General features: G+C 45.1%; 5 protein-coding genes and 1 long non-coding RNA gene across 7 annotated transcripts; 2 read left to right on the forward strand and 4 right to left on the reverse strand.

The window, feature by feature from the left end:
• Positions 1-8116: 8116 nt before the first annotated feature.
• On the reverse strand, positions 8117-19551 carry YJU2 (YJU2 splicing factor homolog). Its single transcript, XM_020971415.2, has 8 exons — positions 19411-19551; positions 17689-17789; positions 17170-17314; positions 14083-14217; positions 12952-13133; positions 11176-11296; positions 9974-10133; positions 8117-9164 (listed from the first exon to the last, which is right to left on the reverse strand). Exons 1-8 carry the CDS (start codon positions 19432-19434, stop codon positions 9052-9054), a joined length of 981 nt encoding a protein of 326 aa, XP_020827074.1. The 5' UTR covers positions 19435-19551; the 3' UTR covers positions 8117-9051.
• Positions 19552-20244: 693 nt separating this feature from the next.
• Positions 20245-29786, reverse strand: EBI3 (Epstein-Barr virus induced 3). Its single transcript, XM_020971434.2, is given in 6 exon segments — positions 20245-23491; positions 25945-26102; positions 26325-26503; positions 27730-27865; positions 29600-29635; positions 29638-29786. Coding segments are annotated over 6 exon segments (726 nt in total). The 5' UTR covers positions 29705-29786; the 3' UTR covers positions 20245-23341.
• Positions 29787-34359: 4573 nt separating this feature from the next.
• ANKRD24 (ankyrin repeat domain 24) lies at positions 34360-57394 on the reverse strand. Its single transcript, XM_078154011.1, is given in 21 exon segments — positions 34360-34811; positions 35307-35372; positions 35488-35610; positions 36822-38200; positions 38203-38386; positions 39038-39156; positions 40855-40927; positions 41259-41357; positions 41569-41615; positions 41844-41949; positions 42111-42191; positions 42815-42843; positions 43334-43521; positions 45273-45379; positions 45633-45703; positions 46896-46953; positions 47228-47292; positions 47780-47868; positions 56083-56213; positions 56500-56586; positions 57154-57394. Coding segments are annotated over 21 exon segments (3252 nt in total). The 5' UTR covers positions 57226-57394; the 3' UTR covers positions 34360-34733.
• Positions 39188-68213, forward strand: LOC144457088 (uncharacterized). Its single transcript, XR_013486416.1, has 2 exons — positions 39188-39793; positions 66233-68213. It is a non-coding gene; the product is annotated as an uncharacterized LOC144457088 (long non-coding RNA).
• A 10748-nt stretch (positions 68214-78961) lies between these two features.
• SIRT6 (sirtuin 6) lies at positions 78962-91388 on the forward strand. Its single transcript, XM_020971430.2, is given in 9 exon segments — positions 78962-79162; positions 83482-83609; positions 84898-85080; positions 86422-86481; positions 87796-87891; positions 89145-89225; positions 90486-90609; positions 90733-90989; positions 90991-91388. Coding segments are annotated over 9 exon segments (1038 nt in total). The 5' UTR covers positions 78962-79096; the 3' UTR covers positions 91034-91388.
• Positions 91389-94250: 2862 nt separating this feature from the next.
• On the reverse strand, positions 94251-106390 carry CREB3L3 (cAMP responsive element binding protein 3 like 3). Of its 2 annotated transcripts, XM_020971462.2 has the most exons (11): positions 106280-106355; positions 105875-105916; positions 105111-105245; positions 104556-104847; positions 103960-104069; positions 103156-103287; positions 101933-102039; positions 99997-100065; positions 98304-98388; positions 96755-96851; positions 94251-95241 (listed from the first exon to the last, which is right to left on the reverse strand). In XM_020971462.2, the coding sequence occupies exons 3-11, from the start codon at positions 105237-105239 to the stop codon at positions 94973-94975; spliced, it is 1290 nt and encodes a 429-aa protein (XP_020827121.1). In that variant the 5' UTR covers positions 105240-105245; positions 105875-105916; positions 106280-106355; the 3' UTR covers positions 94251-94972. The 2 variants fall into 2 exon arrangements, with proteins under 2 accessions (XP_020827121.1, XP_020827120.1); XM_020971461.2 differs by lacking the exon at positions 105875-105916 and having other exon boundaries at positions 106280-106390.
• Positions 106391-142774: the final 36384 nt, after the last annotated feature.

Below are 142774 nucleotides of genomic sequence, written 5' to 3' on the forward strand. Positions count from 1 at the left end.
TGTCTGGAAACCCCAGGCCTGGGGCCATAGTGAAGTTGGAGGAAGCTACCTACAGCATCTTGGCACATCAGATGGAAAGTGGCTAGGAATTGCCAAGTCCTCTTTCTGACTGAACCCTGAGAGGCAGAGCTGCCTAAAATCTCTCCCAGATGCCAAGGCTTCTCCACCCCTCCCTCATTAGAGCCAGACCCAGGCCAAGGGGAAGAACCCTGGCTAGATGGGAGCTAGACTGTTCCCTCCCCATCCCACCCCATCCCCTCTTCCGAAGGTGTGTTGATTGCATCCTGTCAAAGCCATCCCCACCCAATGGCTCTGGAGACCAGAACCTGCCTCCTCATTGCTGTTTCGCTTGAGAATAATTGCAGACTAGTGCCTAAAAATAGGGGCCCATCATCACTCATCCTTGAAATACTGACAAAAACACACATACCCACAAGCCCCTTGTAAACAAACCTTGGAATGAAGGAGTGGAGAGGAAGCAGTGCAGCCATCACCATGAGGTGGATGTAAGAAATGAGAAGGAGATGGGGAGTGGAGGGTGGTGTGGGCAAGGGAAGGTGAGGACAGCTACAGCCTCATAGCTGAAAGGTATATACCACATCAGAACACAGAACATCAAATGGGAAAGCAAGGGACCTTTGCTGAATCTAACAGTTGGAAGGAAGCTTAGAAAAGAAAGATAATTTTACCTTCCTATAAATGGTATAAGGTTTTCAAAAGGCTGTCTCCACAGCAACCCTGGGAGACAGGTAGAGCACCTGCTATTCCTTCAATTTTATAGATGTGAAAATTGAGACTCAAATAGGGAAGTGACTGGCCTGAGTTCACAGAAATAGACATAGAATGTCCCTTAGGGCATAGACTGTTAGAATTGAAAGGGCTCTTAAAAAATAGAATAGCAAAGTTGGAAGGGCCTTTTAGGACACAGAATGTCAGAGCTGAAAGGCACCTTAGATCACAGAATGTCAGAGCTGGAAGGGCTCTTAGAACACAGAGTGTCAGAGCTGGGAGGGCCCTTAAAACAGATAAAGCCAGATCTAGAAAGAGCTTTAGATGTTGAGCCTAACTCATACCCATCACCCTCCATTAGTAAGCTGCTCAAGCGCAGTTATCTATGCATCTCCAGTGTATTATATGGTTAATAGATGTTTACTTTACAAATGGGAAGATGAAGCCCATGGAAGTGGCTCATTGATAGTCATAAAGCAAATTTATGATAGAAATGGGACCAAAATCCAGGTCTTCTGACTCTTTAGAAGGAAGAAGCACAGGAAGAAAGGAATGAGCACTAACTGACCCTCCTGGACTTGGCAGCTGTCCTTTGCCTCAGGGAGGAGGCTTGGGCCCTACACCTGGAATGGGGATATAGGATGGGGCATCTTAACCGGCCACCAGGTACTCTTTATAAAGCTAAAAAATGTGCAACGGCATCGGGAGAGTGGGGAAATCAATATCTCTAAAAGCTCTGGCAAATCCCTTCAGGATCCAATTAGCCAGACTTTTATCATTGTTAATAATACTAGCTCAATTCCATCTAATAAACGTTTTAAAAACACTAAGGTACTGAGAAAGCAGCATGCTATAATGTGAAAAGAGTGCTGTACTCAAACCCACCCATGACACTTACTAGCTGTGTGGCACTGGGCAAATAACTTCTCTGTGCCTCAGATTCTTCACTTGTAAACCGGGACGATGACGCCTGTAAAATCCTCACAAAACTTAAGATGCTAGTACAGACAGTTCTCCATTTAGCGGATGCAGACCTCTATGACAAGTGAAAATGCAAATTTGCCCTGGGGAAGGAAGGTAGCTAGGAAGGGAGCCCCATGCAGTAGAGGGAGGGGGCTGGCACATGTTCATAGACATGTGAGGAAGATGGCAGAGTAAAGGCAGGGACTTGCCTGAGTTCTTCCCCCAAACTCCTCCAAATACTTTAAAAAAATGACTCTAAACAAATTCTAGAGCAGCAGAACCCACAAAAAGACTGAGGGAAACAATTTTCTAGCCCAAGACATCTTAGAAGGTCAGCAGGAAAGGTCTGTTGCACCAGGGTTTGAGAGGAATGCAGTCCAATGCAGACCTCACCAGCACAGCCTCAGTCCCAGCAAACTAGAAGCAGGCCTTAGGAACTACTGAATTAGCAGTGGCAGCAGCTGCTTCCAGAGCTCTCAGCCCACAGATGGTAAAGGGGTTGAGCAACTGGTCAGAAGGAGATTACAGGGGTCTCTTTGCTGGCACTGAGGCAGGACTCTGTTGCTTTACCCATACTCAGATCCAAGTTGCAGGCCTGGTGGCAGTCCCAGGGTGAGAAGGAACTCGAGGTTGAAGTGGACAGGAATCCTTCCTCACAGTTTCAGGGCAGAGAAGAGTGCTTGTGGTCACTCACAGACCAAAGCACAGGCCAGGAAAGGAGTAAACATACCTCTCCTTAGATACGGAGATACCTCCACGTTGGAAGAACTGAAAACATTAAGGTCCATAGAAGTATCTTTGACAACAGCTGCACAAAACCCCTGAAGCTTGAGACAGTATGCTCTCCATATGGAAGCAGAGACCCATTTTGAACAGCCAAGTAATAGGCTGGGAAAATGAGCAAACAGAAAAAAAATTCTGACCATAGAAAATTACTATGGCGACAAGGAAGATCGAAACGCATACTCAGAAGAAGACAACAAAGTCAAAGCTCCTACATCCAAAACCTCCAAGAAAAATATAAATTGGTCTCAGGCCATGGAAGAGCTCAAAAAGTATTTTGAAAATCAAGTAAGAGAGGTGGAGGAAAAATTGGGATGAGAAATGAGAGTGATGCAAGAAAATGATGAAAAAAGAGTCAACAGCTTGGTAAAGGAGATACAAAAAAATACTGGAGAAAATATCACCTTAAAAAACAGACTAGGCCAAACAGTAAAAGAGGTACAAAAAGCCAATAAGGAGAAGAATGCCTTAAAAAGCAGAACTGGCCAAATGCAAAAAGAGGCACAAAAATTCACTGATGAATAAAACAATCTGCTTAAAAAGTAGAATTAACCAAATGGAAAAGGAGGTACGAAAGCTCAATGAAGAAAATAATTCCTTAAAAATTAGAATTGAGCAAATGGAAGCTAATGAGTTTATGAGAAATCAAGAAACAATTTTAAAAAATTGAAAAAATAGAAGGCAGTGTAAAATAACTCATTGGAAAAACAACTGACCTAGAAAATAGATCCAAGAGAGATCATTTAAAAATTATTGGACTGCCTGAAAGCCATGATCAAAAAAAGATCCTAGATATCATCTTTCAAGAAATTATCAAGGAAAACTGCCCTGATATTCTAAAACCAGAAGGTAAAATAGAAATTGAAAGAATCCACCGATCACCTCCTGAAAGAGATGCCAAAATGAAAACTCCTATGAATATTATAGTTACATTTCAGAGCTCTCAAGTCAAGGAGAAAATATTGCAAGCATCCAGAAAGAAATAATTCAAGTATTGTGGAACTACAGTCAGGAAAACACAAGATTTAGCAGCATATCCTACATTAAAGGATCAGAGGGCTTGGAATATGATATTCCAGAGGGCAAAAGAACTAGAATTACAATCAAGAATCACCTACCCAGCAAAATCCTTCAGGGGGAAAAAATGGACATTCAATGAAATATAGGACTTTCAAGCATTCTTGATTAAAAGACAAGAGCTGAATAGAAAATCCAACTTTCAAATACAAAACTCAAGAGAAGCATAAATAGGTAAACAGGAAAGGGAAATCATAAGGGACTTAATAAGTTTAAACTGTTTCCATTCCTACATGGGAAGATGATAACTTGTAATTCATAAAAATTTTCTCATTATCAGAGCAGTTAGAAGGAGTATATATAGAAGGAGGGCATAGGTGTGAGCTGAATATGAAGGGATGATTTCTAAAAAATAAAACTAAGGGGTGAGAGAGGAATGCACTGAAATAAAGTTGGAAAGGGAGAGGTAGAATGGGGGTAAATTATCTCACACAAAAGAGGCAAGACAAAGCTTTTATAATGGAGGGGAACAGTGAAGAGGTGAGGGGGAGTGAGTGAACCTTACTCTCATCAGAATTGGCTCAAAGAAGGAATAACATACACACTCAATTGGGTATAGGAATCTATCTAACCCTACAGGAAAGTAGGAAAGGAAGGGGATAAAAGAATGGCTTGGGGGGGGATGCATCATAGAAGGGAGGGCTGATTGGAGGAAGGGGTAGTCAGAAGGAAAACACTTTGGAGGACAAACAAGGTGAAAGGAGAAAGAGAATAGAATAAATGGAGGGAAATATAGTTAGCAATAGTTAACTATGAAAAAAATTTTGAAGCAAGTTTCTCTGATGAAGGCCTCATTTCTCAAACATACAGAGAACTGAGACAAATTTATAAAAATGGGAGCCATTCCCCAACTGATTAATGATCAAGATATGACCAGTTTTTAGATGAAGTATTCAAAGCTATCTATAGCCATATGAAAAAAAAGTTCTAACTCACTACTGATTGAAGAAATGCAAATTAAAACAATTTTTAGGTGTTATTTCATACCTATTTGATTAGCAAATAGGACAGAAAAGGAAAATGGTCAATGCTGGAGGGGATATGGAAAAAATTAGACATTAATGCACTGTTGGTGGAGTTGTGAACTGATTCAACCATTCCATAAAACAATTTGGAACTATGCCCTAAGAGCTATAAAACCATGTATACCCTTTGACCTAGCAATACCACTACTAGGTCTGCATCCCAAAAGAGATAAAAAACAAAAAGGATCTATATGTACAAAAAATATTTATAGCAGCTCTTTTCTGGTGGCAAAGAATTGGAAATTGAGGGGATGCCCATCAATTGGGAATGGATGAAAAAATTGTTCCATGTGATTATGATGTAATACCGTAAGAAATGAGGAGCAGGATGCTCTCAGAAAAACCTGGAAAGACTTGCATGAGCTGATGCAAAGTGAAATGTACCACGTACAAAGTAGCAGCAATATTGTAAGAAGATCAGCTGTGAATGACTTAGCTATTCTCAGCAATACAATGGTCTAAGACAACTCTGAAGGACTTATGCTGAAAAATGTTATCCATCCTCAGAAAAGGAACTGTCTGAACGCAGATTGAAACATACTTTTTAACTTTATTTTTCTTGGGGTTTTTTTGGTCTATGTTTCCTTTCACATGACTAATATTGAAATGTTTTGCATGACTACACATACATATGGGAGGAAAAGAATTTAGAACTCGGTTTTAAAAATGAACGCTTGTAACTAGAAAAATAAAATAACAAGTAGAAAAAAAAAGGCACATGGGGTCAGAGAAGGGAGAGCAGGGAAGAGAAACATGGGGCAAAGGTTTCCTTTCTCAGAGCAGAAGGTCTCCAGCCAGGCCCTCACCCCTAGGCTGCAGGGTGGCCATCTCTCCCCACCTTGGTTACTCTGCTGTCCCTCGCAGAGTTTTTTTGTTTTTGGTGGTGGTGGTTGGGGGAGAGAGGGTGGTGGGAAGAAGTAGAACACCAAACTAAGGGGCAGGAGCTGAGAGAAAGAGCATTTTTTTGAAATGTGCATTTCTTTCTCTTTTTTAAATTTAAATTTATTTTTTGTTACATTTAAAGTTCCAAACTGTCTCCCTCCCTCCCCACTCCATGCTGGAGGCCACCTGTTGACAGATACATACACGCATATATATGTATGTATGTATTATATATGTATCTATATACATACACATACATTTTATAATGATTTTACATGTATAGGACAACTACATATACTTATATGTATATATGTATCTATCTATATATTTATATGTAAAACCATACTAGGCATACTTTATCAGTTCTTTCTCTGGAGGTGGATAGCATCTTCCTTCACTGGTCCTTTGTAGCTGATTTGAGTATTTATAATATACAGAATAACTTACATCACTCACAGTTATTCTTTAAAACATACTGCTGTTGGTGCAGCTACGTGGCGCAGTGGATAGAGCACCAGCCCTGGATTCAGGAGGACCTGAGTTCAAATCCGGCCTCAGACACATAACACTTACTAGCTGTGTGACCCTGGGCAAGTGACTTAACCCCATTGCCTAGCCCCCCCCCCCAAATATTGCTGTTACTATATATAATGTTCTCTTGGTTCTGTTCATTTTTACTCTTCATTATTTCATGCAAGTCTTTCCATGTTTTTCTAAAATCAACCTGCTCATCATTTCTTACAGCACAGCAGTATTCCATCACAATCATATACCATAACTTGTTTAGCCATCCCCCAATTGACGGGCATCACCTCAATTTCCACTTCTTTGCCACCACAAAGAAAGCTGCTATAAATATTTCAAAACACGTAGGTTCTTTCCCTTTTTTCCTCAGTCAGCTTGGGGAAAAGACCTAATAATGGTATTGCTGGGTCAAAGGGTATATAGTTTTATAACTCTTTGGGTATAATTCCAAATTGCTCTCCAAAATGACTTAGTTCACAGCTCCACCAACAGTGCATTAGTGTCCCAATTTTTCCATACTCTCACAAACATTTGTCATTTCCTCTTCCATCATTTTAGCTAATCTGATAGGTGTGAGATATTTCAAAGTTGTTTTAATTTGCATTTTTCTAATCAATGATTAGAGCATTTTTTCATATGACTATACATAGCTTTGATTTCACTGGAAAAACTGCCTATTCATATCCTTTGACCATTTTATCAATTGGGAAATGATTCATATTCTTACAAATTTGACAAAAGTCTCTGTATATTTGAGATGACTTATCTTGAGAAACTATCTATAAGGTTTTTTCCCCCCAATCTTCTGTTTTCCTTCTAGTCTTTGCTACATTGGTTTTATTTGTACAAAAAACCCCAAAATGTTAATCAAAATTACCCATTTTACATCTCATAACGTTCTCTCGTTTATTCATAAATTTTTCTCCTACCCATAAGTCTAATAGGTAATATGTTCCACATTTTTCTGGAAAGCACATTTCTTTCATAATTCTTTATGTGAAATCAAATTTGCACAATGCAAATTTACACAAAGCAAGAACTGTTTGTATTTCCAAAGGTATTTCGCTAATATTTCTTCTGACACTTTGAAGTTTGCAAAAGTTTTCTCACAATGGTTCTGTGAAAAGAGTTGTACAAGTATTATTATCCTTGTCTTACAAATGAGTAAACGGAGGTCAAGAAACTAAATATTTATCTCAGCCCAAAGAGCTAGTAGATAGCAAGTCAGGTCTGCAGGTCTATCTAGAGGTCTCTCCTCTACAGTGCCTCACTGATTGCACGTGCCTGGCAGTACAGACCACTCTGCTGCCCCTGGAGGCAGGGCAGACCATTCTTCAGTGGAATAAGGACATATGTGTTTGGGGATGGGGGTGGGGTAGGTGGGCACAACCAAGGAAGGGATGAGATTAGGCAGGCCCCACCCCCACCTCATTCCCTTGTCGTGCCAAATCAGGACCTTCCACCTAAAGCTTCTCACATCTCAGCTGTTAGCAACAGCTTTGTGTCCCCTTGCACGCAAAGTACACATGGAGGACACAGACTGTAGCCCTCTGATGGATGAGGCTAGACTACCCTGCTGAGTCCTGCTGTGAAAGAATAAGGAACCCACTGAGAAGAGGGGAGACTGACCACCACTCACCAGCTCATTCACCCTTCAGGGTGGTGGCTCAACGTAGGATGGCAGAGCTACCAGCTGAGTTAATGGTTTTGGGAGGCAACTCTAACACAACCCCCAGCTGCAGGGGCCTGAGGGCAGGTTTCAGAGCTCCTGGTAAACTCATTGGATGCACACCCTCCTCCTTCACATTATCAGAGCCTTTAAAAGCTGGGAGACAGCTCAGAGATCATCCAATATAAAACCTTCTCATTTCCTAGTTCGGAAAATATAGATTTGCTCAAGGTCAATAGTCTATCAGTAGGAGAAATGGCATCCGAATCCAGGTCTCCTTGCTCCTAGGCCAGAGGATAAGAGCTGAAGGACTATGACAGAACTGCAAAGCTCCGAGATAACAGGGACCTCAGTGCATCTGCTCCAGGGCCCTCCAGAACAACTGCAAACAGGCAGTCATCTACCCACCCAATGCTGCCTCCTGGCCAATCAAAAGACGATCAAGGATCAGCATAATCATGAGTCCTTTTGGTTTCCTTTATTTGGTTTAAGATAATGACTTCTAGATACAAATCAGGTGGTGCTGGTAGGTCTGGGGGGGTTGGATGGGAAGAGGGGAGAGAGGATAGAGAAGAGAACAGGGATGTAACCTTTGGGTAGGCCTGATCTGGCCACTTGCAGCACTGTTAGTCTTAGAATCTGCCCCATTTATTGCTTAGACCCGAGCAGAAGGTAGAGGGAAAAAGAAGATACCTGTTGTGACAGGGCATCATATATCCTGTAATTCAATTCCCAAAGGTTCAAGTGCCATCAGATAACCTTGGCGTGGGGCTAGGGGAAGGCGAACCTACCATACATGGTGGGTTAGCGCTAGGCACTGATGAAAAGTGCCATTCTCTGTGGCACATGATCAATGACATACCAGCAACAGAAATAAATGAATTCCAGCCCTGTCAAGGAGAAAAAGGCCCTCAAGTTCCAAGGACAGCAAGAAGTAACTCCACGCCTCCCCAGTGATTCTGCTCTGGCTGTCTGGGCTTGATGAGAATAAGGGGCAGGGGTCCAAAGGAAGCAGGGCTGAGTCCCAGTATCTTCTGGAGGGCCACCCCTGCTCCTATGGGGGTGTTTTGAGGCTAGGAGTGGATAGCAGATCTTCAGTTATCACTCCCTAAAGAGGGAGGAGTGCCATAACATGGAATGTTCCCAAGGCCTATGGGCCTGAAAAGGAGAGGAGAGGAGCAGTTAGCTCCTGGGCAGCTAAGACGTGGGGAAAGCACAGTAAGCTCTCTAGACAGAGGCTCTAGCAGTGTCACTCCCGCCCCAATCCTCCTCCTCTTCACATTGTACAGCTCACTGAACAAAGAGATAAACCCACCCCAGCCTGGCTCTGTGGTCAGGCCCTACTGGGGAGGGGCCTTAAGGATCCGAGGCCTCCCTCCAAGGGGAGGGGCTGCTGCTTCAGCTGCTGCTGCTGCTATCTTCACTGTCTGAGTACGCCCCCAGCTGGCTCAGGGATGAGGCACCGGGTATCTGGGGTGACGCATTGGCATCCTTCAAACTCTGTGGCATGCCTACAAAGACAGGCTGGGGTCAGCTTTGTTGGGCCCTACCCAACCCTGGGGCCCTGAGTCTCCACAAAGTCATGGTTCAGCAGTGCAGGATATTAGGAAAAACTTAATACCTCCTTCCTCCCCGCTTCCCTCCCAGCACCATCCCCCCCCCCCCCCCCCCCCCCCCGCCCCCACCCCCATCACAGTCATCTCTCCTACAAAGGGAATCAAGGATCAGAAACAAAGCTATTCTCTGCACCTGCATGGGCACCCTTTGCCCCCTAGTGGCTGCCTCAAAGACGCTTCTTCCCTTGTTTCTTCAGCAAACAGGACACAGTCCAAGAATTTGAAACATATAAAATTCAGAGAATAGGACCTAAGAGACCATCTAGACCTGGGGAGGCTTCACCTGGCACTCACAGATTTTCAGGGGGTCCATGAACGTGTATAAAGGCTTAACCTGGCATTCACAGATTTTCAGGGGGTCCATGAACTTGTATAAAGGCTTAACCTGGCATTCACAGATTTTCAGGGGGTCCATGACTTCTACATGAAATTTAGCATTTCCTTCAATTATTTAAAAACATTATTCTGGTGGGGGTGGGGGGTGGCCCATAGGCTTCACTGGACATATTCCAAAGGGATCCAGGACATGAAATAAGTTAATATTTAGACCAAATTCTTCATCGAACAGATGCGAAAACGGAGGCTCTGATAAGTAAAGTAAAGTAAAGGTCACGCAGCTAGGCAGCAGCCGAGCTGGCTCTAACTCCCAATGTTGCCCTTCTTTCCAGCAGTTAAGGAACTCTTGTGGGGCTGGCGCCCATTACCTGGGCCTGGGGAAGGCAAGGCCACATGCCCATTGCTGCTGCTGGTCCTCTGGGCAGGCGTCTTCTTTGCCACAACCAGGCCTGCCAGCTTGGACTTGCTGCCCAGTGCACCCACACTCCGTTCCCAGCTCTCCAACTTCTGCTTTTTTATCTGTGGGACCTGAGGGGGAAGAGAAGGGCTATGAGACAACTTGTTCTCAAAAATTATTCCTAGGAATTAAAAAATTACCCTTTCATTTGGAATTAATTAGTGCTCAACTCTTTCCTGATTGCGATAACATGCAAAAGGGCCTTTGCAAACTTTAAAGCGCTATCTAAAGCTAGCCATGATTACCATCCCCACCCTTTGGTGGGGTTGTTCAAAACGAGGCCATTCTTTCTGAGCAATGTTTCCTGCTTGTGGGGGGTCTAGGCTATGGGGCCGACAGTCCCTTCTGGCTCCGTTTTCAATGACTCCATACCCGGGGGGTGGAAGGGGGTAAATTCTCCCAAAGCACTTCCAGAGAAGCCTTCACAAGGCTGGACACCCAGGGAACATGTTCCTCAAAGCCCCGGGATAGAAGTGATGCAGGTGGGAGACCTGGCCTAGAAAGAAGAGCTGGAAAGAACAGCAGGCACCTCCACTAGCAGCTATCATCACTATTTTAAGCAGAGGACATCAGATCTAGGAAGGACTTTAAAACAAAATGTCAGCTGGAATGATCCTTCTAAACACCTGTCTGAGGAGCACGGGGGTAGAGGGAGGGGGGGATGGGCGACACGAATTGCTCTCCCTACTCCAGCCCTCCTCAGTGAGTGCCAGTGCTCCCCATTACCTGTAAGATCCAATATAAACTCTTGCCTGGTGTTTATGGTTCTTCCCAGCCTGGCCCTCTCCTGCCTGCTCAGCCCTCTGACATACTTCTCCTCCCCTCCATGCTCCCCTCCATACTAGCCTACCTGTTCTTCCTTGTCTTTGTATCCCCAACAACTGTGCCTGGAACACAGTAGGTGCTTAACAAATGTTTTCTGATTGATCAAAACACTAGGATCTTTTGCTCCTCTGGCTGGTGGCCAAGCCCACAGCTTAAATTCCTTACTGGTCCTGCGTCAATGATAAGGTCTGGGTGGTCCAGCTGCCATACTGTCACTTTTCCTTTCCTAAACTCCACTCACCATCACAATTACCTGGTGGTGGGGCAGGGAGGTGGTCTCAGACTTACTTCCTCTAAGATGGCTGTAGGGGTAGCCCGAACAGGCAGAGGAGAAGGCACAAAGGTGGACTCTTCATCAGAATCAGAGTCTTCAAGCAGTCGCCGTCTCCGGGCCTGCTCCATCATGGCCCTGGGGGATAGACAATTGTCTGTTAGGGCCACATGGCTGCTTCTTGGGAGGCACAGCTGTGACTTCACAGGCAGCCTCCAGCTAGTCATTACCCATGGACAGTGTCTCTTCTCTCCCTCAATGACGCCCAAAGCTATTCCCCTTCAATCTCCTATGGAAAGGAGTGGCTCCAGAGCTGCTCCCCAACCAGAACATCGCCGTGAAACCGCGGCACATTCCAACACCCCTTACTCTCCTTGGCTCTCTCTGTGCCAACCCTACTGAAGAAAGGACGTAGGCTAGAGTGTCCAATGGGGCCTGCCCTGGAGGCTGGTATCTGAGCCAAGCTTCCCAGTCATTTTCATTTTATGAACTTGTCAGAATACTAAGGCGTGTGGGGAGAGAGAAACAGGGGGAAGAAGGAAACACTCATTTGATACCTGTTTCTCTCAACACTCACAAGGCAGAGAGATGGGGAAACTAAGGCCTAGGATCACCAACAGACCACTGAAACAGACCAATTTTAAAGAGTTGAGATAAAGAAGAGGCAGAATCCCATGGCCTAAGGATTCTATAGGCAAAGTTCACTCAAAAGGACTGAGAGGCTCTCAAGAATGAGCACAAATTATCCCAATGGGGAAGAAAAGAGGAAAATGTCTAAAGAGACTGATTCACATGCATCAAGAATCAGATTTTTTAAAAAATTATACAGAAGATGAAACAAACAGCAAGTGAATGAATATGAAGACAAAACAGTGGTGTGGCCCCATAAAAATGTCAGGAATGTTAAAGCTCAGAATGAGCTGAGGCTTGCAATGAATACAAATATTGAAGACAACAAAAAGCAACTTTTTAGCTATTTGATGGCAAAAAGAAAATTAGAGGAAACAACCCCTGCTCATGATAGATGGGATGATAATGGAAGGCAGATCTTTTCATAAAGCATTTACATTTTTGTAAGCATTTACAGCTTATCGAATGTGTGAGTCACATCCTCCCGGATGTCTCTTGGCAGTAGGATGGTTCCTCTTCCTGGTCTTCCTGCCCCCACCCCCATCCTAACCTGAGGGACAGCTTTGCCCCTACCCCCTGCTAACAACTCTCCACTTGCAAGGAATGAGATCCTCTAGGGGCTCCCAGGGTCACCTCTATCCTAGAGCCTTTGTGTGGTCAGGAACCCATCCCTAACCGATGCAATCTCTCATGGAAAACTATAATCTCAGAGTTGGCAAAGACCTTGGTAGTCATCTTGCAACTGAGCAGGAGTCATGGTGTAGCGAAAGTAATGGACCTGGAAAAAAGGACACCTGTATTCAAGTCCCCCTACACCTACAAGCTGTAGGACCACAGGCAAGGCAGTCTTAGCTTCAGTTTCCTCATCTATTAAACGGGCATAACAACACTTACACTACCTACATCTTAGTCTTGTAAGAAATGCACTTCGCAAACCTTAAAATACTACAGAAATGTGAATAAACATCTTTTTCACAACATTCTTCACAAAAGGACATCAAGCCTCTGATTTAAGACCTCCAGTGAGAAGGCATCTATTTCTTCTCAGGGCAACCCCCTGCATCCACATCTCCTTCCTCTGGCTCCCTGCAGGTTGTCAATGTCTTTCCCGAAATCTGCCAAACTGAAATCAATCGTCCTCACTTCCTCCCTGTTAAGCTCACTCCATCTCCCTCTGGTCCTCCTCCTGCTCCCGCTGGCGCGTCTCCTCCTCGGACACTCGGTGCTGCTGTAACATCGCCTCAAAGTCTACGTGAGCCTGGCGCTGGTTGAGCTCCTTCAGCTCCTGCAGGTTCTCCAGGACCTCCATCTCCAGCTTGGAGTCCTTGGTCCGATTCTCCAACACCTGGGAGAGGAGGGGGAGGATGCACAAAGCAATGAGACTCAGGGCCAGCTGGGCTTCTGGTGCAGCACCCACACTTCTGAGCCTCAGTTTTCTCATCTGTAAAGTTGGGATGATAATACTTGCATCACCGGCCTCCTGGTGTTGTAGTGAGGATCAAATGCAACATTGTATAGTCATGTTCCATGTGGCTCTGTCTTGTCTTCTCAACTGCCCTGATTCACTGGTATAATATCTCTACCCTGATGCTGGACTTACAGTCAGGAGAGACCTGGGTTCCAATCCCTCCTTTGACACCTGACACCTACGTCACCTTGGGCTAGCTATTAAACACCTCTGAGCTTCAGCTTCCTCACTCATAAAATAACTGCTGTACTCATTTCAAGGGTTGTTTAATGAGAATATGTAATGAGAAAACATATGTAAAGCACTTTGTATAACTTAAAGTTTTACAAATGCCAGTTGCTATCATCATCATCATTATTATTATTATTACTCCCCATCTTATTTCCCAGTAATATACCATGAAAGCAGGAATGGACTCTGGGACACAGAATGTAGAATGTTAAAGGTGGAACAGACCTTAGCACACACTCTATCAGGGCCTCAATTGCAGGCAGGCTAGTTCCTGCCTTCTGGCTCCGACACAATATACTTAGCACTAGAGATCAGATGCCACATGCTAGGGGCTGCCCAGGGAATTGCTGCCTCAAACGCAGAATGCTGGGGAATGGCCAGCTCAGAGAGGCAGGAAAAAAAGAGGCCTGAGCGTGGAGGTGGAGATTTGGATTCAAGAATCGGTATTAACATTTATTAGCAACACATATGACTTTGGGCAAGGCACTTCTTTCTGAGTGTCAGCTTCCTCCACTATTTACCTCTCAGGGCTAGGGTGAGGAAAATGTTCTATAAACCTTAAGATACATGGAAATGTGAGGTATTATTATACTACCTTCATGGGATTATTTAATTCTTCATCTTCTCTTTCCTTCTGTACCCTTTTCTCTTCCTCTTCCAGTAGTTTCTCAGCCTGGAAGTTCCGGGTGGCTCCATGCTCCATGGTATAATCTGTGTTCTCAGGGTCTGTCTGGGGGCAAAGAAGTCAGTTTTATATGAATCCAGGCCATGGGTCAAAAGCAATCTGGCTTAGAAACTGCTATGGTGTAGCTGTCAAACGAAAGAGAAGAAGACGTAAGAAAACCCAATTGGCCAACTGGAGCAGCAACTGAGGTGGCAGTGTAGGACCTGACCCAGTGAGGCTGGTGGCCAGGAATAATTCCATTTCAGAAAGAGTTAGAGGAGAAAATAAAGATGCAAACAGTTCTCTCAGGACATGCCTGACTGGATCTGATTGCACAACTTCCTCATTTCTCATTTTATGAGACAGTGGAAAGAACAATGGGCACGGAGCCAAAGGGCCCATGCTTCAGGCCTTGTTCTCAAATTTCTTTGCTGGGAAATCAGAAAGTCATAAGCCCTCTCAGCTTCAGTTTTCTCATCTGTAAAATGGGAATAATATTTGCACACACTGAGATCACAGACTTGTTGTAAAGAAAGCACTTTACAAACCTTAAAATACCATATGAGTATGAGTAATTATTATCAGTAACAATAAATTCCACAATGGCAGGGGCTGTCTCATGCCCCACTGCATTACCCACAGCTTGTGGCCCTGGGACCTGTAAATAGCAGGCCCTCAATAAATATTTGTTGATCAGCTCATTCTATGAGGAAAAAACACAGGCTAGGCAGTCAGAAGGCAAGTGAAAGCCTTTGTAAGGCTTTCAGGGAAGGGATGTACACAAAACTGTCTGTGTGTCCCACAGCCTTCTTGAGACACCTGAAGGTCATGAGCGTACTCAGCTGCTCTCATCCTTTTTCTCAGGGCTGGTCCCACCTTCACCGGCTTGGAAACTTCCATAAGGTCCAAGAGACTGGTTTAAGTAGCTTGTGGAGGGCCTATAAGGGTTTGTTAAGACCCAGGATCTTGGGAATATACCTTGAAAATGCTACAAAACACAAAACAGCTATATGTTCAAAGATTTTTATAACAGTATTTTATGTTATTTTTAAAAACTGGAAGCAACCTGAATGTCCAATAACAGAACAAAACCTCCATTCTGAGGAAGGGGACAATACCCTTCATTTCTCTCCTGGCTTCACCCTGACTCTGGACTTTGCCACCATGACACCTCTGTCTACTCTTTCCCTGCCTGCACCCCCTTTTCAGCTCCCTTTTGTGTGTTGTTTTGCCTTTCCTTGAGGGCAGGGACTGCCTTTTCTTTTTGCTTGGATTTTTATCCCCAGAGCTAAGCATAGTGCCTGGTACACCATAAGCACTTAATAGATGCTTGACTAGACTTGAATAGTTAATTAACTGTGTCATAATAGAATGTTAGAATTCAAGAAATACACAAGAATGAAGAATATAAAAAAATTCAGAAAGTCAGTCTGTAAACATTTACTCAGTCAGTCAACCAGTAAGTACTTAATATTAAGGGATAAGTACTATTGATACAAAGAATGGCAAAACAATAGTATCTGCCTTCAAGGTGAATATATTTTAATATGGAAGACAATGTGAAAATAACCAAGTATCTACAAGATACAGACAGAGTAGGTAGAAAGTAGTTTCAGAAGGGAAGGCACTAGACTAGTAGCTGGGGGTGTAGATGGGGGGGGTGACTAAAAAAGGCCTCCTGTAGAAGGTGGGAGTGTTGAAGGATGCCAGAGAAAACAAGAGTAGGAGGCGAGGGACAGAGCATTCCAGGCATGAGGGACAGCCAGTACAAATGCAAGGAGATGGAGATGAAGGGTCATGTTCAAAGAACTGCAAGTAGGCCAAGTAACTGGGCTGTAGAAGGTATGGAGGGGAGTGAAGTGTAAGACTGGAAGGGTAGGAAGGGAACAGGATACAAAGAGTCTTAAGTGCCAGACAGAAGAGTTTATATCTGACCCTGGAGGTAATAAAAAACCAGAGGAGCTAACTGAGCTGGGGGAGGAGGAGGGTCACATGATCAACCTACACACGTCACTTTCTATTTTATCCTCAGTTCCCAATGTAGACACTGACATCAGCTGTTCTAAGATGCTGGAATCTTAGGGTGCTCATGGAAAGTCCAAATCTTCCATCCTTTTGCAGTTTATATGTTCATCTTCTAGTTGGGGCAGGGAGAGAGGAAACAGAGCTTCTTCTCCCTCCACCCCACCACTCCTCAAAATGATTTCCTCTAGGAGATTTGGCTGGAGCAGGACAATCACTAAAAACTGGTTGCTAACCTAGCTTGCTTAAACCAAGTTTCTTCAGTCAATCCCAACACACTTCCTGCACAGCATCACTTCACTTGATCACTGGCTTCAAGCGTCCGACTCCTTCTGGACCTGGCTGACTAGGCTGTTCATACTTAGTTCAATACCCTGGACTGACTGAATTAACAGAGGTATTCTCACCTGACAAAAGCATCAGACTTAGAGCATTTTTATTAGTTGCTTTAAGGGCAGAAGAGGGACTGATTGTTTCAAACACCACCCCCCACCACCTTACATTCTTCCCCTCAAGTTGAACATTTTCTGTCTTCAGCAAATCTACTAAACTGTATTTGGTGAAGTCCAGAATCTAAAACCTAATGATTTGAGGAAGTTATGCATTTTCCTTTTTACTTGGAAAAAAGTGTATGTGGCACAATCTATAATTAAATTTGGTAGTTAGTATTCTTTCAAACTTCCAAAGACCTGGTGATACAATTTAACAAACTGATATCACTTTTCACAAAGTTATAATACTTTTATTAGAAAGAACCAGAAGAATTAGGGACATATTAACTACTCCTGTACAAGAGGAAAAGTGAATGAGAATAAATGACAAAAAATCCTGACAGAGCCGTAGAAGGAATGACTGAAAAAAGTGATATGCTATTCTATGCATTGACATCATTCAATTTACTGTAAATAGTAACTAAAGAAGTTCAGTCGTTTGAATTGTTCAATGCTAAATTTCTTAAAACACACAAACATACATTTAAAAGACTTAGTAACTTACTTTGAAGGTGATTTCAGCTAGACATCGTGTACACTTGATATAGAAACGAAAAATTGGGAGTCCCAGATATAACTCATTCTGTACTGTCTCCTTCCGAGCATTAAATTTCTTGCCTTTATAAATATACTCGCCACATGTCTTACACCTGGAAAGAGAAAAAATCGGGAGTGGGAAATGACTCCCCAAGTCAGTTATGAAGTACCTCGACCTGATGGGAAATAAAATGGTCTTCCCTACCTCTTCTCCCACAAACTGGTCCAGACCAATTCCATGCTGGGAGAAAGAATTTCTACTGAAATACAATTATCAAAATATTTTTAAAAGCAAACTCACAGACTCCAGATAATGAAGTTCTGTTTTTGAGGATTTCTGGGGGCCAGTATACAACACGTATCTGACTGCTCCCTATTAACCTTTTCAGGCCTTCAAAGCCAGAGATGGCTAGGTGGGATTCCTTAGGCCCAGCTGTTAGCCCTTTTCTGTACATGGAAGGGAGGGTATTCCAATGTATATTCTCACCTCATGTTGAAGGGGGCCATCAGTCTCACCACATATTGCCGATCTTTGGGCAGCTTGAGTTTAGGGATTTTCGATGGATCAAAATCTGGTGGATAGTATTTCTGTAGGAAAGACAGAGACAGGTAATGATCACAAAGAAGTCTAGCTTTGATCTCCCCCACCCCATTCTTGAGTCAAGGAATATAAAAAGAAAAAGGCAAGAAAAAAGGAAAGAGCTCAAAGAGGAAGTATACATATGGTATCACAGGAGGAAAACCTCACAGAGAGTATATTTAGGGTGGAGAGGATCATAGAGAAAGACCAGTTAAGAAGGAGACAGATTATAAGAACTGGAAGACAGGGTAGTTTGGGGATAAGACATAGAGAAAGAAAGGGAAAAGGGAGGGGTGAGAATGTAGAGAAGAGTTTAAAGGGGAAAAAGCCAAGAGATGTTGGGATCAAAGGATTTAGAGCTGGAAGGAGCCTTAAAGACTATCTAGTCCAATCTCTCATCTTATAGAGGAGGAGAATGAAAACAAAAGGAAGAACACTGGAGAATCCAATCAATGGAAGGAGAGGAACTAGAGAGTAGCTAGCATTTAAGTGAGAAACATTAAGAAACCTGTGACCCATGACCATCCCAGGAACTTCCCGGGGAGGGGTAAAAGAGAGAAGGAACTCAGGAAGAGGGCAACCTCTCCCCTGGCCCAAAAGAAGGCATTTATGTCAGGGAAGGGGGGGGAGGGGAAGGACATAGGAAGGCTCCTTTCACCCAAGAACACTGAGGGTATGACCAGAAAAAACACCTTGGCAAAATTAAAGGATGCAATCCAATCAAATAAACCTTCCCTTGGAAAGTGTGACCTTATGAGTTGACACCACCTTTGGGATAAGTGATAACATTTCCTTGTTGAGGTGTGACCATAGGTACTTGTTGGCTCACTGACACCACACATGAACCCCAGTGACTACCACACATCTGGGTCTACCCTTGGGCTTTGCCCTTGAAAGAAGGCAGGCAGGTCTGTCTGAGGAAGTCTCCACAAGGAGACCACAGCCAAGAAAGAAGTCACAATGCTCTTCCTCCTCCACTTCGACTTTAAGGTCCTAAACTCCCACCCTTCTACATGAAGCCTTCCCAAAACCCCTTTTGATTCCTGCACCTTTCCTCTGCTAATTATTTCCTGTTTATCCTGTATATGGTTTATATCCTGTATATATATTTGTTTGGCCTCCCCCCCTTAGATCGTTAGCTGCTTGAGGGCAGGGATGTCTTTTTGTATTCCCGGCGCTTAGCATAGTGCCTGGATCACAGTAGGCTCCTGATGTTTACCGAGCAAATGAATAGTGAATGAACAAATTGAGCCGACAGATTCCTGGGCCCCTGAGTCTCCCAACTTCCTAGGAGATGGCACCATTCATCTCAAAGTTGGCGTCAACCTTCGAGTTGGTCCACACTTTCCGAAGAGAGATGGTCTTCCTAAAGCCGAGGCAAAGATTGACCGGACAACTCCCGGCCCACGATGGGGAGCAGCCCTACCCCGCCCCCCCACCCCATGCACAGCGGGATGCCTGGGGAAGTCCCGCCCTCTGGAGAGCCAGTGTCAGCCCTGTGCCCCACGGAGGGAGAACCCTTGGGGAGCCCCGCTCCTTGAGGGTGGAGCCATGCGAAGCCTGGCCTATGGAGAAGAGAGGTCAGAGGACCCGAGGCCTTGGGGCTCTTGCTGCCCGCGCTTTACTCACATTTAAGACTTTTCTCTCAGACATCTTGGCACCACTTCACGAAGCCCACTCCAGTCACTAAGTCACCATAAGCTCCTGGCGCTAGACCCTGCACTCCAGCTCTCTCCACTTGCACAGGCCACTTCCGGGAAATACTGGCCGGATCCACCGCGTTGATTGGTCGAGGGTGTGATAGCCCGCCCCCTTTTGTGACGTATCTCCCGTTCTTCCTTCTTCCCCCACACTCTCTCTACGTATGGTTCGTCTCGTTAACAGGTCCGATGGCGCCCCGGACCCGCCGCTGCGAAGGTTCCAAGAACACAGGGAAGATTATCCCCTGAGCAACCAGCAAGAACCTTTTAAAACCTGGGGACCCGGGGGACGGGGGGGGGGGGGGGGGGCCTCTGCTCTGCCTAGTTCTGGTCACTAGCGCTTTCTTGCTTACTTTATGCGCATGCGTGTATACATCCCACCATTTATTTACATTTTCTTCTGGTTGGGCTCCCGAAGCAACCTCTGGGAAATTTGAGGAATGAATCTGGGGCTGGAAATCAACCAGGCGAAAACTCACTGTGTGGTTGACCTTGGGCAAGGTCATCCCCCCTCTCTGGGCCTCAGTTTTCCCAATAAAATGAGTGGGTTAAATTTGGGATCCCACAGGTCACTTCCAGCGTTGACGTTCTATGTTCTATGGTCCTTCTTTGTCTCTTTGCCTCCCCTCTCCTTGTCTCCTCTCCTCGATCCCCTGTAAGGAATATGTGAACTTGTGGCCCAGCAGAGGAAGGGATACATAGCTGCCAAATTCGTAGGGCTGAAAATGTAACCTGGAGGAGGAGTCAGTCAGTCAATCAATCAGTCAGTCAGCCAACAAGCATTTATTAAGGTACTTGGTTCCAGGCATTGGGGATACAAGGGAAGGAAAAACAAAAGTCCAGAACAAAACTCCCTGTCTTCAAGGTCACAGTCTAATGGGGGACACAACACACAAACAACTATATATTTATAAGATATAAACAACATAGAGGTTATCTCAAGAGAAGGCATGCCATCAGGAGGAGAGGGAGGGGGATTGAGAAAAGACCCCTTGCAGAAGCAGATGAGCTGAGTCTTGAAGGAAGTGAGGAGAGAGAATTCTGGACAATCAGGACAATGGGTACAATGGCATGGTGTCAGAAGGTGGAATATTGTGTGCAAGGTGGGAAGAGGCCGGGTGGTAAAGGGCTCCAAAAACCAAACAGAAGATTTTATATTTGATTCTGGAGTTAAGAGAGAGACAAGTTTATTGAGTGAAGGGGTGATGGTCAAACCTATGCCTTAGGAAGATCAATTTGATGACAGAATGGATGATGATCTGGAGTGGAGGTGTGTGAATTTGAATCAGGGAGACCAAGCAGCAGGCTGTTCTAGTCCAGCTGTGAGGTGATGAGGGCCTGGACCAGTGTGCTAGCAGTGTTAGGAGAGAAAAGGAAGTGTATATGAGAGATGTTAGGAAGACAGAAACTGCTTGACCTGGAAAGTGATTGGATTTGGGGGGTGAGATAGAGTGAGGAGTTAAGGATAACATCAATTTTGTGAACCTGGGTAACTGAAAGGAGTGGTGCTCTCTACAGTGATAGAAAAGTTAGGAAATGGGGAGGGTTTGGGGGAAAAGTTATGAACTGTTCTTTGGACATACTGTTTTAAGATGTCTACAGTACATCCACTTGGATGATGTCCAGTAGGCAGCTGGAGATTCTAAACTGGAGGTCAGGGAAGAGGTTAGGGCTCCATAAATAGACAGCTGAATGATGAAGTTAGAAAGCCAGACTACAGAGGGTTTAAAAGAGAGGAAGAGAAGAGAAAGGGGAGGCATCAATTGTAGAGGGGTTTCTCAGAAAGTTTAGCTAAGAAATGGAGAAGAGGTATAGAAAAATAGCTATTAGAGGAGAGATATAGGACCATAATTATCTGAAACAATGGGATAAAATGAGAGTTTTTTTTAAAAGGATGATGAGACACAGGCATGTCTGTATTCAGTAAGGAAGCAGAGATTGAAGATTAGTGAGAGTAAGAATGATAGAGGGGAAATCTGCTGGAGAAGATAAGATGGAATGTGATCAAGGGTACATGTAGGATTAACCTTGGCAGGGGAAAGGGCCACCTCTTCATATAAGACAGGGGTGAAGGAATAATTAGTGAGGGAAAGACATTTGACTGACGTGAGATGAGGAGGGAAGGAGAGGGAGATCTCCACAAATGACTTCAGTTTTGTCCATGAAGTCCTTAGCTGGCAGAGTGTGAGAAAAGGGGTTCCATGGGAGGCTTGAGAAGAGATAAAAAGGTTTGGAATGGCCACTGTGGTGAGTGGGAGAGTCTACCAGTTAGGGAAAGGATTGACTTACTGCACTGAAGTCCCAGTTAAGATTATGTAATGCAGATTTGTAATGCACCTAGTCAAAATAATTTTGAGATTTTCCCCCAATGCCCAAATATGAACAGAGGCAGCAGATAGTGGGAATAATATAAAACTGGAGTTTAGTGAGGGCATGATTGGCAGTAGGCTAAGGGACATGGGACTACAGAGAAGTTGATAATGTAGAAATGAAGTGGTTCACCAAGGAGTTAATGTAGAGAAGGAAGCAGAGTGTAGCCAATCTAGAGTGATGTCCTGAGGGTAGGGGGGAACAAAACTGAGGGATGTAGGGAGTGGAGATCACAGTAAGAATGGAGATCAGGGTCAAGGTCATAAGGCAGAAGGAAAGAGAGATGACAAAAGATTATGATCAGTTATAGGAATTTCAGAGTTCATATACCTGGAAACATACATGTGACTATCTCTGTATGTAGCTGAGGTGTCATGAAGGAGGAGGTCATGCCATATGAGTAGGCTGATGGATAGGAAAGTTAGGGGTTTGGGGGACTATTGAATTATCAAAGGAAAGTTGAGGTGGAGAGAAAGACTATGAACCAGCCATTGTATTCTTTGAGGAAGGAAAGAATATCCTGGTGGTTGGTAGATAACAGATTCTAGAATCTTGTTTGGGTGATAAATTTGGATTGAATGAATCTCAAAGGAGGAGAAGTTTTGGAGAGATTGTGGTAGAGGAAGAGGGGCAATGGGGAGCAAAGAATATCCTCACCACCACTACCACCATCACCATCACTACCACCATCACCATCACTACCACCACCATCACCACCCCCACCATCGCAGACTGCAACCAGTGATCAGGGAGTTTGAGTGAAAGTGAAACCAATACTGGAAAGGGTGGCTAGGGTTGCCATGTCATCAGGAAGGAACCAGGTCTCAATGAGAGCCAGAACATGGAGGGAATGAGATGTGAAAAGGTTTTAAGATGACAGCAGATTTGTTGACTATGGAACAGGAATTTCAGAGAGCACAGTAAAACAGGAGTATATAACTGGAGTCAGACATTTGGAAGATGGAGTTGAGGAGGATGGGAGTAAGGGAACAGGTTATGGGTTTTTTTTCAATGATAGCAGGGGTGGGTTTCAGAATCACTGATTCTGATGAGGAGAGTATTGTGGGTTGGGAGTCATTAAGGAATGAATCTATGCAGAGTATCAGTGGCTAGAGAGAGGGCCTTTGAGGAACGCAGGATGTTAGACTGTTCAAGGCTTTTGCTAGAGGTCCAGGCTTCTGGTGGTGACACTGTGTCCTGTGAGGCCCAAGGAGGCCCAGCTCCCAACAGGCAGGAATAGTTTAAAGCACAGCCTGTGGAGTCTGAAAAGGAGACAGGAGCTGGCAATTCTGGGGGTGAGTCTGATCCAAAAAAGTGCTTACAGAGCACTGGAGAAGGCCTGGGAGGGATGGCAGAGGCCACAGGCAGGTGAACTAGATCCAGAGATGACAGGGCTGTGCAGGTAGGCATGGGACTGGTTTATCAGGTTCAAGTATCCAGGGCATTGCCTCATGATGGTGGCTGGGAGTTTGGGGAGGCCCCAAAACAGGCTACTTGCTACCAGGGATGGTGGCCACCACAGTGCTCCAAGTGCTTAGTTCTCCGTAGTCCATAAAGTCACTGGCTGCAACCTGCACTTGGTATTGGGTCCTGGGCCGCAGGCCTTGCAGGATGAAGGATGTTTCCTCAATTGGCCCCACCTGAGAGCAAAATTTGGGTGGTCCAATTACAAAACACTTTTCACACAAATAAAGACAGATCTAAATAATTGGAAAAACATCAGTTGCTCATGGGTAGGCCGAGCTAATATAATAAAAATGACAATTCTACCTAAGCTAATTTATATATTCAGTGCAATATCAAACTGCCAAAAATTACTTTATAGAGCTAGAAAAAATAACAAGAGTCATTTGGAAGAACAAAAGGTCCAGAATATCAAGGAACTAATGAAAAGAAATGCAGGGAAGGTGGCCTAGCAATTCCAGATCTTAAATTGTATTATAAAGCAAATCATCAAAACTGCTTGGTACTGGCTAAGAAATAGAGGTGGATCAGTGGAATAGGTTAAATATGCAAGACACAGTAGTCAATGACTATAGTAATCTATTATTTGATAAACCCAAAGACCCCAGCTTCTGGGATAAGAACCACTCTTTGAAAAAACTGCTGGGAAAACTGGAAAAGAGTATGGCAGAAACTAGGCATAGACAAATCTCACACCATATACCAAAATAAAGTCAAAATGGGTTCATGATTGAGATATAAAGGCTGATACTATAAGCAAACTGGGAGAACAAGGAATAGTTTACCTATCAGATCTATGGAGAACAGAAGAATTCATGACCAAACAGGAGATAGAGAACATTATGAAAAGCAAAATGGATAATTTTGATTACATTAAATTGAAAAGTTTTTGCACAAACAAAGCCAATGCAACTAAGATTAGAAGGAAGTAGAAAATTGGGAAAGAATTTTTACAACCAGTGTCTCTGATAAGGACCTCATTTCTAAAATATATAGAGAATTAAGTCAAATTTATAAGAATACAAGTCATTCCCCAATTGATAAATGGTCAAAGGATATGAACAGGCAGTTTTCAGATGAAGAAATTAAAGCTATCTATAGTCATATGAAAAAATGCTCTAAATCATTATTGATTAGAGAAATGCAAATCAAAACAACTCTGAGGTATCACATCACACCTATCAGATTGGCCAATGTGACAAAACAGAAAAAAGATAAATGTTGGAGAAGATGTGGGAAAATTGGAACACTAATGCATTGTTGGTGGAGTTGTGAAATGATCCAACCATTTTTTTTTTAGGCAATTGGGGTTAAGTGACTTGCCCAGGGTCACACAGCTAGTAAGTGTCAAGTGTTTGATCTGAGGGCGGATTTGAACTCAGGTACTCCTGACTTCAGGGCCAGTACTCTATCCACTGTGCCACCTAGCTTCCCCTGACCCAACCATTTTGGAGAGCAATTTGGAACTATCCCCAAAGGGCTATAAAAATGTGCATACCCTTTGACCCAGCAATAGCACTTCTAGGGCTGTATCTCAAAGAGATCACACAAATGGGATCACCCATATGTACAAAAATATTTATAACAGCTCTTTCTGTGGTGGCAAAGAATTGGAAATTGAGGGGATGCCCATCAATTGGGGAATGCCTGGACAAGTTGTGGTATATGAATGTAATGGAATACTATTGTGCTATAAGAAATGATGCGCAAGCAGACTTCAGAAAAACCTGGAAAGACTTGTATGAACTGATGTTGAGAGAAGTGAACAGAACCAGGAGAACGTTGCACACAGTAACAGCCATGCTCTGTAATGACTGACTTTGAGAGGCTTAGCCCTTCTCAGCAATGCAAGGATCTAAGACATCTCCAAGAGTCTCATGATGGAAAATGCTATCCACATCCAGAGAAAGAACTATGGAGTCTGAATGCAGACTGAAGCATACTGTTTGCTCTTTTTTTTGCTTCTGTTTTCTTTTGTTTCCTCTTTCTTGTGGTTCCTCCTATTGGTTCAAATTCTTCTTTACAACATGACTAATGTGAAAATATGTTTAATAGGAATGTATATGTAGAGCCTATATCAGATTGCATGCTGTCTTGGGGAGAGAGATGGGGAGGGAGGGGGAGAAAAATTTAAAACTCAAAAGCTTATGGAAGTGATTGTTGAAAACTAAAAACAAATTAATTAATGAAAAAAAGATAAACATTTTAAAAAATGTGGGTAGTCAGTGCCCAGAGAGAGGCCTCATCTTGAGATGAGTACTGGAGAGGGATAGGTAGGTTTCTTTAAAAGGGAGCTGTTGATAGAGGGAAGCTGTAAGGCTTGGTAGGTAGAGCCTAGGACTAGGAATCAGGACAACTGGATTCTGGTCTCCCTTGTCCCTGCCGGTTGACCTTGAATAAACCCTCTGCATATCTAGCACTTCAGTCCAGTAGGCTGAGGGAGATGGGGCTAGTTGTCTCTAAAAGGACCCTCCTCACCTTGACATGTCATGTTTTAACATTCTAGACTTCTGTAGCATGCAGAATTCTAAAGCTCTGCTCTCTGGGCAATTCTTTGATCAGCCTAACCACCCCTCTGACATACTGGGCTTCAAACACCTCCCTGCTCCTGTCCCAGTCAAGGTCTTACCTGTCGAAATCTGGTGGCCCCCTGTCTCTGGTAACGGATCAGGTACTTGAGTGGAAAATACTTGGGGAGGGGCCAGGAGTGGGGGGGCTCCCACTGTACTCGAAGTTGCTTGCCAGGGATAAGGCTCACGCTCATAGCTTCCGGTGGGTCGGGTTTAACTGCCACCCATAAACACATTGGTTATAGGGTGAAAGGGTCCTAGGACATCATCATTTCTCATGGCTACCCAGAACCCCCTTTGAAAGACCTTCCCCCCAAGCGCCTTCCTTTACCCCAGAGGTAGACCTTGAATATCTGATATTCTGTTAGGCACCCCTTCCCCATTCATACTCAGCCTTGACTTCCTAATACATTATTTGGAATTCCCAGGCTGGACTCACTGATATGCTCCGCGATGAAGGGGACCAAGCTACTTCTGGCTCGGTGTTGAGTGATAACCGTGATGTTGAGGATGTAGGGAGTCATGGAGAACATCTGGATGTCAGGGATGACACATCTCTGGGCCTCAGGGTATGGCTGGAGGCAGGGATGTGCTTCCCCTTGGCTGATCATCCCTAACCTGAAATGGAAAGCCAAGATTCTGATCTCAGTAACCCCCTCCCCTTGTCCCAGATGCAGGGGCATCCCTAACCTGCACTGGAAGGGAGGGACCACAGCATTCATATCATTCCCCACACCCCTCCCCCTCCGCCAGCTAGGTACCATATTTTAAGATGGACTTGGGGTGGTGTAGCGGGAAGAATCCTGGGCTGGAAGTCAAGAGATCTAGGTTTGAGGCCCAAGTCTGCCACTGACTCCGTGTGATCAGGTAATGACCACAACAATGATAATGATAACTAGCATTTATATAGTGCCTACTATGTGCCAGGCACTGGGCTAAGTGCTTTATAAATATTATCTCATTTGATTCTCACAACCACCCTACAAGGAATGTGCTCTGCTCTTATTATCCCCATTTTATAGTTTGTTTTTTTAGGCAATCGGGGTTAAGTGACTTGCCCAGGGTCACACAATTAGTAAGTGTCAAGGGCTTGGTCTGAGGTCAGATTTGAACTCAGGTCCTCCTGACTTCAGGGCCGGTGCTCTATCCACTGTGTCACCTGCCTGCCCCTCCCATTTTATAGTTTTAAAGGGACTTGGCCAAGGCCACAAAGTGTCTGAGGCCAGATCTGCACTAAGGGTCTTCCTGACTCCAGGCCAGTGCTCTATCCACTGTACCACCTAGCTGTCTTCCCCCATCATCCTCTTCTGAAAGGCAAGGGTGGAACCAATAGTCTCTAAGAACTCTTCTGGCTCTAAAGCTCTGCTTTCTGTGATTGACAGTGCGTCCAGAGGAAAAGGGTCAGCATGGTGAGCAGCCTGGACAGCACCAAGCGTGAGGAGCCACTGAATTAATTGGAGATTTTTAGCCTGGAAGAGAGAAAAACTTGGGGGGAAGGGAAGAACATGAAAGCTATTTTTGTGTATCTGAAGCCTGTCACATGGAAGAGAAGGTAGACTTGTTCTCCCTTGGCTCCAGAGGACAGAACCAAGAACAACTAGGGAGACAAAGGTGCAGTAGATCCAAGGAGGCAAATTTCAGTTTACTACAAAGAAAAACTCCCTAATGACCTGAGGTGACCCACAAGGGAATGGACTGCCCACATGGAGAATGAGCTTTCTCTTACTAGAAGTGTCCAGTCACGGCCTAGGTAACTTTCTATAAGGGACAATTGGAATACATTCCCTCTGAGGTCCCATCCAGCTCCTAAACTTCTGAATTTCTAGAATTCTGTGACCTCTGACCTGTAAGTAGCAATAAAGGAGGCTTTCAGCCCCGGCTCAGGATTTGTCTCTGTCTCTCTGTGGGTGGTCCAGGAGCAGTCTATGGCCTCGGGATACCTCACTGCCCAGCACTGCACAGATAGGAGGCTTGAGGACTCTGAGGGATGAGAGAGAAAAGCAGAGGGAGGCTAGGGATGAGAGTCTTTGAAGCCCTTCATGTTATCCCCCCGCTCACTCTCTCTTCCAGACAAGCTGGACCACCTGCTGGGGATCAAACCCAGCATTCTGTCTCTGGCCTCTATATTTTGGAACAGGCCGTCCCCCACGTGGAGGATGTGCTCCGTCTTCACGTCCATTCCTTAGAATCCTTAGCATCTTTCAAGGCTCAGCTCATCTGGCACCCCCTGCTTTCCTCATCTCCTGGCTATTAATATTCTCTCCTTCCTTGAATAATCACAGATGCTTATCTAGTGTATCTCTCTATGGTGGGAGTTCTTAACTTTGTTTGTATCATGTGCCCTGTTTGGAGTCTGGTGAGACTTCTGTATCCCTTCTCAGAATCATGTTTTTAAAGGCACAAGATAAAGTTGTAGGATTATAAAGGAAATGCAGTTATCAAAACGTCTCTAGAACAAATTCATAGATGCCCAGGTGTATATAAAGATATAAAATAGCATGTTTATATATTATCCTATATATTTGTTATTATTGTTATTATCATTACCCTAGGAGAATGTCAATCCTTTGAGGGTGGAGCCTTTTTTTCTTTTCAGAGCTAGTGATACTGCCAGTCACCTAGTTCTCCTGGATAGTCTCTTTTCTTTAGCTTGTCACGACACTGACCTCTCCTGGTTTTCCTCCTGCCTGTCTGGCCACTCCTTTTCAGTCTCCTTTGCTGGATCCACATCCAGGTGGAGCCTACTAACCAGATTGCCTGCCATGACTTTGTCCTAGACCCTCTTTCCCCCCCCCTTCTCCCTTATTAACTCCCATGCATTCAATTATCATCTTTGTGCAGATGATTCCCATATCTGTTTGTCCAGCCCTGACGTCTGTCCTGACCTCCAGTCTTGAATTTCCAGCTGCTTATTGGACATCTCAAACTGAATATCTTGTAGACATATTACACTTAACATGTCCAAAACTGAACTCATTTTCTTTCTCTCCAGACCCTCCCCTTCCCCATTACTGTAGAAGAAACCACCATCCAGCTGGTCATCCCTGCTCACAACTTAGTGGTCATCTTTGGCTCCTTACTCTCTCTTACCCTCCATGCCCAGTTGGTCACTGAGTTCTGTTATTTTTACCTTTATAACATCTCTCATCTATGCCTGCTTCTCTCCTCTGACACTACCCCCAGCCTGCTGCTTGATCTCCCTGCCTCAAGTCTTTCCCTATTCCAATCCATCCTCCATTCAGCCGACTGACTGATCTTCTTAAACTGTAGGTCTGATCATGTCACTGCATCAGTGAATAAACTCTAGTGGCTTCCTTGTCACCTTCAGGATCAATTATGAAATCCCCTGTTAGGCACTTTCAGCCCTGCCTTTTGTTTTCCCAGTCTTCTCACACCCAACTCCTTTCCAGGGACTCTGCAATCCAGTGACACTGGCCTCCTTGATGTGTACAAAAGAGGATGTTCAGGGGAGGTAGGTGGGAGAAGGGAAAAGGGGAGAGGAGAGCCTTGCTTTCCTTGACTTCATGTCTTTGTCCATCCTTGCTTGAAGTTATAAGGATTGGGTGGCAAGGATAGGTTGGGACACTGGTTCCCTGAGTTCTATCTTATCTCCTGCTCTGACCTCTTCCATTTCCTGCCCATTAAAGAGGGCCTTTCTTCTGCAGGCCACTTTCTACAAACCACCTCTCAGATCCCCCCACTTGCCCCATGTACCTTCCACTTTGGTCCAGACCCTTTGGTGTCCATAGAGGCCCAGCTCAGAGCCAGAGCCAGCCTCCAGGTCATGGCAGGGATGGGCCAGGTGGCAAGAGATCCCATAGGCCTAGGGCTGCTATCCGAGACCAAGAGAGAGCAGCAAAGTAGGTTCTGCCTGTCCACTTACCAGCTGCTTTAGGCTGTCTCTGACTATACCTAAGAAACTCCAACTTCTCCAAAATCCCCTGACCATACCCCACTGGGAAACCCTCCTTCCTGTGCCTCTTGCCTTTCACTTTCCAAAGGGTGTCAGAAATAGCTCAGCTGGCTGACCTTGAAACATGTGGCAGAAGAGGTTTCACTGTGGGCTAAGAGCAAGTGCAAGAGGAGAAACCAGGATTAGAACCATCCATTTCCCTGTCAGTCTGTTTCTCTCTGGCTCCTCATGTTCTTGGTACTGGACCCTAGGGGTTTGGAGTGGCTAAGGGCCCAGGCAGTGAATATCTGAGGCCTTTGATCTTTTGCCCCACCAGGAGACTCTGAAAAGTGGTAGATTCCAGTTCCCTTCAGGGGAATCCAGGGACCCTTGGAACATGAGAATGAATCATTGAACATAGAACATAGACCTTGGAAATCACACAGTCTCTCACCCCCATTTTATAGATATGGAAACCAAAACCCAGAGAAGGTAAGGGACTTGCCTAGGGTCACATGGAAAAGTAACGTGATGTCCTGCAAAGGACACTCTATTTAGAGAGAGTTTCATATTCTGGCTTAAGAAAAACTCGGAGCCAGTGTCTGAACATAACCAGGAGGTGTTAACCTTCCGGACTTCATTCTGTTGACTAGAGCCATTTGGAGTGACCAGGTCCTCTCCCCCTCCTTCCATTGAGTCAGGGGCTAGAGGGCGTATTGGCTCCAGTGTACTAGTCAGGGAGACCAAGGGCAGTTGAGTTGTGTTTGTGGGCTGACCTCATTTCACTTCCTCCGGGAAACATCTGGGCTGGAGATTTGGTACAGAAGCGGGCTGAGAATCATAGAAGCTGAGAGTTGGAAGAGACTTTGGTCTCAGCTGAGTCTCCTCCCTCATCTAAATATAGTCACACAACTCAATCATAGTTGAACCAAACTAAAATATGCACACAGATATAACCAGAGAGAAACCTGCCCAGTCAACACACCACTTCCCTCACTCACTTAACTGGGAAGAGCCAAGAAAACCCCCTGGGGCTTTCAGGGCCATCACCAAGTGGGTCCAGAGGCTGGGGAGCTGGACCCTCTCGTCTGGTCCCTGGGGAGCTGAGTCAGGAAGTGTCATGGGCAGGGTGGGCATGGCCGAAGGGACCCAGATGGGCAGGGAGAAATTATACACCAAAGACTATCAGAGCAGGACACGGGCCTCGGGACAGAATGGAAGGAACAGTTTGGGAGAGGTGAAGAGACTTTCCCAGAGTCACACAGAGATTAAGTGATCACAGCAGGATTCAAACTCAGGTCTTCCTGACTCTAAGACCTCCTCTCTATCCACTGCAACAGCAAGACAAAAAAAGAATGCAGATGACTTTGGTGTTTTTATTTTACAGCAGATAAACTGCTTAAGTAATTATTGCCTTGATCGCTTTGCCTTGGGTTTCCTAGATGTACAAATATATCATCTGTTAAGAGAAATATTTTAACTGCCTTATTTCTTCGTATTTAAATATTCTGTAATTTCATGAGGAGGCCGGTAGGTGGCGCAGTGGATAGAGTGACAGGCCCGGAGTCTTCCTGAGTTCAAATATGGCCTCCGACAGTACCTATGACCCTGGTCAAGTCACTTTTAGCCCTGTTTGCCTCAGTTTCCTCATCTGTAAAATGAGCTGGAGAAGGAAATGGCAAACCACTCCAGTATCTTTGCCAAGAAAACCCCAAATGGGGTCACAAAGAGTCAGAAGCAACTGAAAAATGGCTGAACCACAACAAAGATTTCATTAGTATTGATTGGTACTCCCTTCACTAGTGATGGTAACCCTTTGGCAGGGAAGGGAAAGGAAGGGAATGGAATAAGCATTTATATAGCACCTACTGTGTGCCGGGCACTGTGCTAAGGAAATGCTATACACATATCTTATTTGATCCTCACAGTAACCTGGAAGGTAGGTGTTATTATTATTCCTATTTTACAGTTGAGGAAACTGAGGTACCCAGAGGTTAAGTGACTTGCCCAGGGTCACAAAGCTAGCAAGTTTATGAGGCTAGATTTGAACTCAGGTCTTCTGACTCTTAAGACTGGTGCCCTATCCACTGTGCTACCATCTGTTTTGCTACTATTTTGTAAATCTGAAAAGTTCTATGCATCAGCTAAGACCCAAATGGATCTGTAATGTTCTTTCACTGGTACATATTACGTCTTATCCATGCCTTCCTGTCTCATATGACAACATGCTGAAGGCCATTTTCCATTTCTTCTGATATCCTATGGATGGTGTCACAGCACAGGCTGCCCTTGTCATGTGACTCACCTCGTCATCAATAAGCATTAAACACCTCTTATGCGTCAGGCACTGTCCTGCTAAGTACGGGGGATATAAAGAAAGGCCAAAACAGTCCCTTGCTTTCAAGGGGCTCATAGTTTAATAAGTGAGACAACATGCAAGCAACTACTGTGTGTACAAACAAGATACATATAGAAGAACTTGGAAATAATCCCAGAGGGAAGGCAGTAACATTAAGGATTAGGAAAAACTGCTTACAAAGGTGGGATTTTGGCTAAGACAGGGAAGCCAGGAGGCAGAGATGAGGAGGGTGAGAATTTCAGGTATGGGAGACAGCCAGTGGAAAGCATAGTCTGGACATGAAACAGCGAAGAGGCCTGTCTCACTAGATCAAAGAGCACCTGGGAGGGGATAAGGTGGGAGATGACTGGAATTATAGCAGGGGGCTGGTGATAGAGGGCTTTGATGCCAAACAGGATTTTATATTTGATCCTGGAGGTGATGAGGAGCCACTAGAATTCATCGAATGGAAGGGGGTTGACACGTTCGTTGCTTTTTTGTCGTTCAGTCATTTCCGTTGCATCCGACTCTTCATGATCCCATTTGGGGTTTTCTTGGTAAAGATACTGGAGTGGTTTGCTATTTCCTTCTCTAGCTCATTTTACAGATGAGGAAACTGAGGCAAACATGGTTAGGTGACTCGCGCAAGGTCACATAGCTAGTGTCTGAGGCTGAATTTGAACTCAGGTCTTCCTGACTCCAGGACCAGTGCTGTATCTACTTCACCACCTAGCTGCCCTTTTTGACAAATTCAAGCCTGTGCTTTTGGAAGCTCATTTTGGCGCTAAGTGGACTGCATTGGGGTAGACTTGAGACAGGGAAGCCAACTGGCAGGCTACTGCAATAGTCTAGATGTGAGGTGACGAGGGCCAGCAGCAGAGTGGCGGCAGGGTCAGGGGAGGAAGGGGGTGTGGACCAGAGATGTGGAATTGGGTAATTGGAGGATGGTGGTTCCCTTAATAGCAACAGAGAAGTTAGGAAGAGGGGAGAGTGTGGGGGAAAAGAGAATGAGTTCAGTTTCATGCATTTCTTGGATGACATCATTACTGCTTTTCTTCTTGCAAGTTTCTCTCTGTACGCTGCTACCTGCTCACACTCACTCTGGGCCTCTCCACTACCCTCTGGAGGACACTTCTTTTCGGTTCCTCACATAGTTGTGTTCCATGTCTCAAGCCGCCACCACATGGTACAAAGCAGAGATTAAAGAGCTGGGTAGACCCTTAAAGTGCTTGGCTACTTCCTGGAGGAGATCAGCCCCTCTTCCAGTTTAATTTCAAGCCTAATTCACTGTCCATTTGAACTATCTCTTAGACATCTGCAGCCTGAAGGACAAGCCTACCAGTTTTCCTTCCAAATGCATGTCATACTCTGCAAAATTGTCCGTCATAATAAACAGCTAATACCCTTATTACTGTGAGTTATTAGATGGCCTTTGAGAATTGCTGACCCAAAAATTCACTGCTGTAGTCACATCATGGTAATGTCTTAGACTCTCATATCTAGCCTGATCTTTCAGTCCATCACTGAGCCTTCAAACCTTTCCAACTTAGGAAGAGCTTGTGCTATACTAACTTAATAAGTTAGTATTTACATAACACTTTAAGGTTTGCAAAGCTCTCTTCACGTTAACCTGGTTTTCACAATAATCCTATGAAGTAGGTGCTATTGTCCTCATTTTACAGATGGGAAGATGAGGCAGAGAAAGGTTAAGTGACTCATCCAGGGTTACAAAGCTAGTAAGTGTTTAAGGATAGGATTTGAACTCAGGTCTTCCTGACTTCAAGCCCAACACTCTACCCTATCAAGTCCAACAATCTATGGTTATCAGTAGCCTCTGAAAACCTCTTCATTGTCAATACTCATTTCTTTATTTTTCCTGCCTTACCTACAAGTGAAGGATTCATGGGAGGATATGGTAGTGTAGGATGAGAAAGCATGAATGAATGGTGATCTGCCTTCTGAGAGAGAATATCCATATTAATGAGAGCCTAGACTATCAATAGTTATTATTTTAAAGACTTTTTCAAATAAGACTGGTAACCATTGAGAACCTTGCTTGTTACCCATGTTTAGTGAGGATGCCCATAATGTTTCTTCCCTGCTTGTAATGCTAGCTCTTCAAACTTCTCATTTTACAGATGGGGAAACTGAAGACCAGAAACAGGACGTGACCAAGGTAACAGAGCTAAGGAGGAGCTCTCCTCTCCCTATCCCTTGACAGAGACCAATCACACAACATTCCACTCTGTGAATATAAATAAGTTTATTGGTGTGTGTTGGATAGGGAGGCCATGGGCTGAGAGATCATCACAGGATCCTGGGCTCTGGAGGCTGTTTGCCACTGTCTCAATCCCTCCCCACCACCTCCCCCCTTTCTATTAGTGTTCAGATAGCTTGGGGAAAGGGGGCATTTGTGGGATGAGCTGTCAAGGCAATGGGGGGGGGCCCAAAGTCCAGAGACTGTCTGGGTTTGGAGGTGGTACCAGACTCTACTGGGTGTGCCTTGGGCAGTGCCAGGGTCCAAAAGGTATGCTTGTGTTTGGAGTGATGGCTGGGTCCAGAAGGTGTGCCCTGGGCAGTGCCAGACTCTGGAGGGTGAGGCCAGGGCCCAAGCCCTCTCATCGGCCCTGTGCCTGGAGCCGCTGCATCTGTAAGATCTGATTCAGGATTCGCTGGACATCTTCATCCATCTGACCCTGGGGTGGAGAAGATATTATTGCTGGGATGGGGGAGAGGGTGTCACCCTATGGCAAAGCCTTCCTCCTCATACACTTTGAGAGAGACAATGAATGAAGTAGCATTAACCTTCTGAGCCATCCCCATTCAAGAATCTTGCGCATTTCCCCTTTATAATCTAGGGCATTTTAAAAATAGTGGCTGAGGTAATGGTCTGGGAAATTAACTCACCTTAGCGGTATCCTGTGATTACTGGACTGACAGGTTCCACCTGGGTTTTGGGGATCTTCTGAGGCTTTTCTTATGACCCCGATACCCCAAGCAATCCAAATGGTTTCTCCCCATATTAGACCAGGAAGCCAGTCTTGACTGCAAGTTTCTCCCCTCAGAGTCCTCTACTTTTCTGGTCCCATAATGCCACACTTCTGACAATCCACCTCTGCTTGCTACCAGCTTAGGCCCAGTGACCCAGCCCCACCTCCTCCTGTGTCCCAAGTGGGGGAGGGGAAACTGACCTGGATGGCATAAAGCAAGTGGCTCCGATACAAGGCCACCACTGTGCTGTGACATCTCCGTGTGTCCTATGTGAGAGGCACACGGATGAGCAATAAGGAAGGGAGTCCTGGACCTCCCTATCCTCTCCTCTCCATGTGGAGCCCAAGCCAGGCAATCCCCAAACCCAGAGTGCCCATTCACCTCCAGCTGCTGTTGTAGTGTTTTCACCTGGCCTTGGAGGGTGGCCACCTCTGATGGAGGGGCAACAGGCTGGCCCTTGAGGGCCTCCTTGAGGCTAAAGACTTCTTTAGACAGCTCTGTGATCTGTGGAGGGGATGGGGCACTAGTAACTGCAAAGTCTCATCTAAGTTAAAGAAACATGTCTCCCTTCCCCCATCCCACCCAGGGCACATCTAGGTAGGAAAGGAGGCAATGCAAAGACAGTCCAAGAAGGCAGATCAGAAACTTCCTGGCTTCTTGTCCTAGCTTTATCACCAACTCACTGCATGATCTAGAGCAAATCATTTAATCTCTCTCTGAGCCTCAGTTTCCTCTGCCATAAAATGGGAGCAGTTTCAAGAAAATAATCTTCAAAATTGCTTTAGAAAGATCCATTGGCTATGAACATGGAAAGTAGTACAATATTCTCCACTCCACAGGTCAGTTGTGGGGTTAAGGGTTTTTAATTTTGCCTTTTGGCTCTCCTACAAAAGATCCCAGCCTCATCATTTAATGCAAATACCAGCCCACAAAATGCCAGTGAAGCCTGGGATTCCTGACTGATGGCCATAGGTTATACTGGCCATAATCTTCATAGGGCCTTGCAGCTCAGAGACAGTGATAATTTTCGGGGGCTGGTCTTTTGAGGGGCCTCAAGGGAAATGCAGGTGTTTTCCAGTCTCTTCACCTTCCTAATAAAAGGCCCTGGCACAAGGTTACCTCAGCTCACAAAGGGACAAACCCAGCCCCTAGGCCCATTCCCTACCTCTGGCCACCTTTAACCAATTCCACTGTTTCTAACATCCATTACCACGATGTTTGCTGCCTTCTGCCAGACCACCACTCTGTCCCCATTCAGTCCCCCACTTCTGATTTGTTTACCGCTGAACCTCATCCCATTTCCATACCAGTGTGAACACCACCCAATCTCCACTTTGTCCCCCACTTCCCTTCTGTCCAGTTCATCCCATCCCATCATTTCCCATACGTCCACCATGCCAGCCTCCTTCCACACATCGTTTCTTCCCACCAATCTCCTCCTACCACTGCCCTTTCTTCACCTCACCCTCCATTTCTTATGGATTACTCCATTTCATCCCCACCATTGTATTTCCACTTCATACGCCTCCGCACTTTGTGGGCCCACTATTCAATCCCACCCAACTCCTTCAGCCATTCCTAAGTCTTCCATTCTATCCCCCCACCACATCCCCAGTCCATCAATCAACAAGATGCTCCACTCCGAATCCTCCCCACTTCCAGGCTGCCCTCCACCCTGCCCTCCTCCCGCCCCTCTGACGACCCCACCCCCACACCTTCCTGTCTTTCTCCTTGGCCTTGTCCATGGCCTCCTGCGCTCGGCCCTGAGCCTGGCGCGCGCGCTCTACCTCGGCACGGAGGCCGCGCAGCTGCTGCTCGGCGGTGGCCAGCTGCGCTTCGGCCGCGTGCCGCTCGCTTTTCATGAAGAGCGCCTCGCGCTGCACCTGGAACACCTCGGCGCTCGTCTTCTCGTGCCGCCGCCCCAGCTCGTCGAGGCGCGCCGCCAGCTGTTCGGCCTCGGCGCGGAGGGCGCCCGCCACGCGCTCGTGCTCGGACCGCGCCACGCTCCCCGCCCGCTCGCGCTCCAGCTCCGCCTGCAGCCGCGCGGCCTCTTTGCCCTTGACCACGAGTTCCTGCTCCAGCTCCTGCGCCCGGGCGCGGAGCTCGCTGGCCGCCACCTCGGAAGCCTCGCGCAGCTCGGCCAGGCCCCGCCGGGCCTCCTCGCACACACTCTCCAGCTCGTGCGCCCGACTCTCGGCCGCCTCCCGCGCCCGGCCCAGCTCCTCCACGGTCTCCAGGTGCTGGCGTCGGGGCACGCACGTGGAGGCCAGCTGCTCACGAAGGCCCTCCAGCTGCACCTCCGCCTCCCGCTGCTCCCGGACCCCGCGCTCCAGCGCTTCCCGCAGCTCCTGGGCCTCCGCCTCCAGCCGCCGCTGCGCCCCTCGTGCTGTCTCCATCTCCACCCGCAGCTGGTCCCGCTCAGCTTCCAGGGCTGCGGCCTCCTCTGCCCGGGCTTCCAGTTTCCGGAGCCGCTCGTCGCGGTCTCTGAGGTCTTCGCGGGCCTGCTCCAGGGCCGCCCTCAGCTGCGCGGAGTCGCCGCTGCCACCGCCACCCCCGCCCCCTCGGCTGCTGCTTCCGCCACCGTTGCTGCCCCCGCCGCCGTTGGCCGAACCCTCCGCCTCCCGCACCCGCTCTCGCAGACGGCCGGCCTCGGCTTCGGCCGCCTCGCACTTGCCCCTGGCCACCTCCAGCTCTGCAGCTGCTTCCCGCTCCCGTTGCCGCAGGGTCTCTTCCAGGGCCCGGATTCGAGATTCCAGCTCTTCCTGCAGCTTCTCCGACGCCTCGGCTGGGCTGGCCTTGGGCTTCTCATCAGCCGCAGGCCCTGGAATCTCAGGCTCTTCTGGGTTGGTCTGTGTGGCAGCCACTCCATCCTGGTCCTCACCTACTGCTGTCACTACCTTATCATTCTCCTTCTCTTCCATCTTGCCCTTTTTCTCCTCTTTCCCATTCACTTCATTCTCATTTTTTTCTGTCTCTTTCACTTCGGTCTCATTCTTTTCTTTCTCCTTCACTTTCTCTTTTCCCACTTCCATTTCATCCTTGTCCTTTTCATTCTCCTCCTTCCATTCGGTCTCATCCTCCTTCACCTTTTCTTCCCCTCCTTCTCCAGTGTTCCCAGGGGCTCTTCTTCAACTCCCCGATGCTCCAGAGCCCGGACTGCCTCTTCATGCAGCTTCCGGACCTGCTCGAGCTCGGCCTTCAGAGTGTCATAGAGGAGGATGGGGATGAAGTCTGCTGAGGTCTCCAAGTCCATCTGGTCTTTCTCAAAGTTCTCCAGGATCTAAGATAAGAGGAAAGATGAGTTAAAGGCCCATCCAGTCTACCTCCCACTCCATTTTGGAAGCTGAAGAAACTGGGGGAAGTGAAGGGACTAGACCAAAGTACTGACGCACTGGTAAGCATCAGAAGAGATGTGGGGTGTGAAAAGGGTGATGGAGGAAAAGGCCTCCCCTCCCATGGACCTCAGCATCCATCTCCACATGAGACCAAGAAGCCTGAAGATAATGGAAAGAGAGCCCTGGTCTTGGAATTGGAGGTCTGGCTTCAAATCTTAGTTCCCCCACTTAATCACTGAGCTTCTTTTTCCTCATTTGTAAAATAGGTATAATATCTTCCTCCCAGGGTTTTGGAAGAAAAACAAAACTGAATGCTTAACCTACTATAGAAGTGAGCTATTATTGGTGTCACTTTAGAGGTGAAGTGTGAAGTTTGGCCTAAATTATCCCTAAAGATTCTTCCCACTGTAATGTTCTGTGGCACACCTGGTGACCATGCTGGAGTGATTTCCACTCTCTAGGCCTCATCTTTAAAATCATCCTCTCCCTGGAGGAGGGGCCTGGGGAGAAGTGGAGTGATGGAGGAAGGGGGTTGGAAAGTGAAAAGGAATGGATTCAGGTTTTGAAACACAGAGCAGGATAAAGTTGGGTTGTACCTGGACCTTTTCCATCAATTCTTGGTTTTGCTTGGTAAGTGATGCCACCTGGTCCTGTAGGGAGGCTAGCAATTCCTGGGCAGCAGGGCTCAGCCCCTTGGACAGCAGCCCATCGACTCCTGCAGAAACACGTTTTTTAAAAATCATATTTCCTACCAGTCTGTGAAGTGAAGAATTAGGGGCATCCTGAGATGAAAGTCTCACCTTCAAAGGGTTTACCATCTAGTAGGAAGAAAAATCGACGTAACTAACATAAGGTAAAATGAGAGCCAAGGAGAGGCCCAGCAAAATATTTTAGGAAAACATGAAGTGGGGAGGGAAGCTGGTGAGGGCTGATAGAAATCGGGGCCTCCTAGAGAAAAAGATATATGAGATCAGTCTTGAAGGAAGATTTCAAAAGACAGAAAGGAGGAAGTGAATTGTCAGCTTCCGGATGACTTTCGCATATGTAGGAAGAGAGGTGTCGGGTCAAGATCAGGAACTGTGAGTGGTTCAGTTTGGTTGGCTGTATGTGTGTGTATGTGTGGAGGGGCAGACTAGAAAGGTGATTTTGGAGCGTGATGTTGGAGCATCTTGAATGCTGGGCTGAGCCATCTCTACTGTATCCTAGAGGCAATAGGTGGCATTAAAGTTTTCAGCAGGAGATTGCCATGGTCAGACTTATGCTTTAGTGAGAGTAGGCAGCACATCATAGATGGATTGGAAAAAGAAAAGGCTGGAGGCAAGACCTTTTAGGAGGCTGTTACGGTAATCCAGGTAAGAGAGGTGCAGGGACTAATATGTGTGGGAGTGGGGAGGGATATGTGAGGGAAAGTGAAGAGGTGTGATTTACAACAGATTCTTAACCTGAGGTCCATGGAAAGATTTCAGGGGCTTTGTGAACTTGGATTGGGAAAAAAAAAGCTGCATCTTTATTTTTACTTTAACCTCTAGCTAAAATTTAGCATTTCTTCTGATTTAGTGAATTAAAAAAATCCTGAGAAGGGGTCCATAGGCTTCACCAGACTTCCAGAGGGCTTCATGACATAAAAAAGTTAACCTCTGCTTTAGAAGCATCATCAGTAAGAAGACTTGAAGCCAGAGTCATGCAGGTAGCATAGCAGTGAGCTTAATTCAGCTCCTGTGACTCCAAATTTAGTCCTCTTAGAAATACATCAAAGCTACAGGAAGAGAAGGCCAACTACTATTCAGCTCTGGAAGACCAGGAAGATGAGGGTGCAGCGGAGAAAAATAGGGAATTTGGTTGGAGGAGCCAGCTTTTCTACTATCCAGGTTTAGGCTGGAAGTCCCTTATCTTGTGCTACTCAAGGGAAGGAAGAGGCTGGTAGGCTCCCAGATTCCATTCAGGGCCTGAATTTCAAACCCTTAGTCTATACTTTGAGTTGGGACCTTGGTTAGAATGCAGGGGTTCTCTTGTATGGAATGGAGGTGAGGTCCCCCTCTTTTAAGATGGTGGCAAGCCTTGTAGGGGATGTGAGACAGTCCTAGCTAGGGTGGAAGTCCAGGAGGCCTAGGTTCTAGTCCCAGGCATTTCACTGACTCACTGTGTTACTTTGGGCAAATCTCATCCCCTTTCTTGATCTGCTTACTCACCTATAGAATGAAGTTGGACTTTCTGGCCCCCTGCCAGCTTTGACAGTATGTGTATCTAAGGTCTTTCTCAGCTCTGAACTTCTGCACAGTTCACAGGTCTAGTTCAGTGGGGGCAGGAATTGGAGGGTTAGGGAGAATAAGGCCCTAGCTCTGTGGGAAATGAAGCAGCATGACAAAGCCAAAGGGATTCCCTACCCACCCTTTCCCCTGGGCTGGATCCAAACCTGGGTAGTCTAGTAATTCCCCTTCTTCATCCTGCAGTGTGGCCACGTCATAGCTGGTATTCTCCTTGTCATTCTGAGAGGAGGCAGAGTCTGGGTCAGGGGTCCCCTCTTAGTGGTCATCACTTGAGCTCCCCACTCTCCCACCTTGTCCAGTCAGGGTATAGGAGAAAACCTGTGGGCTGCTTGGTCTTTTCAGTCAATGTAGAAAGGGGCTTCTACCTTTTTGGGGGTTCCTTGTCACTCTTCTAAACACCACCCCCTTGCCCTCTACTTCTAGCCCCCTGCAAGGATTTACTCTCTGAGCTTTTCCAGGGCATATATGTGGATCAGTGTGTATGTGTCTCCCTCTATATCCATGTGTATTCATGTGTGTCTGTGGCTGCCTTCCTCTCCCTGCTCCCCACCTCCAGAAGGGACAGGCGGCTCTGCAGACTTTCCACTTCACGGCCCAGACTCTCCTTCTCTTCCTGTTTCTCTGCCAACAGCTGCTGCAGCTCTTGCACCTAGGATGGGGAGAGCAGTTTGCATGACCTGCCTCCCTCGAGGTGGCTTTTGCCCACCACAGAGAGCAGAGTGCAAAGGCTGCTTGGGAGGAAATGCCATCAGTGGGGGATCCCCTAGTGGGCCCCATAGGCCTGGCCTGATAGCATTCTGTGTTTCTTCCCTGTTTCCTACCAATCCCTCTTTCCCACTTCTTCCACCCCCCAGGCCAACCTGTTTCTCCAGACTCTGTAGAGAGCTGTCTTCTGCTTCCAGGTGCTATGAGAGGGGAAGAAGAATGGTCTGAGCCTGTGGCCTCAGAACCCCCTTACCACCCTCCCCCATTCCTTCTTACTCCAAGGTAATGACTTCTCCCATAAGGTTCTGTCTCCTCCTCCTGTGTTCCGTATCTCTCTACCTCCCTCCAGATTGGGCCTGTTCCTTCCCTGACCCTTCCCCCCCAGCACACACAAGTGTAATCTGGAGTGCCCCTTCCCCCAGCTCTCGCCTCCTGCCTCTCTTCTCTTTCCGCTGTTCCAGGCCTCGAATCTTCTGGAGGAGCTGACCCCTCTCCTGTCTCAGACGTACAATCTCCTCATAAGCCTCCCTGTCATCCTAGGGTAGTCGATAGCCTTAGGCCCCTGGACCATCAGATTTGCCCCTCACACCTCCAGATTGGGAGAGAGAAATGCACAAGATGGGGTGCCCCCACAAGCCTGGACTTTCCATGTGAGCTCTCTCCCTCCACCCACCCCATCCTCAGGGCATCTCCCTACCGGGACAGGGATGCTAGCAGGAGGGGGAGGGGCTTTCCTCTTCTTGGGGGCTGCTGCCTTTTCCCGACTGGACTGTGACGTCTACAGAGGGAAACATGAACGTAGGGGAATCATCCTTCCAGCACTATAACACCCCCTTCCCATTTGCCTAGGTTCTAAAGTACTGATTCCGTCATTAACTTGCTTGAAAGTCACTTTTCCTTGGGCCTCAGTAATGTGGTAGAATGGAGTTGATATCAGAATTTCATTGGAGAGGGAGTGGATAGGGCTGTGTACCACTCCAACTGTTAGCCTACTATCTCTACCCACCCAGAGTACAAGTGGCTAAAAAGAGGAGTGGAGGAAAGGGGTTTTTATTCAAGTATTTAATTTGAAAACATGGTATAGGTCCCATCTTCTCTAAGATGCCTTCCCTGACTTCTCCAGCGCATACTGATCTCTGAATTTCAACAGCCCAGATCTTAGAATCTAAGCCATGCAATTCCACAGCTGATTTTACACTGTCCTATACTGCTGTTTCCCCCTGAGTTTTGTCTCCCACCAGGCTGGGAGCTACCAAAGGGCAGGGCCAGATCTGTTCCCCTGTCTCCCCAAGACTGGAAGTTCCCAAAGGCAGGGCTGCTCCTCTTACCCCCTCAACCTAGCACACAGGGCTGGTCACACAAGGCTGGATGTGACCTCAGTAAAGACTTGGTGACTGATACCTGAGAAGACACTTCGGCTGACTCCTCTTCTGTAGTAGGTGGAGATAAAAGCAGTAGTTAATGTCCCAGCTTAAAGACCCTGGTTCTCTGCCTCCCATGACCCCCCCCCCCAGCTGCAGAGAAGGTACTGGGAGGGGCTGGGGGACTTGTCGCTAAATCCAGCAGGGACCCAGAGTTGGGTCCCAGTGTGACTCCTACCCCAGATGCAGTTAACTTTGGGAGGTCTGATGGAGGGCCAACTTGTGAAAACCTTACAGTGATTTGTGGGTGGTGGTGAAGGTGCACCCAGATTGTCAAAGGAGTAGGGGAATATGCAGATCACAAAAAGCAGGAGTGGAGAAGTGCCTTGACGTTGGTCCAATCAGGGAAGGAGAGAAGCCCTCTTGGACGTGGGGGTGGGGGAAGTGGTAAGAGTTGTAAAACTGCCTGAAGATGGAGCAGGGCTGGGAAATGCAAGTAGGAAATCCCAAGGAAGGCGGGATTCTGCCCACCTCGCACATCACCTCCATCTGCACATACCGCTAGTCAGAACCTGGTTTTGTGTGGCTTCCTGTAGCAGGTGCAGGATCAGAGCATCCCCTGCTATGGCTCCATAATGTGCAGCATCCTGGCCCAAGGCATCCGTGAGCCCAGGCCGAGCGCCTCCTTGTAGCAGCACTTCCACTGTCTCTGGACTGGCCGCCTCACATGCCAACATCAGAGCTGTCCTGTGACAGAAAGGGGTATGGAAGGGGAGTTGGAAGAGGGCCAAAGATAACCCCCTTCACCTGGGTTATTGTCCTCACTTCAATTCTGTTGTGCCTATTTTGGACTTCTCACCCCCCCACACCCCTGGCACAGAGGACCAAATTGTGAAGTATCCCTCTTTGAGCCCTTAAAAGAGAAGCAATTTGTTTGCATGCAGAGGGCCCAGGTGTCCCGTTGTTTGTCCATCCTGAAAAACCAGGGCCCAAATGTGGCCCCCACACAAAGCTACTCTTGCACCTATCCTGGCTGATGTGTGACGCCCAAGGTGACAACTAATTTGTCAGCTAACCTTTGATGATGGAAGGGATCAAGGCTCACCGCCTTTCAACTGACATGTGTATTTCAAATTGTCCTGGATAGGAAGGGAGAGAGACTGCCCTCTCCCACCTCCCACAAAGGTAGCCAGAGGAGAGAGATTTGTAGCACCTTGTGGCAAAACCTCTAGCCTCCCACTTGTTCCGCTTAGATCTGCTTTTGCTCCTGGGGCAGAGGTACAGGCAGCAGGTGTGGTGTGGTCAGAAGGGTTCTGGATCTTACATCGGAGGCCTTTATACCTTAGCTATACCACTCACTGCCTGTGTAACCATGGGCATCTCAATCCTTCTGGGCCTAAGTTTACTTCTCTGTAAAATAAAGGAGTTGGAAGAGATCTCTCCAAGGTCCCTTTGAGCCTTCAGTTTTCTTATCTGAGCAAACACTTGGGTGAGTGGATTCCCAAATTCAAGTGGAATGACGTTCCGTTGAGGAAGATGCTACTTCTCTTTGGGACCACAAGGGGGCCGGTTTCTGGCCAGGAGAGGACCATGAAAGCTTAGGCGCTGTTCAGTTGGACAGGTAATAATCAGGTTTCTACAATGCTTGAATGTTTACAATGAGCATTCTGTGCAGCAACAACCTGTACCGTATTCTCCTCTTCGCAATCTATAGTCCAGACAAACCAGCTGATGTCCCTCCCCCACTGAGACTTTAATCTCCTGCCACAGCCTGTCCATCAGGCCTGGAATGCATTCCCACCTCCTCTTAGAGTCTCTAGCTTTCTTTAATATAATCCAATAAACATTTATTAAAGCTCATCTTGTATGCCAACATCTTTGGAAAACCCTTCCTGGTCCTCTTGGGTGTAAGTGCTCCCCTCCTCCCCCATACCTCACATAGATACTTGTCAGCTTGTGTGTTGAATTGTTTGAATAGAAGGGAAGCTCCTTGAGGGCAGAGACTGCTTCTGTTTTGTTTTTGTATTTTAATTATTTGAATGTGGAGATGGGTTGTGCTTTATCTCATGATGAAGCTGGGGCTCAGTCCCATTCTGTGCTGGGATTGGGTCCTAGGAGTCTTACCTCTAAGCACAAGACTCTTTCCAAACATAACTTTAGTTTTAATATTTCTACACCCTTGTGAGGAAATCAGAGAAAGTGGCCCACTGGGCCAACACAGGAAGGAGATGGGAGGGTGGGAGCAGATGCTAGAACTGGACCCTAAGGTCCAAGTGGCCACAGCAAAAGGGGAAAAGAACATTAAGGCAACTGAGTTCTTATCCTGGGACAAAAAAGGAAATGAAGACATGAGTTTGTATTCCATGGTCAGTGAAGATGTAAAAAAGTTGAGAAAGAGGAAATCATTGGGGCAAGGGTCAGGTCCTCTGGACCAGTTCCAAAAGTTCATTCCGTTCAGCTGAAGCCCAGGGACTATTTCAGCGGACGTGCATACTCACCTGCCCTGTTGGTCCCGGTCGTTCACAGAAGCTCCGTGCTGCAGGAGGAGACGACAGAGCTCCGGGTGACACATCTGTGCTGCCAGGATAAGAGGAGTTGCACCTGACTGGGAGGATGGGTGAGGAGAGCAAGAGAAAGCATGAAATGACAAGCCTTGAGGGTAGAGGGGTGCAGGTGGGGGTAAGAGAACTCCAGGTAGGCTTCGGCCCTCCTACTACATCTCTTTGGGAGGGCATCCCCAACCCCAAAGTGAAGTCCTAAGAACATGGGAGAACGAGACTAGGAAGAGGAGGATGTTGCCTGACTCAGGCTGGGTAAAAGGCATGCTCACACCTTGTCCAGGGGCAAAGAAGGCTCACCCGATCTCGGGGGTTCAGATGGGCTTTGAAGGAGCAAAGCAATTCAGAGCAGGCCAGGCAGCCACCAGCCGCTGTGGGAGGGACAGAAGAGGATAGGAAGGGAGCCATTAGGGGCGGAGAGGAATAAATTCACAACAGGCTTTGGAATCAGAAGACTTGGGTTCTGCTCCCTGCTTGAATACTTCTTATGAGCTTTTCCCCCCTTCTCTGGGCCTGTTTCCCCATCTATAAAAGGAGGAGGTTGTACAGATGACCACTGAGGTACCCCTCAGTTCTATAAAGAGTGCCCTGGTCCTGGTTCAGGGTTCAAATATTGAGATGTAATCCCAGACCGAAGATGAACTGCTATGAAGAGACATCTTCAAAGTTAGAGAGAGCTAGGTAGAGTAGTGTATGGAGTCAGGAAGGCCTGAGTTTAAATTCTGCCTCAGACACTTGCTAGCTGCATTAGTAAGTCTCACAACCTGTCCCAGATTGCAAGTTCTGACAGATTATGATAACATATTAGTATGCAGTTCCTACCTTTCGGAAAAGCCTTCAAGTACAGGCCATGTGTGTCTTGTCCAAGTCCCTTTCCAGCTAAGCATACAGAAGTCAATCTACTAGAGTGTGGACAAGTGGATCATCACTATTTTTTTAAATTTTTTAGCCACAGCACTGCATTAAGCTGTCTACCAAGGAGAGGGATGGCTGTAATCTGCATGTAGTGGAGGTTGTGCCCACATTTATCATGAATCTTTAAAAGTGCTGAAGTATAGATGGGGAAACTGAGGCCAAGAGAGGGACAGTAACTTGCCCAGGTCAGTGGTAGAGCCAAACTAGAACCCAGATCAGTCTAGGATTGTTTCTCCAGAAGACTAAGCTGATTATCCTCACCCTCAAATTTTCATTCTCAGTGACCTGTCACCCACTAAAATACATTTCTGTAGTGCTTGAAAGTTTACAAAGTACTTTCCCCATACAATATTGTTAGTTGTTTTTATTATATTATCTAAGAAACAGCCTCTAAGAGGTACTTCCCTATGTTCATATAGTAGCATGCAGAGCTAGGATTAGAACACACATCTCTTGATTGGGCTGGCTTTTCACTATATTACGGTGGGGATTGAAGCATGACACTTGCTGAATAGGGGGCTCCCAGTCAAGGAGGCAATACTGGCTCCAGAACTCCCACCTGGAGGAATTCAGTGGAGCTCAGTTACCTTATTAGGCTAGTACCTGGTGCCTGAGAGGAAGGAGGGAAAGTCAGGATTCAGTACTCACCTGCATGATGGAGTGCTGTCCAGCCACTGCTGTCTACAGTGTCCACCACACAGGATGCCTAAGGTAAAGGAGGTCAAAGGAGGTGAGAAGTGTGGAGGCCAGACCAGGAAGGGCCTTTAGGTTGATGGCTGTTCCCTCCCACCTCTTCTGCCAGTGCTCCTAACTCCCTGTTAGGCCCAGAGACATTCCTTTCTTCTTTGGGACACAGCAGTCTACATGTAGGATCCCTGATCTAACCAGGGAATGTCAGAGAAGGATGCACTTTAGAACACAGCTGAGAGGGACCTTGGAAACTATGCTGATGGAAAATGGAGGCCCAAAGAGAGGTGAACCTGCAGCAGTTGTTTCAAACACTGAGGGTGTCCATACTTTGCTGCCAGATGGAGGGCGTTGTAACCTGAAAGACAGAAAATCCATTGGAACACATACCTGGAGGCACCTGGGGAATAACATTTCCTAAACTAGGAGGGGTCAGTCAAAAGTAATCTGGTTGCAAAAAGGGCAATCCCACTGCCCACCCTGGATTAGTTGAGGCCTGGGTAAACCTGGCTCCTAGAACCAGAAAGTTTGAGCAGGAGAGGGACCTTATAGATCTTCTAGTCCAAATCCTCCATTTGACAGGAAGTAATGGAGGCTTAGCAAGAAGGGATTTACCCAAAGTCATCCAGCGAGTGCTCAGCACAGTACTGAACCTAGGTCTTTCTGCCTCCAAGTTCATTATCTATCTACTATACCATGTTGCCTCAATATCGATGGGATCATAAATCCCCATTCTGGCCTCTAGTCTATGACAGGGTCAGGGTTAAAACCCCCCAATGTCAGGCCCTCCCTTTGCCCTTCCCTAGTCCTCACCTATGGTCCCAGCATGAGAGAAGGGTGTTTACCTGAGCCATCGGTGCTCATGGCATTGGCACCATGGGCCAGCATCACCTCTAGGCAGGCCGCCGCCCCTCGCATAGCAGCCAAATGGAACCTTGGATATGATACGACACAACAAACACAATACAATGCAACAATCCATCCTGGACATGGCCGCCAAATCTTCCTAAAGCAGAGGTCTGTCACTTTTCTGCTCAAGACATTTCAAGGACTCCCCATTTTATAGGATCAAAGATGTAGAGCTGAAAGAGACCTTTGAGGTCCCTAGACCAAGCTCTTCAATTTACAAATGAAGAAACTAAGGTGGGGAAATTTTAAACGATTTGCTTAAGAGTGATTTATACTCAATGTATTTGAACACAGGTCCTCTTACTCCAAATGGAGCTTTCTTTCCATAGAACAAATACAAAATCCTCAAAATGGCATTTATGGTACTCCATGGCTTGGCTCCCACCTCCTTTTCCAGCCTTACTTCACATTATTCCACGTCCCACATGCTCTATATTCTATCTAAACTGGCTTACTTGCTGAAATCAGCATTCCGTCTTTTGCTTTGCACAGGTTGTCCCCCATGTCTGGAATGAACTCCCTTTTTTACAAACCCTCCCCATTAATGCTTTCCTCTCCACCTCACCCTCAAATCAGCAGAATGTAAGCTCTCCAATGGCAGAGGCTTGGCTTTGCATTCCCAGAAACTAGCATAGGGCTTTGCACACAGTAGGTCCCAAATAAATGCTTATTGAATTGAATATCTAATGGGTACAGAGTCCAGTGCTGAGGACATACAAAGAAAACATTCTCTGCTTGCAAGGAGTTTAAAGTCACGGACACAGTTATCATACATGGTATTACATAAGTGCATCACTGGGGGACAAAAGAAAGGGGGTGAGAGGTCTGAGAGGGAAGATCTTTACTGACTGCAGCCTGGGGGAAGTAGTATATGAATTGGCCTTTAAAGGATACGCAGGAATTCAACAGGTGAAGAACACATGGCGGGAGAAGTGTTCTGAGCTTGTTACAGAGAGCGAGATGAGGGCATTTTGGCCAAAGGAATAGCAACCAAGGCTGGAAAGGTAAAAGCTGCCAAACTATGGAGGGTCTTAAATGCAAAGCAGAGAAGTCTGAATTTTATGTAAGAGGTTGGGCCACTCCAGATTTTTAAGCAGAGGAGTGAAATGACCAGATCTGAGTTCAGAAAGACTAGCCTGAGAGCAGGATGAAAGGGGAGACCGCAGAGACAGGGAGAATAGCTGGTCGTCTGGCTACATGGGTGGTAAGAATGGTCTGTACTAAGGAGGTGGCCAGGGTCATCTAAAGGCACCAGCCCTACCTACCAATAACAAGGGCTGAAGGTGCTCCTTTCCCAGTTCTCCATTCCCTAGGGCCTCTCCCTGCTTAGGGGGCCCTAAATCTAAGCAGAAAGGGTGGGTACCCACAAGGGCCACCTCCCAAATATCTCCAACTCTCCTGCCCATCCTAAAATCCCAAGTGTTGGCAAAACGCTGAAGTCTGGCTTCTTAAACCCTCCTACCTTCAATTCAATACAGCCAAAATGTGGCCCATACCACGCCCAGAATCCTAATCCTCTGCTTGATATTTAAAGCCCTTCACCATCTGGTCCCTTCCTTCCTTTCCAGGCTTTTCCCACTTCTATGCACGCTATGATTCGACTCCAGTGACCTATTTTCATGCCTTGCACAAGACACTCATTCTGTCTGCTCCCCCCCACTCTATGGCCGTTCCCTAGGCCCTGCGTGCTCTCCCTCCTCACCTCTGCCTCCTGGCTTCCGCAGCTTTCTTTAAGACTCAGCTCACATCCCACCTTCAGTAGGAGACCTTTCCAGGCCCCATCCCCAAACTTTGGTGTTAGAGTCTTCCCTCTGACTACCTTCCACTGTATAGACCTTGTACCTACATAGTTATTTGCATCTTGTCTCCCCCAGTGTTTTTGCCTTTCTTCATATCTCTTGCACTTAGCGCACTGCCTGGCACATGAAAAAATGCTTAATAATGTGTTCGTTAATCCTTATTAACTGACTGACTGAGCACAGTCTCTGCTGTCTGGGAGCCCATAGTTTTTAGGGGGCATAACATACACCAAGAAAACAATGCCCCAATGTAGAATGTTGAGGTGTCTTAGGAAAGCTACAAAGAGCCATGTGAAAAGAGGAAGGAGGGAATACATTCAGCTTCAAAAGGCCATGGAAGGCTTCTGGAGGAGGTGGCATCGGAACTAATCATCAAAGGATAAGTGATATTTCACAGAATCACAGACCCTTAGAAGGAGCTTAGTGATCAGAGGTCAGAGGATTTAGAGTTGGAAGAAAATGCAGAGGTCCTTAAATTTGAACTCATTTTATGAAAGAGGAAAATGCGATCCAGACATGGTAGATGACCTGCCCGTGGTCAGACACACAAAAAAGCAGCAGAGCTGGATTTCAAGCCAAGCTCCTCTAACTCCATGTCTTTCCACTACACCATCATTCAGTGCAATCCCTTCATTTGACAAGATTCCATCCCAAATCCAGTGCAAAGAGCCCTGGAATTGGGGACCCAGGACTTGGGGTCAAATCCTACCTTTGCCATTTTCCAGTATGGCCTGATACAGGTCACTGACTGTTAACAAAGAGGTTAACCCCTCCGGGCCTCAGTTTTTTCATCTATAAAAAAAGGGGTTGGGACCCGATGACCTCCTCTAAGATTCCCTTCTAGCTCTAACCTTTGGTTCAATGATCTTATGACAAATGAAGAAACTGAGGTTTAGAGAAGATCACACAAGTCTGGCAGATTTGTGTTCCTAAGCTCCAGGCCCCACTCTCTCTACCACTCCACTCTACTTAGGAAGAACAGGATTTGGCTTATAACTGGAGAGACACTCCCAGATGTATCTTCTCCTCCCTGTCAAAAAGAGAAAGCAGGCACTGGGGCCCTGAGGGGGTTGTGGGTACCCCTCCCCCCCATATGGATAGAGGTCTTCAAGTAGAGGCTGGATGACCACTTGTTTTGTGGGGATGCCTTTATATTATAATATAAATTATATTACAGTGAGGATTCCTTTATATTATAGTGGATAATATAAAATATAAATTATATTATAGTGAGGATTCCTTTATATTATTGTAAAGATTCCTTTATATTATAAAATATAAATTATATTATAGTGTGGATTCCTTCATGTTATAAATTATGTTATGGTGGGAATTCCTTTATGTTATAAAATTTAAATTATATTAGAGTGGGGATTCCTTTATATTGTAATATAAATTACATTATGGTGGGAATTCCTTTATACTATCATATACTTATATTTTAGTGGGGAGTTCTTTTTGGTAGAGGTTGGACTAGGTGGCTGCTGTGGTTCCTTTTGACTTTAAAATTCTGGGGTCCTGTGAGGGTGAGGTGAGCAGGAGCACTGTGATGGAGCTGCCTCCCCACTAGGGGGCAGAGTTAATGGAGGGGAGCTGTCAACGGCTCTGTCTGACCTTCAGGCTGCACACGTTGAACCTTCCTTCTTCTCAGGTCCAAGCTCAGCTCAATGGAAGCCGTGAGGGGTGGAGGGAAGGAGAGGAGGGATTCTAGGCATAGAGTAAGGAATAGAAAAAGAGAGCAAGAAAGGGGAGAGCACGAGCTGTGTTCTCAGGAGACAGTCATCCCGTCCGCTTGAGGCAAGTTGAACAAGAAGGAGGTGACTCTGAAGAGGGAAGGTTGGGAAAGGACTTTGAATGCCAGGGTGGAGAGCCTGGCTTTTATCCTGTGGGGAAGGGGAAGCTCCTGAGCGTGACGTCACTGACAGGAGAACTCGTGATCGAAGCTCGAAGCTCCCCTTCTTCTCATGGATTCTTAACAACTCGGGGACTGTCCACTGCCTCCAGCTACCCAAATCTTCCTATGTCACCATGGTTCTAGAGACCCATTGGTTCTTCGCAAACCTCTCACTCTAGAGTTCTCTCTTCATTCTAGCCCTCTTTCCCCAGTCCACCCCACCCAAACGCCTTTATCTAGTTCCATCCTAGAAAGTCCGCATTGTGATCCAGCTCATACCTTCGGCAATGGAATGAATAAGAAGTCATAACAAGTGCTTTCATACTCATTTCATTATCTCATTTCATCCTCATAACATCCCAGAGGAGTTAAGCAGCATCACTGGCCATACCCAAACTCAGATCTCTCTTAAGAACTTTAGGCTGTTGAGATGTTGGTTAAATTGCTAGAGGTCGGGGAGAAGAGGACAGGGGACCTCCAAGCTCCACCCTTGCAGTCATGAATGGTTTAGCCAAAAAAGTTAGGGGAGGGTTCTCTGGAAGGCCCCAATGAAAATGGGCAAATACTGCCTGGGAGTTGGGGGTGAGGGTGGAGGAACTTCTAGCTCTTTCCCAGGAGTGTATCAACATAGATAAGCCAGAGCTGTCCTCTTAACCGTCATGGAGATCTTGGGTGATGCGGAACAGGAAAATTTGGGCCTTCAAAAGGGGGCATCTTTGGGATGACTTTGGGAATCAGTATGGTATGAAGTTGACTTTATTCTCTTATTCTGTGTGAGAGTGCACACAAGTCTCACAAAATCTTTTTTCCCTCTTCCACTGTAGGCAGGGGGAGGGCAGATATCTAGGTAAACAGTGATAGCACAGAAGACTTTCTGATTGACTGGAAACATGGTCAGGATTCCCATCCTCTGAATTCATTCAGGCTAGGGCCCAGAAAAGTGACTTGGTGTGGAGGCAGTCTGGTCTTCGAGGCTCCGTTCCTGGGCGGGCATGGGGCAAAGTGGTCTATCTCCAGGGGCAAGCTAGATTCAGAAGCATAAGACCTGTGTTCATCTCCTAACTCTCACACTCAATAGTTGTGACCCAAGCCTTTTAATCTTCCTAACCTTAGTTTTTCTCTTCAACAAAATGTGGATAAAAACTGTACTACCTGTGTCATAGAGTTGTTTTAAGGAAAGTGCTTTGAAATAATAATAAGCTGGGCCTTGAGAACTCTAGTTAAAGATAAATTTAGTAAATAGTGAGGCAAAATGGAAAAAGCCCTGGATTTGGGGTCAAACTGAGTTTCAAACACAGCTGAGTTAAAGAAAAAACCCAGCCAATTACTCCCTGTATAAGATTACTTAATCTGTGACACCCTCTTTTTCCTTATACATACTCACTCCTCTTCTCCTCAATCCCTGCCAATGTACAACTTTCTATTTTGTCTAGGGGCAGCTAGGTGTCACAGTGAATGGAGTGCTGGACCTAGGATCAGGAAGACCTGGGTTCAAATCCTGCCTCAGATTCTTACTAACTGTGCGACCCTGAGCAAATCACTTAACCTCTCTCTGCCTCACTTTCCTCATCCTTAAAATGGGGGTGATAACAATAGCACCTGCCTCCTAGAGTTGTTGAGAGGATAAAATGAGATTGTTTGTAAAGTACTTTGCTAGTTATTATCATTGTTATTATTATTATTATTATTATTATCATTTGGAGTGTACAGAAGAGATAGGGAAAATGAAAAGGCATCTGATGGAAGCTGCAAAAGAAATGGGGAAGGTCATTAGGGTTCTGATCCCTGAGCCCAGGGAGACAAGCACACTCAAAGGCCATGGAAAGTCAGGATTTTGTTACCTTGAATTGAGGTTTGAAGACCATTAAGGGCCGGAACAGAGTAAGAAAGCAAACCCTGAGACCCAGAGTCCCTTGGGTCAGGGGGAACTTCACACCTAATACCCAATCTCTTAGGTCCCCTTGATTCTATCTTTACAGCGTTTCCTACGTATCCACCTCCTCCCTGTTCTCACTGCTGCCACTCTATTACCAGGCCTCATCACCAGTCCTCTGGAATCTAGACTATTGCAATGGGCTGCATTCTCTCTCTCCTCCAATCTGTCCCTCATACTACTTCAGGACCAATCTTCCTTGTACACATATCTGGTCGTGTTACTACTCTGCTCAAAAGATCTTTGATGGCTTCAAATAAGATAATATTTGTGAAGTGTTTAGCACAGTGCCTGGCCCATAGTAGGTGCTATGTACATTTTAGCCATTTTTAAAATTGACTCTATTATCTGCCAATTGAAGTTCATCTCCCTCTTCCAAGCAATTGACTGACTCCCTAATCTGGTGCCCCCTCACTTTTCCAACTTTTATTTCTCACTGTTCCTATTCAAGCACTCTCTGCTCCTAAAAAACACAGGCAAACCTCCATCCTGGCATATACCTTGAATTTCCTACTTCTGTGCCTTTGTCCACACAGAATCACCAAATCTCTGGATTGGGTGGGACCTCAGAGATCATCTAACCCAACCCTTATGCTTTTCCCTGTGCCTAAAATGTCCTCCATCTCCCCTTTCACTGTTAACCACTTCCTCCAGAAAGCTTTCTTTCATCTCCCTGGTCAGTAAAGCCCTTCCCTCTTGGATCCCACATAGCGCTTTTGTTTGTTTGTAAGGCAATTGGGGTTAAGTGACTTGCCCAGAGTCACACAGCTAGTGTTATATGTCTGAGGTTGCATTTGAACTCAGGCTCCTGACTCCAGGGTTGGTGATCTATCCACTGCGCCACCTAGCTGCCCCAGCACTTTGTTTTGAGAAGCAACACAGCATAATGGGTAGCACGTTAACCTTAGAGTCAGAAGACCTGGGTTTGAATCCTGCCTCAGACACTTGCTAGTTGTGTGACCATCGACAACAGATGAGGTAGTTAATTTCTCTAGGCCTAGTCTCTTCCTCCATAAAATGAAGCTGTGTGCCATATTATTCTCACAGGGTCGTCTCGAGGCTCAAGGGGGATAAATGTATGTAAAATGCCTTGCTAACTTAAAAGCATGACATAAATGTCAATTATGATTATTATTGTGTGTCTCTCTAATGCACTGGTGAGAGGCAGTGTGGCATAGTGGATAGAGGGCTGACCTTGGGATCAGGAGGACTAGGACCTGAAGCCTGTCTCTGACACACACTGGGTGTCCATGAATAAGTCTGTTGACCTCTCAGTGTCCCAGGAAACACTAAGACGATGTGCCAGAACTTACTGGTTGAGGAATTTTCCAAACTGGGAGTTCTCCGCACTGATGAAATTACAGCCCTGGCCTCCCCTCCCCTCCAAAACACACATAATGTTGTGTATGACAGTAAACAGTCAGCACTTTTCGTCCACTAGGCTGTAAGCTCCAGGAAGGCAGGGGTGTATCTAAATTTTCTCTTATCAGTGCCCAGTGCAAGTGTTCTACAAAGTTGACTCTTAAGATATAGTTGTTGAATGAGTCAGTCCATTCAATATTTATTTGTAGAGGCCGAAGTGGATAGAGTAATGGGCCTGGAGCCAGGAAAATCTGAGTTCAAATCTGGCCTTAGACACTTACTAGTTGTATGACCCTGGACAAGTCACTTAACCTCTTTACAACCTCAGTTTCCTCATCTGTAAAATGGGAAGAATAATAATAGCATCTACCTTGCAAGTTTGTTGTGAGGATCAAATGATGTAATAATTACACAGCACTTAGCACAATGCTGGGCACATAGTAAGCATTACATAAATGCTAGCTATTATTATTATTATTATTATTATTATTATTATTATTATTATTATTATTAATCTCCTACTATGTACTACTCTGGGCACTGTGCCAGGTAATGGGACTACAAAGATGATAAATGAAATAGACCTCGATGTCAAGGGGCTTACCTTTTAACAGGGGAGACAACAAAAATACACATACATCTACATACACATGTATAAATATGAAATAAATATAAAGAGAATGAATGCAAATAAATAGGAAGTAGCTAGATTCATGGTGGCTGGTGGGGGAGGGCCCTGAAGCTTGAAGGGATATAGAAATGCTTCGGGTGGAATGGGTGCAACATGGTACTTGAGCTCTCAATGGAAGAGAGGGTTTCTGGGAGGCTGCAGTGAGAAGGGAGTGCATTCCAGGCAAGGGGGACGAAGGGCAAAGGCCTGAAGATGAGCGGGGAAGCATCCTCTTCAAGGAATTTCGAGTTGGCCAGTGTGGCTGGATCATAGAGGGTGTGGAATGGAATAAGGAGACTGGCAAGGAGGAAGGGACCAGGTTATAAAGAGCTGTAAACGTCAAACTTTTTTTTTGTTTTTTGTTTTTTTTCCAATGTCAAACATTTTTAAAGGGACTGAGGAGGCCAGTCCAGCTGAATTGAAGGGTGCAGGAAGGGGAGCCCTAAGCTTCAGTGAATTAATGAGTGAGCAAAGGAATTGTCTCCCTTCATCCCAAGGCATTATCCTTCCCAAGGAAACCAAAGACCCACTCTCCTAGCTTGCTTCATTGGTGGTCCCTGGGGGCTAGGCGGGGCACTTACGAGGACTTGCCCTCCGGATCCAACTTGGTAGGAACCAGCCCTTTTCGGGCAATCAGGGCAGAGACTCGAGTGGCGTCGTTACTCTCCACAGCCTGCATCAGCTTCTCATCACTCCTTCCCCAGTCCTGGCTCTGCTGGGCAGCCAGGAGATGGGGTTAGTCTGTGCTCACTGGCTCCCCTTCCTCCCCAGCTAGCTCCCAGTTAGGTTCCTGTCTCAGCCTGGACCTTGGAAACAGATCAGGCTGGCATCTCCAAACACTGCTTAAAGCACAGGTGCTTCCCCTCAGCCCTTTATTTGTGCTCTTGCCCTATGGGCAGGCATGGAAGAGGGCAGCCTGAGGTAGGGCACCTGAAGTCCCAGCTGGCTCAGTTCTTTCCCTTCCCTGTCCACCCACCATGTTGTGCCTGCCAACTTGCCTGGTGCCAGCCTCTCGCTGTGGGCCTCGGGATCAGGCATCGGCCACAGGGGGGGCAGGTGCCAAGGTCGGCTGGGCTCAGCCATAGCTGTGAGCAGGGATGGGGTTTGGGAAGGGCAGTCCTGGGCTGGGGCAGGGCCCCTGGCCTGTCTGCCAGCACATTCTCCTGAAACCCATCTCTCAAAATCCAACCCCCCAATTCAGTCCCCCAACCCATTTTCACCAACTCCATCTCTCTGAACTCTTCTTCCTCCCCACTCCCTCACATTATGTTCCTCAGCCTCTCCCCAGCTCCATCCCTAACCTTTCACAACCTAAAACCCTATCAACCCCAAATCCCATCCTTCTAAACCTCAGCTCACTCCACTGCATACCCACCCACTCTATCGCTCTGAAATCTGCTGCCCCCCAAGTTTCTCCCCAACTCTATCCCCCATAAACTTCACCCCCATCCCGAGGAGGTTCTTTCAAACTCCGATACCCACCCCCACCAACCAATTAAAACAACCCGAACTATTCTAAGGGTCTGAGAAGATCCCGGGCGGAGCCAGAGCCCAGGTTAGGGCTGGGTCCAGGTGTGGGGAGGGGTGACTCAACAGCCCCCCAACCACTGCCACCTATGTCCCATCCTTCCCTGCCCCTACCCCGCTCCTACCGAGAAGGAGGCGGTGGCGCAGAGACAGATCTGCTTCATCACGTCCAAGGCGAGCTCCGGGGCTGCGGCCATTCGGGGCTTGGGGCCGGAGATGCCTGGGGCCCGGGGCTTGGGGCCCGGGGCTTGGGGCTCGGGGCTCTGGGCGATGCTGCCCGAATACGGGGCGGGAGCCCAGCCAGCCTCATCCCCCGGGACCCGCGGGCCCCTGCTCCTCCTCTTGCTTCTCCCGCCTCTCCTCGCCTCCCACCGGTCACACTGCAGCTCTTTAGCCTCCCAGTCTCCCTCAACCCCGCCTCACCTTCCCCCCCCAACACCCGCCCCAGCCCAGTCCCTTACCCTGCCTCCCCCAGCCCCTTTCTCAGTACCTCCCCCTTAATCTCCACCACCTCAATCCCCTTCTCTCCTTGAGCTTTTTTTCCTGCTCTGCCTCCCCCAGTCTCCCTTCCCTCCCCACCCCTCCCCATCTCTGCCCTTACCCCTGCCCCTCCTTCATCCCCATCACTGGCCAGGCCCTTCCTAGTGGGGTGAGAGGGGTAGAGGGAACCAGGGAAGGGGTCCTGGGCCCCCTGAACCCAAAACACCCTGTTAACTTCCCCGTTTTACTCAGGGAAACGTCTCAAAGGAGAAAAGAACAGGGCAGAGCTCCCCCAACTTATTTTTTTTTTTAAAGCCTGGTTCCTGGACATAAACGAGGCAAGTACTTTATCGAACTTCACCTGGGCAGAGGGGGTGTGCCTACCCTCCCGACCTCCCTTCTATTCCACTCTCTTTTTGCCATTCTCCCTCCTCCATTCCCTTCTTGCCTCTCTTTCACCTCCTCTTTCTCACCCCTAGAATAAAACTAAAGCATATCTTTTAGAGCTTGTTGGGTGTGTTGAGCTAAGTTGTGTTTCATGTCCCTGTGAGAAAATGTTTTGTAACCATCAAGTGTCTTCCTGTCTCTAAATTTAAACTTGATGATCTCCTTCCAGCTCTAATGGTCTGTTTTAAGGCTTTTCCCAGCTGTGACATTCTTTTTTCTAAAGTGACTTCCGGCTCTTCAAGCTCTGACATTCACAGAAACACAGAATCTCGGAGCTAGAAGGGCCTCAGGGATCATAGTCCAATCCTCCTCGAATAGGAATTCCCTCTATTACCATTATTGCTGTCATCATCAACAACACCACTATCATCAGTACTGCCATCATCCTCACCGTGCCTTCTTCATCACCACCACTGCCATCATTGCCATGAGCATGCAAAGTTCTTTACACATGATTTCATTTGATACCTCCAGTGCTAGAGGACTCAGTACCTCCCAAGACAACCTCTTTCCCTTTTGCAGAGCTGCAATTTTTAGGAAGTTTTCACTTAAATGGAGTCAAAGTCTACTTCTTTCAATTTCCTTCTGCTGCACCTAGGGCTGCCCTCCAAATCGAAGCAAAATAAATCTAATCTTTTCTCTACCCGACCACCTTTCAAACACCTGAGGCAGCTACGATATCTGGCCTTAATCTCGACTTTTCTACATGGTGTTTGAGGGCTCCAGAGAGTTCCTCCCCACCTTCTGTACACTTGCAACTTTTTATGGTAATTATAGGTCACATTTCTCTAGGAATAGGCGCTAGACAGGTGATTTCAATGGTGTAGGCGCATTCCTGATCTTTACAGATAAGGACACTCCCTCCACCAACACAGGTTACACCTTCTTTGTAATTTAGAACACTGAGTCCAGTGTGTCAGAGGTGAGACTTGAATCCAGTTCTTCTGACTCAGAGGCCAATTCTCTCTTTACTTCTCTGCTGCCTCTCTAGAAATCATTGCCTATTCATTATCTCATTTAATCATCACAACAACCTTGTGTGTGAGCCAGGGCAAGTAACATTAACCCCATTTCACAGATGAGGAAATGAAAGTCAAGGGGCCTGCTCTCCTCTCCCACTCCTTCATCTTACGCCCTTTTTGTTTCAGCCTTGCCCATCTCCTCCCAGTCTTCCTTGGACTGCATGTGCACCAGTGTCCCCCCTGTCTGGAATATACCATTCCCTCCTTCCAGTCTTTTCGAACCCTCGTCAGCCACCTGGGGTCCATTCAAACCCCACCTCCTTCAGGGAGACTTCCCTGATCACCCCAAGTCCACACTGATCCATCCCCCAAATTCCTCCCATACTTCAAGTCTCTGTCATCCAAACTTCGCACTTAACTGTACTTAGGATGGATGTGAAATTTGTTTCTCCATCCTGACTGTGAGCTTCCCAAGGGCAAGGACCCTGGCTTTTTTTTTTAATCACCGTCTTTCTTGTGGTGTACCCTTCACTCAGCACTGAGCCCAGAGAAAGTACCAGTAAAGGCATGCGGATGGAGAAGGGATGAGTGAGAATGGAAGGGGAGGGGGGGCAAGGATAGGAAAATGAAGGATATTCTATCAGTAGGGTGAGAAAGTAGAGCTGAAAGGCATAGAAAGGGGAAAGACAGGGGCTTTATAAAACTAATATGTCTGAGGATCATCTTTGTGGCCAAGGAAGGGAGTTCAGTTCATCATTAACAAGTGTTTCCTCATGACTAAACGAATTGTGATACATGGGTGAAATGGAATATTATTTTGCTGTAAGAAATGATGAGCGCACTGAATGGAGAGGCATGTATAGATTTACATGAACTGATACAAAGTGAAGTTATCGGAAGCAGGAAAACAATATACACAATGACAGAAAGTGGAAATGGAAAGAGTAACAACCACAAAGTCAAAATTAAATGTTGCAAAATTATAAAGAGGGACAATATTCTGGAGCTAAAAGAAAGGACATGATCAAGGTAAAGGAGAACAAAATGAACTTAGTAGAGGCAGGGAATGATAGGAAAAGCCAGCTTGGTACAGATGAAAAGGAGACCCTAGTCTTCCCACGGGAAGCCCAACCCAGCCTGCGCCCAACCCAGCGCAGGGGCAATTAGTAGTAGGATAAACGCTCTCTGATAAGGATAATGAGATCGGACACCAAACCCATTGCCCCAAGCCCTCACCCCTAGAGCAGCTGCAGTCACCCATCCTGACTGGTGTCTGGTTCCCTCCTCTGGGATGCTTAATGCAGAGCAAACCTGACTCCCTTTGTCACAGAAACAAGAGAGGTAGGGGAGCAGGTGCACAGAGGGTAGGGATGAGGTGGGATCTTAGCCTAAGGAGGTGTCTGAAGAAGCCAGCCTCATTCCCTTCTGCCCCTTAAGCACAGGGCACTCCAGCTGGTAAGCCTGATGCCTCTAAACCCAGCCTCCCTGGTTCTAACACAGCCCTAGCTTGCTTTCTTCTACTTCCTTTTCCGCACTCTTCCCTACTCTCCCCCATACAACCTTTCAGTCAGTCAATAAACATTTATTAAGCACCTACTATGGATCAGGCACTAAGCTGAGCCCTGGGTGTACAAAAATGGTAAAGGACAGTCCCTGTTCTTGAATAGCTCACCATTTAATGGGGAAGACAATGCAGACAAATATGTGCAATCTATACTCAGGATAAATAGGAAATAATCAACAGAGGGAAGGCACTAGAATTAAGAGGGATTAGAATAGGATTTGTAGAAGATGGAATTTTAACTGGGACTTGAAGGAAGCCAGGGAAACCAGGAGATGGTGATGAGGAGGGACAGAATTCTAGGCATAGGAATGGCCAGTAAAAATGCCCAGAGGAGGATTGTGTGAGGAATAGTGAGCAGGCCAGGGTCACTGGATTGCAAGATTATGTTTAGGGGGGAGGGGTGTAGTAAGGTGTAATAAGACTAGAAAGATAGGGAGCAGATCATGAAGCACTTTGAACGACAAACAGGTTTTATACTTGACCCTAGAGGTGATAGGGAGCCACTGAAGTTTATTGAACAGGGGAGGTGACATGGTCAGATTTACTCTTTAAGAAGGTCACTTTGACAGCTTTGTGGAGAATGGATTGGAGCAAGCAGACACTTGTGGCAAGAAGATCAACTAGCTGGCTATTGCAGTAGTACAGGTGTGAAGTGATGGGGGTACTAGGGTGGTGGCAGGGTCAGAGGAAAGAAGGGGGGGTGTATTTGAAAAATGTCATGAAAGCAAAATTGGCAGGCCTTAGCAACATATTGATGATGGTGGACTGAGAGAGAGTGAGGACAACAGCCTTTATAGGCAAGGGTTCATAACTATTTTTGTCATGGAACCCTTTGGCAGTCTGGTGAAACCTATAGTTTTCTCAGAATGTGTTTAAATATCTGCAAAGGAAACTTGAAATAAATAGTTATTAAATAATCTTGGCTATGAACTCCTTAAAACTAGCTGAGGCAGGGACTTACCTATGGTAAAATGGAATCATTTTCTCTTAATTGCATGCAATATGAAGGAAACCACTGCCCATACTTCCTTCTCTAAGACACTGGGTGAGAATATGTTATAAATGGGAAGGCATTCCAGTCTTGTGGGGAAACCATAATTTCTAACACAAGGTACAAATGGTTTTCAGCTGTATAAAATTTATTCACAGGTATGAAAACCTTTAAACAGCAGACACAGATTCTTAATCAGTAACACACCTTCTCTTTGACACAGTCAGTGGGTCTTAGAAGGGCATTAGATCCACTTTCACTTTATAAAACATTCTCTGGCTCTTAGAAGTAGTTTCTTCTAGATGCTGACAGAAAGATGCATACCTATCCAACCTGAACAGTATACCTTTAAATCAAAACATTATTAGAAAAAAAAAGAGAGTGAGGAATGCAGGATGACACTTGGGTGACTGAGAGAATGGTGGTGTCCTCAACAGTAATAGGGAAGTCTAGAAGGTGGAGGCAGGGGAAAGTTGAGGGAAAGATAGTGAGTTCAGTTTTGGACACTTTGAGTTTAAGTTTAAGCCTCTAGTTTAAAATGTCCAATAGACAGCTGGAGATGTGAGACTGGAGGTTAGTAGAGATATAGTATCTACTGGATAAGTAGTATGAGAATCATCAGCATAAAGATGATCATTGAATCTATGGGAACTGATGAGCTCACACCAAGTGAAATAATATAGAGAAAGAAGAGAAGAGGGCTCAGGACAGAGCACTAGGAGACATCTACCATTAGCAGGCATGACTGGGTGAGCATCCATCAAAGGAGACTGAGGAGGGGTCAGATAGGTAGGAGGAGAACCGGGAGAGAGCAGCGATGCCGAACCCTAGGGAGAAGAGAATGTCCAGGGAGGGAGGGTGATGGACAGCGCCAAAGACTGCAGAGCGATCAAGAAGGATGAGGATTGAGAACAGGTCATTAGATTTGTCAGTTAGGAGATCATTAGTAACTTTGGAGACAGCAGTTTCAGTTGAATGCTGAGGTGTGAAGCCAGACTACAGACAGTTAAGAAGTTATCTTGTCTTTCTTCTCCAATAGGATCCAGTCAATCCCTTCAAGCCCCTCTAGGCTTTCCCGTCTTTGCCCCTCAGTGGTCCCTGTACCTTTGATACTCTCCCTACCTCTCTTTACCTGTTGGATAGCTACTCTTCCTTTAATGTCCAGCTCAAAGGCCATTTTCTCCAGGGAGAATTCCTAGATGCTCCTAGGTGGAATGATCTTCCCACTCAGATCTCACACAGTCCTTTTCTTTGCATCTCTGTTTCATAGTAGTCCCCTTCTTGGCCTGCTAGCTAGCTATGCCCGGTACACAACATCCCATCTCCTGCCCCCTGACTTTCCCCAAGTGGTCCCCCATATCCGTAATCCTTGTAGAATCCCCAGGTTCCTTCAGAGCATGATTAAGGCACCCTCTCCTACATGAGGCCTTTCCTGATTTCCCCCAGTTATTAGTATTCTTTCTCTCTTGAAATTATTCTCTATTCTAGTCACAGATTGAATGCTGGAAGGGCCTTTGAGGCCACCCAAATTAGCCCATTCATTTTTTGACAGACAAAGAAACTGAAGCCAAGAAAGGTTAAGTGACTTGCCCAAGGCTACACAGTCAGGATTTGAACCCAGGTCCTCTGACTTCCAATCCAGTGTTCTTTCCTCTGCACCATATATTACTTTATGTACACTTTGTATATGTTTACTTGCTTATATATTACTTTCCCCCAGTAGAATATACACTCCTGGAGGGCAAGGACTGTTTAATTTTTGTGTTTGTATTCCCAGAGATACTACTACAGTAGATGGCGTTTGCTAAATGCTTGTTAAATTGAATTATAATGCAATATTATGTACTATAGTTATATGTGCTTGTGTCTTATACTCTCTACTAGACTTTGAGCTCTCTGAGAACAGACTTGAGTTCAAACTAAAATTTGAATTTCTCATAGCACTCAGAAAAATGTTCTAACCGTGACAGGTTCTCAACAAACGTTTATTGATTTTTTTTTGCCTTTTTTTTTTTATCCCCAGCGTAGTACCTGGCAAATAGTAGGCATCTAATAAATGCTTGTTTATGGACTGACTGAACTCCCTCATTTTTCTCCCTATCCCACTAGGGTCATCTACTTCTTAAACACGTTTCTGTTTCCTCAACCCAAAGGTCAAATAGAATAGGAAAAGAATGTCAGAGCAGGAAGGGACCTGAGCCAATATCTGATGCAGCTCTCTAACTTTACAGGTGAGGAAACTGAGGCTCAGAAATGTTAAGTGACTTGCTCAAGATTGCAAAGCTAGGAATTGGCAGAGGCAGGACAGGGGCCCATATCTGTCTGACTCGAAGTCCAGTACTCTTTCTAATATATGCCATGCTATTGTGCATAAGGTAGCTATTTTGCAGTGGATAGAATGCTAGGGCTGGAGTCAGGAAGACTTCCTGAGTTCAAATCTGGCCTCAGACACTTATTAGCTGGTGACCCTGGGCAAGTCACTTAACCTTGTTTGCTCATTTTCCTCATCTGTAAGATGAGATAGAGAAGGAAATGGCAAACTACTCCAGTATCTTTGACAAGAAAACTCCAAATGGAATCACAAAGAGTTGGACAAGACTGAAAATGATTGACCAACAACACTTTGCCTGTGTCATGTTGTCTCACCACAGGCCCCTAGCCTCACTCTATTCTAGATTTTGCCCTTGAGTAGCTTTGTCAGGAAGAGAACTCTGGGCTCTGTGGACCACAGGTCTGACCTGGAGAGGGGGGTGGAGTTTTTCTGTCCCTAGGGAGCTTATCTGCTTCCACAGCACAGCTTCATAGCTTCCAACTCTACATTCAGGAGTGTGCTGGCAGATGTTTAACAGCTGGCTCTCTGGGGGGAAAATGAATGCAAGACACATTTTAAAGCATAATATGCAATATTAACATTTTCTCCATCACTTCTTTAAGTCTAAACAATCAACAAAACAATAAATAGAGCCCCGATTTATGGCATTTGCCAATTTCCAATATGTAAATACTCACTCTGAAAATTTAACAACCAGCTCTCTAGAGCCTCTACACTCTGGCTCCAGCACACCCCCTGACTCTAACCTCAACCTCAACCTCAGCCTCCACGGTGACTACCTGTTTCCAAGATGTCCCATAGCCTCCTCTGATGCAACATATCCAAAATAGAACTCATCCTCCTGACCTGTTTGTTGTTTTAACTTCCCTGTTAATGACTTTAGCACCTGAAACCTCAGGTAATCCCAGACTACTCGCTGCCCAGGCTGGTCAGTCACCCAGTCACACAGATTTTTGCTGGTCACTCCTTTCCTACTGCCAGTCTCCATCTCTTGCCTAGACTGTGGGGGTGATGTACCAGGCAGCCTTTCTGCCTCCTCCCTCCATCCAGCCCCCCCGGCAGCCAGATTCATTTTCTTATATCATAATCCAGTCATAGCTCTTCCCTGTTCCTATGCTGCTAAGCAACTCTCCAATGTCCATGGGGCAAAGCCCAAACTCCAAAACCGGCATGCCAGGGTCTCCTAACCTCACTCTCCATTAAACAAGCATTTGTTAAGCGCCTACTATATAATAATAATTATAATATTAATAATAAAAATATTAATAATAAAAATAGTAATAATAATAGCTTTTATATACTGTTTTTAGATTTGCAAAGTGCTTTACAAATAGTATTATCTCATTTGAGCCTCACAACAACCCTGGGAGGTTTACAACTGAGAAAACTCAGGTAGAGATTAAGTCATTTGCCCAGGGTCATATAGCCAGGAAATGTTGGAGTCATTATTTGAACTCAGATCTTCCAGACTCCAAGTCCAGTGCTCTATCCACTGTGCTACCCAGCAGCTTCATATTGTTCTGGGCAGTGGATGTGCAGAGACAAAAATGACCATGGTTCCCTCAAGGAATTTACTTTCTACTTGGAGATAACATGTACATAGATAAGTAGACAGACAGCACAGGTTGTCCCAAAAGTTTCAGTAAAATCCTAAGCTTTCTGAACTAAACTTTTGGGACACCCTGTGTGTGTATGTGTGTGTGTGTAAAAGACAAAGTAATTTTGGGGGTATATGTGGCAAGAAGTGCTAACCATTGTGGGGGATCAGAAAAGGCTTCATGTGATAAGTAGCACCTGGGAGGGGCCCTCCATGGATTTAAGGGTTCTCAGGCATGGGATGCTTCTCTAGTGTCTTCTTTCCTTTCTCTCCCATGAGGACTCTCTGTTTCCACCAGACTCATCTCCTTACCCTTCCCCAAACATTCCAGGCTTCCGTCTACTTCCCTGCTTTTGCTCATGCTGTTTTCTCTGTATATGATACAGTAATTTTTCCTGCATTGTTCTTACTGTAATGGTTCACTCCTATTTCTGTAGTGTATTAAGGTTTATAAGGTAGTTTCCTTGGAACCCTCTCATGGAGGACGTAATGCAAGTATTTGCATTATCCCATTTTCCAGATGAGGAGACCAAAACTGAGAATGGAGCAGTGGCCTACCCAGGGTGAGACAGCTAGCAAATGACAGAGCTGGGACTTAAACCAAAGTGAATTCAGTGCTCTTCCCACTGCACTTCACTGCCTTACTCTTCTTATTCTATTGGAAATCAAGGCCTAGCTTCTCCAAGAGGCCATCCCTTCTCTTAGTCCCAGTACTCTGTCTCTGCCCCAAGTTCCTCTGCCACCCACGTTCTGTGCCATTCATAGGCAATCAGTTCTCTGAAGCCATGCTTTCTCTTTGTGTTCCTGCATGTGTCTTGTTTCCCTGACCAGGCTGCAAATTCCCCCAGGGCGAGGACCCTGACACTGGTGAGTGCCTGCCTTGCCCAAAACATGACAAGGTTCTTTTCTCTGGGAACAGGGACCCAGGATGGTCATACAGAGAGATGAAATTCCAGGTATGCTTCAGGTAAAAGACTCCTTGGGGAGAAGTATCACCTACAGTTGGTGGGTATCTCCTGGGCTCCCATCCTGGCCCTTAAGACTCACCTCTGTCTTCTTAAATCGGGCCCGAAGGCTCTTCATAGCTACTGCCAGACTCTTCTGACTTTGCCAGGAGAACCTGGGAGAGATGAGAGTATGAGGGGAGTCAGGTGAGGTGTTGGGGTGGGCTCTGGGCCAATTGGTCAAACAATAAATCAACAAACATTTATTAAGTATCTACTTCATGCCAGGCTCTGTAACAGACACTGGAGATAAAAATAAAAAGAATGAAACAATCCTAACTTGTTTGTCAAATGGGTGAAGGGTTTGGCCTAATACCCCTCCACCTCTCACCCTTCAAACCCTAAGTCAAAGATAAGAGATATCACTTCTAGGGCTGTATCCCAAAGAGATCATAAAAATGGGGAAAGGACCCACATGTACAAAAATATTTATAGTAGCTATTTCTGTGGTGGCAAAGAATTGGAAATTGAGGGGATGCCCGTCAATTAGGGAATGACTGAACAAGTTGTGGTATATGAACGTAATGGAATACTATTGTGCTATATAGGAAATGATGAGCAAGCAGACTTCAGAAAAACCTGGAAAGACTTGTATGGACTGATGCTGAGTGAAGTGAGCAGAATCAGGAGACCATTGTACACAGTAACAGCCATGTTGTGTGATGACTAACTTTGATGGACTTAGCTCTTCTCAGCAATGCAAGGATCTAAGACATCTCCAAAAGTCTCATGATGGAAGATGCTATCCACATCCAGAGAAGGAACTATGAAGTTTGAATGCAGATCGAAGCATACTATTTGCTATTTTTTTTTCTTCTGTTTTGTTTTGTTTCTTCTTTTTTGTGGTTCCTCCTATTGGTTCTAATTCTTTACAACATGACTAATGAAAATGTTTAACAGGAGTGTATATGTAGAACCTATATCATATTGCATGAATCTTGGGGAGGGAGGCGGGGAGGGAGGGGGAGAAAATTTAAAACTCGAAAGCTTGTGGAAGTGAATGTTGAAAACTGAAAAATAAATTAATTTTAAAAAATAAAAAAATAAGAACTACAAAAAAGAGGTAAGAGACACAGCAAGAATGTCACAGATAGAAAGGAAAGAAAATGTTCAGAAGCCCTAGGATATCAGAGTCTAACAACTTCCACTTACAAAGAGGGAAACTGAGGCCTAGAGAAGGGAAATGACTTGTCTGAGGCTGAATATCCAGTCAGGAGCAGAGCAGGCACCAGCGTGGAGGTTCCCTGGCTTCTGCTCCTCCAGGGCTCTTTCTGCCATACCTCCACAATGCAGAAACTTATTTGAGAGTAGAGGATCCCATTATGCAGATATATGCAATTATGTGACAACGACATGAAAATATACATTCCTATTTGGGAATTTCTAGTCCTGATGCCTGATGAAGAGGATGTTTGCCTCACCATGTGGGTCTGGAAATGAGAAGAACCCCTTGCGTTTCTCTAATGTGCTATCCCACTGATCAGATGCGTTAACCTATGTAAAGCACTTTGCAAACCTTAAAGCAATGTATAAATGTTATATTATTATTATTATTATACTTTTCAAGGTTGATGCCAAAGTTTATGGGGGCAGCTACCTGGTGCAGTAGATAGAGCCCTGGGCCTGGAATCAGGAAGACACGAGTTCAAATCCTGCCCCAGACACTTATTGCAATATGTACACGAATTCTTTCTCTGTCACTCTGACGTAATTTTTCCCATGAGTCATCTTGTTAGAACCCTGGTAATTGTTTAGGTTTTCTCTGGGGACTGAGCATAATAATAAATCCTAGGTTTTTACCTCTATAATTTCTGTGCTGTGGTAAATATGTACTTGTCAGCAGGTACCCATCACATGAACTCAGAGAGGAGACATTTCCGTCATTACACATTGGAAAGGTCTCAAAATCAGAAGACCTGGGTACCCTGTGTGACCTTGGACAAGTCACTTTTTTTCTGAGTCTCAGTGCCCTTGTGTGTAAAATGAAGAGGCTGCACTCTAAGGTTCCTTCTAGTTCTACATCCTGCATTCCCACACCCTAACTCCCTTTGAGTGAGGCAGGGTAAGGACTATTAGTCCCATCAAACAGATGGGAAAACTGAGACCAGAGCGGGAAAGTGACTTGCCCAGAGTCAAACTGCAAGTCAAGGGCAGAGCTAGGATTAGGATCCAGGTGTCTTTACTGCTGGTCTGAGGCTCATTCACTGTCTTCTCAGGTCCCAGGCTTTTAGGTCCTGTTCTCTGCTTAAGCCACATCCACCTCATCTGCCCTGACCAGTCTCATCGGGACACCTCTAGGAAATCCTCATTATGCAGCCCTGTAGCTAAGCCTAGTGCTTAGCAACCCAATGGGACTGTTGTCCAACTGACCTCCCCCTAGGGAGGAACATGCCTGAAACTGACTTTCAGTCTTCTATCACTGAACATACACACCTGCCCCCATGCCCAAAGGAGACAGGCCATTGCCTATGCAGTGAGGCCTGGAAAGCTGAGATCCATGGGAACACAAATTGTAGGTAACAGAAGATACTGACATTTAGGATAAGTACTCCTATGATCTGGGATTGTAGGCAAAGCCAGGAGCTGCCTCTATAAAGGGACACAAGGGGCTCTATCAGGTCCTCAAATAGATCTCCTCTTTTCCAAGGGACCACCTCCCCCTCCTATCTGCCCTGAAATCCCTATCGTTAGAGACAGGAATGGATTAGACAGCAAAGGTGGCTGGGGGGGGGTTCCCCTGAAGTACACAGGTGTTTCCTGGGAAGCTTGGTCTAACCTTCCTCCATGAGCCCAAAGGTTGACTTTAATGTAACGGTGCTAATGATGACCTTAGGCCCTCAGTGGTTGAAATGGTTTTTGGAGGAGGGCACTGAGATGACAAGAGTGACAGAGAAAGCACCAAGAGCTAACTGTATGTTTCATATCTTTACTTTGTTAGGTGGCAGGCTATAAAGCATGTATGTATGTGTGTGTGTGTGTGTGTGTGTGTGTGTGTGTGTGTGTGTGTGTCCTCTGGGTCTGTCTGTGTCTGCTTCTGAGTTTCTGTTTCTGTGGTTTTGGGGGAGGGATCGGGGAGGAAAAGGGATCGAATACCCATTTTTCTTGGCTCCAAGGCAAGACCCTTCTTGGGGTGTCCTTGGTTGCTGGTAAATAGTCTTTGAGGCCCATCACTGTTTCTACTCCACCCCTCTTCCTAGTATTAAAGGCTTCCCAACCCAAGCCATCTGTCAAGATGACTTGGTATCATATATTTGATCCACAAAAAGAGATCCATCCCAGGTCCCGAGCCACGAACCCAGGTGGCAATAACTCTCCACAATAAACCCCCAACCCGGGGCATGCTGTAGGCTTCAGAGCATCTGGCCATCTAACCACACTTAATTAGTTGGGCTGCAAAGGGTTCCTTCCTGTGTCTACCCCATTTAGGAGATAAGAGACTAAGGCCCAACAAGGTGGCCAAATCCCCATGGTCACAACAGAGCTGGCCCTCGCTGCCCACTCCATCCTCCTCTTTCCTTTCTTACCTGCTCTGCTGCCGAGCTCCGAGCAGGGCCCCTGGCTCCTGTTACAGCACCGAGCACTGGGCTGCAGCTCTCCCCCAGTGTCTCCTTACTTTAGCCTGTCTGACACCTGACTCCACGCAGGTGGCCTCAGCCCAGGCTGCTGGTGAGGAGATTGGATGTGTGCATGTGTACAGGGGCGGGGCATATGTGGCTGTTTCTGGTCCAGTGCCTCCTCTTGGAGAGAGAGGCAGGCCTTTGGCGGGAAAGGCATCTGGTGTCACTGCACTCCATTTCTATCACCCAGACCTATGGCAGAGAATTATGGGAGCATAGGATTTAGAGCTGGAGGGAACCTGAGACACCATTGTATCTAACTACCTCATTACACACACAAAAAAACCAAGTGATTTGTCCAAGGTCATATAGGTAGAAAGTTCTGAAACACAGAAAAGTAACTTCAGAGCCTAGATTTCAATCCACCAACAAGCACTTCTTAAGTGTCTAGTACATGGCAGGGAATAGGTGAGGATGCTGAGAGATGTCAGAAAACATGGGTGAGGAAGAGAGAATAAGAGAGGCCAAAAGCTTAGGGACTCCCCAGAAACCTCAGGCCTTCACACCATGAATACCTTCTTCGATAAAAAAATTGTAATGAGCACCAAATGACATCACAAAAAATGAAATTGTTTATATTTTAGTAGCCAATAGGAGGTTCATTACTGATGTGGAATCTGAACACTGAATTTGTCTGTGTATAGTCCGAACACTGTATTCTCAGACCAAGAGTCAGAATTAGCCAAAATCTGAAAGAATAATGAGGAAAAAGAAAGGCAATTGATTGAAACAACTCGATCCTAAGCCATCTAAACAAGCAATTGAAAAGTGGGTAAGGACAGTGGAAGTGACTTCAACAACAATCATCATCATTTTATGGAGAAGTCTACTACATATAAATCAATCACCATTAACGAGGAGACTAAAACATTCTAAAAAGTACCTTAGTCAGCAAACACTTGACTTACTTGCCAGGTAGGAAGGGAGGACAGCTAAAGGCCACTCTGGTTTGTAGAAATCTTATGAAGACTGATGGCTGATAATGACAAGCACTGCCTCATAAGGCAGAGAGAAGCCGTGGAGGAGGTCAAAGATCCAACTAAGCAAAGTCATCCTGAGGACATTTGGAAGATGAAAATGGAAGGACCAAAAACAAAAATCCCTCAGGAAAATGGAAAATATCTGCAAAGATGTTTATAACAAACAGATTTCACTGCCAAGGACAGTAGAGCCACCATACTGGGGCTCTCTCATCATAGTTCCAGATGTGCTTACAGTGAAGATAGAAATGGGACTGAAGAGAACAAAAATGGGGAAAAGACGCTGAAGTTGAAGCCATTGTAAGGGCATTGAGAGAGTGATTCACAGGCTATCTGAAGAAGATGTCAAAGGTGTAGGAAAAATTTCAGTTCTTTTCAATATTGGAAAAAAATAATGGGGACAGCTAGGTGGCGCTGTGTATACGCACCAGCACTGGATTCAGGAGGACCTGAGTTCAAATCCAGCCTCAGACATATAACACTAGCCGTGTGACCCTGGGCAAGTCACTTAACCCCATTGCCTAGCCAAAATAATAGTAATAATAATAATAATAATAATAATAACCAAAAAAACATCAACTACTGACCTGTAGGTCTACTTTCCCATCTCTACAAAATCTTTATGAGAAGTATCTGCACGTGAAATGACAGCATCTCCAATGGGGGTAATAGTAGGTATCAGGTAGGTTTTTGGAAACAATATTCTACAATAGGCCACATTTTTATCACCTTGCTACTGGCTGAAAGATGGAGAAAGTACTAGAAGCCACTGTGCTTATGGATTATTGAGACTCTTCTCCCTCAATATTCTCTCTATAGTCTCATCACCCCCCTATGGTTTAACAATCATCTCTACGATAGTTATGTCTCCCAGACCAATATAAGCAGTCCAGTACTCTGAGCTGTAGTCTCATATCACTAATTGCGTGTTGGATATTTCAAACTGGATATCCTGGAGGAATTTTAAATTCAACATTTCGAAAACTGAATTATCTTTCTCTGACCTAAAACCTCCACTGCTCCCAGCTTCCCCATTTTTGTTGATTCTTTCGTGATGGCAAACTAGGCCAACTTTTGTCTCAATTCTTACCTAGCCCTTAATCACTGAATGAGTGTTGCCTCAAACAAACTGGGAAAGATCTTAACTTAAGATCTTAACTGGGAGGTCTGGGAAACCTACTGCGTTCTGGGCCATTGCCAGTCACCTTGACTTTTATCTTGCCACTGGAGGAGACAGTGAGGCTAATGACTTTGCACAGCTTTGCCTCACATCCAGTTCACAAGCAAGTCCTCACTCTTGTGGTGTCATTGGTCCTCTTGGAGAGCAACATTTCTGTTGAAGGCACTGCCATCTTCCCAATGTCTCAGGTCCCTAATCTTGGCATCATCCTTGACTCCTCACTCTCCCTCAGCCCATATAGCCAATCACTTGCTGAATCTTGCCATTTCTACATTCATGACATCTCTCACATCTGACTCCTCCTCTCCATTCACACAGCTGCCCCTGGAGTTCAGATCCTCATCACCTCTCACCTAGATTAGTATAACAATCTCCTAATTGAGCTCAGTGCTGCAAGCCTCTTACCACTCCATTCTACTCACTCCTGCCAAAGTAATTTTCCTTAAGTGTTTGACTCCCCTACTCAGCTAACTCCAGTGCTTCATGTTGCCTCTAAATTAAAATATAAATTCCTCTATTTGGCTTCTAAAACTCCACACAGCCTAGCTTTGGCCCAACCTACCATTCCAGCCTCTATTGGACATTATCCCCCCCTTCCACATTCTGTGATCCTGCCAAATTGGCCTCCTCTCTGTCCTTCACCCCCAACACTACATCTCATCTCTATGTGCCTTTGGCACTGCCAATATCCAGGCCTTTGGCAGAACAGGGAACCTGAGTTGAGTCTTGATGGAAGCCAGGGGAGCTGAATTAGAGGTGAGGAGGAAGAGCATTCCAAGCATGAGGGACAGTCAGTGCAAAGACAAGGAGATGAAGATGGAGTATCATTTTTGAGTAGGCACAAGTTGTACAATGTTGTTGGGTTGAGAAAAACCCGTTAGATTTGGAGTTAGGAGATCGTTAGTGACTTTGGAGAGAGTGAAGTTTTTTAGATGTTTCTCTTTGAAGATGGCATTGTGCTGATGGTATCAAGTCCAGAATATTTCAGAACCTTCTGGAAGATATCTATAACCATTCAAAAGAGTAGTTATCCATTTAAAAAAGGGGGGAAGGGGGAGAGAGTCTTAGCATCTACATAGAAAAAAACCAAATGGATAAAGAATGTATATGTTTGAAATGTTACAGGCAGTCAGACCGACCACCTATAGGATTTGTCCATTGGTATTTATATCTGGGCCAGACGGTACTAATGAACAATGAATTGAGCCCAGAATTAAATGTGAAAAGAGTTGGATTGCCTTTAGGAAACTGCAAAGCTCCTCTCAAAGACTTGGGCTTTTCCAGGAAACAAAGGCATGTCTCTTTCATACCCATTATTCTTCTGATATTGTAAGGTGGTGAGATGTGGAGCGCAACAGTCTCTGAAGTACTGAAACCAATATTACATGGAGCAAGGGGCAATATATGATCAATGTTTTCCAAGAAGAACAGGACTAAAAGATGTCATCAGAAAAATGTATGTTAGGAAGAAAAGATGGATTGATCATGTGGTGAGGATGGGGGATGACAGATGGATAGACTGAGTGCTCTACTGGTATCTTTGCCATGTCAGGAGAAATGGAGGAAGGTCTCTAGCATGTCAGGCAGGTGTCCCTTCCCTTCCTTCCTCCTTTCTTTCCTTCCTCCCTCCCTCCCTTCCTTTTTTCCTTCCTCCTTTCTTTTCTCCCTTCCATCCTTCCCTCCCTCCCTCCTTTTTTCCTTTCCTCCCTTCCATCTTTTCTTCCCTTCTTTCTTATTTCTTTCCCTCCCTTTCTTTCCTCTTTCCCCTCCTCCCTCCTTTCTTTTCTTCTTTCTTTCCCTCCTTTCCTTCCTTCCCTCCTTTCTTCCTTCCTTTTTTCCTTCTTTCCTTATCTTCATTCCATCCTTTGTTCGTTCCTTCCTTCCTTCCCTCTTTCCCTCCTTCCTCCTTTCTTTCCTTCTTTTTTCCTCCCTGTCTTCTCTCCTTTTCTTCCTTCCCCCCTTTTCCTTCTTCCCTCCTACTTCCCTTCATTCCTTCCATCATTTGTTCCTTCCTTCCTTCCTTCCTTCCAAAGGCAGCCCCGATTTTCCCAAAGGCTTCATTCAGTCTCTTATTGCTCACTAATACACTCCCAGTCACTCTTCCTTCCCAAATTCTGAGTTCTCCCAACCGCAGATGAGCTTGCCTGGCTCCCACTTCTATCTAAAAGTTCTAGAGCTAGAGATCTAGGGATATGATGGGGACACCTAGGGGCGCCATAGTGCACAGAGCCTGAAGTCAGCAAAACCTGAATTCAAATTGTCTCCAACACTTAACAGCAGTGGGATCCTGGGAAAGTCACTTAACCTCTGCTTGCCTCAATTTCCCCATTTGTACAATGGGAACAATAACAGCGCCTCCCTCCCAGAGTTGTGTCAGGATCAAACGTGATAGTATTTGTAAAGTGCTTAGCATAGTGTCAGGCACGTAGTAGGCGCTATATAAATCTTAAACTATTCATCATCATCATAATTGTTGTTTCTATTATTATTATTATTATTATATGACCTGGAGGTTGCTGAAAAATTACAAAAATAGTTTAAAATCTTTTCTCTTTGTTCTGAGCCCCTGCTCTGCTTTAGGAAACCCTCCCAGGACAGATACACTTCATTCCTAGGACTTAGACAATTCACATTTTAATGACTATGTGACTCATTCAATAGAAAGGCAGCTGTAGAAAAGTCAGAGATCACCTGCTGATCTTCCTGCCCTCCATTCCTTCTCAGCCAGAGGGAGAGGAGGGGAAAGGGAAGAGGAAAGGAGCCAGCATTTATTAAGCACCTGCTGTGTGCGAGGCTCTGTGCCACTTTACCAATATGATCTCATTTGATCTTCACAACAGCTCTGGGAAGTAGGTGTTATTATTATCTCCATCTTACAGTTGAGGAAACTGAAGTAGGCAGAAATTAAATAACTTATCTAGGGTCGCACAGCTAGTAGTATCTGAGGCTAGATTTGAACTCAGGCCTTCCTGAATCTAGGAAGTGATCTAAGGAGTTTGGAGAGGGTTCAGGGAAAGGATATGGGTTTGAAATTTACTGGGATCAGCTTGGCAACCAGCCAGAGAAACAGAGGAGGAGAAGCATTGGAGGCTGGCACCACATTCTGCTGGTCCCACCTCCAGATCCTAGGCCCAGCCACCAGAGCTTTCCAGGATTTGTCCTAGATCAATCATCTTCTGCTCTGGGCCAGCTCAGCCTCCAGTGGGAGCCCCTAAGTCCCTAGTCTCTTGAAGGTACTCTAGCTCCTGGTTTCGTGGAAAGCATAATATGGAATCACAGACCTGGGCCTTTCCTTTCCCAGCTCTAGGAAGGAATTCACATGGAATGGGGGATCCACGTATCTTTCTCCAGGTGATGTCAGTGAACTCAGACCAGAGGGAAGGAAAAGAATGAGCTCATGGGAGTATAGGCGAAAATCTCTTACTTAGCTTCATCCTTGTATATGACTACGGATGTTGAGTGAATACCATTACTAATACTGCCAGGCTCTCCACTTGGTGGATTAGAAAGCACTTTTCTCAAAATGGCTCCATGAGGGAAGTAGTCTATCTTATACTCATAACACCTCAAGGATCCCTGATTTAAAAGGTTTGTGTGTTCCCTCCAGACTACTATTCACACTTCCCTTCACACCTCAGTACAGGTGTGCTGGGAAGGTTTGGACGGTACTTTACTGCAGATAAGACAATACATTATCTTGCCTGATGTCGATTTATGGATAGCAGAATAGTATTTATTCACAAAATAAAAATTTGCCTATACTAATATCCAACACATCAGACTTTGATCTTGCAAAGGACAAAGGTGTGCTAATACACCTGACATTCCTACTAGTGGGGAGGCTGAGACTGGTGGATGGCTTGAGCTCAAGAGTTCTGAGCTTCCATAGGTTGGGATAGCAGGGTGCCCATGCTAAGCCAGGGCCACCAGGATGCCAAAGGAAGGGCAAACTCCCTCATATTGGAAAAAGAGAGGAGTTAAAGCGTCTGGGCCAATCATTATCGGGATCAGATCCATAAGTGACCAATGCACTTCCGGCCTGGACAAGCAAAGGAAATCCAGTCTCAAAAACCAAAACAAAACAAATGCTCAGTTGCTCTTATTGAAAGAAACTATGCAGTCCAGTCTTCTTTTTCATAGTGTTACAAACAAACTTAATACACTGCAACTCTACGTAGCAAATAATACTGTGCCAGGGATAAAACAAGTTTGAGAACCTCTGCCTCAGTAGACATTGTCTTGAGTTGTTGTGAATAAAAAGAAAATTACCTCCTTCTAAGCCTCTTCACATCAACTGTTACCAGTCCGCACCTGTAACCTTCCCAACGGTCCAAACCTTCCAGAACTTGGACTATGCAGGCACAGACTTGGAGTGCTCAGGGACAACTCCATGCCATAATGAGGACTTTAATTAAAAATTAAAATGAAGTCCTTAGGTGCAGGACTACTTTAGTGTAGAGCCATTTTGCAAATGTGGAAACTGAGGTTTAGAAAGGTGTCAAACAGGTCCAATACAATCACCTGACTGGGGGAAGGGAGTGGGCCCACTCTCATAACCTGAGAATACCTTTTAAAATTGAGTTTCTGTTAGTCTGTAGAAGAGGAGGCTTTGGAAAGGGGTGGAGTATAGCTGCTTCTTGTCTTTGAGTATTTCTTTGAAGGGTTCTCACGTAGAAGAGACAATTTACGATGTGAGGATCATTTGAGCACCACCCCCAGTACTCAAAGAGGGCCACAACCTGGACTAACCAGTCAGAAAAGGCACCCCGGTTGGCATAACAGACATGCTGTGTGTGCTCTCTGGGTGAATCTGAAGCTCTCCTTCTGGGTTTAGCTGACTGAGAACATTCTTCTGACAAGGACCAGGCCTACCAGACATTTCCCTTATCATATTATTTTATGACTCTCCTTTATTAAAGACACTATCTTGAATAATGGTACGCTTCTTTCCTTACTGTTTATGAGCACTGTTAGGTTATGTTTGTGATAGAAGAAACCCAGACATCCTGGCATCCTCCTGGAACTATAATTTCAGTTGACACTCTGGCACCTCTCTTATCTTACTGCTTTATGGATTCTGTCCTATGAAGACATGCCTGGTTTTTCCGGGTTATGGCTGACACATATGGAGACTATAATATTGTCTGACGAAGGAATCGTGAGTCAGCAAGGAAGGGGGGTGGTTTGCTGTGCATAAAAGCCCCCTTCAAAATATCATTTCTTTGTGTTCAGAATTATTCTGACCTCTCATGCATGCATTGGTTCTCTGGCTTAAAGAAAATAAATAGCACATATGCAACTTGATTCTGTTTGTTTCTTTTAGACCAAACCTCTTTAAGGTTGACAAATGGGTGGAAGTGAAGTTGGAGAGATAGATTTTTAGCAATTGCCCAGAAGATATTCCTACAAAAGTGATGACTTGTCAGCAATATGGTAGATTCGTATGCAGTTATGGGGTAGACTAAATGTCTTCTCACTTCTGGAATTCTCTTATCACCTTGAATTTGGTGTGAGGGAGGGGTCAAGCGGAACAGTTTTGGGAAGGGAAATGATGTATAAAGTATTATGCCATAGGCTATCGTTGGATGTTTATGGTTCCAGTGCAGAAAAAAAAATCTAACAGCTGCTCTGTCATTCATAATAATAATAATTGGTGTTTACAGAATGCTTTTCAACAACTTATAGAAGTGGAGGTATTGGGGGGGGTGGAGGTGGAAACCTGTGATTTCACCTGTATAGGTACTTTCCAGTGTGGACACTCTCTGCTGATACCTTCAACTCCTTTATAACTAATAGTCTTAGAGAACTGCTTGATGAGTTAAGAAGTGACTTGCCCAGGAGCACACAGTCTGGGTGTGTCAGGTAGGACTTAAACCCAGGTTGTTCCAACTCTGAGACTGTCCTTACACCACCCTAGGTATTCTTATCATCATCTCTATTTTACAGATAAGGAAACCAGTGAGGATAAGCCCTAGTTGCACACATTTGATCAAATGGGAAAACCTATCTCCACTTTAGTGGGAGATTCATTTTTCAGATGTGGAAGCTAAGGTTCAGGAAGTTGTCAAACAGCCTCAATCTAATTCTCTTGACTCCAAATTCAGCAACGTTATAGCAATCTCCTAAAGAATATCAAATATGAGGGGCAGTTAGATGGTGCAGTGGATAGAGGACTGGCTTTGAAGTCAGGAGGACCTGAGTTCAAATGTGGCCTCAGACCAAACACTTGACATTTACTAGCTGTGTGACCCTGGGCATGTCACTTAACCACAATTACCTAAAAAAAAAAAATTAAATAGGAGAAGGGAGTGAAGATAAAGGGATTCCTTTTTTTTTTTCCCCGTTTGGCTTTTTGGTGAGGCAATCGGCGTTAAGTGACTTGCCGGGCTCATACAGCTAGTAAATCTCAACTGTGTAAGGTCGAATTCGAACTCATGTCCTCCTGACTCCAAGGCCAGAGCTCTACCTACTACGCCCCCTAGATGCCCATGACTTTACAAATTTTAAAGCGCTATATAAATGCCGTTATTTTAAGAGTCAAGGGTGACATTTGAACCCAGGTCTTCCTAACCGGAGAGCTAGAACGCAAGCCACTCTGCCACGCATGCCCACTGCTCACCTTGGACCCCCCTTCCCCTCGCCTAGATTTAAACGTCCAAACAGCCAGGCTGTGCCAGGAATTGAGATGGCTCTCGGCTCCTCGTTTCCCACTCACGTTACTGCGCAGGCGCAGATACCAAAACCCCGCCTCCACGCCCTCCGACACTTCCCCGAGCCTTTCTCTGGGCTCCTGGTTGAGCCCCAGCCATAGAGTTTCCGGCGAAAGCATCCTCAACAAGGAAAACTTTATTGAACCTGAAGGGGTTGGGGGGAGGGGGGCCTCCGGGCCGGGCCGGGCCGCGGCCTGGGAGACGATGTCGGTGAACTACGCGGCCGGGCTCTCGCCTTATGCGGATAAGGGCAAGTGCGGGCTCCCCGAGGTGAGGCCAGGCGGGGCCTGGAGGAACTGGGCCGGGGTCCCCGCCATCCCTCCCCCAGCATGTGGACCGACGTTGGGCCGCCCTGAAGGGCGTCGCTTTGAGCCCAGCCCCCTCCCCCTGCGGCCCTTCCCCCGAGGCAGCCCTCGGAATGGACTGACCGCTTGTCTCCTTTGCACCGACCTCCCACCCTTTCCTGGGCCTCGACGCCCTCCTCCATCTGTATCCTTGGGGGAAGGAGACCCGGGGTGGGGACACCCCATCCTTAGGCTACTCTACACTCCCCCTCATTCTCTATTTCCATATAACACTTTGTGTGGGGGGTGGGGGTGGGCATGAATAGAGAATTGTCATTCTTCTCCCTCCCCCCGCAAAAAAAAAAACCCAAAACCCTAAAACTGCTGGAATTGGAAGGGGAAACTTGGTTTGAATCCAGCCTCAGATGCTTCCTAGCTGGGTCAGACCCTCAGACAGTCAATAAGCATTTATTAAGCGCTTACTATATTCCAGGCACTGTGCTGAGCACTGGGACAAAGCCAAAGACTTTTCCTGCTCCCAAGATGTTCACGTTCCAATGGGCGAAACAACAGGAAAAATGATTAAGAACAAGATATATAAAAAATAATTTGGAGATAAGCAGTTGAAGGAAGGCCCTAGTTTTAATGGGGATTAGGAAAGGCTTCGTGTAGGGATTTTAGCTGGGGCTTGAAGGAAACCAGGACCCTGCCCAGGTCATTTAATGATAACCAGCGTTTATACATCGCTGTAAAGCTTGTAAAGTGCTGTGCATATGTTATTTTATTCTCCCCACAACTCTGGGAGGTAGCAGCTATTACTATTCTGTGCTGTTATTATCCTCATTTTTACAGCCGAGAACATGTAGGCAAACAGAAGTTAAGTATTGCCCTGTCATGCAATTAGAAAGAGTCTGAGGCTGGATTTGAAATGAAGTCTTCCGACTCCAAGTCCAGCATGTTCTTATCCGATGTGCCACCTAACTTAATTTCTCAAAGTCTTAATTTCTTCATCTATAAAATGGAATACTGCTGTTTTATAACATTGTTATGAGGAAAGCATTTTGGAAACCTTAAAGAAATAGCAGGAATATGTTATTATTGTTGTTCTTTTCCCCAAGACAAAACACTTTTAAGTTTGTAGATTCTTTGATGTGTTTCTTCAGCAGGAAGCAATCTCATACTATTAGACTTTGTTTTATTATTCTTTGAACCGATCAATAAGCATTTATCAAGTGCCTTCTATGTGCTAGGCACTATTGTCAAAGAACTTACATTCTGTTGGGGAGGAGGGGAGTGAGGGAGGAGACAACACCTATGTAAACTAAAGCATAGCTAATATGTGGCCGTGGACAAAGATGGTGCTTAATATTTGTTGTTGAATGGGAACTGGCTGGATCAGAAACACCTTAAATAGAACTTGAGCTGGGCCTTTAAAGAGATAGCTGGAGATGGAGATATGTGTGTATACACATATATCTCACATTTGTGTGCATATGTATGTGAATATTTGTGCTTATATGAATGTATGTGTGGACATGTTTATAGTATATGCATCAGAATATGAAGAAAGGTGTTTTGTGGACTAAGAGAGAGAGGTGTGAGTGCCCATCATTTGTCAGAGATAAGGAGGAAACTGCCTTGACTAGATAATAGCAGACTTTAGAACACAGAATGTCATAGTTGAGATATAAAGCATGGAATGTCAGTGCTATAAAGAACCTAAAAAGGGATAGCTGGGTGGCACAGTGGATAGAATACCGGCCCTGGATTTAGGAGGACCTGATTTCAAATTTGCCCTCAGACACATAACACTTGCTAGCTGTGTGACCCTGGGCAAGTCCCTTAACCCCATTGCCAAACCCCTCCCCCCAAAAAGAAAAAAAAAGAACCTAAAACATGGAATGAATCGAAGAATTTAGAAAGTCTCCTTTATAAAACGAAAAGCTGTCATGAGTGTCCAGGTGATTCTCTCTGGCTGGATTTTTACTTCTTTTAAAGACCAGGAGTTAAGATAGTAGCAAGAGGGGGCAGCTAGGTGGCAGCTAGGTGGTGCAGTGGATAGAGCACCGGCCCTGAAGTCAGGAGGACCTGAGTTCAAAGCCAGCCTCAGACCAAACACTTGACACTTCCTAGCTGTGTGACCCTGGGCAAGTCACTTAACCCCAATTGCCTAAGGAAAAAAAAAAGATAGTAGCAAGAGTCCACTAGACATAGAGTCAAAGGACCTGAATTTAAATCTCAGTTCTGCTTTTTACTGCCTTTTTACTACCTGAAACAAGTCATTTAACCTCTCAGTACCCTATTTTCCTTAGCTGCAAATTGAGGAGTTTGGAGGAGACGCAGCTTCAGATCCTATGTCAATCAAAATGTTACCTTCCCTGAATCCCAGTAAATAGTTGTAGGAGGTCTCATAAGCCATCCGATCCACCTGTACTTGGCTAAGAATCTTGATCATTCTAGTCTTTGCTTGAAGACTTCTGGTAAAGTTGAACCCTACTTCCTAATAACAGTAATAGCTAATATTATAAAGGGCATACTTTGTGCCAGGCACTGTGCTAAGTGCTTTACATATAATATCTTGTTTGTATGGAGTGTTCAGGGAGAGCTAGCACCTCTGGGGTGAGGGCTTACCAAACCCTTTTTAGGGCTACTCAGCCGCCTTTGGTATCTACCTCCCACCCAACTCTGACCTATGGCTCCAAGAAGCTGCAGCATTAGCAGCACACCCTGGAAGACGGGCTAAACCAGGTTGAGGGTAACTGACAAGCCTCAAAGTGTTGGTGAGTTAGGGGAGCGCCCACCCCAAATACATGAAGACTTCTCCTACTTTCTGTAAGAAAGAAGTTGTTAACTAGAGTTGAAATCTGCCCTTTTGCGTCTTCCATTTCTTGTTCTTATACTTGTCTTCTGGTTTTAAGCAGAACAAATTCAATCTCTCTTCCACATGCAGTTCTTCAGATACTTGAAGATAGCTATCATGGCCTTCTCTCTTAGGTCTTCTCCAGTCTAACCATCCCGCTTCATCGGATCTTCCCATGGCAAGATCTGGAGGCCCTTTGTTTTCTGGTTGTCCTCTACTAGATGTTGTCCAGCTTATTTTTCTTCCTAAAATCTGATGCCCGGAAGTGAACACAATATTCTAATGTGACTTGACTAGGGTAGGGAATAGTGGGACTATCACCTTATTTTGGACACTGTGCCTCTCAATCTAGGATGAAACCACCTGTATACATGGGGGGGGGCATGCAGCGGCATAAGGCTCGAAGGGGAGGAATGTCAGAACACTGATCTTTTAGTCCACAAACATTCCCAGATCTGTATCACATGAACTGTTTGTCCAGTCATATGTTCTAAACAAATGTGGAGTCCATCTTTCTTTCAAGTTCCAGGTTTACTAAAAATGTCAACTCTGACATGACCACTGGAACTGGACCCGAGATGTGACGGCAGCCAACCCTTCTAGAGCAGAGAAGGAGCTAATGACTGATTAGTTACATAACTTAGATGAGCTCAAATTAGGATCACACGAATTAGATGTTAATCATTCTTCCATCTTCTCTGGTCTTCCCTCTCCCTTACTCCTGAGCTCACATACTTTTCTCTCCAAGGACAATACTCCACTCTCTCTGACACAGCTATCATACCACATCCCTCTGGATGGAAATAAACCAGCTATGTAGTAACTGAAAGGGAAAAAAAAAAAAACCAAACACAAAACTTTAAAATAAAGCTTACTTGAAGTATATTTATGTTCCCTTTGTGGAACACAGTGTCTTGCAAATGGCAAGAGTTTAATAAATATTTGAAAGAGTGATACCAATTTCACTTTTCTTTCAGGAATAAATGTGGTATAGCAGAAGGATCACTGGGTTGTGAGTCAGGAGTGTGTGTGTGTGTGTGTGTGTGTGTGTGTGTGTGTGTGTGTTCTTCATCATACTCTTATTAGCCTTCCTCTTCAGTTGAGGAACCCGAAGCTCAGAAGGGTTAACTGACTTTTATTAGTTGTGTGACCTGGGATACGTAAGTCCCTTCATCCTCCCAGCCTCTAAAATGAAGATAATCATTATAGTACTCTCTGCTACATGGGGATGGTACTTTGTAAACATAAATTGCTATTTGGTCCTGGGCCCAACACATCACTTAGCAATGCTTATTCAAGATACACTTGCTGATTGATTAACTTCCTAGCCAATTGCCTGCCATAATCTGGCATGGGAGTGATACCTTTCCTGAAAGCAGATTGATTGGCATCTCTTTTCTCTTACAGATACCCTAATAGCTTTCTGGTCCTTTTTTTGTCCATAGATCTTCGACTCCCCTGAAGAGCTAGACAGGAAAGTATGGGAGCTGGCACAGATGATTCAGACATCTTCCAATGTGGTGTTTCACACGGGTGCAGGTATCAGCACTTCCTCAGGCATCCCAGACTTCAGGTGAGGGGGAACAGCACTGCCAGGTGGTCACAGTAACCTGGGACTCACTACCTAGGATAAGACCTGAACCCTTTGCCTCTTCCAGATTTATCCTTCTAGCTAAGTAGTCATTGTTGCATGTTCTCGCCATGAGTGATCATTGAATTGATTCCGTGGAAAGAGCTCAGGGTAGGAAGGAGACTGGTGAGGCAGCAGGCTGAAAAGTCAGTCTTTCTTGGTTTTCGTTTGTGTTTTTTTGCAAATCAATCTAAATACGTTTTGCCCTTGCATATGTACTTGTTTCTGGGCCCTACATCTTAGGAAGGACATTGATAAGCTGAGGTGTGTCTAGAGGAGGATGACCAGGCTGGGCAGTGGGAGGGGGGAAGTGAAGAAGATGCCAGGCAAGAACTAGATGAGGAAATTGAGATTGGTCATCCTAAAGGAGAAAGGACTTCAAAGGGACACAATCACTGTCTTCAGGTGTGAGAAGAGCTGTCACGTGGGAGAAAAATCACACTTTTCTGTGCTTGGCCTCAGAGGGCAGAGCTAGAACCAATGGACAGAAGCTACTAGTGTGGTCAGATTTTGTTTCAACATTAAGAAAAACTTCCTAATGAGGAAGAAGTAGACTGGGCTTTCTTAAAAGATAATGAACTACTCATCCCTGGAAATGATTTGAGCAAAGGTTGTAGAACGGCTGTTTGGGAATTCTGCACTGTGGGAATTTGGATGAGATGGCTTCTGAGCTCCCATCTGTCTCTGTGATTTTCTGATTCTCAGGACAATACAATAAGTATCAGAGTTGGGACTTACACGCAAGCTTTCTGACTTCCTGCTCCACCATGGAGGCTCAGATGGGGAAGTGGACTGCTTTTGGCATTAGAATATCTAGATTTAAGTCCTCCTCTGACAGTCACTCTCTGTGGAATACTGGGCAAATCACTTAACTTCAGTTTCCTAATGTGTAAAAAGGAAATAATAATGCTGGCACTATCTACTTCACAGGGTTGTGAGGAATTAATTTTCTACATCTATAGAAAGTTTTTGGATATGGACAGTAAGGAATTTATTTTGCATGACTATAGTGTTTGTTACAAAAAAAAACTGTAGAAAATGCTCAAGAAACGTTTTATGTATAAGATATGAGCAGTGAAGGATCAGCCAGATTTGTCTCTCCTCCCGGAGCTCATAACTGGTCAGGGAAGCTAGATCCACGACCAGGAATTAAGGAGAGGTACAAGTGATAAGTGATCTCTTAGCTGAGCCCTGTTTCCTTTGCTTCCCTCCTTCCTTTTTTCCACTCCAGGGGCCCCCAGGGTGTGTGGACCATGGAGGAGCGGGGCCTAGCACCCAAGTTTGACATAACTTTTGAGAGTGCCCGGCCTTCTAAGACCCACATGGCCCTGCTACAGCTGGAACGAGTGGGCATCCTGAAGTTCCTAGTGAGCCAGAATGTCGATGGGCTGCACGTGCGCTCCGGCTTTCCCAGGTACTTTTTTTTCTGTCCATAAATTTCCGCCGTCCTTTCAACCTATCCCCTCTACGTCATCCCATCTTTGAGCCCTGCAAACAAGAATGCTCTCTTTAGAAGCCAGTGCCAAGGCAAGCCCAGGGTCCAGATCCCTCTCCCTTCTACCTGCATTTCCCCTGAATGTTTGTCAGGGACCCTCTGGCATCTCTCTGACACTCTGTGGCCTCACTCTGTTCTAGTCCTGAGGTCTTTAGGGGAATAAAGACCCCTTCATCATTCATCCAGCCTGGGATAGGAATTCAGGTTTCCTCTTTGAGCTCATATCTTTTGGCTGGGGTTTGAGGGACACGTTTTTTTATTTCAGGCATTATAACTGTCAGTTCTGACCCCCTCAGATACAGTCAGGCCTGAGGTGATTCTTGTTCCACTGAATAGGAATTCAGTGCTATACTTCTGTTAAGTTGGAGTTTGAAATAGCTAAAAGCCTTGTATGAAGGAGGGAGAGGGCTTTGTGTTTGGTTTGTGAGAAGACCCATGAGAAACAAAGTAGAGGGAGTCTGGGGGAAAATTCAGAGTATGTCAGAGCCAGGCTTAAGAGTTAGTATCAGGGGCAGCTAGGTGGTGCAGTAGATAGAGTACCAGCCCTGGATTCAGGAGGACCTGAGTTCAAATACAGCCTCAGACACACAACACTCATTAGCTGTGTGACTCTAGGCAAGTCACTCAATCCCAATTTCCCACCAAAAAAAAAAATCTATTCCTTGGGGCAGCTAGGTGGTGCAGTAGATAGAGCACTGGCTCTGAAGTCAGGAGGATCTGAGTTCAAATTTGGCCTCAGACCAAACATTTGTCACGTTACTAGCTGTATGACCCTGGGCAAGTCACTTAACCCCAATTGCCTGGGGGAAAAAGAAAAGAGAGTTAGTATCAGGATTTCTATGGACAGTGGGCATGCTTGAGAGGGTCACCGCCCCAGACTTCCTTAAGAGGCTGGAATGATGAAGGACCCCTCTCCTTAGAACCACCTATAACAGAGCAGTTCTCAGGCCCTTTGACATCTGAGGGACCTCTCACCCTTGGAAGAATTCTAGTAACAAGTTTTTATATTGTTATAACACTTGTAGCTTTCCATATCCCTTTTCTCAACCCCTGGGAAAAGAAGGAGCAAGGGCTATATATAACTCCTATTTTTTGGACCAGGAAACAGAAACTGAAGGAAAGTGACTTACCCAAGGTCATGGGTCATTGGCAAAGCCCAGACTGTAACCCCAGGGTCTCTGGACTCTCGGTAGTGGAGTACCCTCAACCTGGAAGATTTAGCTCTAAGGTCCCATCCACCACACTTCATCCTTTCCACAGGGACAAACTGGCTGAACTCCATGGGAACATGTTTGTGGAAGAATGTGCCAAGTGTAAGACGTGAGTGCTCCAGCTGCCTGGGGATGGAAGGTGGGAGAAGGGGAGTATGCAGGATTTGCTGAAGAAGCTCTGGGGGAGGAGGGCAAATGAGTTCCATCAGCCCAAGGGCTCCTCGGCTGTGCCTGGCCTACCCCTTCCCTAAGCCATGAGCACAGGCAAGCTTGCAACTTACCGAAGGGTCCAGAGCTAAAAAAGGGATTACATATTAAAGCTATGTAAGGTGGATTGGATTTTCCTAAGGAAGCAGTGTCTAATAGGGTTCCTGATGAAGGGACACACCAATTTTGATAAATATGATAACCATCTTTAATTGGTTAAAGTAATTTGCCCCTCTGCTATCCTCCATAAAGCTTTCTGCAGTGTGAATTATGACTAACAGCAGTACTATCTGAGAATACACACATTAACAAAAATTAGGAGACACAGCAGCAAATAAGGTCATAGTATCATAGCACTAGAGCTAGTAGGGGCTTCCAAGGTCATGTAGTCCAACCTCTTCATTTTACAGAGGAAGAAACTGAAACCCAGGGACACTACAAATAGTTTGGAGTTTAAGGTTTTATTTATTATTTTATTTCTTTCTTTATCCATTTATTTATTTAGAGTGGATCTCCATGTCTTTGCCAGGTCACTCACGGGCCTGATGCCATTCCTGATTAGCCCAGAGACTTTAACCTTCTCCATTTCGCACCTGGGCTGGTTCACCCCTCTTTAGGCATGCTGGTGGCCCTCCAGTCCTGGGGTTTTACCACACTGTTGCCAGTGCGACTCAGAATTCCTGAGCTCAGCTCACCAGCCTGACCCTCAACTGTAGTTATAGGTATTTGACAACACACCTGGCATATTTGTGATTTTAGAGGGCACGAATGAGTTGTGAGATGCATCCTGTAGGGGAAAGTGCCCACCCACATGGGTAAGATTGCAGTTTGCTCAAAAACATAGAAAAGTAAATTTTGTTGGTGGTTAAGTTTATAATATAAAGTTATTTTTTAAAGTAAGGATTATACTAATTAAAGTAATGGGAAACTATAGCCATCACATAAAATTTGATTTATTGAGGCTGTCCTTGAGAGAGGAGCTCTGCCAAGCCCCGGGGCACCTGGAGCTGGAAGGGGATAAGGCTTTACCTGTCAGAGCAGGTCAGGCAGTAGACTGACCAAGTGGTGGACTTGATATCATGGCGATAGCTGGCAAGAGTACTTGCTGTAGGGATGAATGCATCTGAGGGAAATTCGCCATGTTCACTTCCAGATCTACTCCGATCTTCTCTTCCTCTCCTCTTCTCCTTTCTCATTCCCTGACTCTCTTCTTCAGGCAGTATGTACGTGATGTGGTGGTGGGCAGCATGGGTCTCAAGGCAACAGGACGGCTGTGCACCGTGGCAAAGGCCCGAGGCCTCCGGGCCTGCCGGTGAGTGACCCATGACTTTGGGAAGTAGAATTTAGACCTGAAAGGAGTTTCAGAGAACATCTATTGTAGTCATTTCTGCTGTCCTCCTCAGTTTTCTTATCTATAAAATGAGGAGTTGAGTTAGATGCCTGTGAGGTTCCTTCTAGTGTAAGATCTAAGTTCCTGAGTCTATGATTTACTACTCGTGTCATCTCAGCGATGTGATGGCACTTTTCTGTGCTTCAGTTTCCTCATATGTAAAAAAGAATTCATCGTCCTTATACTCCTTGACCTCATGGGGCTTTGGTAAGGAAGTGCTCACCATGCAAAGGGCAACTGTTAGACTGGCCCAGGGTCTGCCGGCTGGGTGGAGGGGGGACAGTCACTTGTCAGAGCCTTTCTAACAGGAACTGGATCTGGAGCTCTGCCAGCCTAACCTGGGGGAGCTACCAGGGTCTCCTCCATTTAATCGGCAAACGTTTACCAAGTGCTGCTGTGTGCCAGGTAGGCACTGTTTGTGTTTCTGGTAAGGCAAAGGCAAAAGGACCTTACATTCTACTTATACTTCATGCCACTGCAGAGGAGAATTACAATGGGAGAGTAAGACTCTTAACTCTTGCGATATGTATGTTAATATTCAAGCAAGTAGGTCAAACTCAAATAGAAACAGATCTCTGTGCTTTGAAAACCACACATTAACATTACCTGTGTTGTATTGTATTTTTATTTATTTTGTTAACATTTTGCAATTACATTTTAATCCATACTCCCTTCCATACCTCTGCTGTTGAACAGTATTGGGAGAGACTGCTCTTATTTGTTGCTCTCACTGCATAATAATGCTAATTGTGTATGCCAGAATAACAATCTAGGATAGGACTATGGTAGTTTAGCCAAGGAAGGGTCCTTAAAGATCATCTAGTGCAGGAGAAGTGACTTGACCAAGGTCATGAATCTAGGCAGTGGTGAAGCGTGAAGTAAAACCAGTAGTTGCAGAAGACAAGTGGCCCAGGTGAGACTCAAACTCAGGTCCTCTGACTACAGATTTTTTCCCACTCTGCTCTGCCCTATCATAAACCGGAGTGACTCCATAGGGAAAGGTGTTTCAGGCCAATTGGTAGACCCCTATTTCCAACAACTCTACTCCAGTGGCTTCTTCCTCGGTGCTCTATTGATTGCTTAAGGTCAAGTAGTTCGTTCTGCCTCTGTTGAGGGTGATTGGCAGCTGCTTTGAGGTGCCCAGTAACTCGGGGATTCCTCTTTGCCCATTGTAGGGGGGAACTGAGGGACACCATCCTGGACTGGGAAGATGCCCTGCCTGACCGAGACCTCAGCCTTGCTGATGAAGCCTGCAAGTATGATAAACTCTGAGTCCTTGGCTCCTTCCTCTTTCGCCTCCTTCCCCTGTCCTTTCTTCTTCTGGGAAGCACCTCTGACCTTTGGGAATGAACAGGGAAGGGGAAAGTCTAGAGCCAGAGAGGTGTTTGGAGGCTTTTGGGTAAAGGGTAAGCTGTATGGCCCCTTTCTCTTCTCGGGTCCAGCTGCCGCAGGCCCTCATCACTTCTTGCAATAGCTGCTGGCGGGTTTCCACCCTCCAGCCCATCCTCCACACAGCTAGCTGTCAGATGGATCTTCCTACAACTCAAGCATGACCATGTCACTCCTTCATCTAGTTAACTCTTGTGGCTTTCTGTTTCCTTCCGGATCAAACACAGAACCCTCTTCTTGGCTCTTGGAGCCCTTTATAACCTGAATCCTTCCTACTTCTTCAGTTTTCTTACTCCCTGTGTCCTCCCTTTTATACCCTGCTGTGACACTGGCTTCCTTTCTGCTCCAGGCATTTTCATTGTCTGTATCTGATGCCTGGAGTTCTCTCCCTCCTCAGCGCTGTCTCTGGGCTTCCCTGGCTTCACACAAGAAGCCTTTGCCAGTCCCCTTAGTGCTAGTTTAACCCCACAGTGATTACCTCCAGTCTGTCCTGTCTGTGCAGAGTTGAGTATCCTGTCTGCAGTCTGTGCAGAGTTGTCACGTTACCTCCTCCATAAGCCTCTCAGCTCCTTTGAGGGCAGGGACCGTCTCTTACCTGTTTTTGTACTTGTGGCACTTAGCACAGCGCTTGGTACGTGGTAGGCGCTGGCTGACTGACTGGAGCCAGAATGCACAGGACTGAGGTCTGGATGGTAAAATACTGATAACTTCACACATTTTTTTCCTATGGCATTTAAAAATTCATAGAATACTCTCCCCACAAAACCGCTTGAAAGGGCCAATATGGGCGTTATTCTCCCATTTAACAGATGAAGAAGCTCAGGCTCAAAAACCCAAGGGGCTGAAAGGAAACACAAAAGCTCTAGCTGGTGTGGGAGTCAGCATTGAGTCCCAGCATCTCGACTCCCAAGTTTTAGCATTCTTTCTCTACACCACGTTGGGTTTGGGGAAGAAGGGAGAGGGAGAATGCAGAGATAAGGGTGTTTTTCAGCCTGGGGGCCTGGGAATGAGGCAGTGCTGGCCTTAGTTATCCTGTGGTCTTACCATTGTGAGGAAAAGGAGGAAAGGCCCAGATCCAAGGGGGCTCAGGGCGCTGAGATATTGAGGTCATCCCGTTTAATTTCCAGGAATGCAGATCTCTCCATCACTCTGGGCACATCGCTGCAGATCCGACCCAGTGGCAACCTGCCTCTGCTCACTAAACGCAAAGGAGGCCGCTTGGTCATAGTCAACCTGCAAGCCACCAAGCATGTGAGTACTTAGCTCCATCCAGTCCACAAGAGGGGCTGGTCCCTGGCCTCAACAGCCTGCTGGGCCTCATCTCTCACCTGGTCAGGTTCCCCTCACTTAGGTCTGCCTCCCCTTTCCTCCCAGGATCGCCAGGCTGACCTTCGAATTCATGGCTACGTCGATGATGTCATGGCCAAGCTCATGAAGCACCTGTGCTTGGAGATCCCTGAGTGGCAGGGGCCCCTTGTGGTGGAACGGGCCCCACCCCTGCTATCCCTCCCAAAACAGGTGAAGGCTGAGCTCCCTACACTGCCAGCCCTGCCTGCAACACCCAAGGCAGAGCCCCCTGCCCAGCACCACAGATCACAGGAAGGTGGCAAACGAGAGCAGCCCCCTGCCCCCCCGGCTGCCCAAGAGGGTGAAGGTGGAGCCTATGCCCAGCTGAACTGACTTGAGACGGCGTGTGGACTCCTTTCTGAGCCCCAGTCACTGTGCAAAGGGGGAGCACGTTCAAGTGATATCTACAGGCCTGTCCAACCCTCAGTCCTGGTGACAGTGTGGCCTAGTAGAGGGAACACTGCACTTAGAGTCAGAGGACTCGGGTTCAGACCCTATTCTGTGTGACTTTGGAAAAGTTATTTCACTCCTTTGGGCGTAATAGTTTCATTATCTGTAAAATGAAGTTGACCTAGCTGATCTTGAGGGATCTTTCTAGCTTCCCATAGGCTGTGATCCTGTGATGGGAATGGGCAAGTCTGGTTGGGTTTTTTACTTTTAAATAAATTTGATTTCCTTTTTCATACTAGAGTTTTTTATATACATTATAAAAATTTCTTTCCCTTCTGTTATTTGTAAAACGACATTCCCAGGCCTTCTGGTTACAGTCCTCTGCCATTCTTTCTTACTATAGCCAGGACCTGTTCTCTCCATTTTGAGCCTAGTAAGCAGGTCACTGGAGTCTGTGGGGCCCTGTGTAACCTGGACTAATTTCCTTCTCTCTGGGCCTCATTTTCCCTTTCTGTAAACCTGAAGTCTTTTCTGCTTCTAAATCTTCTGATTCTATCATACCTGCTTTTGTCCCTCATCTTCTCAGTTAGAATATGTTGGAGTATGTGGTGCTAACGGCAGCAAATAGGAGAGAGTCTGTGGCCATTGCCAGCCAGCCCCCAGGCTTCTTACCTCTGACAGCCCTGTTGAGGTTTGGAGGAAGGAGAATTGGGCAGACTTTGGCCTGGGGCTAATTCCGTGTCCCATGGGGTGGCCCCTGCTGAGCCTCTCTCTTTGTCTCCTCTCTGGTTTCACCTCTCCCTACAGTCTCCTCTCACCATCTTGTCTTCTGACACATGTCAGAGACAGGAAGTAGGGGACCAGCTACCCTCAGGCCGATGGGGAGGGCTTTGTTAACCTCTAGATGCTTCTCTTATGTTGCAGCCTCCCCATTGCCAAATCATTGGTAATTCCTAATTCTTGGGCATAAATGGGTCTTTTTGCCTTCCCTCCCTCTCTGTGATCTGGGCATGAGCATCTGCCTCCTTCAGCACAAGGATAACAGCTGTAGTTGGTGAGGAAGCTATCAGTGGCAGCTAAGACAAGGGAGAGACAAGTCCCAAAGCCCCATTGAGGTTCCCGTTCTACATTGGACACTAGCTGTGTGACCTTGGGCAGGTCCCTTCCCATCTCTGGACCTGCTTCTCCACCTGTAAATAATAGGGTTGGACTAAGTGGTTTTTGAGGTCTTTTACAGCTGAACATCTTGTGATCTTTTTGCTTTTCTGATAGGGTCTCCTGAGTGTGGGCTTGGTGTTACAGACCAAGGTGTGGGGGAAGCTTTCAGTGCAGTCATTATCCCACCCCATCCCAAGTCAAGGCCTAAGGCTTCTGCTTTGGAGGCTTCTTCAGATCATCCACCTGAGTTGATTTGCTTATGGAAGTAATTGAGTCAATGAGTCTATCCTGGCCCTGGCCTGGATAAGTAGACATTTGTCAAGGGAGAGAAGGGGAGGGTGGGACAGCCTGGCCCATAGGTCTTTCTGCAGAGATGGTTGGGCTCGTCCACTGGGGCTACATCTGGCATTCTCTATGTAGTCACTGTCCAGTGAACCCCAAGAGTGAGAGATCTGAGAAAACAAACAGTGTAATAGAAGGGGAGATTCCCAGGCAGCTTCGAGCCTGTACTTTACCCTCATCCAGGTGGGAGGTGGTGTCCCTGAGAGTTTGATAGCAGAGGCCAGGATGTGGGAATAAAAACACTTGCCAATCTCTCCCTCTCTCTCTCTCTCTCCCCCTCTCCCTCTCTCTCTCTCTCTCTCTCTCACACACACACACACACACACACACACACACACACACACACACTCTCACTTTTTGGTGGTGGAGCTGAGTTTTAAAGGAAAAAATGGATTGTAAGGTGGCTGTGAGGAGGGAGTGCATTCCAGGCAGGAGGGACAACCAGCCAGTGTAAAGGCCCTGAGGTGAGAGAGAGTGTTGGGTGTGAGAAACAGCAGGAAGGCAAGTTCTGGGGAGGGTGCAGGCCATGGACTGAGTTCACTACATGAATGCCACCCCCTTCCCCCCACAATGGGACGTGTTAAAGGAGCTCTGAATCTGTAGCTGCAGGGCCCAAGTTAAAATCCTTCCTGTGTCACTACTTGTATTGCTTTGGAAAAGTCATTGCTGTTCTTGTGGCTTCAGGTTCCTCATCCGTGAAATGAAGGGGTTGGACTAAATGTTACTATATGGCCTCTCTTATGGTTTATTCCAGTTCAGATCCTGTAATCCACAGGGCCTCTTCCAGAAAGCTCCAAGTACACTGCCTTTATTCTGTTTGTTATCTCTTCCCCCTCCTCACCTTCTCCCTCCAGTCTTCCAGATTTTTTCACAGCAATAAGGAAGCCTTATATAGGGAAATCACTGCTTCAGGAGTCTACTTTGAGGCCCTTACTGCCATGCTTAGGGACCAGGCAGAGGACATTTGGCCCTCTGGAATTCTCCTTCCCGTGGCTCTGGGCCCCAGTGTTGCCCCATCAAGAAAGGGGAGGATCAGAGCAGGGAGAGACTGGAGCCAGCTGGACTGTGGTATGAACAGAACTGTACTAGAGTTAGGGGATTTGGCCTCGCCTTCAGGCTCTGTGACCTTGGGAAAGACTGTTAATCTCTTTAGACCTCCTTTTTCTCCTCTAAAATGAAGGGACCTGGGAGATCCTTCTTCTGCTTGAACAGTAGACTTGGCAGGCCTGTTCTTTTGCCACCTACATTTACTTAAGAACACAGGATTTAGACCTGGTCCCGACTTATCTGTCCTTTTAGTCACAAACATGATTTGTGATATGGGAAAGTAATCTAACCTCTCTAGGCTGTCAATTTAAAATTTGAGGATTAGAGCAGAAAAACCCTATTGATAGAATAGAACCTGACTCCAAACGCCATGCTTGGTCAGCTGCAGTGCTGCTCTCCAAGGTCCTGAAACATTCTCTGCATGGCTGTTCTCAGTCTAGAACTCCTGCAGTCTCCTTTCCACCCAGCATCAGGGGAGGTGTTGGGTTAGGGTTGCCTGTGGCAGGTAAGGGGAGTGGGTCACACAGAGGAGGAGAGAATGAGAACGTGCCAAGATGGCCAGACAGACCCATTCCACAGAGAGTAGATGTTGCCATAGCCAAGCAAGCCACTTTCTGCCAAAATACTTTATTAAGGGATCACTTCAACTTACAAAATCCTACCCCCAGGGAATTCAAAGAGGAGGGAAGGTATCCCCAAGGCTGCAGGGGTAGAGCCCATGGGATCCCCTAAAAGGCAAAGCTTGGGAGGTAGCCTCTGAGATCCTAGATTTGCCCCTATTCACTTCTGAGAGCTCTGGAATTAACTTTCTCTGGGATGCCAGGACATGTGCCAGGTCATGTGGAGAGATTTGTTCCTGGGAATGTGTTGTTGGTAGCAGTATATGTCTGTCTAAAGGAGCTCTGAACTGAAACTTAGGAGACCTGGTTCTGGCCCTGGCCAAGTCCCAGACTCTGGATGACCTTAAGCAAGTTCCTGCCCCACCTCTGGGGATCGGTTTTCTCACATGCAGAATTGGGGCTGAACTGATCTTTAAGGCAGCTCCCATTTTTTATATCCTGTGCAAGTCTGTGTACGTTTCAGTCTTTGTCTAGTAGCTTCTCAGACAGATAGGAGAGATGAAGGGGGCTGGGGGTGACCACCTACTCATTTGGCCTAGGTCCAGCCCAGGGTGGTAGGATGTAGCTTAATTTCAAGAGAAGAGCAGGGACCCGCCCCATATTGGACCACTCCACTTAAAGCCAAGGGATCTGGTAAAACTCCCCCACACCACTGTAGGAATAGTACTGCCTAGCCTCTTTGGGTGGAGCGGGTCTCCTGGAAGGGCCTCTCAAAGCAGCTCCTCGGCCTCTAGCAATCCTCCAACCTTGGTGTGGCCCTGCTCCATCCTGGCCAGTAGCGCCACTGATGTCAGCTCTGGTGTCTCAGCTGGTGTCCTGTTGGCTGGAGTAGTAGCGTCAGACAGAGGGCCTGGGCTGCTAACTTCCTGGGGATACTGACTCCAGCGGCTAGGGGCTTGGGGACCTAGCTCCTCTCCACTGGGGACCTGAGCGTGGAACACCCGGGAGGCAGCGTCAGCATTCAGCGACCTGGAGAATACTGAATGGAGGAGGGAGAGGGCAGTCAGGGAAGAGAGTTGGGAGGAGATGAGATATAGGGAGGGAAAACTGCTCAGTCCCTGAGACCCCATAGGATTCAGTGCAAAGCCCCAGACACCCATCCTGGTTGTGCTATGAACCTTTTTTACTAATATGCAACACAGGGCTAATAAAATTTGCACTGCTTGCCTGGCAGAGGGGTGAAGAAAAGTACTGTGCTGTATAAATGTGAATTGTTACTTGCTTTTGTTATTTTAGTTTATACCTATGATTTCATCAGAGTAGGAATCTCTCACTATGGATTATTATTCTTCCGTTAAAGTCTACCAGTGCCTTACTGAGGAGTGGAGGTGACCCACAGTCTCAAAAATTAGGACAGGAAGGGCAAGCTTTGGCAAGCCGTCAGGCTACCAAGGGTTCAGTGACCAGCATGTCATCAAAAGGCCAGCACTGCCAGGTAGGGAGAGGCTCACAACTGAGGGTAGGCTACCTGCTGAAAATTTTTGGCCAAAGGTGTGGAGAGGTACGTATGCTACGTATTGGTGGAATGTGCACCTGCTTTGATGAAGCAGGTGATCATTGTTACATTGAAATTAACAAAGGAGTGGAAAGGCCTTTAGCTTTGGACTACAAGACCTCAGCTTAAATATCAACTACCCAAGTCCCTTTGGTACCTGCTTAGGTAACTTGGGGGAGTAGAAAGATCATTGGGACTTGAGTCTGGAGATCTCAGTTTTGGAATCCTGTTCTTTCTCCAACCTTGAGCAAGTCATTTAACCTTGGTGACCATCAGTTTCCTCATCTGTAACAGTGGGGTTACTACTGTCTTCCCAGAGCTGCTGTGAGATTTTGCAAGATACATGACACACATTAGTTCTATAGAGATAGAAGGTTTTAATATTTTCCCCTAATACTTTTAGTATTTAATAATTTAGCTAGGTGTCACAGTAGGGAGAATGCTGGGCTTGGAGTCAGGAAGACCTGAATTAAAATCTAGCCTCAGACACTTCCTAGTTGTGTGACCTTGGACAAGTCACTTAACCTCAGTTTCCTTGACCATAAAATGGGAATAATAACAGCACCTAGCTCTCAGGATTGTTGTGAGGATCAAACGAGATGTTTATAAAGTACTTAGCCCAATGTCTGGTACATAGTAGGTGCTCTATAAATGCCTATTCCCTTCCTCTTCCCCTTCCCCTCCTATGAGGAAAGCCATTTAATCTCTCAGTTTCTTCATCTGTCAAATGAGAGCTGAACTAGATGATCTCTTAAAATCATTTCTACCTCTAAATACAATCCATGTAGTTTAAAATATGTGTGTGTGTGTGTGTGTGTGTGTGTGTGTGTAATACACACACACATGTCTTTAGCCCTAATTAGCTCCTGCCAGTCTTCACCCTCAGTAGGATCATGTTGGAGGGGGCCCCAAGTGCTCAAAGGGAAGTCAGGGAGGGAAAAGGGAGATCCACTAGGAACTCCATAAGGGCCTGGGGCTGGGGGGGGGCAGGACGTACCTCTGACTGGCAGAAAGTCTCCGGGTGCCTCAGTTTTGTTGGGGGTGAAGGGGCTGATGGAAGGGAAGATGATTAGGGCAAAGGACAGCAGCAGGACCTTGGGTGGAAAGAACAAGGGTCACAGACACCACAGCTCCCCTAGCTCCCATCCCAAGTCTCCCAACTGGGGAACCCCAGCCCTCCCCTCACTGATGATCAGCTGAGTGATGACGATGGAGATCTAGGGCTGGAAGGCAGGCTTCCTCTCTGCAAATGGAACACCAGCAGGGTGATAGTGGAGGTCATTTCCACCATCTAACTCCCTTCCCCAGTTCCTGGTCTCTAATTCCAGGTGTAATCTGTACAATGGAAAGAGCTCTGGATTTGGAGTCAGACATTTGTTGGCTGTCTGCCATCAGTACCTTCTATGGCCATGGGCAAGTAAATCCGTGTCTCTGGGCCTCAGTCTCCTCCTCTTCAGTATGATAACTAGATGATTTCTAAGGTCCCTTCCAGCTCTGACTATATTAAATTCAAGTCAACAAGCAATTATTCAGTGTTTTTCATGACCGAGATATTGTTCTATTTTATTCTCTAAGCACCTCGTCCAGCCCTCATGTTCCATGGTCTCCCCAGAGCTAATGTTTCTATGTCTCAAGGCCCCAGTAAATTGTAAACTCCTTCAAAGCAATTTGTACAGTACTTTTGGCAGCATGAAGCAATTTACCTGTTATCTCATCTGATCTAACAACAACCTTGCAAGTTAAGAGCTATTATGAGTGATCCCCATTTTATAGATAAGGAAGCTGAGGCAGACAGAAGTTAAGTGACTTGCCCAAGGTCACACAGCTTGAGAAAGGATTTAAACTCAGGTTGTCTTGACTCCACATCCAGCATCCATGTACCACCTTGAAGGTGGATGGCTCATTTTTTTCTTTGTATTCACAGTGCGTAGTTAAATATGCTTGGCACAGTCCAGGCACCCGTAAATGCTTGTTGAGTTGAACTGATGACCTCTAAGGTCCCAGCTTTGATGTTCTATCTTCTCAGGTCCTTTCCAGCTCTTGACATTCCATTTTCTCTTCTAAGATGCCTCCCACCTTTGGCATTCTTATGTTCTAAGGCTCCTTCCAGCTCTGACATTTTATTTTCCATGATCTCTAATTCTCACCCCTGGCTTGTGATCCCAGAAGTGGTTCATCAGATCTTTCTTCATTCTGAGTTGTAGAATCTCAAATGGGCCTGTAAAGTTCTGTGGGAATTACCTTTCTGTCCTTTCAGGTAGAATTTAAGTGCCTTGAGGTCAAGGATGGTTTTTCTTTTTGCTTTTGTATCCCCAGCACCTGGCAAAATGCCTACATGTAGGAGGCAGTTGAACATGTTTGTTGGATTGGTTTGGGGATGGAACTAAAGTCTGAAATAAGAAAGGCTGTGCCTCCTGGGTCCTCTTCCTCTGCCTCTTTCTTCAGGCACAAATAGGGGCCAGCTTTCTGGCACTTCCACTGTTTGGAGGAGGTGCCCCAAAAAGAAGTAATAAAAAAAAAAGTTTGGGAGGAGAGAGGGAACATACCGCGATACAGGTGCCAGTCTGAGCTGATTTGCTGGTAGACTGTACTACGAGGGCCTGGAGTTTCCTCAGCTGCTCCATGAGAGATCTAGAAGGAGAGGGTACCAGAAAAAACCTAGTGAAGCTAGGGACTTAGGCATCTCAAGCTCAGGAAATTTCCATTTCTGCCTCCTGTACTCTGATCAATTTCCTTTTTCCCCACCTCTCCCAAATTTCCTCCCTCCCCTGTATTTTTAAATCTGATGCCATCCTTCAGGGCCCAGTTCAGTCCCTGCTTCCTCCAAGAAATCTTACTAAGTTGCCTCCCTCCCCCTCCACATAAGCTCATTCTCTTTCTCTTGAGAGTTCCTTCAGCCTTGGCTTAATTCTAAGGCACCATGTTATATAAAAGAAAGAGCATTGAGTTGCATATGGAGTCTTAGCTACAGTCCTTTCAAGCTATGTGATCCTGGGCAAGTCATTTTTCAGAGGCTCAGTTTCTATTTTGTGTAAAATAGGGCAAGAATCTATTCACTACCTACCTTCCTGGGCTGTCATAAGGAAAGGACAAAGTCCCTCTTAAAGGCCTGAATCTCACAAAACACTTCATAGAATTTTAGGACTCAAGAGCTCTTAGAAATCAAGTCTAACCCCTCCTCCCTCCACTTTACAGAAAGAGAAACCAAGGCCCAAAGATGGGAAGGGATACATGGCAAAGAGGTAGCAGAGCTAGACCTAGAATCTGACCTTCCAGTGTTCTTGCTTCCAAACCATGATGGCAGATTTCTCTGCCATCAGAAGGTCCATGATTCTATTTGTGTGGAGGTTCCTCCCATGGACACAGATTGCAGCCCTTTTGTATGAGTCACCATGAATTGCCCTGACTAGAGCAGTTTATCACGTGGTAGCCGGCCTTGTGCTAAAGAGCCTTTCTAAGGCCAGCTAGCCTGGTCCTGGGACTATGAACACCCAGTAGGTGTTCTATAGTTCTCTCCTTGTTTCATGGGTGAGTCTTGTCTCTACAGCTAGACTCTTCACTCCTTGGTGGCAGGGGCCAGCCGTTAGCTTCCAGCTAACCCTGAATTCCCTTTAGTCCCATAGTCCTGAGCGTGTAGAAGGCTTCAGGCAACTCTTTGAATTGCATTTGAAGCTCTAGAGGGAGCCATCAACTACTGATCTTATACCAAGTCCCCTCTTCTCCCAGGGATGTGTTAAAGGAGCCAACTCAGGCCGGTCCTCAAAGACCTTACAATCTAGGTGGTGACATAAGACACAAATATACCAAAAGTTTAAAAGAAGAGGAGAAAAAGAGTTCTAGACATCATGGTTGGGTGTGCTCAGTGCCAAATGAAGAGTAGACAAATATAGGTGATCAGAGAAGAGAATTGTGGAGGAGGGGGATCTGGGAAGACTTTCTGAAGAAAATGAAACTTGAGCTGAACCTTGAAGAATGAGGAAAGGAGGGCATTCCTGAGGAGAGGAGATAGGAATGAGCTTGGTAGATATAAGTAAGAGTCTGAACTGGCTGGGACAGAGGGGATAGGGGGACTAGAGAACAGGGGGAAAAGTGGCTGTAAAGTGAAATGGAGACTAGAGTAGGGTCTGTGAAGGGCCTTGTTCTTTTGGGGGCTATGGGGCTGATTGGCCTGGGCCAACCCCACCTTCCCTCCCTGCACCTGGTGATATGGAGGGGTGGGGTGGGAGTGTTCAAACTTACAGGTTTTGTTTCTCCAAGTGCAAGACCTTCCTCTGGAGCTCCTGGTTCTGGGCTGTGCACTTTGACATGCTGCAAGAACAGGGAGTGAAAGATGTTACTCAGCCCCAATCCCTGGATGGGCAAGCCCAAGACAGCTCAGCTCACATGCCAGGTAATGGGACCTGAAGAGAGATGAAATCTTTCCCACCCTCACTTCAAGTCAGAAGGGACCTGTGAGGGCAGCTGTTGTACCCCACACCTTAGCAGGAGTCCCCCTACAAAAGCCCCAGTGAGTCCTCTAGCCTTGAAAGCCCTTACTTCTGAGACATCCCATCTTCTTTGAGACTGGAAAGTCCCTGAAAGAGCATTTAGTCCAACCCCTTCATTTTATGTATGAGAAAACTGAGGCTCAGAGAGGAAGTGATTTGCCCAAGGTCTAGGACATCTAGGACAAAATTTACTTATTGGTCCTACTATCGACCTTTGGTGCCAAGCAATAGGAGTCCTTGTTTTGCTCTGAAAGAAGCTAAGAATTTTAATAGGGAGAAACGTGAAGAGGGAGTACATTCCCGGCATAAGAGAGAGCCAATGAAAAAGCATGGATTGGGGCAGAAGAATGCTGAGTTTAGGGGACAGCAAACAGGCCGATGGGGTTAGGGATGGGGATGTATGAAAAAGAATAATGTGAAAGAAGTCACAGAGGGAGACTGGAGCAAGATGGTAAAAGCTTTAGATGTCAAGCTGAGGGGTTTGGGTTTGTATTTTATCCTCGTGGCAATGAAGGGGCATTGAAGCTTCTGGTAACATGGTGAGGTTAAGTACATGCAGGGGAGTAAAATGTAAGAAGACTGGAAAATAGGAAGGGGCCAGGCTTCATGACCTGGCCATGGCCATGAAGAGCATTATGTATTTGCTCCTAGAGAAAGTGGGGAGTCACATGAGGTGTTTTTTTTTTTCAGTAGTGAAGTAATACAGTCAGAACTGTACTTCAGAAAAATCACTTTGGCAGCAATGTGGAGGATAGAGTCAAGAAATTTGAGACAGGGAGACCAATTAGGAGACCATTGCAATAGGTAATGAGAGTCTTTAAAGCAGAGTGGTGACCTACTTTGTGAGTAGAGAGAAGAGGATAGAGGCAGGAGATGCTATGGAAGTAGAAACAACTAAACATTGCAACTGATTGGAAACATGGAAGGGAGATAAGGAAATCTGTTTTAGATGCAGTGAATTTGAGGTGCCTACGGACCATACAGGTAGAGATGTACAGAAGACATTTGATGATGTGGGACTGGATTGGGCTCAGTGTGTAGATTTGGGAGTCATCTGAATAGACATAATTAAACTCATGCCATTTCCAGAAGAAGGTATAGGGAGAGGAGTGTCCTAGGAAAGAGCCTTGAGGGACACTCCTGGCCAGGTAGGGGGCCAGTAGATAAGTGGTCATGTCCTCCTAAATCTGCTCTTCTTTAGACTAAACATCCCCAGTTCCTTCAGCGGCCCTTCCTCCCTATCGCTTGCTCCTTTCAAGCTACCTTCCCAAAGGATCTGTTTTGCATGACTCAGGCTTCCTTGGGAACCAAGGTGAATGAAAGAGGGTCTTGGGAATGTGGAGACAGGTCCTACTGTGGTAGAATGAAGCCCAAGACCATGAGTCAGAGGATCTAGGTTCTAGTCCTGGTTCTTTCACTGACCACTTCTGCGGCCTTCTCCGGGCCTCAGCATCCCTATCTAGCAAATGAAAGGGCTACACCAGATGACTTTGGTCCCTCCCAGAACAAATAGCTGTGCTACTCATTCATTGTTATGTGATCATGGGCAAGGCCTTCCCCTCTGGGGGCTTCTTCAGTTTCCTCATTTGTCAGATGGGAGCAATAATCCCTGGCATGCCCTCTCACCAGGAATGTTGTGAGAAATGAGTTGACTCCTAGCACAGAACAGATGTCAGGAAGTTCATTACCAGAGCTCCAGCCCATCGATGTATTCCTTCTTCTTTTTCCGGCTCTCTTGTGCTGACTGCTTGTTTCTTATTTTCCTTCGGATCTTCTTGAGCACCCGTTCTTCATACTGCCACATGGGACATGGAGAGTCAAGGGGGCAGTCTGTGGTCCTCATAATCCAAGCCTCCACTGCCCCAAATTCTTCTGATCCTTAGAATCCAAGCCTCCCTGCCTCCCGTGTGACTACCACAGGGCTCCTCGACTCTCCCAGCTTTCCAGCCCTTTGATTTCAGGTCTAATTATTCTTTAATTTCTTTTATTTTATCTTTTTGGTTGGAAGCAACTGTGTACAACACCAATTTTCTGTCTGTTTGTTGATTTGCTATGTCTGAGAACCCCACCTCCCATAGCTGTTGTCCTGGCCCCCAAAGGGATGGGTATAACCAAGATGATAAGAGTTAGCCATTTACCTACAAGGAACAGTTGACTCTCTGGTAGTACCAGAGCATAGCTAGTATGTTGTGAGGGGTAACTGGAAGGCTCCCCAACAAACTTTCCCCTTCAGGCTCACCTGAAATCCTGCCATTTACCAATTTATTCCCCATGTTAAATAGTACTCCTCACTCTATAGTGTGACATAGTTTGTCACATTGATTTTCCTCTGAGCACACCAAAATAATAGCGAGGGGAATAATTCACATTTCTCTACTGGCTCAAAGTTTACAGACACTTTTCATCGTAACACCCTGTAAGGTCCATAGTGCCATCCCCATTTTACAGATGAAAGAAATGAGTCTGTGACAGGTAACAAAACCTGTTCAGGGTCACATGATTAATAAGTATCAGAACTGGGGTTCAAAACCATCCAGGTCCCATGACTCCATGTAACAGAGAATCTGTAAAGTTGTCCTCCATGTAATGGAATGTTGGTGACAATGAATTAGACTGAACACTAGACTGAGAATGAGGAGCTCTGGATTTTAGTTGTGGACCCATAGTTACTAGCCATGGCACTTTGATCAAGTCACTTCACCTCTGACTGAGGCTCCTCATTTACTGTGGGAGCAACAATGTTCACATCAAGCATCTCATAGACTGGTGAGGAAAGCCATTCATAAACTTTCAAGGTCTGTATGTAGAGAGGTGAATTGTTATCCCTGTCCCTAGGGGTGGGAGAGCTGTCCAGAATAGAGGCTCAGGGAGTGACCGCCTCTGAGAGAGCCAGGTGGTGGAAGGGGCTCACCTTGGTGAGGGGCAGCTGGGTGGGCAGAGTGATGCCTTCCTTGGCAAGGAGCTTCTTCTCATCCTCAGTCAGCACCAGTTCCTGGATGTGCCCAATGCTCGGCCGCTGCATGGCTGGAGATCCCTGTTGCTGCTGCAGGCAGACCCAAAGTCCCAGAGAGGACGGTCAGGGTGCAGGACCATCCCCCAAAGCTGCTTATGCAGAGCCCAGGCTGGCAAGGGAGATTGAGGGGGAGGAGGGAGGGAGCAAATGGGCTTAATGCCAGTGAGGCTGAAGGTTCAGGGTCAAAAGGAGTGGCAGAGCATGGTGGATAGAGCCCTGACCTAAAAGGCAGCAGACCCCAGTTCAAGTTTTGTCTCTGCCCTTGACTGGTCCTAATGCATATAGCCCTCACCTCTGAGCCTTAGTTGGCTCACGCGGCAAGAGGCAGCCTTGTCATAATGGAGAGAATGCTGGGTTTAAGGTCTTCCTCCACCGTTGGACCTTGACTTCCTATCTGGCAGATGAGAGGGTGCATCTAATCTCCAACGTCATTTCCAGCTCTTTCCATGATCCCTAAGGTCCCTCTAGCTCTAACTTTCTGTGACTCATTGAGGCATGTATGTAGGCAAGAACATCTGAAGGGCTACCATAGCTGTGAGTGGCAGCCAGGACAACCAGGCCAATCTGGGAGCAAATTCAGGGATGGGAACTGGGGGAGTCCTGCGTGGGAAGTTGCCAGGAGACAAAGGACGTAGGGGAGAAGTAGGGGTCGGGTTAGGAACATGACAGATGCAAACTGGACGCCATGAGGGAGGAGCTTACCATGTCTGCATTACTAGATAGGAGCAGGTCCTTGACTGTGAGGGCACAGGATGGAGTTGGGCCTGTCAGCTCTGGCCTGTTCTGGAAGATGCCTCCTGGGCTCCACATTTCTGCCCCAGGGCAAACAGAGCAAGAAAAGAGACCTCTCAGGGCTGCTACAGGGGTTCTTCCTCCCTGCTCAGACCTGGGGATCACCTCTCAGAGCCCACTCTCCCAAATTTGGGGAGGAATGGAGGCTTTTATCCTTTCCTCTGGCCCCAATCCCTTCTGATACTTGGACTCTTCCCATACCAAGGCCCAGGGACTCCATCTTGGTTTAGTTCCTAGGCCTCTGGAAGCTGCTCTCTCTCACACCATTCTCTCCTAACCAAATATCCTTCCCCCTCCACATACTCAAATTATCCTCCTTTATGGTCTTCCTCTTTTCTTGTCTCCCCCCATTGCAGGTATGGATCTCCTTGAGTTTAATTTTAGGGTCTCCCATCCCCTATTCCTAATCCTTCTCAATTAATCTATTCAAAAACATTCCAGGCAGGGAGATATTCTAATAATAGGTGGGATAAAGGGCCTAGCCCTAGCTCAATGCCAGCACTCACCCAGATCTATGGATACAGATGACTCTAGCACTTGAGCTCTGGGTCCTTCAGGCCCAGTGGGGCCAGGGCAGGGGCCAGCGTGGCAGTAGGAAGGTTGAGAAGCCTTTTGGTGGCCATCTGGGCTGGTCCCAGCCTGAAAGTACTGTGGGCTGTCCTGGGGGTCAGAGGGCAGGTCCTCAGAGATACCACTGTCACTAGCAGCAGATGACCAGAGTGGGGAGCTGGGGAGAGAGTCCCCACATCCTAAGATGGAGCTGAGGAACTTGTCTGGTTCTGGAGCTGGCTGGGTCTTCTGGGGACCAAAGAAGAAGGAAAACATAAGTGAAGAAGGCTTGGAGCTGGGAGCATGAAAAACAGAAACTCGACTCCCCCCCTCCTAGAACTATGGCCAGGAATGAACAATTGCTGAGGGCTTGGGCAGGACAGTGAGAAGAGCCCTACAAGGTAGCTTTAGTTCTAGATCAATGAATAATCTCATGTTTGGGTGTCAGGAGATCTGACTTTGCTGGGAGGAGATCTTCCTTCCAAGGGCTCATGGTGTGGGGAGGAACTCACTTGGTCCTCAGCATGGGCACAGTCAGAGTCTCCCAGCTCCATGAGCCACAAGACCCCATCCTGTGGGTCAAAGAGAAGGTCTAGAAGCTCCAGGCTGTCAGCGGACCCCATGGGGCAGGAAGAGGCCATCTGGAACTAAGAAGGAAAAGGGCATTAATGCACCTCCCCCTGCCCTCCCCTCAGAGTACTGGACCAGACCCAACTCTCCTCAGAGAGGTGATTGGTACCCCCAGCCCAGAGAACTCTTTCCCTACACCGTCAACCTGAGCCCCCAGTTTTAGTTCCCAGTCAACATTTTAGAGAAAAGCAGTATGAACAGAGTACAGGACTTAGAGCCAGGAAGGGCTGCATTCAAATCCCACTTCTGGTACCTAATAAACTATGTGATCCTGGGCAAGTCTCCTTTGGTAAAATAAGGATGCTAATACCTGTAGTACCTTCCTCACAAGAAGGTAGTAAGACTCAAAGGAGATCATGTATGTGAATGGCTGTAGAAATATCAGTCCTTTCTCTGTTCTATCGTTGTCTCTTTCTCTCCCTGCTGAATGAAGGCAGGGTAGGTAGGTACCCCTTAGCCTTTTCCACAAGCCTGACTACACATTTTGTCAAGAGTTATAGGCACCTAGTCATATGTCCTGAGTTCCCAGGGAGGGGCTTTAGCCATGGGGAATAAGAGATTGGGCTAGCAGGTAGCCAGGGAGGGCATGATGTAAGGGAAAGGGGGACAGACATTCACCCTCTTTTCACCCTTGCCAGAAACTCACTTATCCACTTTTGGGCAAATCACTGAGCCTGAGTTTCCCCATCTATAAAATGAAGAAGAGGTTGGCATAGAAGATCTTCAAATCCCCTACCAGCTCTAATATCCTTTGTTTCAAGGTCCCTCCCAACTCCAACATTTTTGGTATCTGAAGTTCCTTCCCAGCTCTAATACTGGCCCAAGACCTCTTCCTCTATGTTGACTTCTGTATGGTGACAACTACTTCCTGGCCCTAAATTCTGAAGAGCTCCCATTCAAATTTAGATTACTGTCTCTAAAGCCTGAAGTATCTTTCCAAATGATGTAGTCCACCAGCCTGGTACAGATAGGAAAACTGAGGCCTAGAGAGGGTTGTGACTTTCAAGTGCTCCCACTACCCCGGTCCCTTGCATCACCCACCCCTCCTCACCTTTTCTGAGGCTAAGTCCCCATTCAGGAGGGAATGTTCAGGACAAATTTCTTCTTCCTTTCCCCACCCTGGGGGCAATTTTGGATCGCAACTCCCTGAACCACCAGGCATCGAATCCCTCCCCTAAACTGCTTGCCAAATGCCAGCTGGCTTAACTTTATGACAACATTTCTACTCTGGTGAGGGATAAAAAAATACCAAGAGCGAACTGAAATCCCACCCCTTGGGACCAATTGGTAAGGGTGGGAGGATTGGGGTGAATGGCAGGAGACAGGACCAATCAGACAAATCTGCCCCTCCTCCCAGGTGTGTTTAGAGGAGGCGGGGTGACCGTTATCTAAATGTTTTGTGCTTTTCCAGTCCAGAGTGGGCAAAGCTCAAAGTCTCTCGCTCCTCAGGTCTTCTATGACCTTTCCCCTACTTACCAAGAATGCTTCCTTTTCCATTGCATAGCCTTGGCACCCTGAAGCCCAGCCTTCCCCACTTCCAGCTTCCAGGGGCTGAGCTCTTCCCACTGCCTCCAGACACCTGTTGTCCATTGTTGGAGAATTACCCACCCACACCCAGCCCCCATCAGTCTCAGCTTGTAAAAGTCTTGTTCACATTTCACCAGCCAGGTCACATGCCCTCCTCTTCCAGGCAGCCTTCCCCAATCCTCTGTTTCTCATTTCACCAAAAAACCTCAAGATTTTCTCTTCTCCTCAGAGCCCCTGTAATACTTTGGTCACTTCTCATGCACACATCCTAACACACTACCTCATAATGTAGTTCTTTGTGTACATCTCTTAATGTTTCCTGCTGGGCCTGTAGAACATAGATTATTAGAACTTACAGGTCTTTACAGCATAGAATGTCAGCACTTGAGGAACATTCCAACATAATCCTGTAGTAATAATAATGTTGTTGAGTTGTTTTGGACTTTTTGTAATGCCATTTGGAGTTTTCTTGGCAGAGATACTATAGTGGTTTGCCATTTCCTTCTCCAGCTCATTTTACAGATGAGGAAACTGAGACAGACAGGGTTAAGTGACTTTCTCAGGGTCACACAGCTAGTAAGTGAGTGAGGCCAGATTTTAACTAAGGGCTTGGGAAGTTCAGATCCATCATTATCCACTGCACCACCTAGCTGCCTAACATAGACTGCTATGACTGAAAGGGACCTGAGAAGATAGATGTCAGGGCTAGAAGACCTTCTAGTATGAATCTTCTCATTTTACAAATAAGGTCCTAAGAGAAGTGAATTTTAAATTCCTTAAGGGAAAACTCTGAGAACAGAGAGGCCAGTTTCACTAGATTACAGAATTTGGGAAGGGGAGTGATATCCAAAGAGAGTGGAAAGATGGGTTTGGGCCAAGTTGGTTAGAAGATCTGCTCCCAGACGCAATAGGAAGCCACTGGAATTGATTTGCAGCAGTGTGTCCTGGAATGGTTAAGAGACTGGACACAGAGAGACCAGTCAGGTTGTAGTAAACTACTCAAGAGAAGGCATGAACCAAGGTGGTAGCTGTGGGAAGAGAGAGTAGGGATCAGATAAGAGGAATGTCGTGAAGGTAGAAATGGCAAGATTCAGGATGAGGAAGAGGGAGGAGTTGAGGATAATACCTAGGTTAGGAACCCAAGACACGAGAAGTATGGTGGTGCCTTCCACCAAAACAGGGACATTTGGAAGAACAGAAGATTTAGGGAGAAAGAGAATGAGTTCAGTTTTAGACATGTTGAATTTAAGACATCTCTGGAAAATCCAATTTGAAATCTCCAGTAGAGAGTTGGTGATAGAGGACTGAAACTCAATTGAGAGACTAGAACTGGATATATAGATCTGAACAGAAATGATAATTCTTAAAGAGAGAGAGAGAGAGAATAGAGCAGGAGTTATTAACTTTTTGTTTCATGGATCTCTCTGGCAGTCTGGTAAAGTCTATGGACTCCTCAGAATATTAAAATTCATAATTGATCCAAAGGATTCATAATGAAAAATGCTGTTTACCTTCAGAGAAAGAACTGATGAATTCTGAGTATAGATTGAAGCATACTTTTTTACTTTATTTTTTTTGCTTTTTTTTTTCCAGAAACATGGCTAATATGGAAATATGTTTTGAATGACTTCATATGTATGAAGGTTATACTGCTTGCCTTCTCAATGGGTGAGAGAGGGGATGGGAGAAAGAAGAGAATTTTAAAAAATTTTTAAACATTAATTAAAATATTTCATCATTAAATGAAATAAAATTCATAATTGAAGGAAGTACAAAATTTCTCTTAGAGGCTAGTAGAAATAAAAAGGTAATTTTTTTCCCATACAAGTTCATAGGTCTCAGATTAAGAATTTCTGTTATAGAGGGAGAAGAGAAGAGGGCCTAGTATGGAACTTCAGGGATTATTCACATTTAGAATGTGTGAATTGGGATAATGAGCCAACAAAGGAGGCTGAGAAGAAGTCTGATGGGTAGAGTCGAACCAGGAGAGTAGTATCGTGAAAACCCAGAGAAAATAGTATCTAGGAGGAAAGGTCTACAGGAGTGAGATAAGAAATAATTTGCCTTACTGTAGTGAGGGCCCAATTTAGGGTCAGGTAACATAAATTTGTATTGTACCCAGTTAGCATGGTTGTAGGATTTCTCCCAACTTTGTTCATCAGCTTGTAAATAGGAATGGAGGAGGCAGATGGTGGGAATAATCCAAAACTGAGATTTGGCAAAAGAAGAGTGATAGAACAAGGGGTCAAGGATTTCAAGAGTGTAAGAGAGTGTAGAGTTGAAATGGCTAACTATTGGGTTGAGTTTAGAGGAGAAAAGTGAAGTCAGAGCAAGGGTAATGGCCCATGAAAGTACCAAAGGGTGAAGGGAATGGAGGTCTCAGTGGGGACAAAGAAGAGGTGGGTGAAACATAGGGAGAGAGAAAAGTTTTGGCATGTAGGAGAATGTCAGAGTTCTAACTAGGAAAATGGAATAATGAGAAGTAATGAGAAGATGGAATATGTGGCTGTCCCTATTTGTGGCTAAGATGGAGTGAAGGAGAATGGTAAGGGGTTTGAAAGTGCATCAGTATGAATATTCCAGTCACCCAGTATAGGGTCAGGAGCTTCAGAAGAGAGGAAGATGGTGATCCAGGTCCTGAACTCTCTGAGAAAGGGTGTATGTTATGATTACCATAATTTTGATTAAGTTGGAAATTTTAATTGTGTGAACCTCAAAAAAGAAAAGATTATTAAATAGAGGCAAAAGAAGAGCCTAGAAATGACAGTAAGCAGGTAGGAGTATTCCAATTTCTTCTCCACAGCCAGTTGGAGGGGAGGTGCTTTACAAATGCTGTGTTAAGTTGTGCCTATTTGCAGATCCTGGAGTGGTCGGCCATTTCCTTCTCCAACTCATTTTACAAATGAGGAAACTGAGGCAAACAGGGTTAAGTGACTTATCTAGGGTCACACAGCTAGTAAGTATCTCAGGTCTTCCTGACTTCAAATCTGGTGCTTTATCCACTGCATCACCTACGTGAGTGTGGGAAAATGGTGGTAGAGTAAAAGGTGTAAGAGAAAATACAGCAAGTGATGGAGAGGATAGCTGGGAATGAAGTAGCAGAGAGGAGCCAGACCTCTGTTTTGGCTAATAGATGGAACAAATGTGAAAGAGGTCCAGGATAAAGAGTTTGTTTGTTATGTAACAGGAATACAAGAGGGCATAGTGGAAGGGATGGGCAAAATTGGACTGGGACATGGGTGGGGATGAGGATGAAAGAACATGAAGAGGAGGCAGGGAAATGTTCTGCTAAATAGTTGCTGATTAATTTTTAGAGGGATCTATCCATCTGTTTCTTTATCCGTTTATCTATCTATGCTCAAAGACAAAAATGGGCTAAGTAAGAGTGGGATGAGTTACAGATTGAGATGAAGGCTTCTTGGAGAGGAAACTTGAATGAGGAGGGTTTTCCCCCCTAAAATACATACATTTAAAATTTTGAAATATATTTACATTTTACATATTTTTAAAATAAATGCTTTAATTCCTGTTGACTGGTATAATATTCAGATATGTGAATGGTAAAGAGTACAAACAAAACTAGTAGAATGAAAACCAGACAAAACTGGGAAAAAGTGAGTTTAAATGATGGTACTTATGAACTTATACTTGTTAGTTGTGGATTGTTTAAAGAAACAAAAGCTTTCTGTATTAACAAGGTAGCCACGAGAGCTTGGCTTTTGTTTCTGGGCTGTTGCTTTTAGCTGCAGAATCATAGTGAGTGAGTTCATGTTTCTTTTGACTACTTTTTTCATTCTACATCACTTCATACACATCTTTCTTTCTAGACTTCGAGTTTTTCATATTCATCTGCAATAACATTTGATTACATCCATTATAGCCACCATCCATCTCCTCAACTCCTATTCATTTACCATTGAATGGAACTTGAAGAAATTAGTGCACTACAACAGTATCTTTTTCTTCTTCCTAATTGAGTCTCTATTACGTGCCACACAGTGGCTTTTCCAAGCCTTCTCTTCTCTCCTTAAGTCTTACACACACACATACACACACACACACACACAACACACACACACACACACACACTCTCTCTCTCTCTCTCTCTCTCTCTCTCTCTCTCTCTCTCTCTCTCTCTCATCCTGCCTTATTGCTGATGCTGCAGGGGATCCATCCCATGGATCATGTGTAAGAATGGGTCTATGTGGGGCAGCTAGGTGACACAGTGGATAGAGCTCCAGCCTTAGAGTCAGGAGGACTTGAGTTCAAATCTGGCCTCAGACACTTGACACTTACTAATTGTGCAACCCTGGGCAAGTCATTTAACTCCGATTGCCTCACCAAAAAGAAAAAAAAATGGGTCTGTGCCTGGCTCCTTGCGGTAGGCCACACATGCTTTGGTCCTCTTGCTAAAGGACAAATGCAGTCAGTGGCTCCCGATTGGTCCATGGGTCTTTGTGATGAAGGTGAGTATGGGGGAAGTGAGAGACCTGTGTCAGTCAAAGAGGATTATCAACGGATCCAAGAAAAGATGTTCACTTTGTGGGCTTTGAGGAATGAGAGATAGTTTCTGGTCCCTTTTCAAGGCTATGTCTTTTTCTGGGACACAGGCAGCACCAGATTCCCTTTGGACTTATCAGCAGGAGAGGAAGAATTTCTCTCTAGCTTCCCTTCCTCATCAGCAGCTATGGCAGCCACAAGCATGTGATAATGAAAAGGGGTGCTTGCCTGGGCAAGCTTGAGACTGGACCTTAACTCTCTGGCTTCCTCTTTGCATTATGTTTCTTTTCCTAAATACAGGTGACTGAACAGCAGTCCTGAGATGGACACTTTCAGCCCTGGTGTAAGCTTGTGTATGTGCAAGGTTAGGAGTTCTTAGGTGCTGACCGGTAGCAGGAGGTGGTTCCTGCAAGTATAGAACTTCTCAGAGTTTAAGAGGCACACTGCTGCCAAAAGAAACCCTCAGGATGATTCTTCAGCCAAAGAGCTAAACCTCAAGGCATGCCCTGGCTCACCAGGACTTTTGACTTGCTTAGCTAGTTCAGTTGTTCTACAGTGTGTTTCATGTTCTAAGTATTTACAATGATTGCTTATGAGTTTTGTGTTGCAATCATTTCTTTTATTTTGTAGGAAATAAGTATTTGTCCTATACCTAACATCTACTACTCTGGGCCATGAGTACCTTTCCAGAAGGGATGGGGATGTAATGAGCTAGAGACTATTAAGAAAAGCCTGACTCCTTCTCCAGGTGTTAGGCTTCTCCAGGGCTGAACAGCTTGAGCCTGGAGCCAGAGTGCTTTGTGGGAATATGGTACCCCATGGTAGATCAGGAATAACCCTGAAAACATTAAGGCCATTCTCTGTGAACTTTCTCTTCTCCCCTTCCTTTCATCTCAAAACCTCCTGACATCATTACCTTTTTCCTTCTCTGATGAAGAGGTGGCCCTCCTCCTTGCCAAAGTCACCCCCTTTACATGTACCCTTGCACTCTTCCATCTCCTCCAGCATTTGTTCCCACAGTCATCCTCCTCTCTAATATTCAACCTCTCCTTATCAAGTGGTTTCTTCCCTGCTGCCTGTAATCCCACCTGTTCCATCATTTTGAAAAAACCTTCACTAGATCCTACCATCTTCTTTGCTATTGTCCTATAGCCCTCCTCCCTCTCTCAGTAATGTCACCTCCTAGGAAGAGCTGTCTATTCTCGTTGTTGCCCCTTTCTCTTCTTTCTCTTCTCAATGCTTTGCAGTCTGGCTTCCAGACTCATCACTCAACTGAAACAGCTCTCTCCAGAGTTACCAAGCATTTCTTAATTGCCCAATCAGATGTCTTTTTCTCAATCCTCATCCTTCTTGACCTCACTGCAACATTTGACATGTTTGATTAGCTTTTCCTCCTAGATGGTCTCTCCTCTAGGTTTTTGTGACACTGCTCTTTCCTGGTTCTCTTTCTATATCTCTGACCACTGCTCAGTCTCTTTGTGTGATTGTCTGTATGTCCTGTCCTCTAACTGTGGGTGTGCCCCAATTTTCTATACCAGGTCCTCGTCTCTCTCTACACTTACTTTATCAGCAACTATGGATTTAAATAGCATCTCTGCAGATCATTCCGAATTTATCTATCCAGTCCCAGTGTTTCTCATGATCTGCAATCCTAAATTACCTGCTGTCTCTTAGACATTTCAAATTTGATGCCCCACAAACATCTCAAACTCAGCATGTCTAAAATCATACTCTTTTCTCCCAAAACCACTCCTCTTCCAGACTTCCATATGTCTAACAAGGGCATCAACATCCTTCTAGTCACCTAGATTCACAACTTGGGTCATTCTTGGCTCCTTACTCTAACTCCTTGACAACAATCAGTTGTCAAAGCTTGCCGTTTCCATCTCCAGAACATCTTTCACAGCCATCTCTATTCACATTTCCACCACCCTGGTTCAGGACCTCATCACCTCTTGCCTGAGCTATTGCAAGAACTTCCATTTAACTTTTATTTATTTTTTCTCAATTACATGTAAACAAAAATTTTTAACATTTTAAAATTTTGAGTTTCATATTCTCTCCCTCTTTCTCTCCTTCTCCCCCCTCCCTGAGAAGGCAAACGATTTTATATAGATTACACATATGCAGTCATGCAAAACATTTCCGCGTTAGCCAAGGTGCAAAAGAAAACACAGACCAAGAAGAATAAGAATAATAAAGAAAGTTTTTTAAAAGTATGCTTCACGTTGAAGGTATTAGAATAGGCAAAGAAGAAACAAAGCTATCACTCTTTGCAGATGATATGATGACATACTTAGAATCCTAGAGAATCTTGAAATACTTGATTGAAAGGATTGAAATAATAAACAACTTTAGCAAAGTTGCAGGCTATAAAATAAACCCACATAAATCATCAGCATTTCTATGTATTACCAACAAAGCCTAACAGAAAGAGATATAAAGAGAAACTCCATTTAAAGTTACTATAGGGGCGGCTAGGTGGTACAGTGGATAGAGCAGTGGCCCTGAAGTCAGGAGGACCTGAGTTCAAATGTGGCCTCAGACCAAACACTTGACACTTACTAGCTGTGTGACGTTGGGCAAGTCACTTAACCTTGATTGCCTCACCAAAAATAAATAAATAAATTGTTACTGTAGACATTATACAATATTTAGGAGTCTACCTGCCAAAACAAACCCAGGAACTGTATGACCACAATTACAAAACACTTTTCACATGAATAAAGTCAGATCTAAATAATTGGAAAAACATCAGTTGCTCATGGGTAGGCTGAGTTTATATAATAAAAATGACAATTCTACGTAAGCTAATTTACTTATTCAATGCCATACCAATCAAACTACCAAAAATTATTTTATAGAGCTAGAAAAAACAATAACAAAATTCACTTGGGTTAACAAAAAGTCCAGAATATCAAGGGAACTAATGAAAAGAAATGCAGGGGAAGGTGGCCTAGCCATTCCAGATCTTAAATTGTATTATAAAGCAGCAATCATCAAAACTATTTGGTACTGGCTAAGAAATAGAGTGGTGGATCAGTGGAATAGGTTAGGTATGCAAGACACAACAGTCAATGACTATAGTAATCTACTATTTGATAAACCCAAAGACCCCAGCTTCTGGGATAAGAACTCACTATTTGTTCGTTTGTTTGTTTTTTAGCTAGGCAATGGGGTTAAGTGACTTGCCCAGGGTTACACGGCTAGTAGGTGTTATGTGTCTGAGGCTGGATTTGAATTCAGGTCCTCCTGAATTCAGGGCCGGTGCTCTATCTACTGCGCTAACTAGCTGCTCCAAGAACTCACTATTTGACAAAAACAGCTGGGAAAACTGGAAAAGAGTATGGCAGAAGCTAGGCAGAGACCAAAATCTCACACCATATACCAAAATAAAGTCAAAATGCATTCATGAGTTATAAGCAAACTGGGAGAGCAAGTAATAGTTTACTATCAGATTTATGGAGAACAGAAGAATTCATGACCAAATAGGAGATAGAGAACATTATGAAATGCAAAACAGATAATTTTGATTGCATTAAATTGAAAAAAGAATTTTTACAACCAATCTTTCTGATAATGGCCTCATTTCTAAACTATGTAGAGAATTAAGTCAAATTTATAAGAATACAAGTCATTCCCCAATTGATAAATGGTCAAAGGCTATGAACAGGCAGTTCTCAGTTGAAGAAATTAAAGACTTCTATAGCCATATGAAAAAATGCCCTAAATCACTATTGATTAGAGAAATGCAAATCAAAACAACCTGAGTTACCACATCACACCTATCAGACTGGCCAACATGACAAAATAGGAAAATGATAAATGTTGGAGAAGATGTAGGAAAATTGGAACACTAATGCATTGTTGGTGGAGTTGTGAAATGATCCAACCATTTTGGAGAGCAATTTGGGACTATGCCCAAAGGGTTATAAAAATGTGCATACCCTTTGACCCAACGTGACTAATGTGAAAATATGTTTAATATGAATGTATATGTAGAGCCTATGTCAGATTGCATACCATCTTTGGGAGGGAGGAAGGAAGGGAGAGAGGGAGAGAAAATTTAGAATTCAAGATCTTATAGAAATGAATGTTGAAAACTGAAAATTAATTTTTAAAAAAAAAGTATGCTTCAATCTGCATTCAGACTCCATCAGTTCTTTCTCTGGAGGTAGATAGCGTTTTTCCATCATAAGTCCTTCAGTTGATCATAGTACAGTATTGCTGTTACTGTGTTCAATGTTCTTCTGGTTTTGCTTACTTCGCTTTGCCTCAGTTCCTGTAAGTCTTTCCAAGTTTATCCAAAACCATCCTGCTTGTCACCACAAAAAGAGCTATTGCAATAACTTCCTAATTGGTCTTCTTACTTCAAGTCTTTCTGCCTTTTCCAATTCATTCTCCACACAGTTGCCAAAGATATTTTGCTAAAGCACAAATCTGATGGTGTCAGTCGACTGCTTGATAAACTTCACTGGCTCCCAGTTACTTTAGAGTCAAATACCGACTTCTCTGTTTTATACCTAAAGTCTTTTACAACCTGGCCCTGACCTACCTTCTAGCCTTATGACATTTCTTCCCTTCATATATTCTATAATCCAGCCAAACAGGTCATTTTCTCTTCTTCATACTTCATCTCCCGTTTTCATATCTTTACATTGGCTTTTCCCCATGCCTAGAATGCACACTCTCTTCATCTCTACCTTTAGAATTCCTATTTTCCTTCAAAGTTCTGCTCAAGCATCACCTTCTACATGAAGCCTTTCTGTATCTTCCCAGTGGCTATTGTCTTCCCTTTTCAAAATTAATTATTTTGTATTTTTTTGTATAAGCAGGCATTGCATGTTGTCTCCTCCAAGAGGATATAAACTCTTTGAGGACAGGGACTGTTTTTGTTTCTGAATTTTTTTATTCCAAGCACCTGGCCTGGGACCTGGTACATAGTAGGAACTTAATAAATATTTGTTGAAGATGATAGTTATGGTGATACATGTAGCTTTCCCCCTTTGTCAATAGTATCCTTAGGATATAAACAGTAGTGAGATAATTGGGTCAAAGGTTATCAAAAAATTTTTGTAACTCCTAATTCTGCTCATTGCTTTCCAAAGAGACTGAATCAATTCCCAGATTTCCCAGCAGTGTATATATTGTACTTGTTTTTCCTAACTGGAGTGGGAATATTTAAAGCCATAGAAAGCAAGATGAGGATTCCAATCTAATTCAATATAACGATCACTTATCAATCATTATCCTGTATTGGAGAGATGAAGATGAAGGTAAAGGTAAAGGTGAATGAAGGCTGGAAAGGTATTGTAGAAACCACATTCCGAAGGGTCTTCAACGGCAGGCCGAATTCAGGTTTATATTTTATCCTATCTAGGGTTTCTTACCCTGGGGTTCATGAACCTTGTTTTTTCCCCAATATTTTTATAACTGTACTTCAGTGTAGTTGATTTCCATTGTAATCCTCTCTGTTTTGTTTGATGCAGTGGGCCAGGGGTTTTACTAGAGTTCCCAAGGTCTCCATGACTCAAGAAAAGGTCAATTACTAGAGATGGTAGTTTGATCCTGTCTGTCGATTTAGGGAACTGTGTCAAGAATGAGGTAGATGGGAATAATGGTAGTGATAACTCTCCCTCATCTAGCTCCTTATTTAATTCAGCATCCTCAAGTTCCTCTTATATATAGGCCTGTAACTAAAGCTGGGAAACCAGGAACGAAAGTGAAACAGACCATGCCTCCAAGGAGTTCCCATTTTACTGGGAGAAGACACCATATAGAGAGAGAAGTCAAAGAGAACATACAGTGTAACTTGAGGGAAGAGAAGGGAGTGCTATGCAGAGCATGAATCAGGAAGGCCTCTTGGAGGAGGCGGTATTGGAGCTGAGCCCTGATAACCTTTGACCCAATTATCTCACTACTATGTTTATATCCTAAGGATACTATGGACAAAGGAGGAAAGCTACATGTATCACCATAACTATGGTGATCTGTGAGGAGGGAGAACTGTCTAGGGCTGGATCCTGTGTAAAAGCCCAGAGAAAGGAACTGGAACATTGTGTAGGGGGAATGTCTTGTAGGCTGGTTTGACTGGCATGTAGATTGTCATCAGCCTGGGAGAACAGTGGGAGCCAGACAGTGAGGGTCAACGTATCAGAAAGCTCTTCCTGTGTACCAGGCACTGTGCTAAGTGCTGGGAAGACAAACACAAGCAGAAGGACAATCCTGCCCTCAAGGAAGTTACCTTCTGTTGGAGGAAGAGAACCCATACAAGGAAGCAGAAGGGGGCTGGGAGGCGGGAGAAGGTAGAGGGGCATGGTGGAGAAGGTCCAGAGAATCAGGAGGGAAGCCTGGCTAACAAGAGAGAGGCAGGAAGATATGGCTGGCCTGAGCCCCCAACCAGTCAAAGGAAGGGTCTGCAGGAGTGGAGTGAATGTCCGGGGTGAGAAGGCCTCGGGAGCAAAGATGGAGGGCTTAAAGATGATCCAGTTTATAATATCCCTGTGAGGTGAGTGCTGTGTACTTACCCTCATTTTCAGATGGGAAACAGAGGCTCAGAGAGATTAATTGATTTTGTCCATGATCACACAACTAATGAGTGCTGGCGCTCAGACTCAGGTCTCCTGGTGGCACGTTTCTGATCTCTTTCTAGCAGTCTACCACATCTCAAAGATAAGACCTGGCTGAGCTGAAGCTAAGCTTTTTGTATTGAGAAGAGCTAATAGGCGAGGTAAGATATTTATCTCCCACTGTCCAGTAGCACATTTACCAGTTGAGGAGGTGGAGGTGGAATGGGGAGCAATATCTTCTCAGGAATGCCATGATGCAATGTTACTCCATCGTGCCCCAAGGTGGCTTCATAGTGGTATGATGTAACATATCACCCCATCGTCTCATGACCCCATGAAGGCAACCAGGTGTGTTTGGGTATTGCTACACAATATGGTCTTCCTGCTGGTGCCCTGTCTCTCTGGATCTGACTTAGACGCCCACTTTGGGGCTACTGGTTCTTGAAAAAGACCTTAGGATGTCTGGTAGAGTGTTCTTATTTTGTAAATGAAAAAGCTAAACTACTGAGGGCTGACAGAGCTAGGATTTAAATCCAGGTCTTCTGGATCTTATGACTCTTCACTACGGAACATTGTTGGGCCATCCCTGAAAAAGCATCATAAAGCCCTCCAGTGAGAGGGAAGCCCAGCAGCCCTTGAAGAAGCCTATTCCATCGTGGGGCTGCTCTGACCAGAAGGAAGTTTTCCCTCAGTGGAAACAGAACTATCTGTGGCCCTGTAACTTTCACCCCTTTCTCCTAGTTTCGCTACCTGAGGCCAACCAAGATAAGTCTAATCTTCCATCCACATGACATTTCTTCAGGTAAGTGACACCAGCTCTCATGACTCCTGCCTGAGTCTTCCTGTTCTACAGACTGTAAACATCCTTTTTTGTGTCAAACACGGTCAGTACCTGTGTGGCCTTGGGTGAATCACCTGACCTTTCTGTGCCTTACTTTCCTCATCTAGGAAAAGAGGGAAATGCACTAGATTATCTCTAAGGTTCTTTTCAAGTCCTGTGATCTAGAACTAATATTAAATAGGGAATTCTTGTTCAGGTGGGACTGGACAACCACTGAGGTCCCAACTTAAGCCAGATTCCAGAAGCTGCTATCATCACCTGGGGGGGATGTGCATTTTTAAAAGGAAAGGTCAGCACTTAACCATTAACTTAATGGTGCTCTAAAAGGTAAAATGTCAGATTCCCATGGGGAGTTGTTTTAGGGGAAAAGGTTTCTCCTAAGAGCTAAATGAGCTGAGGGAAGTAGACTGGCCCTTGAGTTTCCAACAACAGTAGGAATAAACAGAGATAAAAACGGGGGCACACAAACAAACACTGAATGATCTTTGAGTAAATATTATGAATTAAATGAATCAACTAATTCTGTGTCTAAAAGATGCACAAGGATTATTAGAGAAGAGGAGAACTTGGGAACCATATGTTCCAAAAAGATGGCGGTAACCATCAACAGACTTGGTGCTGTACTCCTCAATACCAAGGGGATACTTTATGGAATTAGATAAAATTATGACAAAATCCATATGGAGAAATAAAAGCTCAAGTATATTGAGGGAAATAATGGCTGGGGAAAAGCATACATGAAAGGGATTTGGTATCATCAGATCCTCGTTACAAAATAATAATTATCACAATGCTGGTACTGGATTTAAAAAACAGGAAATTGGATCAGTGGAAGAGATTCAATAAGCAAGATGCAGAAGTGAATGTGCATAGCAGCCTAGTGTTTAATAAATACAAAAATACAAACTACTTGGGAATTCTGTATTTGAAAACATTTGGGAAAATGGGAAAGAATTTTGGTGGAAAATAAGTTTAGGTCAGACACCGTTTGGTGCTGTATTTTTATTTTATTTTATTTATTTTTTGCTTTTTAGGCAATTGGGGTTAAGTGACTTGCCCGGGGTCACACAGCTAGTAAGTGTCAAGTGTTTGGTCTGAGGTCGGATTTGAACTCGGGTCCTCCTGACTTCAGGGCCGGTGCTCTATCCACTGCACAACCTAGCTGCCCCATTGGTGCCGTATTTTTGCCAGAGAAAAACCTATCTCCCTATATACTTAATTTTTATCTTTTGAGCTGTGAAAGTCCTTACCCATCTTGCCCCTTCCTGCCTCTGCAGTCTTCCTCCACTCACACTAAGATCCGACAACACTAGCTTCTTGCCGTTCCTCACATGCAGGCCGCGGGATCTCCTGACTTAAAGTCTTCTCACCAGCTGTCCCCTTGCCTAGAACGCTCCCTCCACTCACCTCCACCTCCTGCCTTCCTTCAGGATTCGGTTCACATCTCACCTTCTGCAGGAGGCTTTTCCTGATCCCCATCTCCTTGCCTTTCCTCCCTCCCTCCATTCCTTTCATCCGAGGGCGTCTCCACTCTACCTGTATGTAGCTGGTATGTACAGAGTGGTTGTCAGGTGATCTCCTCCACTAAACTGTGAGCTCCTTCAGGGCAAGGACTGTCTTTTACCTTTCTTTGCATCCCCAGAGCTTAGCATAGCTATACAGCTGTTATGTTGTTTGGTCATGGCCAACTCTTGCTGACCCCAGTGGGAGTTTTCTTGGCAAAGATACTGGAACAATTTGCCATTTTCTTCTCCAGTTCATTTTACACAAGAGGAAACTGAGACAGAGTTGAGTGACTTGCCCAAGGTCACACAGCTACTAAGTGTCTGAGACCAGATTTGAATATGGATCTTCCTAATTCCAGGCCCTGCAGTCTATCTACTGTACCACTTAGCTACACTTTGTATGCAATAGGCACTTGATAAATGCTTTCATTGACTGACTTTATTTTTTGGTTTCATTGACTGACCTTATTTTTTGGTCTGAATCTGTAATTTTATGAGAAACTCCCAGTGTAGAAACTTCCTTTTTTGATGCAAATAGGCAATTTGTTTGTAACTTAAAGTATTAGAGAGTTACCTGGGACCCTAAAAGCTTAAGAGACTTGCCTGTAGTAGTAAGGCCATGGTATGCCAGAGGCAGATTATGAATCCAGCTCCTCCTGACTCCAAGGCCAGGTCTCTATCCATGGACATCCCACAAGAGCCTGAGCACGTGCATATGTATATATGCATGTATATCTGTATATCTGTATATTTATACCGTGCACATAAATTCCAAATGGATCTATGATATAAATATTTAAAATTACGCCATAATAGAGAAAAGAAGCCTACATTTTTCACAATTAGCAGCCAGATAGAGTTAGAGGAGTTATAAAAGATAAGTCTGACACTATAAAATTGAAAAAGTTTCATGCGTTTGCTTGAAAAGTGTCTTTAGCATCAAAACAAAGTATACCAATTCGTTGTTTTTTCAGGCGGGAGTGAATAGGAAATTGTCGGTCAGTCAACTAGCATTTAATTACTGTGTGCAAAGCCCAGTCATATCGTTGCATCATTTCAAGCTCCACTTGAGAAGCAAACCTGGGAAAGTTGTTGGACTCAGTGTCTGGATGCTCGATTGAAATGCTCACTCTGATATCTATTGGCTATGAGACCTTGGACAAGTCACTTCCCCTCTAGGAGCCTCAGTTTTCTCATCTATAAGGTGGTATGAATAATATCTGAACCATGAGTTTTGTTCAGAAAGTGCTTTGTAAACCATGCAATGCTACAAGCAGTTTGTACAGGGCTGGGCCCATAGCAATAGTGTGCTCAACGTGTTGATTCCTGTGCTCTTTCCCTTCAGAGATTACAGAATCATAGAATCTCAGTGCTAGAAGAGACCTCAGAATGCATCTAATAAAACCTATTTCTGAACAGGGATCCTCCATGCAACAACAACCCCTATAAATTTAGTCCTTCAGTGTCTGACTGAAGAACTCCAGAGATAAGACAAGCACTCATAACTGAAGCAGCTTATTCCACTTTTTGAACGAGTCTGTTGGATGGAACAGGATGCTTTCCGAGGTAGGGGAATCTTTATTCATATTCTAGACTACTCCCTTGGGGCCTGAGCAGGAAGAGGAGGCCAAGACTTAAATACCTTCTGCATCAGAACCTCGGTCCCCTCAGGTCTGGCACTGTGGGCTACTAGGGAAGCCAATTGCTCTCTTCCTGGCCCAAGAGAGGGTGAGTAAGACGCCTTGTGACTGGGGTGTGGTAAGTGTCATAGCTCAGGGGGAGACCTGGGGGAAGGGAAGGAGAGTGACTGATCTGCTTGTTATGCAGTTTTAACTGATTAGGAATTAATTGCCTTCAACTCCCCTACACCTGGTAAGTGGTGGCCCCAGGACCACCCAGCCCTCCTCCAGTACAGTTCAACTCTACCAACATCTATTAAGTACCAGCAAAACTCCGGGGTTGGTGCTGGCCTCGGGGAATACTAACCAGAAACAAAACAATGCCTGCCCTCAGGGAGCTGATTAAGTCCTGTGCCACTCTCACCTGAAGAGATCAGACTTTAAGTCCTGCAGCTATGGAATGCTGGGGGCTACCTAGTCTTCCCTTGAAGTTCTTTATATCCCTGAGAAAATTCCTAGGAAGGAGCAGTCAATCAATAATTGGAAGGGAATTTCTTCATTCTGAAATCCTTTGGGTTTAAACTACATTCTTGAGGGATAATAGATGGGTTCTTCTCCCACCCCCGATCTCCTTCCCGTTTACTAAGTTGTGACCCAAGTAGAGGTAGAGAAGGTGGGGGATGTGACACAGTTAGATACAGTCATAGGATTTAGAACTAAAGTGGACCTTTAGAATCATTTATTTCAACCACTTCATTTTGCAGATAAGAAAACTGTAAGGCTCAGAGAGAAGGAACTTGTCCAAGATCCCAAAGGTAGTAAGGAGTAGTATTCAACCTTCCTGTGCCCTAAGGGCTCAGCTGTGTGTCTCTATGGAGGGGGAGGGTTGTTACATGTGTGTATTTGAATGTGACATGTATATACGTATAGTGTGCAGTCATTTTATATGTGGTATGTTTTGCACATGGGTACATTTAAATGTACTTGTGACTGTGTATGTCTGTCTCTTTCCATGGGTAGCAGGAATCCTGTGCATATCGGCATGTATATAGTGGGCAATGGAAAGGATTAGGTCTCACTCATCTTTGTATCTGTTAAGGTGCTTAACTGGTACTAGGCATTCATTAAGTTGAAAATTCAACTTTTCAGAGTCTTAATTTCAGTGGTATGGCCCAAGTGTGGCCACTTTCCTCCTTTGCAGCTGCATTCGGATGACATTCTAGTTCTCGTGCTGTGACCCTGTCCTATTGATTGGTGACAGCTCCCCAAATCCCATACGCTCCAGGCCTATCAAGCCGTGCTTCAGCCGTCTTCCTGACGTGCCCAGGTATGTTCCCCTTCTTGTTCTAGGGAACATAATCAAATTAACACTGTCATTCCTGGAAAAGAGAACAATCAATTGTCCTCTGAGTCCACTCACTGTCTGGGTGACTTCCCAAGTCAAAACACCCCTCCTTGGCTACGACCTCCTATATGTTTCCTTTCCTCCTATTAGAATATAAGCTCCTTTAGGGCAAGGATTGTCTTGCTTTTTTGTATCGCTGTCTTCAGAGCAATACATGCCTAGCACAAAATAATACCAATGTTTTATCTTTCATTCATTCGTTCATTTGGTATGGGTGCTCCTTCCACTGATGCAGGTTGTAGTTACTCCAAGCTTTAATGGATGGTTTCATGAGCTATTGTGTTTTGAGGTGTATTTTTTTTAATCACCCGAAGGTCAAAAATGAACCTCTTTGAAATTAGTGAGACTGCTTCTCCCATGTATAGTGAACATTTCAGGCTAAGGCTTTCCAGGTTGGTGGGACCAGGTAGATCTCCCTCTCTGCTGGTCTGGATTCTTAGAAGCCCGGTTGACCTCCATGCCAAGGTGAGGCATTGGAGGAAGACTTCAGCTAAGGCCACTCATATGTGTTAAAGCACTATAAATGGGAGTGCAGCTGGGTGGCACAGCAGATGGAGCACCAGCCCTGTAGTTAGGAGGACCTTGAGTTCAAATCTGACCTCAGACACTTGACACTTACTAGCTGTGTGACCCTGGGCGAGTCACTTAACCCCACTGCCTAGCCAAAACCAAACCAAACAAAAACACAAAGCTCTACAAATGGAGTTGGGAGACCAGCATTCCTATGATAACAGGATTATTAATAGCTCCATGACAATGATCAAGCCAGCTGTCCTCTTTGAGCCTTCATTCCCTCATCTGTAGGAAATATTTTTGTTGTAAAGAAAGTGCTCTGTGTGTTATGAGGATCAAATAAGCTAAGATTTGTAAAGTGCTTATCATAATGCCTGGCACTATACAGATACTTATTTCTTCCCCATTGCTCCCCTTCCTTTCATAAGATTGGGAGCTAGAAGGGAGCTTCAAGGTGATCACCCCCCTTTTTTTTTTTAAACAGATGAGGTTCAGAGAGAGTGTGCATGTGGTTTGCTCATCACACTTGATAGTAAGCAGGATAAACCCAGGATATCTGCCTGCAAACCTAATGTTCTTTCCATTACACCAGAATAATAGCTATCTGAGCATCCATGAGGTTTGATGGCCCCGCCGTGCACTGCAGATGCCCAGTAGGACCCACAGATACAATGTGAGGTTGATAAGTAGCCAGCTGGCCGGAGAAAAGCAATTGCTTTATCGCTTGCATTGTCAGTGACATAAGATCAATAAAGGACCAAACCAGGACCAAATGTCAGAAATCTGTGTGCAGCATCGGAATCACTGGAGTATCTTCTGTAATTATTCACCATGTTAGAGCACTGTGAATTATCTTTGTGGTCATCCTGTGGTTGCTGTGATTATAGTGTCTTCATTTCCAATAAACAGCCCAAATTGTTTTGCAAAAAAAATAAAAAAATAAAAAATAAATAAAAGAAAGTGCTCTGTGAACCTTTCAACACTATGGAGGTGGGAGTTATTATTGTCCTAACAAAAAGAAACTGCTGCTGGGCTTCAGGGGCTCGGGCTCTCCTGCTCTCTGCATCTAGTCATGAGGTCAGCCGGCCCTCAGTCCACTCCTTTGCTCACGCCCTTTGGTTCTTTACATGCCCACCCCAGCATCTGGGGAAGATTTGCTTGTAACTCAGGCTTTGGCTTATGTCTACGATCTCCTCAAAGAGAGGAGGGAATAGAAGGGCATTCAGTGTGCAACATGAAGCAGGTATTTCCTGCACGCATAAGAGATGCTAAATGCACACCTGTCACAAGAATGCACTGGCAGAAAGACTTCAAGCAGATTTCATAACTTAGCTTATAAGTACCATTCTACTCTTCTGGGATACTGCAAACCAAGCCTCAGAACAAGAAGCTGCCTGTGGAAATGCTAAATTTCAGTAGAGGTTAAGGGTAAAGATGTCATTTCCCCCACCACCACCCCATCCAAGTTCTCATCCTGAAATCTATACATGAACCCTTGGAGGGGTCCTTGGACCTTGGGTTTGAAAACACTGTTCTGTAAAAATACAGAACATGTAAAATTGGAACTGAAAAGGCCTAGAAATAATCTTGTGCTCTGGTCCAATGTGCTGAATAAGCACTGTTAGATTTCATCTCAAAGTCTGAGAAGAAGGGGGTTTCTCTGTCCTTCAAGGTAGACATCTTCCAACAAGCCAGGCTCGGGGCTGGGCTCATCCTCCAATTCATGGTCCCCTTCTCCAATGCAGGGCTCCCAGTAGGCTTGGATGAATGGACCCAGCATCTCCATATCTTCCAAACTAGAAAGGGTGCTTCCATGCCTGGAAGCGTCCATCTCAAGATCAGTGTTCCAGTGTGCCTTCCTAGGCAGAGGAATACAAAGCTGAGGAGGCAGCAAAGGCCTTGGCTTAAATTCTCTAGCCTTCATGAAACCCATGGCTCTTGTCCTGTGGCAACCTTTGATGGGATGGAAAAGGTCCAGCTTTTCCCCACCCCTTGTGGGAAGTCCCAGGGTTACATGATGATACCTTCTCTAGGATCTTAAAAAGAGAGCCAAGGGCAAAGTTTCTCCCTTTTTAAAGGTTCCCGGAGTCATTGGCTCTTCCTGTGCAGTGGCCAATAAGGGGATTGATTGCTTTGTTATCCCCAAAGCACCCTAGCCCTGAGTCACCTAAGGCTTGCTGTAACAAGTCAGGGGCTTCATCATTCCCAAAATCTCAGCCAGCAAATGTGGTGACTGGAAGCAGGGTAGCAAAGCTATGCAAATTCTCCGTATACCTCCTGCTTACAGTTTAAGTAATTAGCTGACTGATCTTCCACTCAAGTACTGCTCTGATGCTCCTTGTGGTCAGGTGGTGACCCTGGTTTTCTAAGGTCATCAGCGAAGCACAAAGCCTAGCAGGTCCTCCCAAGCTAGAACTGCCATGGGTTACTCACTGAAGGAGCAGCCTAGCTCAGGGCAACTCAGCTCTGAACTCACAAGGGTGGCCAGGGGATGAGATTTTTCATGAAGAAGAGGGGTTATGGAGCCAATGCTCATCCCAATGAAATCATTGATCCTTCAGGTGGAAATTGATTTGAAGGCCAGTATATGGAGGGGTGCAGGGAGAGATGCTTTCCTATTTGTGTTCCAGCAGCTTCACAACCGTATCACAACATGGGAAGTTCAGTTTTAGGGAGCAGAGGGAAAGAAATTTTAGCAATAATCACTGCATAAGATTCCTGAACTTTAGGAATTTACACTTTAAGCCAAAGAACAGTGAGTTCCTTCTTTCCTTGCTCTGTCCCCACCTCTTCCAGTCTAGCCACCGATCTCATCTCTGTGATTATTTTATGCCTCTCCTTGGGAGGAAGGCACTGATCTGTACCAGGTACAAGGGTCGTTGGGGGAGGGTGCCTTCCTTCATGCTTAGGGGGTGGGGTTGCCTATTAACTGAAGATATTGTCATTCACTCTTCTCCTCCCTTTTCTCTTCCTCATTGGTCAGGTGGAGAAGTCTAAGGTAGGTGACTCAGTCCAGCTTGGTATCATTGGAGGCACTGGTAGAGTAACCCATGAGCCCTATTTGGAGATGGGGGAGGGATAGAAGTTCCTTGTTTGACCCTTGAGTCCTGGAGCATAGATCTGAAGGCTGGGCCCAAGACTGAAGTTAAGACACAGAGTTAACTGAACTTTTACCTACTTCTTTTTTGTGTCCTCGTATAATACCTAAAAGCACCTAGACAGCGACAGAACTATGTTCTGTCAGACAGGGTTTCTAAACTTTTTTGTGTGTCGTAGACCCATTTGGCATTCTAGAGAAACCTATGGACCCCTTCTCAGAATAATATTTTTAAATAATTGAAAGAAATGCTAAATTTCAATTGAAGGTTAGGGGAAAAGATGTCATTTTTTTTTTCTCATCCAAGTTCCCATCCTGAAATCTATCCATAGACCCCAGGAATACAAAATGTATGATGTCAGAACTGAAAGGAACCTTAGACATAATCTAATCTAGCCCCTCATTTTATAGATGGGGCAACTGGGGCCCAGTGAGATGACGTGATTTGCAGATGGCCACACAGCTACCTAGTCTGTGATAAAGCCAGAACTCGAACTCCGGATCTTCTGATTCTAAGACCCCGTGGCCTTTTCACTGTCATTGAGGCATTCAATAAATATTTGTTGAATGAATGAATGGCATCTTGGGAGTAAGGATATCAAAGCATTTAAGAAACACATTCAGCAATCCAGTATTTTTCAAAATTAATAACCATCAATAAAGATGAATAAGGGAATACACAGAATTAGGAATAAAAGTTTAGATAAAACTCTTAGCATTTTACAAAGTAGAACCGAATGAATTGAAAACAACAATAACAAAAATGCATTTGTGGCTTTTCATTTGCTAAATCTGTCTTATGTTTCCCTACTTTTGGCTTCTATCTATAGGAAGCCCTTTACAGATTCCCCTCAATTCTAGTCCTTTTCTCTCTGGTGATCTTGTCTATAAGCTCTCTGGTACAGAGATGTTTGTATTTAATCTCCTACATTAGATTGTGAGCTGCTTGAGAGCAGGGTCTGTCTTTTGCCTTTCTTTGTATCCTTAACACAGTGCCTGGCACATAGTAGGAACTTAATAAATGTTTATTGATTGCCCAATTAATGTATAGTCAATATGTGTGTGCATGTACGTATATGTGTATGTCTATACATATACACATGTTTATATATATGCAGGTGTAATCCAAGTTTCTCTGAGCATGCCCAGTTCTCCTAATGTGGAGGCTGCTGTGTTCTCTACCATGTGAGTGGGGATAGCTGTCTCTGATTGGCCGCCTTAAGCTTTAAAACTGGAGAAACTGTGCCATTTGCAATTTTTCCACTGCTCTTTCTCCCCAGGGTCTTTCCAAAGTGCTCTCCAGTGGGATGGTATGGCCTACCAGACCCACCGGGAATCTCAGGGAGCCTGAGTGCCAGGGACTCCATCCAGGGTCGGGGGAGCAGGGTTTGGACTTGGAACTGGGATGGTGCTCTTCACAACACAGCTAAGCTGTGGATCTGATCCCCCTTCCTCTCCTCCAGAGATTGAGGTGGTGCAAAGGGGGAGAGGATGCAAAACCCCATGTGTGGGAGTAAGTTTGTATGTTTGTGGTCCTACTTTTTGGTGTAAACATTTCTGTGTACAAGTTAATCTGGCTGTTAGTGCTTAATGGAACTGGAGTGCAAGGGAACACCCTTGCAACAGAGGGAACTTCATGGGGAGGGGCAAGAGCCATTTGCAGAGACCTCCAATCTCCTTAAGGGTGCTGGAGGTGGGTGGGATGGGAAGAGTGAAATCTAACACACCTGGCCTTCAGGTAGTGGGGCCAAGATGGTCTGTTATACACATGTACCTATTTTGTTTCCACACACCATAGAAACCTCATTGTACAACCAAGTGAATCCCCCACAATGTACAATCCCTGAAAACATTTAAATAAATCATAAAAAGTGAGTAATCTGGTATTCCAGCAGTGCTCTCTAAATCTGAAAAGCAGGTTGACTGAGAAACATAATGTAGTACCCTCTAAAATGGGACCAGGTGAAACAGAGCTGTCCCTTAGCAAAATGATGCAGTTAGTGAAGTTTATCTGTGCCCCTTTCCTCTCATCCTTCCCACATCCCCTACCCCTTAGAAGTTCAGGCTTCTGATGGGAGCAAAGCCCGAGTGACTCATTCACCAGACTTCAGTGCTTTAAGGACTGGAAGCTTTATCCAGTTGGAGCTTCCTCCACTGACCCCCTTACTCAACCCTTTATGCCTTAGAAGTCTTCATGAGTTGCTGCAATTTAAAAACAAAACCCAAAACCCAAAACCACCCTTTCTGCATGTCTGCCCTAACTAGGCTGGTCCTTTGACAGATTCTCAAGTAGGCTTTCCAGCTTGGTAGGATGTTCCTTGGATGCCAGTTCAGGGTCACCTCTATACCACAGTGACAAAAGTGGAAGTTAGTGGAATTATGACCTCTCCTGAGATTCTGCATTTTAAAAGAAGATGATGGCTATCCCTAAGGAATATATTGCTAAGGTTGTATTTCTGAGCTCATTGTAATAGGGTGTTCCAGGTGTTGCATCAATATAACAAGAATAATGGTTCACATTTATACAAAACTTTTATTTTATTTAGATGCATTTTACTGATGCTTTTGTCTTTGCAGTCATTTCTGCAGAAAAAAAACCCTTAAAAAAAACCCCCTCCATTATAGACACTTAACAAATGTTTATTGACTAAGAAAAACAAGTAAAAACATGGTACAAGGATCACATCTGGCAGTCTCTACAACATTCTGTCCTAATCATCATACTCCTCCTCTGTGAAGCCGGTATGTTTCATTATCTATTCTCCAGATCTTCAGTGATTTTTTTTAATTGTTTAGGGTTCAATTTCCGCTTAGTAAACGTTTTCGTTGTTGTAGCCACTATGTACATTGCTCGCTTTTGGTTCTGAGTGAATTCATACAACTCTTCCCACATTTTTTAACCCCTCATTTCTTTTAGCACAATAATATTCCAGTATACTCATAACCCAAAATTTTTTCTTGTCATTCTTCTACATATGACTTCTCTCATGATCGTCCTTTGAGGTAGGTGACAAAAGTATTATTGCATCTGTTTTTACAGATGAGGATACAGTCTCAGATCAGTGATTTTCCTCAGGTCACAGAGCTCAGAATTATTGGTGAAGGCAGGATTCAAACCCAGGTTTCTGGGCTCCCAGATCAGTAGTCTTTCCAGGATGTTTAGCTGTTGAATTCCTAGGTTTGAGTGACAACTACCATCCATGTCTGGGGCTGTCCCTAGGGTATATCATAAGATCACAGATTCAGAGCTGGAAGGAACCCTAGTCCAACACCTTCATTTTATATATGAGCCTAAGATAAATTAAGAAATTGCCAAAAATGGTTGCTGTTCACTTGTGTCCAACTTTGGTGACCCTGTTTGGGGTTTTCTCAGAAATGATATTGGAATGATTTGCCATTTCCTTCTCCAACTCATTTTACAGTCAGAGAAATTGAGGCAAACAGGGTTAACTCAGGTCTTCTTGACTCTAAGTCACTCTATCCACTGTGCCACCTAGCCGCCCAACATTACCCAGATAGCAATTAACAGCTATGGACAACAAATCTCTAGCTCTGTCTACTAAACCATGTTGCTTCATATGGGAGTGAGACTCAAGACTTATTACCTCACCTGTGCCAGGCTGAGTCATAAGACCTGAGATTTAGTTACACTTATTTATTAACCTTGAGCAAGTCATGTAACTTGTTTCAGCCTCAGTTTTCTCATCTGTAAAATGGAGACAATACTTGAACTATCTACAACCATCTGTCCTGGGAAAGTTGGCCCTCATTTCAATTGGTTTGGACTGAATTTCCTTCATTCCAGTTACAGGCAGTTAGATGGTACAGTGGATAGAACGCTGAATTTGGAGTCAAGAAGACCTACGTTCAAATACTACCTTAGATACTTATTGGCTGTTTGATCCCAAGAAAGTTACTTAACCTCTGTCTGCCTCAGTTTCCTCATCTGTAAATGGGGATACAAATAGTGTACCTACCTTGCAGGGTTGTGAGAGAACAACCTCATTTTGCAAACCAAACACTTTGTAAACTGTCAACTGCTACTTAAATATGGGCTATTGTTATCAGTGCACAAAGAGGGGATTTGAAACCACGTCATCTGTTGATTGGTTGAAAAATATAGGGGAAAAAAAGGTTTAGGTTTTAACAATTTGTCTTTTTTTGAGCATCTGTTAAGGTGCTCAACTTTCTGAAGAGGGTACAAGTATTCATTCCTGTGCTGTTTTTTGGTCTTCTTTCCTCCTATCTATAGCTCATGGCACATAGTGGGTGTCATAATTTTCCCCCACCACCCCTCTTTATATAACTTTTTTTTTCATAATAGTCCTTGGGCCACACCCAGGGGCTTCTGTTTCTTATTCTAGTAGAATAGTCATGTTGGTAATAGTCAGGACCTAGGCAATGGATTTGTGGACAGTTCAGATCTTAGATAGCTGGTTTGAAGCTCCTCCAAGTAACTGGGAAAGTTCCCCCTTCAAGTCATCTGACCATTGGAGCAGCTCCTCCTCTTCCTCCTCTCCTCCTTTTTCTCATGTTGATCCTTGGCCTTCATCATTCCCATGATCACCACAGCTACTGGCTCAGATGGAAGAAATGGAAATATCTAGCCTGGAGGTACGAGGAGCCCTGAGAGCTGTCTTCAAATATTTGAAGACTATCACATGGAAGAAGGATTGGATATGTTTTACTTGACCTCTGAGGGTAGAAAGAAGTTGCAGAAGACTTTATACAAAGAACTAGTGATGAGAGCAGACCAAAAGTGGAATAAGCTGCCTTGGTAGGTAGTGAGCTCTTGGTCATGGAGTGAAGACTGGATAGCCAGTTTCTGGGGATGCTGTCAAGGGTATTCATGCATCAGACGGAAGCTAGATTAGATGTGCTCTGATGTTCCTTTTAGTCCTCCAGGCTGATGCCGACAAAGAAGAGATGCATTTATACAATCAGCATGTATGCTATCCTTTCCAAGGGAAAACAAAGATGGATTTTAATGCCTCTTCCTCACCTTTCCTTTGATCCCCTCCTCTCACCCTAGGCTGCATCCTTTTATGACTTCTTCAAAGCTACCTTCCCTGTTTATTTTAACCTGGTAAAAATGTAAGGACATTTCTTTAAAATAATGTTGAAGGGAAGGAAAAAAGTCCATTATGTTATTTGGGCTAGGCTTGCCCTTTTGAAGGACGACCCTGGCCTCCCTGCAGTCTTCTCCTCCTCATCTACCTTCACTCTGTTCCTTTTTCCTATTTCAGTAAATTCCAGAAAGAAAGCTGTGTATGATCTTTTGCTCTGGTTTGATATTACCCTCTATAGGAGCAAAGAGGTCTGAGTCTGAACTTCCTCCTACTTCTCCTCAGAGATTTATTTACTGAGGACACAACTAGCCCTCAGCAAGACTGCTAAGGCTAAAAAGAGTTTGCCTTTATCTCTCCTCCACCTCCTCCTGGCCATTAACCCTCTCCCCTTCAGTTTGTAGACTCTTACTAACTGCCAGAGCTCCCTGATCCTCTGAAGGTCATAAATCTCAGATGTGCTGAAATACTTCAGAACTGACATAGTTGGGTACTCTTGGGAAACCAAAACAGGAGAGGACCTTGAAGGATATAGAGCAGTAGTCCTCATTTACACATGAGGAAATTAAGGCCCAAGGTCACATAGTTAATGGCAAAGCTGGAACTAGAAGCCAAGTCTTCACTTACAGATCATTATGTTGTCAACCAGAGCATACTCACAAAACTTTAGTCTGTCAAAAAGCATTAATTAAGTGCCTACTATGTGCCAGGCACTATGCTAAGCACTGGGGAGATAAAGAAAGGTAAAAGATAATCCCGGCTCTCTAAGAGCTCATAATCTTCAGTGAAAAAACACAAAAAGTACCAAAAAAAAAAAAAAGGAGTCGCCTTCAACAACATACAACCCAGGCAAGATTTGTCCTAAGTTCTTTTGAGTTTGTATTAATTTTTGTCTTGTAAATTAAATTTTTTAAAAATTTTCTCTCCAGGGGCAGCTAGGTGGTGCGGTGGATAGAGCGCCAGCCCTGAAGTCAGGAGAACCTGAGTTCAAATCCGGTCTCAGACCAAACACTTGACATTTACTAAGTGCTGTGTGACCCTGGGCAAGTCACTTAACCCCAATTGCCTAAAAAGAAAAAAAAATTTCTCTCCAGTCCCTGCTCGGAAAAAGAGGAAAAAATCCTTGTAACAAATATTTATAATCAAGCAAAACAAATTTCCTCATTGGCTGTGTTTAAATTCCTATTAATGGTGATAGTGAAACGGAGTCAAAACAGTGACTACAAAGAAGTAACAATAGAATAAAAGACATATAGAACAACAAAAGGCCCATAGGGGAGTCAGAAGACTTAGGTTCAAGTCCCAGCTGTCCCATTGACTATGTGACCTTGGACAAGTCGATTTATTTCTCTGAGCCTCCGTTTCCTCATCTGCAAAATGGGGAATAACAAGGTTGTTGTGAAGTGCTTTGTAAAATACTATATAAATTTGAGTTATCAATTAAATTTAATTCAACAAATATTTATTAAGGGCCTCCTGTGCAGAAGGTCTTGTGCAAGACTTTGGTGATTTAAAGGGAAAAAAAACCCACAATAACCAAAAAAACCCAAGTCCCTACCCTCTCAGAACTTATATTTGATTGGGGGAAGTGCAATACCCACCAAGAAACATGGTAAGTCAGTAAGTATTTATGAAACACCCACTATGTGTTAGGTTCTGTGCTAAGTTCTGAAAATACAAAGGCAAAAGATAATCTCTGCCCTCAAAAAGCTCCTCATTGAATGGAGGAGATGAACAATTATGTACTAACAAGCTATAGAGAGGATCAATTGGAAATAATCAACAGAAGAAAGAGGGGTTGGAAAAGGCCTCTTATACAAGGTTGGCATCTAGGACATTTAATTCAATTCAATAGGATTTCTTCGGGCCCTATATGTTAGATCTTCTATGGAGCATTTATGGGAGGATGTGAATAAGAATTTAATAAGATAAGAAGGTGGTGCATATGGGTTGGAATTGGCACTGATAAAGGGAGTACCTATATCACTGAGCTCATAGATGTGTTCAATTATTGAAGCATAGGAATGATATCTCATATTTATATAGCTTTAATTAAAAACCACCACAACTTTCCTTGTGAGGTAGGTACTACAAATTTTATTATTCTCATTCTATAGATGAGAAAACTGATATCAAGTAACTTGCCCATGTCCCCATGTTTAGCAAACAGCAGAGCTGGCCCACAGTCCAGTTTATGATTTCTAATCCAGTGCTCTTTTCACAAAGAGTAATCTTTATCCCAAAGGAATGAATTTCTAATGGTGGAATGTCAAGCATTAATGGCTGGTTCCACCAAATCATACTTCATAGGCAGGGAGCCATCTCTTTCAACACACTGCCACTGATATCATTCATTCCTTTTCAGCCTCATCTACTTTTTTCCTTAGACCTTAGTTTCCTCTGCTATGAAATGAAGGAGTTGGACCAAATGTTCTCTCAGTTCTTTCATCTGTAACAATAATAACAAAATATCAATTAAATATTTATGTAATGCTAATTAGCTATGAAATGTGATAGATATATGGAGGCAATGTGTAAAGACTGTTGGATTTAGAGTCAGAGTACATGGCTTGGCATCTTGACTCTTTAATTTATTAGATTATGACCTTGGGCAAATCACTTAATTTTTCCGAGCCTCAGTTTTTTACACTCATACTTACTTCAGTACTCTACGGATCCATGATTTATTTCACCAGTGGCAATCAATCAACAAGCATTTATTAAGCATTTACTTTGTGCCAGGCACCGTGCTATGCACTTTAGTTACAGAAAAGGGACAAGGGAGAGGCAACATGCAAATAAAGAAGATATCTACAGCATATGCAGATGGCAGGGGATCTCCAAGGGGAGGATACAGGCAGCTAGGGTGATGGGAAAAGCCTCCTGGCACTTTGAACTGAATCTTGAAGGAAGCCAAGGGGGTTAAGAGGGGAAGGTGAAAGCAGCAGAGCATTCCAGCCAGCTGGATGTCTGATGCCATGATACAGAGACAAGAGGTGGTGTTGTGTTCAAAGAACATCGAGTAGGTCAATGGTAGCAAATGTGAAAGAGACTAAAAGTATAAGAAGATGGCTAAAGTAGGAAGAGACAGGTTGTGAAGAACTTTAAATGCCAAGCAGAGGAATTTATATTTAATTCTAGAATAGGAAACCATTGGAGTCTTTCACTGACAGGCGGTTACCCAAGCCTGGGCTGCCCCAGTTTGCTCCCATTGCACATGTATGAGCATCACAACATCCCAGTTTTGAACAATTTCTTCACCTCCAACTGAACATGCTCGGTCCACAGCTCCCCAGATGTCTTTCCCTGACTCTATATAGGAATAGGTATAACAGTCATAAATCTCTTGTGACTTAGTCCCTCACTGTACTGGAATTCTTCTATCTTTCTTTGAACGCAGCTGATTATGAACTGACTGCTGCTGACCTTACTAAACTACCAGCTGTCTAAAGCTTGCCTCGTCTGGTTCCTAGACTCATGAATTGCTTGAGGCTGACCAGATGTCACCCTCCCCACCCCCCACCCCAAGCCTCTCTGGCTATTTCGTAAAATTAAATTCTGTTCCCAAGCTTGGAACAGGTAGGTGTCTAATTGGATAGAATGCTGGGCCTGGAGTCAGAAAAACCTGAGTTTGAATCCAGCCTCAGAAACTTACTAGCTGTGTGATTCTGGGCAAGTTACTTAACCCTGTTTGCCTCAGTTCTTCATCTATAAAATGAGCTGGAGAAAGAAATGGTCAAATCACCCTTTGCCAACAAAACCCCAAATGGAGTCACAAAAAATCAGACACAACTAAAAACAAAACAAAACAAAACCGAACAATAAAAAAAGTTACACAGTGAATTGACATTAATTCAGATGTCAAGGTGATGTTCCTAAAGCAAAAATCTGACCCTTAATATTCCCTTGCTCAATAAAAGCCAGTGGTTGCCTATGCCTTCTATGGTCAAATACAAGCTTGTCTGTTTGGCATTTAAAACCCTTCACAACCTGACCACAGCCTACCTTTCCAGACACATTAGACAATACTCCCCTTTCTTCATCCTATAATCCAGCCTCCTTGCTGTACCCCCACACACATTTCACTCTGGAGCCTTTGCCCTGGCTGTGCTGGCCTGCGCTCCTTCCTGGCCTCTGCTTCCTGAAATCCATTTCATTCAAAGCTCAGCTCGAACACTACCTCCTCTAGGCCTTTCCTAATCCTTCTGTATTGCTAGTGCTTTTCATAGTCACCTCATTTTAAAAATATGCTTCTATATGTGTGTTGTCTCCCACAATAGAATGCCAGCTCCATGAGGGCAAGGATTGTTTCATTTTTGTCTTTGTATCCTCTGTGCTCAGCACAGTACCTAGGGCACTTTTAAATGTTTTTGGATTGATTGGTTTCCAGATGTTCTACCTTGGACAGGCTTATCTAGTTCTCTGAACAACCCTGAGTGCTTTGCAGGAAAGGTACTTTTAAAATTTACAAATCAACAAATCAATACTGGGAAAACAATCTTGAGACAGTTATACACTTATCAGATCTTAGCAGGTCTAGGTTATTTTTAATTGCTCTGTACAAAAGTCATTCCTCTTCCGGAGACCTTGAGTTTGATACTTTGAACAGAGAAATTATGCCATTTCATCAGAACCAAAATTGGATTCTTCTGCCTGAAGACGGCTTATCACAGACCCAAGCAAAAGTTGGTGACATAAGGAACCAGCGATATCACTTTGATTACCAGGAGGTTAAGAAGAAGTGAAAGGTAATTAGTTACACAATCATAATCTCAGAATGGAAAGGATGTCAGAGGTCACAGAATTCAATTTATACTTGTATGAGAATTTCCTCTATAACAGTGCTGTCAAACTCAAATAGAAACCATTCCTGAAGCCAGGAGCAGACTGACTTAGAAAACCACAAATTAACATTATCTATGTTGTATTGTATTTTTACTTATTTTGTTAAGCATTTCCCAGTTACATTTCAATCTAGGTCAGGCAGCATTTGGGAGTTTTGCTAATGGGGAGTTTGACACCTTTGCTCTATAACACTTCTCAAAAGAAGTCATTTAGCTTTTACTATTGTTCAGTGTTTTAGTCATATTCAACTCTTTATGACCCCATTTGGAATTTTCTTGGCAAAGACACTGCAGTGGTTTGCTATTTCTCCAGCTCATTTTACAGATGAGGAAACTGAGGCAAACAAGATTAAGTGATTTGCCAGGGTCTCACAGCTAGTAAGTTTCTGAGGCTGGATTTGAACTTAGGTCTTTCTGACTCCAGGCCCGGTGCTCTATCCACTTTCACACCTAGCTGTCCCTCACCTTTTACTAGAAGACCTCTAAGTAAGGGGAAACCTACCACCTCCAAGGCATTAAGGAAGTACAGTGACTTGAGTTTTGTTTACTGATAGGATACAAGTAGACTGCTTGAATCACCTTTTTAAATTCAAAGGGTCACAGAATGTTAGAACTGGAAGATACCCCAGAGACCAAGTTTAGTTTCCTCATTTTGTAGATAAGGAAACTGAGGCCTTCAAAGGAGAAGTGTTCCACCCAAAGTTACAAAGTGAGTTAATGATGGAGCTGGAACTTTAAATCTCCTGACTTCTAGGCCTGGTTGATTTCTGCTGTCACAAATAATTCTTTTCCATGATCATAAAATACGCTTTTAGTAATCTAGGAAACTTTTATATTTCATCAGGCTTGTAGAAATATACTACAGAGAGAATGATTTTGCTTTGTAAGCCTACAGGCAAAGCAGCACGCCTGACTACAAAAAGCAAATGGGCAAACTTTCAGATTCAGCTCCCAACTTTGGACTTATATATTATAAGAAGGCTAAGGTTATATCCACATATACTGGCACCCGAAGTCTGCCGCTGAATTCTGACAGTGTATCACATTGTGCAATGATGCTTTTATAGACCAAGAACTGGAATGCTGACTTACTAGTTCCTTGTGACATATCAGCACCAATTTCAGACCAACCAGAAGAGTATGGAAGAACCTAATCTGTATCATTAACAATAATAGATTGTATTATTAATTAATATTATAATAATAATAATCAATGTTGATAACATTGTCATATAATTGGTGTGTTAATTATAGGTTGTTAATAATAATGAATGAATGAAGCATTTATTAGACACTATGTGCAAAGCACTGTACTAAGCAATACAAATAGAAAAAGCAAGACAGTGTCTGCCCTCAAGGAGCTCACATTCCTCTGGGACAGACAATACTTATGGAAGGTTTCAAGTGGCAAGTCGGATGGACAAGTCCTATGGTCCTGAGTGTATATTGGCAAAACAGATGGTAATGCCTCTTCTTTAATGCCATTTCTGTTGATAAAACCATATTAGTTTCTAATACTGAAACTTTTGACAGTGCCAAGGACTTTAGGGGCAAGAATTTTTTTTTTCTGGGTCTTCAGTAGTTGTGGCTGTAGCACCTGTAGGAGCAGTTGCCAGGCTGCATCTATACAAGGGTCACTTCCCAGGAAGGTTGTGGGCATCACACTGGGCTGGAAGAGCTGCTATTCCTTTTTTTTTTTTTTTTGGTTAGGCAATGGGGTTAAGTGACTTGCCCAGGGCCACACAGCTAGTAAGTGTTATGTGTCTGAGGCTGGATTTGAACTCAGGTCCTTCCGAATCCAGGGCGGATGCTCTAACCACTGCGCTGCCTAGCTGCCCCTTTTCCTCCTCCTCTTCCTCCTTCTTTTAAGATCTGCTATTCCCAAGGCTTTTGGGTCGTGGGCCTTGAGCTGCCTTCACAGGGGTCTCAGGAGAGATGCTGGCCAAAGTGATGGTAGTGCTCCAGCTTGCATGGCACATGCTGCTTCCTGTTTCTCCCTCAGGGTGTCCTGCTGTTTCAGTTCCACTGGGTTCCCTGCCCTCTGTATGGCAGTTGGTAAGGATTATTGGCTCCTTCTTCACAGGAGTTGCTTCCCTGGACTGGGCTGGAAGTAGCTGTCACTTCCAGACAGGGATATACTGGTGAATGTTTAACAACCAGAATTCATACACATACATACATACATACATATATACATACATACATGTATATACATATATACACAATACACATATGTATATATATTTATACATGGTCATAACACACTTTTAAGTTTTATCTGCATTATTGATATTTTCTCCATCACTCTTTTAAATCTAGACAATCAATGAAAACAATAAATCAAGCCCTGATTTGCAGCATTTGCCAGTTTCTGAAGTATAAAATGCTCACACTGAACATATAACAATTAGCTCCCCCAACCTATTTTTAGCTAACTCCAACACACCCCTATCACGGCTCCTCCTTCTGCCCCAGAACGTGGCAAATTATAAATGTAATTCCATTTCTATTAATGAACACGCATTTATTGAGTACTGACTGTGTGCCAGCAGAGAGGTAGTTATGGTACCTAGATAGAACGCTAAACTTGGAGACAGAAAAACCTGGGCTTGAGTCCTGCCTCAGACACTTACACATTCCCGCGGGCAAATCACTTAACCCTTCTGAGCCTCAGGAATGGGCTGCAATCTTTGTTGGTGCAGGGAGTTCCCACACTGACAAAACTCACAGGTCTTTAATGCCAGTATGGTGGATCCATGATTTCATTGCTGCAGATACTCCCTTCTCAAGTGCAGACAGCAGTCAATTCACTGGATACAATTCTCTTTCACAAAATCCTCCACAGTATAAAGAATACACCCAACATACTGGAGACCTTATTCTGGTTCTTTCAGTATTTTGTGGGGTACCAGTACAACACTGCAATAGTAATATTATGACAATAATAGTAATGAGTAATAGTAATATTAGTAATAATAATAATATTAAATAACAATAATAAATAAATAATAGTAAGAATAGTAATAAATAATAAGTAGAAAATCAATAAAAGTAATAATGATAATAATGATAAAAATCATAATAGTAACAACAGCAATAATAGTAGCTGGCATTAAGTAGCGCTTTAAGGTTTATAAAGTGCTTCACAATTATCTCATTTGATCTTCACAATAACCCTGGGAGGTAGGTGCTATTATTAAATTACAGTTGAGGAAACTGAGGCAAACCGAGGTGCAGTGGCTTGCCCACGGTCACGTAGCTAATGAGTGTGTTGAAGGCCGGATTTTAATCACCCATGCCCAGCCCTCTATTCTCTTCACCACCCAGCTGCTGCTGGCTCTGTGACCAGCCCACCACCCTTTCCAGTCATACCTGTTTTAGATGATAGCCTTTATGTCGTGCACTAGTCATTATTGTCACTAGATGGTTTACTTAGGTCTAACCATAGTTAATCCTGAACAGCAATAGAGGTGCGCTAACAATGAGGTCCTTGAAGCTGTTGCTCTGCCAGCTGTGTTGACAACACTTGTTGCAACACATTTCAGATGGGCAGAATACTCCTTATTCATCAGATGTTTACTGAATGCCAGCTGAGCACTGGGCTAGGTGCTGAGAGGGACACAAAAGAAGAGCAAGACATGATCTCTGCCCCCAGAGAGCTTAAGAGCCAGATGAAAGGTAGCACACCTTATATGGCCTCTATTTTTGCCCCTTAAATTTCCCACGGAGCCCCAAATTCAGCTTGCCCAGCTGCCCCCTCTGACTTTGCCCCTGCGTTAGCTCTAATTCAGCTCACCCCATCCCCTCACTCCCCACTCCTCACTCTTGAGTCTTCCAGGGTGCCCCACCACACCCACTGAGGCCTCTGGCTTCTGTCTTCAGCCTTCTCCAGTCAGTTCTCGGACCAGACCCACCTGGCATTGCCAACTCCTGCCTTGTGTTTGGACTCCCAAGGCTACACCTTTGCCTGCTTCTGCCTGTCGTGAGGTGGGTCTCCTGGGCCTCACAAGACTCATCCTAACTATCTGCCACAAGGTTGGACGTCTAGGGAGGGCCCTGCATAATCCAATTGCCTCTCTCACCTAATGGCACAATGCTCTGCACACAGCTGATGAATAAGGAACATTCTGCCCAACCAAAATGTGTTGCAACCAGTGTTGTCGCTACTAATCTTCCAGTAACTGATAATCTTCCTGACCTCATTCCTCTAAGCCCATCATAGTATACCCATCCCAGTGATTCAGAACCCCCAGCCATCATGTACAAACCCCATTCTCTTACTCCCGTCTTCCTCAATCCTCCTCTACCCCTCAATCTACCTTCCCCTTCCAGTGGTCTTGTGCTCTTTAGAAAGCCTGCTCCATAGTGAATAGACAAATCTTAAACCTTCTCCTTTCTCACTCCTTTCATCTTCTTGCACTCACTGAGACTTTTCTGAGAACTTGGTCTCCCTGGCCGCCCCCTCCAGCCCTGGTTGCACTTTCACACGTACCTTCCTTCTCCCCTCACTAGTCATGGGGTAGGGATAGGGAGCATAATAGTCTTTATTCTGAATTGCCACTTCCAGGCTCCCCTTCCACCACCACCACTCAGTAACCTCTCCTACTTTGAGATTCATTCAATTCATATTTATCACCCAATCAAGATTGGAGAAGCTATTGTCTACCCACTCCCAAGACCCTCCCCTTTCCTACTCAATTAGTTCAGTGCTCAGCTGGTCTTTCTTCCCTCCCCAACTCCCACTCTCATACATATTGATACTCCCCCAAACACTCTAACTTCCCAATTCCTCAATCTGCTAATTTCCTGTGAAATTAATTCTCCACTCTACCTCAGCTACCCACACAGATGGTCATATCCTTGATCTTGCCAACACTTACAAGTATTTCGTTTCCATGTTTACCAACTGAAATCCCTTTACCTAGTCATAATCTTTTATCACTCCATCTTCCCCTCTTCCTTAGAACCCTCAACCCTGTCTTTCATTTTCACCATATCCTCCAATCCCTTTACCCAACACCCTCCTGCTTCCCCTATCTTGAACTACTTCAACTCTACACTGTCCTCTGCACTCAAGTCCATTGCTGCTTTATCCTATACTGATAATTCCTTGCCAAGCCCTATCCTTGGATTACTCCTGCCACCTGTTGCCTTTGCAAAAGTATTCTTGTGCTTCAGGAGCATGTGAGGCTGGAATAAATTAGGAAATTGTGCTGACTGGGTTCACTACAAATTTATGTTACATAATTTCAATTGGGCCTTTACTTAGGCAAGGCAGTTCTTTTACACCTCCCTAATTGATTCACTGTCCTCACCACATCTTTTCCAAATTTTTTCATCCCTCATTAAACCTTCTCTTTGCTGCCTGTTCCCATACCTTCTCAGCTGAGTACCTTGCTTCATATTTCACTGAAAAAAATTGAGTCCATTTGTTCAGAGTTCCCTCTTCTCCCCTCCTCTTTATATCACATCACTCAGATGTCTTCACTATCTCCTTCAGGCTTGTTTTGAACAAAGAGGTGACTCTTCTCCTTGATAAGGAAAACTCCTCTACATGCACAAATGATTCAATTCCATCCCATTTTCTTCAGCAGATTATTCCTTCTATCATCCCCCTCTCTCACTAATCCCTAATCTCTCCATCTCCAGCTACTTCTCTGCTGGCTATCATAACCTTCTCTTTTTGCCTTCACTCTCTCCCAACATCAGAGTCTTTTCAATGAGTCCTGTCTTCTCATTATGTGGCCAAAGTATTTAAGCTTCAGCTTCAGTTTTGTCCTTCCAATGAAGAGTCTGAATTAATTTCTCTGAGTATAAAGTGATTTGATCTCCTTCCTGTCCAAGGAACTCTTAAAAGTCTTTTCCAGCACCACAATTCGAAAGCATCTGTTCTGTGACTCTCAGCTTTCCTTATAGTCCAACTCTCACAGCCATACATTACCACTAGAAAAACCATAGCTTTGACTATATGGACCTTTGGCAACAAGGTGATATCTCTGCTTTTTAGTACACTGTCCAGATTTGCCATAGCTTTCCTTCCAAGGAGCAAGCATCTTTCAA

Source organism: Phascolarctos cinereus, unplaced genomic scaffold (assembly GCF_003287225.1).
Source record: "Phascolarctos cinereus isolate Bilbo 61053 unplaced genomic scaffold, phaCin_HiC Scaffold_4;HRSCAF=312, whole genome shotgun sequence".
Lineage (NCBI taxonomy): Eukaryota > Metazoa > Chordata > Mammalia > Diprotodontia > Phascolarctidae > Phascolarctos > Phascolarctos cinereus.

Bases quoted from the DNA above. Each gene is read 5' to 3' on its own strand.
- YJU2 (XM_020971415.2), bottom strand. From the start codon at position 19,434: ATGTCTGAGAGAAAAGTCTTAAAT. The intron at 14,218-17,169 runs GTAAGTTACTAA...CTTTGCCCCCAG, and splicing joins TAGCTGAAATCACCTTCAAA to ACAGACCCTGAGAACACAGA. The intron at 9,165-9,973 runs GTAATGGGCGCC...CTGTCTTTGTAG, and splicing joins CTTGCCTTCCCCAGGCCCAG to GCATGCCACAGAGTTTGAAG.
- CREB3L3 (XM_020971461.2), bottom strand. From the start codon at position 106,390: ATGCCTGGTGGTTCAGGGAGTTGCGATCCAAAATTGCCCCCAGGGTGG. The intron at 102,040-103,155 runs GTGAGCCCCTTC...CCCATGTGGCAG, and splicing joins CCCAGCTGCCCCTCACCAAG to TATGAAGAACGGGTGCTCAA. The intron at 100,066-101,932 runs GTAATGAACTTC...CTGTTCTTGCAG, and splicing joins ATCGATGGGCTGGAGCTCTG to CATGTCAAAGTGCACAGCCC.